The 144,179-nt window shown below is 36.2% G+C and overlaps 7 protein-coding genes, 3 long non-coding RNA genes and 3 pseudogenes across 13 annotated transcripts; 3 read left to right on the forward strand and 10 right to left on the reverse strand.

Annotated features, from left to right (window-relative positions):
* Positions 1-4,627: 4,627 nt before the first annotated feature.
* On the reverse strand, positions 4,628-8,298 carry LOC143636718 (uncharacterized; annotated as a pseudogene). Its single transcript, XR_013154294.1, has 13 exons — positions 8,033-8,298; positions 7,492-7,606; positions 6,996-7,408; positions 6,788-6,919; positions 6,616-6,705; positions 6,423-6,537; positions 6,017-6,340; positions 5,858-5,922; positions 5,586-5,760; positions 5,170-5,274; positions 4,984-5,085; positions 4,744-4,917; positions 4,628-4,666 (listed from the first exon to the last, which is right to left on the reverse strand). The product of XR_013154294.1 is annotated as an uncharacterized LOC143636718 (transcript).
* A 6,691-nt stretch (positions 8,299-14,989) lies between these two features.
* Positions 14,990-20,042, reverse strand: LOC143636751 (multiple RNA-binding domain-containing protein 1-like). The gene is made up of 15 exons (XM_077104267.1): positions 19,932-20,042; positions 18,726-18,833; positions 18,503-18,617; positions 17,741-18,312; positions 17,535-17,666; positions 17,364-17,453; positions 17,159-17,273; positions 16,753-17,076; positions 16,599-16,663; positions 16,343-16,517; positions 15,952-16,056; positions 15,770-15,871; positions 15,533-15,706; positions 15,308-15,442; positions 14,990-15,129 (listed from the first exon to the last, which is right to left on the reverse strand). Coding segments are annotated over exons 1-15 (2,349 nt in total). The 5' UTR covers positions 19,934-20,042; the 3' UTR covers positions 14,990-14,994.
* A 2,314-nt stretch (positions 20,043-22,356) lies between these two features.
* Positions 22,357-24,179, reverse strand: LOC143636699 (pentatricopeptide repeat-containing protein At4g21065 pseudogene; annotated as a pseudogene).
* A 5,375-nt stretch (positions 24,180-29,554) lies between these two features.
* Positions 29,555-33,040, forward strand: LOC143636700 (vacuolar protein sorting-associated protein 2 homolog 2-like). Its single transcript, XM_077104227.1, has 11 exons — positions 29,555-29,734; positions 30,620-30,664; positions 31,219-31,253; positions 31,332-31,382; positions 31,471-31,575; positions 31,664-31,735; positions 31,805-31,876; positions 31,987-32,067; positions 32,159-32,194; positions 32,313-32,371; positions 32,899-33,040. The coding sequence occupies exons 1-11, from the start codon at positions 29,701-29,703 to the stop codon at positions 32,957-32,959; spliced, it is 651 nt and encodes a 216-aa protein (XP_076960342.1). The 5' UTR covers positions 29,555-29,700; the 3' UTR covers positions 32,960-33,040.
* A 211-nt stretch (positions 33,041-33,251) lies between these two features.
* Positions 33,252-35,608, reverse strand: LOC143636701 (proline-rich receptor-like protein kinase PERK8). 2 transcript variants are annotated; one of them, XM_077104229.1, is made up of 5 exons: positions 34,636-35,608; positions 34,034-34,173; positions 33,746-33,958; positions 33,518-33,673; positions 33,252-33,393 (listed from the first exon to the last, which is right to left on the reverse strand). In XM_077104229.1, the coding sequence occupies exons 1-5, from the start codon at positions 35,219-35,221 to the stop codon at positions 33,337-33,339; spliced, it is 1,152 nt and encodes a 383-aa protein (XP_076960344.1). In that variant the 5' UTR covers positions 35,222-35,608; the 3' UTR covers positions 33,252-33,336. The 2 variants fall into 2 exon arrangements, with proteins under 2 accessions (XP_076960344.1, XP_076960343.1); XM_077104228.1 differs by having other exon boundaries at positions 33,254-33,402.
* Positions 35,609-35,961: 353 nt separating this feature from the next.
* On the reverse strand, positions 35,962-37,157 carry LOC143636703 (uncharacterized). The gene is made up of 3 exons (XR_013154289.1): positions 36,862-37,157; positions 36,055-36,225; positions 35,962-35,972 (listed from the first exon to the last, which is right to left on the reverse strand). It is a non-coding gene; the product is annotated as an uncharacterized LOC143636703 (long non-coding RNA).
* A 991-nt stretch (positions 37,158-38,148) lies between these two features.
* Positions 38,149-39,680, reverse strand: LOC143636704 (uncharacterized). The gene is made up of 3 exons (XR_013154290.1): positions 39,550-39,680; positions 38,952-39,183; positions 38,149-38,383 (listed from the first exon to the last, which is right to left on the reverse strand). It is a non-coding gene; the product is annotated as an uncharacterized LOC143636704 (long non-coding RNA).
* A 1,161-nt stretch (positions 39,681-40,841) lies between these two features.
* LOC143636705 (uncharacterized) lies at positions 40,842-42,561 on the reverse strand. The gene is made up of 3 exons (XR_013154291.1): positions 42,502-42,561; positions 41,069-41,161; positions 40,842-40,984 (listed from the first exon to the last, which is right to left on the reverse strand). It is a non-coding gene; the product is annotated as an uncharacterized LOC143636705 (long non-coding RNA).
* Positions 42,562-52,178: 9,617 nt separating this feature from the next.
* On the forward strand, positions 52,179-61,003 carry LOC143636752 (stromal processing peptidase, chloroplastic-like). Its single transcript, XM_077104268.1, has 23 exons — positions 52,179-52,394; positions 53,494-53,688; positions 54,176-54,426; positions 54,520-54,718; positions 54,844-54,891; positions 55,454-55,561; positions 55,644-55,832; positions 55,909-56,193; positions 56,271-56,372; positions 56,459-56,818; positions 57,417-57,620; positions 57,715-57,882; positions 57,978-58,127; positions 58,221-58,358; positions 58,447-58,674; positions 58,761-58,913; positions 59,001-59,127; positions 59,216-59,348; positions 59,439-59,640; positions 59,762-59,863; positions 59,943-60,096; positions 60,193-60,307; positions 60,722-61,003. Exons 1-22 carry the CDS (start codon positions 52,212-52,214, stop codon positions 60,282-60,284), a joined length of 3,771 nt encoding a protein of 1,256 aa, XP_076960383.1. The 5' UTR covers positions 52,179-52,211; the 3' UTR covers positions 60,285-60,307; positions 60,722-61,003.
* A 4,314-nt stretch (positions 61,004-65,317) lies between these two features.
* Positions 65,318-72,210, reverse strand: LOC143636753 (DNA-directed RNA polymerase I subunit 2-like; annotated as a pseudogene). Its single transcript, XR_013154301.1, has 27 exons — positions 71,910-72,210; positions 70,840-70,922; positions 70,611-70,739; positions 70,389-70,465; positions 70,240-70,303; positions 70,079-70,149; positions 69,889-69,966; positions 69,760-69,805; positions 69,511-69,691; positions 69,355-69,407; positions 69,197-69,270; positions 69,013-69,130; positions 68,844-68,931; positions 68,640-68,755; positions 68,435-68,562; positions 68,255-68,334; positions 67,936-68,171; positions 67,696-67,860; positions 67,440-67,604; positions 67,276-67,350; positions 67,089-67,192; positions 66,938-67,013; positions 66,732-66,860; positions 66,513-66,653; positions 66,207-66,419; positions 65,894-66,137; positions 65,318-65,824 (listed from the first exon to the last, which is right to left on the reverse strand). The product of XR_013154301.1 is annotated as a DNA-directed RNA polymerase I subunit 2-like (transcript).
* A 2,794-nt stretch (positions 72,211-75,004) lies between these two features.
* Positions 75,005-85,406, reverse strand: LOC143636719 (uncharacterized). Its single transcript, XM_077104239.1, has 5 exons — positions 85,282-85,406; positions 77,417-77,582; positions 76,091-76,246; positions 75,156-75,989; positions 75,005-75,049 (listed from the first exon to the last, which is right to left on the reverse strand). The coding sequence occupies exons 1-5, from the start codon at positions 85,404-85,406 to the stop codon at positions 75,005-75,007; spliced, it is 1,326 nt and encodes a 441-aa protein (XP_076960354.1).
* On the reverse strand, positions 85,150-94,807 carry LOC143636754 (E3 ubiquitin-protein ligase KEG-like). Its single transcript, XM_077104270.1, has 16 exons — positions 93,791-94,807; positions 90,835-91,197; positions 90,506-90,736; positions 90,263-90,388; positions 89,845-90,181; positions 89,601-89,758; positions 89,365-89,522; positions 89,167-89,288; positions 88,537-88,671; positions 88,334-88,458; positions 88,165-88,269; positions 87,850-88,083; positions 87,433-87,766; positions 87,161-87,349; positions 86,746-87,051; positions 85,150-86,641 (listed from the first exon to the last, which is right to left on the reverse strand). Exons 1-16 carry the CDS (start codon positions 94,579-94,581, stop codon positions 85,412-85,414), a joined length of 4,944 nt encoding a protein of 1,647 aa, XP_076960385.1. The 5' UTR covers positions 94,582-94,807; the 3' UTR covers positions 85,150-85,411.
* Positions 94,808-138,357: 43,550 nt separating this feature from the next.
* Positions 138,358-139,454, forward strand: LOC143636706 (U-box domain-containing protein 4-like). The gene has a single exon (XM_077104230.1). The coding sequence runs from the start codon at positions 138,399-138,401 to the stop codon at positions 139,368-139,370; it is 972 nt and encodes a 323-aa protein (XP_076960345.1). The 5' UTR covers positions 138,358-138,398; the 3' UTR covers positions 139,371-139,454.
* Positions 139,455-144,179: the final 4,725 nt, after the last annotated feature.

Here is a 144,179-nt window from a genome sequence, read left to right on the forward strand (position 1 = left end):
TTGTATCATAAAGGTTTTAAACGTATTAATGTAAACTTGAGGGAGATATTACGTTTAATAAAAATGAAGGGGAGAGAGACACATTTAGCAACATCCATTTAAAACCATCCCTTAAATAAACAAGATTGTATCATAAACAGCTGTTCGAAATAATAGATGATCTTTGATGAGTACTAGGGTATAGCCCGTGTTACACACGGGTGGAAAAACATGTCAATAAACTTAATAAATTTAAACAACAAATTCAAGCAACACAAAACTTCTTCAAACTTTCGGAACAAAACGTTAGCCATTTACATGTTCTAGATATTAAAAGTTAAAAGTTATAATAAGTTAATGTAAATCGAATAACCAAAAAACCCAACATAAGACATAAACATGTTCTTTCATATTAAACCATCATCAACTTCTTCAAACATTTTACCAAAAGAAACTCATTTTGCTTCACCACCTAAAAATATAATAAAACAATAGCATCCAAATTAATATATTTAATAATAAGTAACATTTGAACATTAATAAAGTTGTTTTTATTAAATTGTGGTTTTTATTAAAACAAAATAATATACAACAACAAACAAAGTAAAATGACAATATAAAACATTTTTACAACTTAAACCATTAAACCGAAAAGATATATCAATAAAAACCTTTTTGGTCGTAATTGTATAGATAACAAATTTAATACTCTTTTAAAACAACCCGTCTTTAAAATATTTCAAAATAGTTACAAAATATTAAAAAAATGGAATTAGTCAACTTCAAAATTATGATTTTTTTTAAATTTTTTACCAATCTTGCAACAAACTTTTAAATCAATGACATTAATATTTGATAAACTTGCAAAACATAAAAACGTTTTACAATAAATAAATTTGGAAAGATTAAAAAATTTTATGTTGACTTTAAAAATATTTAAAGGTGAAAAAATATGATACAAAATATATATACCATATATACACGTATTTTAATAAAAAAAATATATTAAAAACGTGGAAATTAATTGTTATATTTAAATGAGAATGTTATTAAAGACATTACTAACGAACGTATATGAATATACCGTAAAAACAGAAAATGTAATAGACACGTATTTAAGAAATTGACATTTTATGTTGAGTATATATTAGGAAAATGAATTAAATTAGAATATATTAAATGGCTATTTAAGTTATAAATCTGTTTATCAAAATTTCTGGAACTATCAAAAATAGTAGTCGGTCAACAATATTAAATGAAGTTATTAACTTTAAAAATTTTAGAAAACACCGACCCACATAGTCAATTCCAAAAATAAATAAATTATACTCAACTTATTTATTTGATATTTGAATTATTAATTTGAATACACGTAAAAAATAATAATTACAAATAATGACTTTCAACTTTATTATATGATTTGATTAAATTAGAATATAATAAATTTTTATTTAAGTTATAAATCTGTTTACCAAAATTGTTAAACGAAATTTGTTATAGTTAAAGATCCTAAATAAAAAAAATACTACAAAAAACATGGCATAATGTAACCTTGAAATTATTACTTTTTTTAGGCGATCCATAATTAATATTATTTTATTACAGTCTTTGAAATTTGCATTCAATTTTATTACAAAATCATTATCATTAGTTGTGACATTTATGTCTAATTATAAATTAGTCAAACGTAAAAGATAGAAAGATTGTGGAGATTGAAACTAACAAACATAATAATATTGACAATGGAAACAAAAATTTTTCATAACCAATTGTAATATATCTTTTTTTAGAATTAATTTTAAATAATATTTCGAATTTTTATAGTGCATTAATTGTTAAACAGTTTCCATAACCAAATGATGACATTCATTAACATTAATTGTGACATTTATGTCTCATTATGTGTGAAAATTAGGAAATACTCAAAACTTAGGAATTTGAAGTTTGTGTTGGTAATTTTAGACATTATGAATGTGTGTTTAATCAGCCATTTAAAAAGTTCAACATAAAGTTAAATTGAACTTTAATATTTGACCAGACAATTTAAAAATGTTTGACCAACTTAAACGTTTGACCGCAATTAAATAAAAAAATCAACTTTAATTTAAATTTGGAAATTTAAACTTTTTAATCAAATCGTTTAACTTACCAACTTAAACATTTGACCAGCAATTAAATAAAAAAATCAACTTTAATTTAATTTGAAAATTTAAACTTTTTAAATCAAATCGTTTAGAAATCTAAACTTTTTAAATTAAATCGTTTAACTTACCAACTTAAACGTTTGACCAACAATTAAATAAAAAAATCAACTTTAATTTAAATTTGGAAATTTAAACTTTTTAAATCAAATCTTTTGGAAATTTAAATTTTTTAAATTAAATCGTTTAACTTACCAACTTAAACGTTTGACCAACAATTAAATAAAAAAATCAACTTTAATTTAAATTTGGAAATTTAAACTTTTTAAATCAAATCGTTTTAGAAAATAATAAATTGTAATGATGGTAAGTTTAGACGTTTTGGAATATTGACTTACCATTTACAAATTTCAAATTTAACTTAAATTTGGAATTTAAAATTCGAAATTGTAATCGTTTTAGAAATAACAATTAAAATAAATATAAAATCATATCGGAAAACCTTACCGAAAAAAGATATTACCTTGCCGGACAAACCAATATTCACCTACAACAAAGCCAAACCAAACACCATCAACAATGAACAACAGTGGATGGACTCTTAATCTTGGATTTATCATTAATTAAAAAAAACAAAATAACAAAATAAAATTTAAGTTAAAACTGGAATGTATTTAAATCTTAAAACTGGAATGTATTAAAGTTAAAACTGGAATGTATTTGGTAACAAAATAACAACCGAAATTATGGGTGGAAGTGAGGAGCAGTGACACACACCGATTAATGCTCGATTTTTGTTACGCGACATTTCTATTAATGCTCGATTAGCCATGTACAGCCGCCGTAAAACACCACCGGAGCACCGCCACCACCTAGGGTTTCCAAAGAAAATCCAAAAGCAGTAGATAGGTAGGTCGCTACAGCCGCCAGAAAACACCGCCGGACCACCACTGCCACCCAGGGTTTCCAAATAGAACCCGGCACAATAGGTTATCCGGAAAACACAACCAAACAACCACCACAACCTAGGATTTCTAAATAGAACCCGAAAACTGTAGGGCGGTTGCGTAAACTCGCCGGAAAAAACCACTGGATCACCACCTCCACATACGGTTACCAAATAGAACCCGACAGCAGTAGGTTAGCCGGAAAACACAACCGGACGACCACCGCCACCTAGGGTTTCCATAAAGACCCCGTAGCAACATGTGGGATACCAAAGATGGAGTCGGCAGTGGAATGAATAAGAGAGGACATGGTAAATAGTAAATGGTGTATGTGGTTTATTTTGAGAGAGAGAGAGAGATATTAAAATGATTAAAATGATGGTGGAAAATTCTAAGGTTTAAATAGTGTGTGAGATGACACATGACAACATATTAGAGAGTCTTATAATGGAAATGAGATGACATGGAGGCCTAGGTGGACACCCTAGTAGAAGGACATATGACAAAATTGTTTTACTTTAATAGTATTTAAAGATTAGTATAGAATAAGCCAAGTATAAATACAAGGTATTAAGAGCCACTATATTTGTTTTACATAATTGTAAATATTAGCATGTTAAATTGGAAAATAAAAATATACGATGACAATTTGTAGTTAAAAACAATATATTCATCAGTGGATACACGATACAAGTATAGTGTTTATGTCATAACTAACAAAGTAACGTGTTGTCTTTACTCATGAATGCAATTATAGTAAGCACATAAAAGTCTTGGTGTATTCACTAAACAACATGTTATAAGTAATCCTTATTTTTAAAATTTGATTATCAAAATTTTAGTTATTATTTTAATGAAAAGGAAAATTCCATGAAGACTTTTCATGTGATAGCCTTTTATCATAGTGGTATTGCTACACTTTAGAAGTGTTACAAGAATCAATCTTTGTGAAAAAAAGAAAGGAACAATAATGAGAGAGTTAGTGCCTTAGTGGGTATCCAATGGACACAAATTGAGTTTTATTTTCTTATTAATATTTAAAAAAAATTATAAATTTATACCCCCAACCCATTACGTGAAGGCGTTTGTGAATTTGGACTGAGGTTTATTTAGGGAGAAAAAAGACAAAACTGCCTCTCACATGAGAGACACGCTGATGGGTTAAAACTTAACGGGGTTAATGAATTCAGGTTTAATTGTAAGTTAAATGAAACCACAAGAACGAAAATCACAAATTTGAAACTATTTAACTAAAACCGCATATTTAAACAAACTAAATGAACGAAAACTACAATTTATTCATATTTTTAAGGATTTAAAGTTTTGATATACAAATGTATGACATGACATAACAAGACTGACATATTTCAACTTATAACATTTGTATATAGTTTTCCCATTCTAAATAATTGTGAACTTCAATGCCTGCAATAATTGAAATGGGCCACAAAAATTATTATTTCTTATGGATTTTGAAAATGACTGATTTTAATGATTGGATGTCACATATATATCAAATACTACATAACATAAATATAGAATCTTTTTTCACTAGTGTTACTATGTGGCCATGCCGTTTGGCAGCCTTAGTTTCTTCAACTGCAAATACATAAAATTGTTTAAAAAAATATTATTTTTATTTTTTTTGAAAGGCGAAGAATGTAGGGAAAATTTACCTGACCGAAAGGACTAAACAGTTGGCGCAACTCTTTCTTAATAGCTTCAAAAGCTACATTCCTCACGATTAACTTTGTCGAACTTTGATCCTTGACCGCTTTCTCTTTCACATTTTCGTTATTCTTAACATGGACAAGTTGTAATATAAGAGCGTGTCCATCCAAAACCGTTCCCTGTAACGAAAACATGTTAACGTCACCATCCATTTAATCTGAATACAACAAGATGCATTATTATACCTGTAAATCCCTGCAAACATGTACAGCAGTATCCACAGAATCAAACTCCAAAAATCCAAAACCCGATGAAACGTTTTTCCTATTTTTCATGTGCTTTTGTATCTGCAAAAAAATAAAATTAAATTAAAAAAAAAACAATTTATAGCAAATTGTTCAAGGCGGGATAGTGAAGGCCGAAAACTATACCCGAACACTTCGTAGTTTTCCTTTCTTTACATGCTCAATAAAATGCTTCTTCAAACTCTCGCCTGTAGTTTTAAAGTTCAGATTCTTGACATATATTGACCGTGACTGATAAGATCATAAAAAACAAAAAAGAATATTACAAATTATACTTGTATAAAATAAATCACACATCAATAAAGAGAATATATTTCTTCTAAACAGTTCATAAAAAAGCCGGTCTTGGTCGACCTTGAACTATATTATCCCAATAATAACAAATCTGTTTTGAACAAAATGGATTAGCATTTTAATAACGGGACCACTTTCGACACAGGCCAAGCTATTTCCATTTTTATTCCACCTGTTGGACCCGTTGAGATAAACATAACCCAAATTGACCAATTTATAAGTAATCTGCAAATGGGCCAAAATGCAACCTCAACTCGTTCTGTATCAATACCAGCATTCTCTGTTCCTTCCAGTTGTTGTTCTAATAATGCTCATTTGGTCTGGTGTTCTGCAACAATGGGAGTTGCTTTTTCATCGGTTGCATACGTCGGATCTTCACTCAGAATATCATCAGGTGCCCACTCCAAAAACAAAGGAACATCTCTAAATCACAAAAAAAAAATTAAAAAAAAATTATATATAGTTTTAATTAGCTATAATACTATGCAAAAATTTAAATTAACAATAAGCATGAACTTACTTGTACTGCCTGTATAGCAGACCATTAAACGCTCGATGAGCCTCACCAGGTTCAAGAAAAACAACCTGATGGATTATGAAATCAAGTAACGAGTCATTTTAATTTAACATAATATCTCATTATATATAATTCAGATGACGAAAAAGCCTGATAGCATACCAAACCGAGAGTTTTTGTTGAAGGGAGAATAACTTTGTCAATGCTTCCAAATTTACCAAACATGCTAGCAAGTTCACTTTCAGAAGAACCGTACGGAAGATTCTTTACTATTATAACATGGTTACTTCTTTTTCCACCCTCTGTTTTTTTACTGGCGAAATTCTCTAAAGCGGTCACGTTAACACCAGCATTTGCAAGAGCTTTTTTTGTCTTTGCGATCACTTGCGTTTCTGCTAACGCAATACGCACAGCTACATCCGAGGCTTCTCGGTCTAGTAATTCACTTTTACTTGTACCAAATTCCCTAGCAATGTTCTCAACAACCTATTACAAAATAAAAATCTAAAATGTTGTCACATTTTTCGAAATTAAATAACTAATAATAAGATAGAAGTAAAAACCATACGGTATCTTGTCTCATTAATAAACTGTTCCAAGCTCTTGTATCTCCAGAAATTTCAGACTTCTTCCTTTTTTCTTTCCTTTGTTGCTTAAACGTCTTCGAACGTTGGTCAAAATCGCTGATCAAACATAAATAATTATGACTTGTATAATACTAATAATAATGGATTTGATAAGCTTATAAAAATAAATCTTACTTTTTTGTCACAGGAACAGTTTTCGGCTTTGCAGGCATAATGTGCAGAAGTCTGCCTTGGAAAATAGAATTGTCAAGATCTTCTAGCGCCCTGTACATATCAACATATTAATTACAAAAATAATATCTTGAAATTTATAACAAAAAAATGCACATTTGAAAAACACGCAAACCTGGCTGCAGATTCTGGGAGTGCGTATAGAATATAAGCAAGTCCTTTTGATCGTTTTGTATCTTTATCGACCATCAGATGAACCTGAGACACATTGCCAAACTTGCTGAAATGCTCCCTCAAATCATCTTCCCTGTTTTTTATTAAAAAATATAATATCGTTATAAATCATAAAATGTAATAACTTGATGGAAAATTAAGAAACATACGTGGCAGTATACGACAGGTTTCTAACAAAAAGACGACCGGTTTGTAAAACATCGTCTTCATCTTCTAAACTTGATGATGGTTCATCCACATCATCTGGTTCATTAGGTTTGTCAGATTCGGTTTTCAATTTCTTTTTGCCTTCCCTTACTTCTTCGACTTTCTTGTTACCGTCTTTTTCTTGGGTGGCTTCGAGCAAATCGTTTGACCAAAACTTTGACTTTTTACGCGGTTGCATGACCTGGAGAAACTCCTGAAACTGAAGGTCACCATCCTCGGTATTATCCTTCACCTCCGGTGTTACTTTTTTACTTGCATTAACAGATTCTTTTTTCTCTTTAACTGACTCTTGTTTTTTAAGACTATGTCGGCTCCAAGGACGTGACATTTCAGGATCGCCCTCTTTACGCGCAATCTGCATATATACACTCGTTTTTTTTATTAAAAACTGTTGAAAAGTCGATAAATAAACACGATAGAAGATGCATAATCACACACCTCACAAGTAATCCTGCAAGTATCCATGAAAGAACCATGGAAGAATTTTAGAGCTTCCGCAGCTTCGTTCTCGCTCCGGAAACCAACATAACCAAATTGTCTGCTTTTACCATCTCTGAAAAAATATTAAATCCAATATTTATAACACTGTAAGGCCGTCCGTAGTGGGGCGATAAACTAGCAAAAAGGGACGATTTTTTTGTGAACACCCCCCCCCCCACGGCGACAAATGGGCGAAATGTGTGGTGGTGGTGGGGGGGGATGAATTCTTGTCGCCTGGTGTGTGTTTGTGTTTATTAATACTATATACGCGTGTGATATATATATATATATATGTATGCATATATATGGCTACAACACCATTACACTCCTAAAACAAAAACCCACAATTTGCTAACTAGGCGCCACATGACGCAAATTGTCCCATTTTGTAGCCCCTCCACTACACATAGCCTTAAAAACTAACAACATGCAGACCCCAAACGGTCCAAACATATGCAGAAGTAATGATTATAACTAAAGACTAGATACGGAAAAGTACTTGGTTCGCACGAGTTTGGCATCAGTTACTTCTCCTTTTCGAGAGAAATAATCTCGTAGGCGTTCCTCATTTGCATGCTTTGGCAGATTTTTTACACATATTCGAGACCTTCAAAAACGAGTTGTGTTACAAAACTGAATACGGATGAATAAAAATACAGCAGGCATACTGTAAGTAACTTATTCTATGTTCAATAATTTAAAGGCAAGTGTTTGTAGAGTAACAGTCTATAACAGTTGCATATGACTTGCATAGTTGCAGATTAAATGAAATGTGTGACAGTCTGATATTGAATAACCTGCAGAGAAAACAAATATAAAGTCATTACTAGAAAAATATTGTTTATAATATCAAAGAACATAAAAACAACATAACAGAATTCATGAAGATAACAAGTATTGATATCATTAGACCAAACACCACAGAGGGGCGCCAACGAGGAGTGGGCGGCGAGGATCCGGGCGTTTGAACGGCCAGCGCGGTTGAAGCCCCCCTCTCACACACACATACATACATATGCCTCTCTATATATATATATATGGGCCTTTGGTTGGAGCTTAGATGACCCCAGTGCTTACGTGGCGCTGACGTGTCACAGTGGACGGGCTTTTAAGCTCCTCACCATAGAGGATGGTCTTATAGACTATTTGTTTGTATTGATATTATATTTTAAAAAAATAATAACCGTGGATAAAACTAGTAGAATTAGAGGTGTAAGTGAACCGAACGGTTTGGCGGATTTTATACGATTAGCTAAATGAACGAACATGAACAGAGACCGTGCTCGTTCAACTGTGTTCGTGTACGTTCGTTAAAGTGTCCGTTTATGACTTGATAATGTTTGTTTATTAAAGGTTTCTTATATTATTTATAACTTTTTAATAACTTTTCTAACCTTATCATATAGAAATAAGCAAAATTATTATTAGCTATAAAACAAAAACATATACGCGTATTATGTGATTATTTATAAACCGGTGACACTGACACGGAAGAACATGGCGTTCGGTTCGTTTACAGCCTTAGACTGAATTCATAGGTTTTTGGAGTTGTAAATGTTAAATTACCGCCGTAAACTAAAGAGCAAAAGCAGGTAATGGAAAAAGATAGATAATAATAATATAATAGTTTAATTTAATTATGAATGCAAAGTGAAAAAAGAGCATGCCTGATTGCTACGAGATTGGTGGTGAAGTGAATACGAGAGATGAGATCACGTACAAGTAGAACCGCTAATGTTTACAGTGTGGTGGGCTTCGGGTTTATTCTGATTAGTTGGGCTTTATTCATTCGTTTTAGTAGATAATATATTGTAACTCATATAATATTTATTAGAACGGTGATTTTCTTTTTTTGTGTGTAGGTCAACGCACTCTCTAATTTAGAGAGTCCCGTTGCCCCATTCTGGCAAGACTATGTTGTCTTAACCGGGTCCACGCTGGCTTCATAGTTTGGCATGGGCGTTCCCCCGGGAAACCGTACTGTCAGCTGCCAGTTGACAGTCGACCTTTATAGTTATTTACTTTTATAAATAATATTTTATTATAATTAGAAAAGTTGTTTATATGTGTTTGTTATAAACTTGTGGCGAACTTGTGCTCTGCAACGGAGACATGAGAATTCGATCGGAATTGTTATACTAATTAAAAAAACTCGATAAAGATAAACCTAAAAAATTGGGGGGAATAACAAATAAAAAGGCTAAATAAAATACGGGGGTTGGAGTTCAAACACGCGCTAACGTAACTTATTAAAGGAAATAATTATTAAAGTTCAGATGACGTATGATCATTCTGTTAAAGTTTATAATATAAACGTAAATGGGTTAAAGAACAAAATTTAAATGTTCAATCGACTCAATGAATGCCACATAGGCAAATATTGAATTACAGTTGTAAATGTAGTTTGGAATGTATGTACATATAAAAGTATAACAAAAAAAATTATCGAGCTTGCGTTATTATTTAACCAAAAATTGTCAGGGTTCATTGACCGAAATGGGTCTAAATAATTTACACTATAACCACTAGTCAACGAATTAGCTAAGACCGTTTACACGAAATAATTATGTATTGAATTGGTAAATACGACATGTTTATTAAATTGTTTAATACGAACAAACATGTTAAATCAGTTGACATGTTAGCAGCTACAACCATATCTATTTCGTTCAACATGAACTTGACCTGTTCAATATAAATAAACACTTAATTTTCGTCACTCTTTCGGTAACTTGTTACTCACAACTACTCCTGGCTTCAATGTTTTCTATTTGGTTCCTCTAAGACCATTCTTATTCACAAACCTACCCAACTCGATCTTTATTATAAAATTAATTTCTCTCTCTTCCATCAATCAAATCCAACCAAACCAAACCAAACTTTTCACACTCATTAGCAAACCAAACCGCATTACTTTTTATTAAACAAATATAAGTTATAATTGTATTTTATCAATAATTGTTGCTTTTTTTAAAAAAGTGGTTAAAATATAAAAAATAATTTCTTTATTTAATGTTAGCTTATTTAGATAATAAGTTTTATTCGAAAAATCTTATAAACCAATATGTAGTTGACAAGTGTCGGATAATCATTATCATTATTATCGTACTCAGTATATCCCACAAATAGCAAAGCTATGGTAGGGTTTGGGGAGGGTAAGATGTATACAACCTTACCTCTACCCCATGGGGATAGAGATGCTGCTTCCAGTGAGACCCCCGCCTCGATAGCAGTTTTGCATCAAGCATTGGACATAAGACACATAGCACTCAATCATCGGGACACCGGTAGATTGGTGCATGTACCATTGTCTTTCGGCTATCAACGTCACCACATGAATAATGTTGGATAATGTAAATAGTTTATGATTAATATTTATTTTATTATAATAATATATTTTTTTGTGATCTTATGTTTTTTTAATAAAATTTATACTAATGTGTTCATAAAAAAAACTAAACAAGACTGTGTTTTAGATTATTTTAAAGCTTATTAATTAAAAGTTATTAAAGAAAAATAGTTTTAGTGTTAAAATTAATTAGTATGAAAAGAAAAATAAATTAAAATGTGAACCAATAATCTAGTGACATGTGGCCATGCAAGTGGTGGGCAAACTAAGTTGATTTCCCGAGTAGTTCGGCCTAATTTGAAGCTTTTTTTTAAACAGTGTTTCAACCCAAACCAGTTCAACAATGAGAATGGTCTAAATATAAACTCATTCTGATTAATGGGGAATGATAAATATTATAAAAAGAAAGTATATGTTACCAAAAAAAAATATGATTATTTAAGTTGGAGACACCCATTGTTAACTACTTTTGTAAATTTGACACTAGTAAAGAAGTTAGGAAAACAAAGTGTTTATATGAATTTAAATGTTTCCATGGAAAAATGTATGAAATAACATGTCAACACAAGACTTAACATATTTCAATGTCTACAATAATTGAAATGGGTCAAAAGGGCCACACAAAGACTATTAATTTTTTTTAAACAGTGTTTCAACCCAAACAAGTTCAACAATGAGAATGGTCTAAATATAAACTCAATCTGATTAATGGGGAATGATAAATATTATAAAAAGAAAGTATATGTTACCAAAAAAAAATATGATTATTTAAGTTGGAGACACCCATTGTTAACTACTTTTGTAAATTTGACACTAGTAAAGAAGTTAGGAAAACAAAGTGTTTATATGAATTTAAATGTTTCCATGGAAAAATGTATGAAATAACATGTCAACACAAGACTTAACATATTTCAATGTCTACAATAATTGAAATGGGTCAAAAGGGCCATACAAAGACTATTCATTACTATTCTCACAAGTGGATTGTTTGGAAGACAAAGTTTTTATACTGAAAAGTTATCTCAAGGACTCATGTCACATAAGTATTTTGTGGAGATAGGATTATAAACCATCTGCAAAGCATCATAAGTTCTAAAGGAAAGACAAAGTCGTTCAACCGCGGAACATGACAGTCCGTAGGGCGAGAGACAGCATCACCCGCAGAAGAAATCCTTAGCAAATAATAACTCAAAGGATTAATTGAAAGAGGCATTACGCATAAAAGGCAGGGAGCGTTGCACATGAATAATGTCGGATAATGTAAATCAGTAATGATTAATATTTATTTTATTATAATAATATATTTTTTTGTGATCTTATGTTTTTTTAATAAAATTTATACTGATGTGTTCATAAAAAAAACTAAACAAGACTGTGTTTTAGATTATTTTAAAGCTTATTAATTAAAAGTTATTAAAGAAAAATAGTTTTAGTGTTAAAATTAATTAGTATGAAAAGAAAAATAAATTAAAATGTGAACCAATAATCTAGTGACATGTGGCCATGCAAGTGGTGGGCAAACTAAGTTGATTTCACAAGTGGTTCGGCCTAATTTGAAGCTTTTTTTTAAACAGTGTTTCAACCCAAACCAGTTCAACAATGAGAATGGTCTAAATATAAACTCAATCTGATTAATGGGGAATGATGAATATTATAAAAAGAAAGTATATGTTACCAAAAAAAAATATGCTTATTTAAGTTGGAGACACCCATTGTTAACTAATTTTGTAAATTTGACACTAGTAAAGAAGTTAGGAAAACAAAGTGTTTATATGAATTTAAATGTTTCCATGGAAAAATGTATGAAATAACATGTCAACACAAGACTTAACATATTTCAATGTCTACAGTAATTGAAATGGGTCAAAAGGGCCATACAAAGACTATTCATTACTATTCTCACAAGTGGATTGTTTGGAAGACAGTTTTTATACTGAAAAGTGATCTCAAGGACTCATGTCACATAAGTATTTTGTGGAGATAGGATTATAAACCATCTGCAAAGCATCATAAGTTCTAAAGGAAAGACAAAGTCGTTCAACCGCGGAACATGACAGTCCGTAGGGCGAGAGACAGCATCACCCGCAGAAGAAATCCTTAGCATATAATAACTCAAAGGATTAATTGAAAGAGGCATTACGCATAAAAGGCAGGGAGCGTTGCACATGAATAATGTCGGATAATGTAAATCAGTAATGATTAATATTTATTTTATTATAATAATATATTTTTTTGTGATTTTATGTTTTTTTAATAAAATTTATACTGATGTGTTCATAAAAAAAACTAAACATGACTGTGTTTTAGATTATTTTAAAGCTTATTAATTAAAAGTTATTAAAGAAAAATAGTTTTAGTGTTAAAATTAATTAGTATGAAAAGAAAAATAAATTAAAATGTGAACCAATAATCTAGTGACATGTGGCCATGCAAGTGGTGGGCAAACTAAGTTGATTTCACGAGTAGTTCGGCCTAATTTGAAGCTTTTTTTTAAACAGTGTTTCAACCCAAACCAGTTCAACAATGAGAATGGTCTAAATATAAACTCAATCTGATTAATGGGGAATGATAAATATTATAAAAAGAAAGTATATGTTACCAAAAAAATATGCTTATTTAAGTTGGAGACACCCATTGTTAACTACTTTTGTAAATTTGACACTAGTAAAGAAGTTAGGAAAACAAAGTGTTTATATGAATTTAAATGTTTCCATGGAAAAATGTATGAAATAACATGTCAACACAAGACTTAACATATTTCAATGTCTACAATAATTGAAATGGGTCAAAAGGGCCATACAAAGACTATTCATTACTATTCTCACAAGTGGATTGTTTGGAAGACAAAGTTTTTATACTGAAAAGTTATCTCAAGGACTCATGTCACATAAGTATTTTGTGGAGATAGGATTATAAACCATCTGCAAAGCATCATAAGTTCTAAAGGAAAGACAAAGTCGTTCAACCGCGGAACATGACAGTCCGTAGGGCGAGAGACAGCATCACCCGCAGAAGAAATCCTTAGCAAATAATAACTCAAAGGATTAATTGAAAGAGGCATTACGCATAAAAGGCAGGGAGCGTTGCACATGGCAAGTGATGTAAAAACCAATCACAGCCCAAAATTCCGAGAATACTCATGATTGCACATTAAGCCAATTATAGGATGCCAACGTGTACCAACAGATGCTATGTGCCTCCGTACACCAGCTGTCACGTCCAATCAGAATGCTCTAACATGCTTAGCCATGCAAATAGAACATTCTATGTGAAGGGACGGGTAGACCAATCATTCTTGACCCCTTCGGCTATTAATATTAATACCCATGCAAGATCAACAGTAAAAAGATCTGCAACCTATTCTCTAAAACTATTCCTACGACCATCGATAATAATTCTCAGGCCGGAAGACGGTTACAAAGACCACCCCCCACCCCTCCTCGTAACGAGCTCACGGTGTTCTGTTTTGCATGTTTAGCCAAATCAATTCATACCGAGCTAGATCCATACCATCACTCGGTTGAAATCTTGAACTAATCTTAGGGTTGGTTTAGTGTTTCTTTCGGTATCAAAAACTATATAACATAAATATATAGTATTATTTTTACGCCCTGCTTGTGGTGCGCGCATATAATGCATATATGTGTGAACCCTCGGGTGGGCAAAAGTGAAATTGCACTAATTTTGACGTTATTTAACTAATCTCGTGAAAATAACGTTAAAAGTGGCGGAAGGTTAATCAGGCATCATGTGGTGGCGTTGATAGCCGAAAGACAAGGGTACATGCACCAGCCGGTGTCCCGATGATTGAGTGCTATGTACCTTATGTCAAAGGCTTGATGCAAAACTACTATCGAGCCGGGGGTCTCACCGGAAGCAGCCTCTCTATCCCTATGGGATAGAGGTAAGGCAGTCTACATCTTACCCTCCTCAGACCCTACCATAGCTTTGCTATTGGTGGGATATACTGAGTACGATGATGATGATATAGTATTATTTTTTCTCCACAGATGTTACCAAGTGGGTCCACAACATAAATTATATAAAAAACAAAAATACAAATTACAAGAAAACATGCAAAACTGGGCCTCAACTTATAATATTTAAAAATCCTAAATATCAAAATGCTTCCTCTTTAGAGATAATTTAGTTTGGTTTTGAAAACCGGTGCTCTCATCAACAAACTGCGCAGCGGTTCGAGCACGCAACTCTTCTATGGTATCTTCTTCCTTTGCTCTCTCCAAAACCTGCAATCAACTTGGTTAGTCACACAATAGGCCAAAACCGACACACCAAACTGGACGGTTTTCTTTACCAGTTCTTACTTCTAATTACTCCATTATATAAAAAAATATTATTATTTTTATTTGTTACATTATAATAGAAGGATGTACTAAGTTAAAACTTTTTCCCTAAAGAGCATACCAGATGACGCCCGTATAAATGAGTGTTCGATAGAGCTTGAAGAGCGTTTTTTGTCTCTTGTTTGGTTGCATACTCGACAAAAGCAAATCCTCTATGCTTCCCGAAGCTTGTCGTTGGCAGCCTTAATCTCTTCACCTGCAAACACATAAAATTATTCAAAAATGAAACAAAGCTAGTTTTAATAGGAAACTTTACCAAATCAAATTAACCTTGACAAAAGCTTACCTGACCGAAAGGACTAAACAGTTGACGCAACTCTTTCTCAGTAGCTTCAAAAGCTACATTCCTCACCATCAACTTTGTCGAACTTTGATCTTCGCCCACTTTCTCTTTCACTTTTCCATTGTTCTTAACATGGCATAATTGTAATATAAGAGCGTGCCCATCCAAAACCGTTCCCTGAAACAAAAGCATGTTAACATCACCATCCATAAAATCGGAATACAATACGATACATCATACCTGTAAATCCCTGCAAACATGTACAGCGGTATCCACAGAATCAAACTCCAAAAACCCAAATCCTGTTGAAACATTTTTCCCATTTTTCATATGCTTTTTTATCTGCAAAAAGATAAATAAATAAAAGTAAGCAATTTAGAACAAATTGTTCAAGGCAGAATAGTGAAGGCCGAAAACTATACCCGAACACTTCGTAGTTTTCCTTTCTTTACGTGCTCAATAAAATGATTCTTCAAACTCTCATCAGTTGTTTTAAAGTTCAGATTTTTGACATAGAGTGACCGTGACTGATAAGATCATGAAGAACAAAAAAAGAATGTCAAAAGTTATAAACATAAAAAACACGTCAAAATAGAAAACCATTATAATTAATCAGTGTCATAAATGATTTCAAAAGCTATATTATCCCAATGATACAAAATCTGTTTTGAATAAAATGATAAAGCATTTTAAAAACAAGGCCACTTTTGATATAGGTCAACCTATTTCTATGGTTATTCCACCTGTTTGACCCGTTGAGATAAACATAACCGAAATTGACCGATTTATAGGTAAATAGACCAAAAATGCCACCTCAACTCGTTCTGTATCAATATCAGCATCCTCTGTTCCTTCCAATTGTTGTTCTAGTAATGCTCGGTTGGTCTGGTGTTCTCCCACAATAGGTGTTTCCTTTTCATCAGTTGCAACCATTGGATCTTCACTCATAATGTCATCAGGAGCCCACTCCAAATACAAAGGAGCATCTCTGAATTACAAGCATATAATACATAAATATTGAATAGTTAGAATACGCAAACTATTTACAATCAGATAAGCATGAACTTACTTGTAACGTTTGTATGCCAAACCTTTAAATGCTCGACGAGCCTCACCGGGTTCAAGAAAGACAACCTGATGGTTTATGACATCAGCTAATGAGTAACTTTAATTAACATAATAGCTCATTATATAATTAAGATAACGAAAGCCTGATAACATACCAAACCGAGAGTTTTTGTTGAAGGGAGAATAACTTTGTCAATGCTTCCAAATTTACCAAACATGCTAGCAAGTTCACTTTCAGAAGAACCGTACGGAAGATTTTTTACTATTATAACATGGTTACTTCTTTTTCCGCCCTCTGTTTTTTTACTGGCGAAATTCTCTAAAGCAGTCACGTTAACACCAGCATTTGCAAGAGCTTTTTTTGTCTTTGCAATCACTTGTGTCTCTGCTAATGCAATGCGCACAGGTACATCAGAAGCTTCTCGGTCCAGTAATTCACTTTTACTTGTACCAAATTCCCTAGCAATGTTCTCAACAACCTATTACAAAATAATAATCACATGTCTTGTCACGTTTTCCAAAATTAAATGATAAGGAACATAATATAAGTAAGAATCATACTGTATCTGGTCCCATAAATAAACTGTTCCACGCTCTTGTATCTCCAGAAAGTTCAGATTTCTTCCTTTTTTCTTCCCTTTGTTGCTTCAACGTCTTCGAATGTTGGTCAAAATCGCTGATCAAACATAAATAACTTCGACTTGTAAAATAGAATAATAATGAATATGATGCGTCTGAAGATAAGTTTATAAGAAAAGAATCTTACTCTTTTTTCACAGGAACAATTTTCTGCTTTGCTGGCATAATGTGCAGAAGTCTGCCTTGAAATATAGAATTGTCAAGATCTTCTAGTGCCCTGTACATTTCAGCTACATAATTACATAAACAATATCTTGAAACTTATAAGCATGGTGTCAGATTTAAAAAATATACAAACCTGGCTGCAAATTCTGGGAGTGCATAAAGAATGTAAGCAATTCCCTTTGATCGTTTTGTATCTTTATCAACCACCAGATGAGCCTGAGACACATTGCCAAACTTGCTGAAATACTCCCTCAAATCATCTTCCCTGTTTTTCATTAAAAAATAATATGGTTATAAATCAAAAACTGTTAGAACTTGTAGGAAGATTAAGAAACATACGTAGCAGTGTATGGCAGGTTTCTAACAAACAGACGACCGGTTTGTAAAATATCATCTTCATCTTCTAAACTTGATGATGGTTCATCTGTATCTTCTGTTTCATTAGGGTTTTCAGGGTCACTTTCATGTGCTTCCTTCATTTCATCATCATCACCATCATCATCATTTTCAGTTTCCTCCGCATCATCATCGTCTGAATCTGACCAATCTTTCTTTACTCTACTTTTAAAGTAATCCATATCTGACAATGATTTATCACTGTTTTCGTTTAACTTGTCAGATTCTGAATTCGATTTCTTTTTGCCCCCTTCTTTAACTTTTTTGCTACCGTCTTTTTCTTGGGGGGCTTCCAGAAGATCATTAGACCATAACTTTGACTTTGTACGCGGTTGCATGACCTGAAGAAACTCCTGGAACTGAAGGTCACCATCCTCGGTATTATCTTTCACCTCCGGTGTTACTTTCTTACTTGCATTAGCAGATTCCTTTTTAACTTTAGTTGACTCTTGTTTCTTAAGAGTGTATCGGCTCCATGGACGTGGCATTTCTGTATCACCCACTTTGCGTGCAACCTGTGTATGGAATACACTAATTTCTTTTTAAAATGTTACAAGGTTGATCTTCATGTCAGAGCTATAACCACACATTTCTATCTTTTGAATTGATTAAAGATACATTATAAAGTGATATTTTACTAGCTTAGAAGAGAAACAAGAATAACTTCTTTCAACAAATAAATATGATAGATCCATAATCACGCACCTCACAAGTAATCCTGCACGTATCCATGAAAGATCCATGGAAGAATTTTAGAGCTTCTGCAGCTTCTTTCTCGCTCCGGAAACCAACAAAACCAAATTGTCTGCTTTTACCTTCTCTAAAAAATAATTAAATCCAATAATTATAACGAAAACTAAAGAATATGCAGACACCAGACATATGGAGAAGTCATAATTATAACTAAAGACCAGACACGAAAAAATACCTGGTCCGCACGAGTTTGGCATCAGTTACTTCTCCCTTCTGAGAAAAATAATCTCGTAGGCGTTCATCATTTACATGTTTTGGCAGATTTTTTACACATATTCGAGACCTTCACAAACAAGTCGTGTTATAAAACTGAATATGGATGAATATTAAATACAATAGGCATGCAAGCAACTAATCCAACATTCAATAGCTCGAAAGGAAGTGTTTATAGAGTAACAGACTATAACCGTTGCATAAGAATTTTAACAAATCTTAAAATAGGCACTAGGTTGTCATTTTAGCATTTTAGCATTTAAGCGTATAATGGGTTTAATCATACATGTTTCTGCAAATGTATGATAGAAAATACACACAGCAAAGCACGAGGTCACATCTTTTCTGACCTATCCAATTCTATTTACAAGTGATAAACATACAGACACTCAGATAGCAACAAAACAGTTCAAAAGGTTAAGTATGAAATCAGTGTAGTAAAAATCACGTGTAGTCGCTAATAAGTATGCCACACCGATTTGATTTCACCTAATCATACCCACAAATTGGTCAAAGGCGGTCAAAATCAGACGTCCGTTTTAACCCAATAACCTGAGTTCCCGACCCGATCCATGAACTAAAACGTTAATGTTCGAACTATACTATGTGAACTTTAAATTTAAAGTAATAATGTAGACTTTCAAATGTAACTTTTCAAAATTATACAAATATAAATACACACACACAATATATATATACGCTTATGCAAAAGTGAGTTCATTCATAAACCACAAAAAAGTGAAAATCCAAGGAAACAATTACCAAGCAAACTCCGATTGAACTCATTCCAGCGACGTTGGAACCAGCTCGTCAAACCTTAACCAGAAATGCTAAACCCTAAATATATATGTTTAAGTTTCGACAAGCCGGTTCCAACTTCCAACGCCGCAATGAGTTCAATCAGAGTTTGTTTGGTCAATGAACCTATTTCTCTCTAAAACATATATAATTCCAATCTAATTAATCCGTAGTCGGTATCCGACAAGCGCCTAGCGATTTCTACAACACTGTATGAAACTAGGTTATTTCTGTGTTACAAATAGATGCTAATAATAATAATAAACTACACTAGTGCGGTCTAACTGTTACAAATCACAACAAATTGTTATTCATAGTCAATTACACTGCTAATAATATTCAAATAAGAGAGAAATAAGCATACACTTACATAATTGCAATGAGATTGATGAACACGAAAGCAAACAGAACATGTAGAAGAAGGAGAAGAAGAACCCTAAATGTTTAATGTAACGGGTGGGTTTGAGATCGGACTGGGCTTATTATTAGTCCAATAACGGCCCACAATAATATAATATAAATTAGAGGTGCAAAAATCGGGTACTAGAAAAACCCGGGTTCGGGTATGATCGGGTATTGGAAAACCGGGTATTAGCAATGCTCGGGTCGGGTTCGGGTCCGGGTGTTGCCTCTAAAAACCATATCCTATGTGTCGGGTTCTGGTCGGGTATAGAGACGGGTATTCTAAAACCATGTATTTTAATATCATATTTCCGGGTATTGAAAAAACCATATTTTTAGGTTTTTTCGGACTTTTTTTCTGGTATAGAATGGAATTTTTTTAGGGGTTGCACTTTTTAGGGGTATTTTTCGGGTACTTTCCAGTTATATTTCGGGTAATTTTGGGTATCGATCGGGTATTTGAAAAACCCGGTTTCTAGTATTGGAAAAAGCCGGTTCCGGGTACTGAACCGGTTCGGGTTTTCGGGTATTACCGGGTATAAATCAGGTCCGGTTCGCGTACGGGTTTTGTTACTAAAATGCATGCCATATCCGTACCCTACAAGTCGGGTCGGGTACGGGTTCAGGTATTAAAGACCTGGTATAAAAATAACCATCTCCGCTTTTTTTCAGGTCCGATTCTGAGTTCGGGTTCTTTGTGCACCTCTAATATAAATCACCTAAAGGTTTTATATAATTTAATTTTTTTTATACCAAAATAATAGAATATTTAACATGGATATTATTTTTCTTTTATAAATATTATATTATAATCAGATTAGTTGTTTTTTTCTATTATATATCTATCAAAAACCATTTTTATGTCACTCTTTCAAATTTAATTATTCATGAAATTTTGATTTCTCAACGACACACATGTAATGTGTGATTGATGACTCACCTGTAACACCTACTAAATTTACTTTTACAAACTATTATTTGAGTTTGACACATTAGATAAACATAGCCGACTTCGACCCGTTAGAGAAAATAACCTGAATTTGATACACTCATTTGTTTAAGGCTATTTGACTGATGTTGTCAAGAAAATGTCATAAAAATTCAAGAATTTCAGTCAATTATACTATAGCTGACCATACTTGCCACTTCAAAGTTACAATCAATTGAAAATGTTGTAGCTCTTGCAAAGTCGAACATTAGATTTAGTTCCATCATTTTTAGATAGTTTGACTTTCAAAAGTCAAACACAAATTTCGTGTGACTTTTTAACGTTGAAAAAATAGACTACCATTTAACTTTATTTCAGTATAAGTTGTGGTTTAGTGTTTGAATCAAGGTTCATGGATTCCATTTTCTTCCATCCATCTTTACATTTTATTCTATTATTAGACAATTTTTTACTCAACAGTATTCTCTTTGTTGTTATTTGTTGAGAGAAAATTTGAGAAATAAAGGGAATTAGTGATGAGAGAGATAAATGAAACTCTAAGATTTTTAAAGACATTTCATTTTCGTTTATTTGAGCTAATTTAATTAAACTTAGGTTTATATGAACTCTATTTTGATATATGTAACAATGACATGCTAGATTGTTTCAGGTTGGGGTGTTACATGACAGAAAACAGAGCAGAACCCTAATGTATAGCCACTTCGAGACCGGATCAAGCTTATAAGTTCTATTACTCCCCACAGTAAAACACAATATAACGAAAGGTTTAATTCCCGTATAATTTAATGAGACAAGAGTAAATTATAGATAAAGAATTGATACTCATATAATTCCTAAAACGACATATAACATGACTCGACTAAGTGGGTTCGTATTCAAGTTAATGCCTGACACGAAAAAATGTGTTATTGTTGAGGTTCATCAATTCAACTCGTTATCCCAACACAACTTGCACCCAAACAACTTTTAGAATAAACTAGTTTTTTACCCGGCGCGTTGCGCCGGCCAGGTTAGTAAAACTCAAGCGGTGGTAAAACCCAAGTGTTGTCGGCCCCAAGCGTTGATTCGGTAAGTCAACGTGAATTCGGTCGGTTTTGGTGACGTGTGTTATTGTACTGGAATTAAAACCAAATATAAAATGAAAGCGTATATAAGTTGATATGGACCAATAGGCTGACGTCAGACGGTAAAACACGAGCGTTGGTAAAAGCCGATCGTTGTCGATCCCAGAACTAAAACAAAAAAAAAACACAAAAAATTGGCGTTAGCTCATTTTTCATTATTTTCGTTATGACAATTGAACTAAAGAAACCAAAACAAACTTTGCAGACCAGTTCGGTGCCGCCAAGTGCCCAATAAGGCACTTGCGACACCAAACTTTTAGTTTGTTATATATATAATAACTGTTTGTAACTTAAATAGACCAGGTTGCATCTATAATTTAACCAGAAACTTTCAGTTTTTCCTAATATTATTGTTCCTATTACCAATAATCTCCACAAGAACACTCTCCATTCCTGAAATGATGAAACCGAATGCGATCCCTAATCAATATCTCTCGTCGATAAACACCAGACACATGTTTCATGAACGAATGACAGTCCTCACAAGACCTTAAGTTCTTTACAACTCTAATTATAGTCCCAGGCTCGGTTTTTATCAACCCAAACGAGACTGCAAGCTTCTCGCTGTGATGAAGTAACTGCGAAGCCTTCTCTTCATCGTCAATCTCAAGCAACACCTCTGATAACTTTGGATCATAACCGTTAACCCTTAAAGTTTCTTCTATTTCCTCCAACTTCTTGTAAATACTTGCAACCTCAAGGTTACAAGTACTTCCAGCCGTAAATTCGTAAACAACACCGTCAAGTTCAATCCGACTATGCCCTGATGGCTTCACAAGCCCCTTTTGGTTCATTAACCGTCTCACGTTCGCTTTATTCTTCCATTTCCCGTTAGATGCGTACACGTTACCGAGTAACACGTAAGTTCCACAGTCGTCACAAGAATCCATCTTTGCGACTTCAAGGTGTTTAATCAAATGGTCCACTCGCTCGGTATCCCCGTGTACTTTACATCCCCATATAAATGATCTCCATAGAACTGCGTCGGGTTCGATAGGCATGGATTCGATAAACTTTTGAGCGTCTAGTCTTCCGGATCTAGCAAGTAAATCCACTATGCATCCATAATGTTGTACAGTCGGTCTTAGTTTATACACTTTTTTAATGTTATTAAAATACGCTAAACCTTCATCGACCCAACCCATATTCCTACAAGCCGACAACACAGCAGTCATCGTCTTCTCATCCGGCTTCAAACCAACACGCTCCATTGCCTCAAAACAACTCAACCGCCTCCTTACACCGGCCATAACTCGCAAGGCCCAATAATATCGCCGTCCAAACATAAACATCTCTATTACCAGCCTCATCGAAAACCCTCACCGCACTATCCAAACACCCGCACTTCGAATACATATCAATAAACGCCGTCACGACATTCTTCCTCAACCGAACCCCTTTCTCGTCAACAAACTCATTCAACCTCATCCCAACGCTCAACGCTCCGGTCTCCGCACACGCTCTCAACACCGAAATCACCGTCACATCATTCGGCTCAATTCCCTCCACTACCATCCTCTCAAACAACCTCAACCCCTCCACGGGCCGCTTACAATCAACCAACCCCTTAATCACACTCGTCCACGACACGACGTCTCGTTCAGGCATTTCATCAAACACCTTACGTGCACACCCCATTTCATCACACCCGGAGTAAAAATGAATCAGCCCATTTTGAATAAACACATCCTGACCCAACCCGGACTTTAAAACCAACCCGTGAACCTGTGTACCGAATCTTTTACGCTTCAATTTGGCACAGGCTTTAATTACAAACGGGTAAGTGAACCTATCGGGTAAAGGGTGAAATGGGTGGTTGTGATTGAGCCAATTGAGGAAGAGAGTGATGGATTGAAGTGGGTCTGAGTCGGAATAAGCTCGGATGAGGGTGTTGTGGAAGTATGAGTTGATTTGGGTGGTGGGTTTGAGTGAGTTGAGGATATTGTGGGCGTATGTGAGGTTGCCGGAAGGTGATAAAGCGGTGAAATTGAAGATTTTGATTAGGGTTTGAGTGGTGTTGGGTTGTGGGTGTTTGATGAATTGGGCGTGGAGTTGGGTGGCTTGTGACATTGTTGTGATTTCCATGGTGGTGGTAATGGAGATTAGGAACAAGAAAAGAAATGAAGGTTTAGGAATAAGGGAATTTATATAGCTTCGTCAGCGGTCGTCGCGAACGGATGAATTCAGTCAACTCGTCTACTCATCCAGTCAACTCGTCTAAGCGGGTGAGCGAACAAAGAAAAATTGATGGTTTTGCTTGCGAATAGATGAATTCATTGGTGACGCGAACGATAAGGGGTTTGGTCGACGCCAAGTGACGTAATATGACTGGCTGAATTCATCTCTGTTGAACGCCCACAATACATAGCCTTAAAAGTTAAAATCTCTCTAGAATTAGAGTAATAAACTGGGATAATTTTATAGTTTTACCACAGTTATATCAAGATTAAATTTGTGATAAAAGAAACTTGTAGATAGTTGAAAGAGATGGTAATAAACATGTATTAGTGTAAATCATTTTGATGGATCTTACTCTTACATTTATGTATAATTTATTCTACCACATTTTACTATTCAACAACTATTTAGTAGACAATGTTACAAATATTACATTATTTGTTTGAAAAATATATACATCTGTTATTATCTGTTATTGTAGATTTCACCGTATTATTTACAACAATAATAAAATAATAATAATAATTAAATATTATTATTAGTATTGTTATATCCGAATGGCTAGAATCCCCAATACTCATATATTTGCATCCTTTGTATGTGTTAGGGTGAACACAGTGTCCTCGGGGTGGGCTTAGGATTGCCGGAAACACCACCATATGTCTCTTGGTCATTTCAAAAGACACCTCGACTCCGTGTCACCACACTGATTCAGGAAAGAGAGAAGAATAAAAAAGAGTGGAAAACTGAGTAAATCAAGAATGAATGGCTGGGGTGGGCGAGAACACCGCCCTGCCTCCTTAGAACCTAGGACCTCCCACTAAAGGACAAGAACCTCTACTAAGCAAGGCTTAATAATTCAAAAGTGATCGATAAGAATTCACAGGAGGATATCAATCTTCACCCAATAGAAGTCTGAAACAAAAACCTTAATGAAATGTTCTTAGTTACTTTGAAACATATGTGCATGTTGCACGCACTTACATTAGTCATAATTGACTTAGCCTTTGTTTATGAACACATGATTCACCAAAACGAATGACTAGGACAACATCTTGAATGTGAATTAGAACATTAAAGTTATGTGTCACCCTACTATGATTGGGTACTATGTAGTTTATTTAATAAAGCGAGTATATTTTAAAAATGGTGGGAGATTGTCGGGAAAGTATTTTTAAAAGGAGTTAAGAATGTGTTTTGAGTCTAAGAAAATACAAGGAAAATACTTGAAAAGAGTTGATTCACGGATCTACATACACTGCTTCATTGTATTTTAACAAATAAGTCATCAAAATTAATAACGCACATTTCAGATTACGAAATGAGACGAAATTGGCTCAAAATCCTCCTTAGCCCCACCTTCAATTCATCAAGCGCTTTGTACAAAACACTAGGAGACTTTTTTGAAGGCCAAAATGTCACGAGAGCGGGGTTCCCGAGCATGTTTCTTCATCTTTTTTTTTGGGGGGGGGGGATGACCCATAGATAACGCCCACTAAGAAGGGCCTTAGTTTTTTTTTGAACGACGACTTTATTGTGTTTTAGACCACCGCACTCCTCAATTTGAAGAACCCTGTTGCCTCACTTTGACCATACTAATTTGCCTTAACCGAGCCCACCATACTAATTTGCCTTAACCAAGCCCACATAGACTTCAAAGTTTGGTTTGTGTAACATCCCCAAAATTTCGATCCAAATTTGACAACTAAGTAAAGTTGGAGGATCAAAATTATTCCCTAAAATAAGTGTTAGGAAAATTCAAACAAAGAAAATAAAACAATTCTATAAGGAAATTAAAATATTCCATCTTATGTTAAGGATATGGAATAAGGAAATTCCATCCCACGTTGAAATATGTAAGAAAGTGAAAGCATTCCACATGGGCATAAATAAGGAAATTAAAACTCGTCTCATATGGGAAAGTGGTAAAGAAATGGAAGCTCTTTATAATGAAGAGATTTTCCATAATAATATTCTTATATGCCTAGCATGCACACAGTGGTCCTAGTGGATGGTGCGAAGCACCCGACGCGCACGCGCTCGGGCGAAGGGCGTTGGGCAATAGACGCAATGTGGCGCTTTGATGGCGCACTTTGCACTTCGTTCGCATCGCCACGAGCCGCCTTAGTATTTTTGGACAACGAGAATTAGACTAGAAATGACAGGCTATCAAAGACAAGGGACTAAAAGTGAAAAATAATATACATGGACCCATCGCGCTACGCGATGAGTTTAAGGAGACGGCTATCGCGTACCGTGATGGGCTGTGATGACGCATCACACACGTGTCACATTCGGGTGACACGTGTCAGGCCACGTGATGACACGTGGCGTTCATGCAGGGGTGGTAGCATCGCGATATGCGACGCCCACATGGAAAACTCCATCGCGTATCGCGATGGAGTGCAAAATCAGCTATAAAAAGGGGTATTCACGGCTCATTCATTCCACACACCAAACTTTCTCTCTCTAGACTCTCTAGATTTACTCTCTCTATACCTCGGTTTGCGTGCCAAGCATAGTTTTGCGTGCCACCAACCCGACAATCATTACCTCGTAATCCGAGCAAATACTCGACGTGTTCCTTGAAGTGTGTGCCATCTGAAAATAACCCGACATTCTATCTCGAAGTACGTGCACATCACGATGGCCACCATATGTTGCCTCGTGCACGTGCCAACCTCGATGTTCGTGCTAAGCCCCGAAGTTCTGACAATCTAAGCACCAGTATACGACATAGAGTAGAAGTGCTGCTCGTACGAACTTAGGTATCTAACTTCGAATACCCGTGTAAGGTAAGAGTTCTGACCTAAGTCATTATGGTATTATTATTATATGGCTTAGACCATAGTCAGGGGTGTAATACAAACCTTGATCATAATTATGTTTACATAAGCTTTAAACATACAAAGGATTATAATAATGTTTCTTTACAACTAAAAAACATTAGTTTTACATTTATAAGGAAATATAGTTTTCTTCACGATTAAGAAACATAGCATTCGTATACAAAGAATATAGTTAAAACATTGTTTCTTCATGTGTAAGAAACATAAGATTTTACATGCATAACAGTCAATGAATGTTTCTTCTTGAAGAAGAAACAAATTATAGATGTTTATTCATGAAGAAGAAACTCATCATATAATTTGGTAAATAAACAGAAAGACTACGGGTCTAAATATTTTATTCAAACAAATGATCAATCAAGGTTTAAAGCTATTTAAACCAGACTAAAGGTTTATAGCCAGATCAAGAGACGATCCGGATATTCATATACCTATTTTATTATAGGTCAATCAATCAGTCAGTCAATCAATCATTCATTCACAGTCAAGGTTTCAAACGAGATCACCATATCATTCAGAACAGACAATCACAGGTGAATACGTTCAAACCTTTTATAACGTGAATACGTTAACCTTTTTAATCAGTCAAAACATATTATACTCAGTGAGACGAACGGGTGTTTGTCTTAACGAGTCAATCAATGTCTACATGAGATCGAGTAATCTCTAAAACTTTATAAAACAAAGTATAAAATAAAGTCAACTCAGACCGAATACACATGTGTCTGGATCCAAACATAACCGTTCAGCCTAGTCATTCTAAGGCTACGTGGTCGCGGGCTAATGGTCATAACTAGTCTCCCGGAAAGGGCTACGTGGCTCGGGAACAATTGTATGTGTAGGGCAGTGGTACATAGACCAGAAGTAGAAATGCTTCTGCTGAGCTTGTAGAGAAAACTATATTTGTATTATAATGTCATTCAAAATGTTTTATTGAGTCATACGTGTTCACCAGTATATAGCTGACGTATTTTTTCCCCACATTTCAGGGAATACAGATTAGTACAGGTAGCAATACATTCATGGAGTTAGATGCTCGCAAGGTAACGATGGCTCAGTTTTCAATTATTAAAATATTACAAACGGTATTTCAATAAGCTTTATAAATCAAACACCAGATATTTATTATCCGAGAAGTTTTCAAATAAATTAATATTCTATTCAACCAAAGTCTTCCACTAAAATAACCCGCAACTCTGATGTATTTACAAAACATGTACCAACTATTGGTCACACGCATAGGCCCTAAACCGGGGTGTGACAGTTTGGGCGCTCCCTTAAAAAACCATACCGTAGGTTGCCACTTGACAGTTGTTGTGCCACCACAATGGTGGAACTCTCTAGTGTAACACACTACAAGACGAAAACCTAGACGGACTCGATATTCAAGCTAACAACCTCGCAAGACATTACATACATGATTAAACTTTTATTTTTTAATTTAGTTTCATATGATTACTTTAATCAATCTTCTAAAAAACAACTTAGACTTAAATAACTTATCATACTTAGGCCATGTGTAGTGGATGGGCTACAATTGGGGGCGAATTATGACACGTGGCGCCCAGTCAGCATGGAGTGGAAATTTGTTTTTGGGGTGTAATGATGTAGGGGCTACAAGTTGGGCCCATAGTGTGTTTTTTTATTATTTTCTTTTTATAACTAAACTAATTAAATAAAAACCAATTTATTTAAATAATTAAATAAAAATGCATTAAAATTAAAAAGAAATACAAAAAAATTAAAAAACATAACTAATAATGCATTAAAATTAAAAAAAATACATAACTAAAAATATTAAAAAACATAACTAAATAACATACTAATATCCATAATATTTGCGCATTTTTTCAATTCGTTGTCGTTGCAATATACGACCTCTTCGTGTGACCCGGCCGCTTTGAGGGATTCGTATTTTTCACTCAATTCCCGCAATTCCAACATTTGGTCAATCTTTTCGTGTTGTTTGTTGGTTTCGTTCATGACATCGTTGAGTTCCTCAACACATTTTTTTTGTTTTTTGATGATTTCTCTCATGGTAGTGGCGACTTCCACGAGTGTCGGTTGGTTTGGGTTGTTTGTAGGATTCATTTTGCTAAATTTTTTGAAGAAGATTTATGTTTATATAGATGTGAAATGAAGAAGAAGGATATGAAATGAAGAAAAAGGTATATATTTATATAGATATATAATATATTGTTTTAATTATTTTTTTTATTTTGTACTATTTGACAACGGTCAAAATAATAAAATATTATTATTTTCTCAAAGTTTAGGCGATAAAGAGAATCCGCCCTCGCCCCAAATCACCCAAAAATCACCGGGGGGAGGGGGGGTGTTCTAGCCCTTTGTCGCCCTTTCTCGCCCCCATCTCCCACCCACTACACTCAGCCTTACCGACTATGAATATTCTTTTCACATCAACTCATTCTCAAAACTGACATCCCAATAAACATATGGTCAATGGAAACAGCAATTTGTCCCATAGTGGAGTCTTGGTAGTCATGGGCATTAAAGTAATTTCCCAAACTACAACGGCTACATGGCCGCCGACCCTGTTAAAGTCACACTCCAAACCCCAGTTACTTCTTCTTCATAATAATAATCTGTTCCAGATCTGCTGCTCAGCCTGCAACCATGAACCTCTTCAAGAAGAAGACTTCACCCAAAGGTTCTTTCATTTTTCCATTTCTTGCATAAAGTTCTCTGCTTTTTGTTCAGTTTTTATGTTAAAGTTTCAAGATTTGGCAAATGTAAACTAATTACAGTCTTGAATATTTAAAGTTTGAGATGGGTTTAGAGTAAAGTTGGCTAATTTAGGTTAAAGATTAATTTCTCAATTTCTTGCATAAAGTTCTCTGTTTTTGTTTAATTTTTATGTAAAAGGTTCAAGATTTGGTAAATGTAAACTAATTACAGTCTTGAATATTTAAAGTTTGAGATGGGTTTAGGTTAAATTTGCCTAATTTAGTTAATTTAGGTTAAAGATTAATTTCCCAATTTCTTGCATAAAGTTCTCTGCTTTTTGTTAATTTATCTGTTAAAGTTTCAAAAATTGGCAAATGTAAACCAATTACCGGATCGAATGTTGAAAGTTTGAGATGGGTTTAGGTTAAAGTTGCTTAATTTACTTAATTTAGGTTAAACACTATTATGGGTCGGAATGATTATGTTCAAGTTTTATGTAAAAGTTTCAAGCTTTCTTAAATGTAAACTAATTATAGTCTTGAATCTTGGAAATTTGAGATGGCTTAGGTTAAAGTTGCCTAATTTAGTTCTTTAAGACGAATTTTACATTTTTAAATTGTAGCTTTTACCCCTTTTCTCAAAATACATGGGTTTAAGTTAAAGTTGCCTAATTTAGGTTAAAGATTAATATTTTAAGTGCCTAATTGACTCTGGTTTGGGTGGGAAGTCTATGTTCATTTTTTGTAGCTATTAACATGTTTATTCTGGGAATGCTTGATTCATTCTTGCAGTATTTTAGTTACAGATTCTCTTGTGTTGTGTTTTCTAATTTGATGACGAATTTCTTCGTTTTGTATTTGATTTGCAGATGCACTGAGGGAGAGCAAAAGAGAAATGGCTGTCGCCACACGCGGTAAAGTTCATTTCTTTTTATAGTTTCTTTTGTTTTTATGTCAGTAGAATATGTAGTTACTACATGTGTTTTAACAGTAGGAATACAATAGGGGATGATAGAATAAAGAAAGATACATAGTTTTTTATGCCAGTCTCCAAGTACCATAAGTCATTAGTAAGTTAAATTTTTTCCACTTATTAAGATTAATCTTAAACGCAACTATTTGTTTCCAGGGTGTAACACTTTAAAAGTGAAAGAATATCTAATTATTAACATTAGGTGTATGCTTACTGTTGATTTGATAGTAATATTTTCTTTCACTACTTCAACTTTCACATGTTTGTAACTAGGTTCATGTTTAACTCATCCCATTTTAGTATCCGTTGCCTCAAGTATAATCACAGAAACAAAATTGTTACAACGAAATTATAAATCTTAATTAGGATTTTTATAGATAAATGCTAGCGTCTATATTCTAATTTGATTTCATTTTTCATATTTTCTAACATTATATTTTCAAACATATATATTTCTTTTTTCTCTTGATCAAGCTTGACTTAATTAAATTGCAGGTATTGAGCGTGAAATCGCATCCTTGCAAATGGAGGTATATTATAACATCCTTATGCTACATATGATTTCTTTCTTACCTTCATTTAAAGTTCACACATAATATGTATCTCAGGAGAGGAAATTAGTTGCAGAGATTAAAAAAACAGCTAAAATTGGGAATGAGGTTCGTGCGTATTCTGGTTTTTGCATCTTTTACAACTATGATACCATTTATAGAACATAAAGATTACTTTTTTAATGAATATGATTAGGCTGCCACCAAGATATTAGCTCGCCAGCTTGTTCGTCTTCGACAACAAATAACAAATTTGCAGGGGAGCCGTGCACAGATTAGAGGTGTAGCAACTCATACACAGGTATAATTATATAAAAATAATATACTGGTATTATATATGCACCAAACTATACTATGCATGGTTACTAACTTTTGAGTTGTTTTTGCAGGCTCTTTATGCCAACACATCTATCTCTACAGGAATGAAAGGTGCAACAAAAGCAATGGTTGCCATGAACAAGGTATAACTTAAAAATATTTAACCGTCACAAAAGTAGCTTCTATATAATTTGTTTTTTTTTTGTTTACAGGAAATGGCCCCTGCAAAACAAGCTAAAGTTATCAAGAATTTCCAGATGGAGTCGGCTCAGCTGGATATGACGGTAAATTTCATTACATTATATGCATATGAATATCTTACCATTGCAGTTTTGAAGTCACATTAATAAGTTTTCATATCAGCTGCAACTAATTGTTACTTATTTGTTAACAGATTGAGATGATGTCTGAATCCATTGATGAAACCTTAGACAAAGATGAAGCTGAAGAGGAAACAGAGGAGCTTACAAACCAGGTAGATATTATTATGCAACTATGTTTTCAAATATTTATTTTTTAGCATCTCTTGATAAAAATTTAACATTTTTGGCCTACGTGTTGTGTAGGTGCTTGATGAGATTGGTGTAGGCATCGCGTCACAGGTTAGTTCCGCAAGTTGAATATAATACAGTTTTTCTACACGCAAATATGAAACTTTTTTTTCAAGAAAATGGACAAAGTGTTTATTGGCACAACTTTCTAATAACATTCTTTTTACAGTTATCTTCTGCACCAAAAGGCCGTCTCGGACCCAAGAAAGTTGACAATACTGTCCCCAGGTATGCCAGTTAGTTAACTTTTACCATATTCACCCCTACTTGCACTTATTCACAAGAAAACACAAGTTTATAATAATAATAATAATAATAATTGTTATTATTATGTTTTAAAGTAAATTACTCTTTTGCATAGTTACATGTTTCTTATTTTTTAATGACAAAACCATAAGCATGTTCACTTTCATATAAATAAATAACCTCGCTAAACATATATTCACAAGAAAACATATATTCACCCCTACTTGCACTTATTCACAAGAAAACACAAGTTTATAATAATAATAATAATAATAATAATAATTGTTATTATTATGTTTTAAAGTAAATTACTCTTTTGCATAGTTACATGTTTCTTATTTTTTAATGACAAAACCATAAGCATGTTCACTTTCATATAAATAAATAACCTCGCTAAACATATATTTTGTCTCGTAGTCAAACATACACGAATATCAATTATTGAGGATTTATTATACTCGTTTTATTTCGTTTTTTTTTTGTAAATAATTTCTATTTGTATCGTGCAGCTCTGAGTCAAACGATATTGATGATCTGGAAAAGAGACTCGCTTCGCTTCGACGCATTTGATATGGGAAACACAGCATTTGAAGGGGATCGGAGTGTTAAGTATTTTTGTGTATAGTCGTGTATTGTCTCCTTATAAATGTTTAGTATAACGGACATTAAAAAAACTGTTTATGTTTCTTTACAATATGTAATCAAAACCAGAGTCAAAACCCTTGAAACATGTTAGAACCTAATGCTAGTAATTACTGGATTTTATATAGTATTTTTATTTTGAGTGAATTTGCCATGGGGTGGTTTTGATAAATATTATGGTCCCAATAACACATTCATGTGGATGTCACATTCGAATATATTTCACGATGAAGCATATACGTATAGATTCGGATATCCAACCATCTAAGTTGGGTGTGGCTCTAAACCAGTTTATTTCCATCGGTTTAACATTGCTTTGCTTCTACGTACCGTGTAGTTCCATTCTTAATGCATTCTAATTCCTGCACCACCTGCATTATCATTATGAATCAATTAAACTAAAAATAGTTCACAACAAACTATACATAATTTATCGAAAAATAGTTCACAACAAACTATACAAAACGGGGTCGCAATAAAACTTACATCTTCCATTGTCTCTCTTTTAGCAGGATCTTTCTTAAGACAACCTTCGGCTAATTTTACCATAAGATAAAGTTGGAAGACATGAACATCATGCGAATCAAGAATCTTCTCATCGATCAGAAGCGGATAATTCTTGTCTTCAAGAAGCGGTCTTGCCTGCACGTACAATTTCAAGTTTCAAACTTAATAACTCGACAACTTTAATGTTTAACCAACCGCTCGCCTTACCCATTCCACTAAAGTTTTATCTCCAAATTTTTCATCTCGTGTCCTGCATCCTGTGATGAGCTGTAATAAAACCACACCAAACGAATAAACATCCGTCTTTGTCGACACTTTCCCACACTCTGCATACTCCGGTGCTACATATCCAAGGGTCCCAACCACACCAGTTTCATCAGTATCAACACAAACCGTTCTTGCTAGACCAAAATCACCTAGCTGATTTACATTAAATAATAAGTTACTCATAATATGACTCGTAAAATCTTATTATTTCGTGAAATGTTTCGTTACCAGTGCTTTGTAGTCATGTGTTACAAGAATATTATTCGGCCTCATGTCTCTGTGTATAATGTTTATCCTGTGAAGATAATCTAACCCTCTTGCTGCTCCGAGTGCAATTTTTATTCGTTTGTCCCAAGTAAGTTCATGGCCTGCATATTATAATAAAATGTCATTACTCATTTGTACATTCACCTATCACATACACACACACACACACACACACACATATATATATATAATGTGAAAAGATCCAATACACTAATCCTTAACGTACATTAACGTACGCGAATTCCGTTTTTCACGAATCGATCCATGAAATCACATCCCAACATCTCTGAATCGTCAATACATATCCAATTAATCATTGGTTAACCGAAAAAACAGTTTTGGATCGTTAATCGATCAATTTTTTTCTTTTTTCACGAAGACCGTTTTTTTAGCGTTTTAGGTTTTTGGCTGAGCGTTTAATTTTTTGTGAGCGTTTTAGGTTTTTGCCTTTGTGCGTCTATTGTGTACCTCTCGTACGTTAAGGCATTAGCGTACAGTATCTCTACCCTATATATTATATTATATATATATGTGTGTGTGTGTGTATTTTTTTTAATTCTTACTTGATAAGTGTTGATCTAATGAACCGTTGCACACAAACTCGTAAACAAGCAGCCTATGTGTTCCTTCCGAACACGATCCCAACAACATGACTAAATTCGCGTGTCTTGCTTTACTGAGTACCTTAACTTCAGATTTAAACTCCTTCTCACCTTGAGAACTCACATCTTTATGTTGTTTAACAGCAACTTTCAATCCGCATCTTAGTGTTCCTTCGTAAACAGAACCGAATCCGCCTTCTGATAAATACTTCTCTGAAGAGAAACCGTTAGTAGCTTGTAGCAGCTCGGCGTAAGTGAAGTCTTGCTTTAACCGAACATTGGGACGTTTGTTTTCACAAACCGAACAAACAGAATATTCAAAATCGTCTTGTTCTTGAACCACTTCTTCATCGAACGATTCTACCTCGGTTTGATCTTTACTTTCAAGAATAATATTTGCAGGTTGTGTGTTTTTAAAATATTCATCTGCAGTGGACAAGTTTCTCGCGTCTGTGCAGCTTGAAACTTCAGAAGCTGTGAAGCTTGTGGTGGATATTATCGATGCAGATGAAACGTCAGAAGCTGTGAAGCTTGAGGTTGAAACCATTGATGCAGATGACCGGTAACATGAATATCCGCCTTCTGTTTTATTATGTAAAGTTGTTGCTTTTTGAGCATTTGAAGTTTCTGTTAAATAAAAGATGGCAAAATGATTATAAATAAGATTAAACGCTTTACTTGACTAATGTTGACCCGAGCGAAAATTAGTTAGTTACTCACTCTTTAGTGAGAGTTCTTGTTTTGACATTACGGGTATCATTTCACCGTAAGTAACATGAGAAACATGTTCACTACTTGCAGTCCTTTTAGCCAGTTTTTGCTTCTTGTCATCGATCGTTATCAGCCCTCTAAGCTTTTCGATTGTTCCGTCACGTTTTATCCTTAGTATGCCACATGTCAGCTTCTCCGTATAATATTTTCTGTCTTTCTTCATCTGCCTGAAAAAAAAAAATTAAGGTTATTAATTAGTTATTAATTGGTTATAAATTTGAATAATATTATTAGAGGTTTACTTTCATGTACCTCTCAAGCACCACACATGTCACACTTAAACTTTTTGCAACTTCTACTGCAACTTTCTTTACCGAAGATCCAACTTGCACATCGACGTAGAATTTTATCTGAAAAATGCGTTTTTTTGAACTTCGTTTAACGAATATAAAATCATGTTTAAATAGAAAATCGGTTAACATTAACAACCTTTTCGTCTGCACAAATGGTAGACAACCGGATCACATCCTCACGTTTACAATACTCTTCCCTCCTCATATGTTCATCGTCTTTACTCTTGGTTTTCGCTACATAGAGTAAGTTTTTTAGACATTTTAAAATGTTGCATTAAGTTTTTAAAATTGTAATGATGAATGAAATGTTGCACACATGGACTAGGATGGTGAATAACTACAAGGAGTGTGAGCTCGTCCCCTGGTCTAACCGGTAAGCTTTCAAAGGCCAATATGACCGGACTTATACCATTGTTTCTTGATGCATCATGAATTACCATTAATGTTTGTACTCCTTTAGACATGATGTTCTTCTAACTTGTATAAACTGCAATATGGTATATTTATCATTTACGGTAGAGTAAACTGCAGTTTTCGTCCCTGTGGTTTGTTTAAATATACAGTTTTAGTCCAATAGTTTCAAATTTGCAATTTCCGTCACTGTGGTTTCATTTCACTTGCAATTAAACCCGAACATGCTAACCCCGTTAAGTCTGGTCGTTAAACGCATCTGCATGCACCTCACATGAGGGACAATTTTGTCCCTTTTCTCCCCAAATAAACCCCAGCCCCTCACGTGAGAGGGCTGGCGAATTAGGCTGGGGGTTTATTTGGGGAGAAAAATGACAAACTTGTCCCTCATGTGAGGTGCATGCTGATGGATTTAACGACCAAACTTAACGGTGTTAGTTGATACGGGGTTTAATTGCAAGTGAAATGAAACCACAGGGACGAAAATCGCAAATTTGAAACTATCGGGCTAAAACCGCAGATTTGGACAAACCAGATGGATAAAAACCGCAGTTTACTCTTTATGGTAAGTTACACTTTATTATTAACTTTTGCTAAAAGATTATGAATGCACTATTCATTATTACAACATTACTCTAAATTTGTGTTCATTAATAATAGACGCGTGCATATAGTTAACCGAAAACACGAAAAGGGATAGTAAAAATCACACCATGAAAGTTGAAGTTGAAGTTGTTCTTATAGAAGCAGCCTGCAGCCTAGTTTGAGTTCATTCCTTCGGATATCCTTTATTTGTGGCGACGGGCCTACGATCTTTAATATTGTTAGGAACAAGAAAAGATTGTGTATTTAAGTTAACGTTTTTTCACAGCTATGCTTTCATGGATCTTGTTTTATCCGATAGACAGCCGGCCAGATGATTTCAAGTGAAGATTTCAAAGCTTATTTTCAAATACATTATTTGTAGTTTGTATGGTTGTGTTGTTTCTGTACAAGTATTCATCTTTTTTGATGATCACAATGTTGGTTCATGCAAAAATGACCGTTGAATGTCGTTGGTTAACAGAGTATTCGCGGGCCCTTTCTTTACTAATAGTTGATCAAGGTGTCAAAACAGACGGGTTGACTATATATAAACAGAATATAGTCAACCAATAATTTGATTTGGATAATGGTAATATGTTTAAAAATCTCATCTTATCTAGCGGTTATTAAACGGTTGATTCTCGTGTTGGTAACCGACAAAACTCGCAACCCAACAGTTAAGATATAACCCATGGAATGAATCACCATTTGATCACAATGCTATGTGATAGAAGCCGATTCGAGATGGCTAATCTCCCAAGATATTGACCCTTTGAGCGGGTTAGACTCCAAAGAAATAATAGAGAGAATGAGACGTTGTTTTATCAATTTTCTTCTTAACATTAAACAAAGTTAAAATGCCTTATATAGGCTTACAATGCAAAGGAGTTAATTAGCCAACACTACTCCACTACTCTAAATTCTAGGAATGGAAATATGCAACAAGGAAACATGCAAACTAAATTAAAGGTACATTACTTAAGCATGCAAATTAAATGTGGTTGTAAATGAACGTATGTTGGTGTGTTTGGCACGTATCACTATGCATTAATTTCATCTACATGAATGTTTTATACAAAACTGATCCAGATACAGAGCCACATAAGTGCTAACAAATATGTTTAAAACACGTCGAGCTACCAACCCGTTTTAAGTTAAAATAATATTTATAAAGATCGACCCCAACTTGCCTATGATCCTTTCAACGCCTTTACAACTTCATAATCCTATACCCGAGTCGTACCTGTGAAAATTTTTAAATCCTAATCCCATACCCATCGGGTTTCAGGTACCCGTTCCATTTGTTTCGGGTTACGGGTATACTCGTCGGGCTCGGGCTTTTCGCAGGTAAAGTAAGTAACTAATTACATAGGCATTTTTTTATATTAAATGTTTTATAATTATATATAAAAAAATAACTAATTAACAGTAAGGCAAAATTAAATTAACATTCCACATCTTTCATTACCATAATTTTAAGTATGCATCCCAACCAGACAAAAATAAATATGCATCCAACAAAAAAAACAAACTCTTCCACAATACAATTACATTATAAAAAAACATAGTTTAGATAGATGCTAAGATCAAATCTTAAATTAATTTCCCACATCTTTCATTGCCACATCTTTCATTGCCAGGCTTGGATCCTAGAACATTAAAAAAAAAAAACCATTAAACTTCAAACATAAAGATTACAAATCAAACTGACACAGTTAACTAATTTCCCAAATATTTACTTCTATAAGCAAATTTTAAAGATGTAAACGAGCTAAGCTACTAAAACTTGGCTCGCTAAAAGCTCGAATCAAGCCGAGCTAAAACGAGCATGAATTTCTAGACTTTTAGCGTTTTCAAATCAGGTTCAAATCTTTGACTTAAATACATGAACAATCCCTAAATTTGCAGCAGATTATGAAGCCAAGAACATAAAAAATGGTTTCTGTTATTTCCTTGTAATTTGCTCTACATTAAAATATAAAAATAAATTTAAAAAAGTGCATAATTTGATATATAAAAAATTATAGTTATAAATGTATGTAAAAGTAGTTTCACATGCATATAAATAAAAAAAATAACAAAACGAGTAGAGCTCAAGCTCTCTTAAGTTAAAGAAGCAAAGCTCTAGCTTAAATAAGCTCGGGCTCATCTCGATTATTCCCCTATTTCTTAATTTGAAGCAGATTATGAAGCCAAGATGAAGAAAACATTGGTTACCTTCTCAAGGTAATCAAAGAGACGATTCAACGCATCATGATTAAAATTTGAACCAAATTTCTGCACGAATTTTTTTAAAAAAAGAGAGCCAGTTAAGACAAAACACTAAAACAATCATCGTATAACTTATTTTGATCGAAATTACCTTCTCAAGGCGTCGAAAAAGAGCTTTTCGGTCAGCTTGGGAAGGGTTGCCAGTCTTAGCTGTCGACTTTTTCTTTCTTTTAACTTTCTGCTTTAACATCATACAATCAAAAAAGCTAGTTAATCATGCATCAACAAAAAGTCAAAAAGTCAAAATACACTTCTTGTTTCATTTTATGCTTAATGTTAGCCATTAGAGATAATCAAGCCCATAATACATAAGTATGAAGAAGTTAGTTATTCACCCGAATGTCTCTTCGCTTATTATGGTAAGCCATGCAGCTACAGATCTGCATCACAAAATATATGTAAATACATCAGCACAAAATAATCACTCCAATATTATGATTATTAGTTTATTACTATTAAATAAAAGAGACGTGGCAAATTTGACTGTTCGGTGTTTTGACGTGGATGATACCAATTATCAGTGTCGAATAACAATTTCACTTACCTGAAAATAATCAGGCTCCTCAAGGATATTAATCTTATCAGCAGAGGCATCTGAGTTTTCACAAGCAACGCATTCGCCTTCTGCTGCGGTGCCTATATTTTCATTTTCTTTAATGTTAACCTGCATTCCCTACAATTATCATCAAGTCAAATCCTAAAATCCAATTGTAGCGAAAAGTTTATTAAAAAAACACAAGTGCGGTTAAGTTGACATGAAACACTAAACACTACTTGTTGATGTTCACATCATTTCTACAAATATTTGTGTGAAATAAAAATAAAAATCATAGTATTTATAAAACCAACTTTTGAATAAAACTATTTCTTAAACTTTATTCCATAGAAAAATACACTAGATGGCAACTTTTGACATGTTTCCTTTTAGATGAGTTTATGTCCCATTTGGGTAGTTAAAAACTTTTTAAAATAGATTTAAAGAACATTTATCATTGTATATTAGTCGAAAATTTTCTATATAAGCTGAATATTTTTATATATAATTCTAACATCTAAAGATGTCTATATATACAATCCAGAATTTAGAAAAATGTTGTATTACAATAATAATGATTTCAAAAATGATAACTACTTAATAAAAAAAATGTCAAAATTATTCTACCAATTTGAAAGATCGTTTAATGTAGCTATGGGTTGTTCGATGAAATAAGGGAAAACCGAAACTTAAGAGCATTTACATTCCATTCTTATCTCTCTATATATCTACATCATCAGTGGCGAAGCTTGGACATACACGTCGAGGGGGCCGGACTTAATATGTATAAAAAGTTCATAGACTAGAGGGGGACGGGCTCAAAATTCCGGTAGAAACGGGTAAAATTATACCATGTATAAAAATTTTCGGCTGAAAAAGGATAAATTTACACCGCCGAGCGAAAAAACGGAGGAGGCCGAGCTCAAAATTTCAATCGGAAACGGGTAAACTTACACTATGTATAAGAATTTTCGGACAAAAAATGATAAATTCACACTACCAAGCAAAAAACCGAGGGGGCGGGGCTCAAAATTTCGGTTGGAAACGGGTAAATTTACACTATGTATAAATAATTTCGGCCAAAAAGGATAGGTTTACACTACCGAGCGAAAAAACGGAGGGGGCCGGGCCCACCCCTGGCCCCAACTAAGCTGCGCCCTTGTACATCATTTAACAAAAAAAAAACCACGTTTTTCTCCAAAATTTCTTTTATCTTTTAAAAACCTCACACGTCTGCTTCTCTATCTCTATCTTTATCATAGTCACAAGTCACAACTCACTGATACTTAAACGTGTAACTAGCGTGTTTTACCCATTAGAGATAATCAAGCCTTTCATACATAAGTAAGGAAATCACCTGCTGCATCATATATTCTCTGTTTTCTGATTCCCATAGAATCTCCTTTAAACGACTTTCTTTCTCGTCAAGCAGGTAGCCCGCGATCTACACCACACAATATGCTATTTATTAGCTTGAACATCATATTTGTATGAAACATCACTCTTAGTTTGTAACAGTTTGAGTTACCTCAGAATCATCAATATCATCAAGGGTATCAGTTTCATCAACACACTCGATTTCTTCGAAATTTTCAACTTGTTTCATGTTACCCTCTATTGCCTACATTGATAAAAAGTCAATACATAATAAACACATCTTATACATATTACTCATCAACGCGCTGCTTGCGGTGTCCCTCGGAGGACAAAAGTGAAGTTGCACATTTTTTGACGTTATTTTACTAATTTGGTGAAAATAACGATAAAAGAGACGGAAGGTTAATCATGCATCATGCGGTGGCATTGATAGTCAGGGCCGGCTCCGAGAAAGCAAAAAAAATTTTGTGCCAAAGGCGAAATTTTTTTGGGCCTTAAGTAAAAGGAGTATTTTGTGTATTTAAACAATTTAAAATTTATATGAGTTTATTTGGTTATAACTGGGTTGTGTAAAAAAACTTTTGTATAGAAATAGAATTAAACATGACTCAAATGAGAGCAGATATCATAACCTTTGGGTTGAGAGTAATACCCCTTTGGCACTAGCCAAACTAATGTTTATGTAATTAAGTTTAAACACTAAATATACATATTGTTTTAATAAAAATACATAAAATTTACAAAAAAAAATTAAAAAAAAATCCGGGCCTGTGGCCGTCGACCACCCGGCCACACCTTATGGCCGGCCCTGTTGATAGTTGAAAGACAAGGATACATGCACCAATAGAGGTGTGCATGAACTGAAAAAACCGATTCGAAACCGAAAAACCCAAACCGAATTAGAAACCAACAGTTCGGTTTTGAGTTTTATTAAAAACCACAATATTGGTTTTGGTGCGGTTTTGTGTTTTGTGAATAACCGAAAAAACCGAACCATAATAACAAAAAAACTGAAAAAAACGTAATAACCGAACCGAACCAAACCAAACCGTAATCATTAAAACTGAACTGACCTATAACTATTTGTTTAATTCTTCACGTGATTAATAATAATAATAACAACAAATAATATTACTCTATTAAATGTGCATCGTATATGTTGAATTACTTTTTGGTTGAATCGTTTATGTTTTATCCACTTGAATATTTTTTTATATTTTACGTTTGCTATTGAATTTATGACATTTTATTTATAGTTTTGAATGTGGGCATCATTTTTAGCTCAAATATTCTACGCACAAATAAACAAATATTTTGTTAATCATTATCCTTTAAAAAAAAAATTAAGCCCAATTCAATATCTTGGGTCATTTTTTGGCCAAAAATACCAGTAGAAAAAAAAAAAAAACGAATTCAAAACTGAATTGAACCCGAAATCCGAAAAAACCAAAACCGAACGGTTTTGTAAAATTGAAAAGCCAAAAAGTTTGGTTTTAGCCTAAAAGGCGCACCATACACCAGTTAGGGGGTGTCCCAACACACTAACAATATAACATTAAACAATCAAATATATCTGCAAATTACCTGGATCACAAGAGATCGGTGGCAATCGAAATTGAGAGATGTGAAAAACCCTAGTCTGTTATAACCCCTTTTATATTTATTGTTATTATTTTTATTATTATTATTATTATATATCCGATATATATTAACACCGATCTAGCTAAAGGGAATCGAACATGGGTTTAGAAGAAGAAAGACTTGTTGTATACCCACTGGGCCAGCGTATACCAATGCTCTAATCCTCAGTTATATATGTTTTAATATATGTTTAACTGTATACATTTATAAATAAATAAATAAAATTTTAATTTGGGGCCTATTTTTTTGGGAAGTCCTAGCCTTACATATAAAGTGTTATAAAAATCGTTAGTCACTAGTCGGACGGTGAGGTGAAGACTAAGGATTAATCGAATCAAATTTTAATGTATAATATTTAGTTTAATATATACAAACACACATTTTATATGTAATTTCAATTTTATACATACACTATTTGACCCGAATCTCGTAGGAAACCGATGGTTTTAGTTAGAATCTCGATGAAAATTGATTTGAGCTGGAATCTCACCGAAAACTGTCGATTTTAGTCGGAACCTCATAAAAAAACTGATTATGTCCGGTCAATCCTGATTTTGGTCGTATTTGACCATTGACAAATTAATTGGTCGATTAGCCCATAATTAATCGGTGAAGTGGGGACTAGCAATTAGTTAGGGATTAATTGGCCAGTCGGGATTTTTGCAACACTGAATTCATTACCATTGAGCTAGCTACGTGACAAATGCGTTCTAAATATGGCAATAACTTTGGACAATCCTCCTCCTATTGGAATGGGTATGTTTTATAAAAACTACACACAAACGCTCGGATTATTAATAACCGATGACACTTCAAACGAGCTATATACACAAAACATTTCATCTATCGTACCTTTGTTCGACAAATCCCTTTCAGTTAGTCAAGTTTGCTTTACTTGTTAGAGTAGTCTTGTGTAAATGCGGGGATCTAGTTGTCGTATTTACAAACCTAAGGGTTTTTGAGTTAGTTTTTCTGCTAGTTTAAGTCCAATAATGTTTTGTATAGATTAAGGACCATAGAGTTACAAATAGGAGTTATTTGCAATCTCAATCAAGTTAACCATAACATCCGTGTTACCACCTTTACCGTTCTTGATAAAAAAATTTTATATCCATGGGCTTACAGAGCAAAACATGCGCCCGTTACAAGTAGGGGTGACAATCTTGACCCAAACCTTTTTAAATGGGTCAATTTGGGTTTCGAATAAGCATTTGAAACTACGATGACTTAACACTGAGAAAGTCGTATGACTAAAGTAAAACCGTGGCCTACACTCATTAAACGTTTTAAAATCTTATCAAATAAAAAGATGAACCATAAGAAGCCACGACGACTCAAAACTTAGCATTTCAAAAATGTCAAGAGCTGTGTTATCGAACAAAAAACAAACTTTATCAAATTGCATCCTCATTAACCTTAAGCGCGCCTCATTTAAGCATCCCACTCCTACTCCTAGAACATATAACTGAATCGCAACCAAAAATCAAAATGTGCAATAATTACTCATCCATTTTCTCTTTGCCCTAGTCATCATGGCACATTTTTTTGAATGGGGCTGATCAAGGAAAAAATAAATAGAAACACATATTAAACTTCAAACAAAAAGTTACAAATAAAGTTGACCGATTTGACCATTTTCAGGAACATTATTTCTATAAACAACCTTAGAAGTATAAACATGCATTATGCTTATATATAACTTATGTTATTTCTATATTAAACTTTAAGCAATCCAGTTGTAAGTTCGTTGAAGTCAGCTCGCTAAAAGCTTAAGCCCTAGATGGTCCAGTTAACTATATATATAATGTTTTCAATATAACATACATTACATAGTATAGTTATTGTTAATAAACAAAAATAACTAAAAAAACTTACATGTTATATATTATAATTATAAACATAGATAAAAATGGGTCAAGTTATTCTACAAATGGTAACAAAAATAAGAAGTGTGAGAAGTTATAAATAATTGACATGTGTCAAGTGGGGACCAAAAGAAAAATGTTATAGAGGTAATTGTACACATTTTTTCTCTTCACATGCAATGCACATGTTAATACCCCCATAATTTTAGAACGTTTATAACTTTTTCGTATGATATTTTTTTTTTTAAAAAATCATCATAATAACAAGCGTTTTTTATCTTTAATATGAGTATGATTTTTGTTATATAAAATTTAAACAAAAATCACGTCATTGTGTCTTTTCGCACACCATTGTGTCTTTTTTCGTCATTGTGTCTTTTCGCATACTATTGTGTCTTTTCGCTTATCATTGTGTCCTTTTTCGTCATTGTGTTTTTTCGTCATTGTGTCTTTCAACTCATCATTATGTTTTTTTAAATACTAATAACACTGTTGTGTAATAATAATATGTAAAAATAATGATAAAATAACAACAAATTATCTAATACATAAAACACAATGACTAATATATGTTACACAATAACTTGAAACGTAAAACACAATGGTGAATGTGTATAACACAATGACCTAAAATGTAAGACACAATGGTGAATACGTATAACACAATGACCTAAAACGTAAGACACAATGGTGAATATGTATAACACAATGACTTGAAACGTAAGACACAATGGAAACAACATATTACACAATGACTTGAACGTAATATACAATGAACGCAATACTATTTTTCTCATTAAATGAATTTGTCATATGTCAATACGAATAAAAGACAATGAACGTATAACACAATGACTAAAAGTTAATGATGAACAAAACGACAATGACGTAATCTTTGTTTTAATTTTTGTTTTTAATATGAGTACCAATTGAAAAAAATAATGATCAAAATCTATAATATATGAAAACTCAACTAAAAGACACAATGAACAACAAAAAAACACAATTTAAAAAACCCATTAATTTTTTTTTATTTTTATATAACAATATGATACTTATATTAAAGATAAAAAACGATTATTATTATGGTCAATTTTTTTTTAAAAATAATGTCGTATGAAAAAGTTATGGACATTTTAAAATGATTGGGGAATTGACATGTTGCCTTGCATGTGGAGAGAGAAAGTCAACAAATGTGGGTTATTGCCTTCATGCCTTTTCCATCAATTTTTATTTATTAAATTAATCTCAACTATTAAAATCTAAGATCAATGAACTGGATTCCTTCTCACCCTTCTCATTTTTGTTATCCTTTGTATTTTAACTTTACCCACATAAAAATAGCTATGCATGTACACAAATAAAATGCTTAAAATAACAATTTCAAGTGACAATAGTTTTACTTGTCTCATTATCATCGGTCTTGTGCTTTACTTGAGCTTTCAATTTGCCCTACTTTCTAGAGTGGAAGCTGATAAAATTGTCACAAACACACAACCGTAAGAACAAGAGATCCTCGGAACTGAAAAAAAAAATAGGTGAAAGGTCAACATACAATCACATTTGAATACTGATGAACCACCGCATAAAACATTAACATATGAATATAATAAATGATTTTTGTGAAGTAATAATAACTAACAAAATTTGTAATTTACTAGATTAAGATACAAAAAGTAGCTAAACAAAATTAAATTATGATTATGAAAAAATGTACAAAGATTTAAATGTTATTACAACAAATAAATTATTTTGATTGATACAAAAGGCATAATGGTGAACCTCTTCTATATACCATATACAATAAATCAAGCTGCAAATTTAGCAATAGGGGCGTAAACAAATCAAGCTAGAGATCTGCTTGTTTGCGTTTAAAACATGATTTGTGATTTATTCTCAAAGGATGCCCCTGTTGAAAGTGATGCTGGACCTTTTGATCATTTTTTCTCGGACGACCATTATGTTAAAAGCGTAGTTGGACTTGCTGATGATAGTGGCAGCGGTGATGATAGTAGGCAGCAGTGATGACAGTAACGATAGTGATGACTTTTATACTCATCCTCAGGTAAGCTAAGTTATTTGAAACATTTGTTATTTGGGTAAAAGTAATGTTTTGAAAGCAGAAAGAGGAACACACTATCATCTTTAAGTTAAGAAATGCATGATTTATTAGCCGTTCTGATTATTTGTTGTGAAAGCAACGAATTATTAATGATATCAATCTTTGGGCTAATAGAACCAATCCTCCTATGACTTGGGAAGTAGCTGCTATTATACGAGTGAGGTAATTTTGTCAAAGTTAGGTTTAAGTGGTTTGTCCTAGTATGTAACTGTCTTTTTATTTTGTGCAGCACCACGATTGAGATTTGGATTTGGACATAGTGAGGTTTATCCTTGGTGATGACTAATGAGGTAAATGCTATACTCAAGGTTCTTTTATTATCTACTACTCCCTCCGTTCCGGTCAAAGTGTCTTAGTTTGAAAAATACAAAGTTTAAGGTAGATTAAATTATAGTTTTTTTTCTTACAAAATGACAATAATGCCCTTGTAAGTTGGGGCCGTAAATATTGTTTATTAATGTTAGTTAAGTGTTTAGTGGTAACTTGGAAATTGGCTAATAAATTTTGAAATATGACATTTGTAATGGGACAAATAAAGAAAATGTGGAAACTTTTAATGAGACGGAGAGAGTATTATAAGTTATGATGGTATTAGGGCGGAGCTAAGTTTCCAGACCAAACCTCAAACACAAACGAAGCCAGCCTTTGTCATAATAACATAAGCTTATGTTATTATGACAAACATGTTATTTTGATTGATAAAAAAACATAATGGTGAACATCGTCTACATATACAATTAAAGAGCATCTTGTTGAGACCTTAAATTGTTTGGAATGGACTTTGATTTCATTGCGAAAGGAGATAATCCTCCGGTTCGGATCCAGTTTCGTCACAAACATTATTGTTTTTCCCTTGTGCATATTTGTATAAAGATGCAAAGAGAATTATATGTGTGTGAGAGAGAAAGAGAGAAGGAGAGATAAAAAAACAGAGAGAGATATTCATCCTCGTACCTTATAGAAATCACTTAAATATAAAGTGGGTGAGTGCCTTAACCCTAATGGGCCGTATCCACTTAGATTTTATAATATTGGGCTACCATTTGGTCAAATACTCAAATATATCAAAAGAGATCATCCCGTCTAAGACCTCATATTCTAGTGGTCTCATTACCGATAATTGGATTTTTTTCTTAATAATTTCAATTTGACCTATTGGTTATGATTAATCCCAACTTGAATTTATTGTCCTAACTTCCAAACTATTTTTTTTCCAGCAATCCCGTATTAACTGAAAAATAACATCGTTGGCTTTTTATGACATGGGAAACTTATATGATTACCGGAAGTAAATATGTTAACAATTGAGACTGTTAAAAAACAATTTTTCGGTTGAGATTAATCCAGACTAATAAGACAAAGTTGAAGTTATTAAAAATCCAATAACCCATTTAAAAGACAATGGTAAATTTTCGATAAATAAAATTTGAAAATTATTAATTACTTAAATGTGACATAAACATACAACCATCTAAAAGGCTCATTGTGACAAAAACAGTATTCTACGTTATTTAAAAGTGTTGAATTATGGGCATGATTAATTAGCCTCTTATTGTAAATAGATTATTGTAAGAATGAAAGAGTTAAAAAGGCTTTGGTTGCTAACTGTCCCAAAACCATGGTAAAAGTTTGGTTAATATAGATCAGAGGCTTATTTAGGCTTGCTAGCTGGCTCGAGCACAATAAGTGAAGCTTAGACTTGTTTGTTAACCGAGCTTACTTTTAGGCTTGAGCTTGGGCTCGTTTAAGCCCAGCTCGATCAAGCTTTTACATGAGCCGAGTAGCTCGTGATCAGCTCGACTCATTTGCTTCCCTAAGTGATGAGGTAACCAAAATGTTCTTATCTTAGGTTCATACTGTGCTACAAGATAAGAAATATGGGCGGCCTAAACGAGCCAACCTCGAGCTCGTCTAAACTATATTTTGGCTCATTTAACTTATTTATTTCGAGATCTATTTCAAGTAGTTCCCAATAGGCCCAGCTCGTTTACACTTCTATGTTTACTTTTTTTTAAATGTTCTAGGAGCCAACGACTAAACGAAGGTGTGCTGATGGCATGGGCAAAAACAAACTAAAGTAGCGATTACAATTGTACATATTGTTTTCTGGTTTAAATCTAGCTGATTTTAGTTTTGGGAAACCATTGAGTTTACATTTTTGGCTTTTAGTTTTGTGTGGGTTCGGTGGGGCTCACAGTTTTACATTTAGACTTTAAGTGCGTGAACATGAAAAATTGGTTATAAATTTTTACCTTCTTTTACCGGCTAAAAGTTACATTGCACATGGATTTATTTCTTTACCTCCAATTCTAGACTCTAGCCACTTTACCATTCCACCTAAGTGTGAATGACCATAACTTTCGAGCAAATACCATAAAAAAAACCAACATGTTTTATGTTTTTTTTTATCACAAACGTCTCTTAACAACTTTTTACACAATAAAGTCCTTATACATGTTAACTTTGAACATAACAAATGGTCCATATAGTATGCACAAATTTTAGTATTAGTTCCCCATTTGAAAAACCACATATTTAGTCAAATAGTTTGCACAAAATTAACAGTTTTTATAGATCTAAAATGGGTGTTTCAAATTTAACTATTAACCCCAACATCTTATGCAAGTTGATCAAAATTCAAAACCCCTTGTGTTACAAAATTTTCATAGAATGTGGTCGAACATATTAACTTCTTATTATCATACATCTAAATTAAAAAAAAACATATGAAAATTGCCAGTAAAAGTAGTTATCATATTGGCACCCGTACCAATTCACTTTATTTGTTATTCGTACCCATGCGACATACCAGAACCAACATAATTGGAGATATGAAAAAGAAAACAAAGCAGGTATCGTACCAATGTCAGTATCCATAACCGTATCACACTAAAAAAATCATTACAGTACTCGATACTCAGCTTTATTTATTTTCGGTACCGAAGCCTATCATTTATATAATTTTATTTCATAAATTAAAATACACAGTAACATTGTTATTATACATATGTTTATGAAGAAATAATTACAAACATATATAGTCTTATATATTAAAGGGCAAGTATAATGAGAAAACTCTTATTTGTGAGAGAAATAGAGAACTTCATACTACATATATGTTAACCATATCAGTCATTTAACTAATTAATCTTGAACAACTCATTAGTGACTCGCTCAAAACAAACTCCTAAACCCATAATAAGGGCGCAAATTGTAACCAGTTAACTGAACCAAAACCTTAATTGAGCTAAACCGGTATAGAAGAAACTGGTTACTAGCCAATGGTTTGGTCGGTCGTCGTCGAATCGGTCAAAGATAGAGAAAATGTGTGTCCTACATACCTTAAACTAGTTAGGGTAAGAAGGGTGCCGAACCACGAAAAGTTTGTAGTCGGTGGTCTAAATTTAATTGATTAATTATTATGAAGCTTTGTGAGTAGTCGTACAGACCAAATATGATTTAGATTGCAAATGATAAACCAACAAGTTGATTCAATTGATTTATAATAAATAAAGTGATTTGATTACAAATATAAAAAACGAGTGTCAAATAGTAACTAACTTTGGTTGATTTAGGCAAACAATAATTGGGAAAAATGACCACTCAGGGCTTCGAGCTATGTAGCAATTTATACTTTAACTCGGTTTGTTAATTGAAAATTACATCGACATAATTTGGTAAATAAGTGCAAAAAAAAGTTATTACAAAACAAGGGATTCTGGTTTTACTATCCTTTCGATTTATGACCGGGCAAGGAACACGTGCTAGGAATTTATCTTAGTAAAAATCAAGTTATATAATATGAAATCCGTAAATCAATTGCTAGTATAGTATACGTAAACACCAAAACGGACAATTGACCATAGATTCAACGATAATAACTTTGTTCTTCATACACAAATACCACATAAACCTTGGTTTTTTTAACAAAGTTGATGAAACATAAAAAGTTTAAATCCAACAAACACAAATCAAGAGTATAAGATGCAAACATAAACCCTAGACCCGAGCCGATCAAAAAGAAATTAGCCAAACATGTTAAACATGGTTCTTACAAATGATAAAGATGAAATCTTCAATTGATGGTGAACCTTGATGATGAAAGACCCCATGCTTCTCTTGTTTTTAGATACAAAAGATATGGAAAATTATATAATAGATATCTTTAAAGTGAAAAAATCATACTCTAATCATCCTCAATCATGTGGTTATATATCCCCTTAATTATGACATTAATCTTCATTAAAAACTTGGTCAAAAACCGATTTTCACGGTTTTAAATTTGCAAGGACACACCCTATGCCAACACCAACAGGGCTGTGGGATACGGTTTAGGTGTCCAGCAGCCGTAGGGTACGACAAGGTAGCCGTAGGGTACGTCTGACTAAAATTTTCTTTAATCTGTAGGTCCTTAAACATGCTTAAATATAATCCTTTGTGTATTCTATCCGCAACACCTAAAAATCACAAACACACCATCAAAGTACCTATATTTGATATGATACAAGACAAAACCATGTACTTTTAACTCTTTAATCGTGTGATATTAACCAACCCATCATGGTTTTTACTAATGCTATTAGATATTTTAAACTGATTTTTTAAACTCGCTCTCATTAGATATGTACAATACGAGTTATGTCCCAAATCGACGGGTTAAAAACCAGTCCGGGTTGGTCAAGGCACGATTAAAACCGTTTTTGAAGAAATATATCAAGTTTGAAACCAGCTTGGAGGCAAGAATGTTCAGCCCGATCAAATCGGTTTAGGACCAAAAAAACACCCCCGACTTTTTTGACTTGGTTTTCAAACCAGGTTGGCTTAAAACCGGTTTGAGGGAATGAGACTATGAACTGTCGGGTCAGGTGAGGTTCTCACTAGAGGTGCATAAATCGGGTATTAGAAAAACCCGGGTTCAAGTATGGAACTGGGTTTGAGTAAGATCGGGTATTAGCAATACCGGGTCGGGTTCGGGTTCGAGCATTGCCTCTAAAAACCATACCCTATGTATCGTGTTCGGGTCGGGTATGGAATCGGGTATTCTAAAACCGAGTATTTGAATACCATATTTTTGGGTATTGAAAAAACCATATTTTCGGGGTTTTTTTTTCGGGTAAAGATTGGAATTTTTTAGGGGTATTTTACGGGTATTTTCCATTTATTTTTCGGGTATTTGAAAACCTGGTTTCGGGTATTGGGAAAATCCGGTTCGGGTATTAAAAACCCGGAATAAATAAAACCGGTTCAGGTTTTTTTCGGGTCTAGTTCCGGATTCGGGTTTTTTTTTGGCACCTCTAGTTCTCACGGTTTGAACCAAACTAGTATTTTTTTGTGTAACGGGTCGAGTTATAAATCTGGATTATTTATACAACTCTAGGCCCAAGTATTAAAACCCTAACTCAATAATAAAAATAACTCTTATTGGACTTTAAAAAAATATCAAGTGAAAACAAAATAAAACCACAAAAAATAAAATAAATAAATAAATAAATAATAATAATAATAAATTAATAATAAAACCATGGCTGCAAGCAACACTAATAATAATAATAATCATAATAATAATTTTTGGTGTGTGAGGATAATAAATAAAAGTCGCCCACCCACAAATTCATATCTCTGTCTTTCTTTCTTTGATTTCAATTCACAAATCCATCAATCAATCAATGGAAGCTTCTGCAGCTTCATCAATCATACGTCTTTCTGTTACACCACCATTACACTTCAACTCTAATAACAAACCCACCAATCAATTCTCACCCTGTACCCACAAGACTGTTACTTTACGCCGTTTCAACACTCACACTCGCCGGACCGCCGTTGCGCCGCCGCGTTACGTCACCAATAAGGTTGTTGTTGGTTTTTATTATCAATCAATCATGCCCAGTAAAATCCACCGACTGCAAAGCTATAAGTAGGGTCTGGGAAGGGTGGGATGTAGCCTCTATCCAAAGGAATAAAGAGGTGGCTTCTAGAGAGACCCTCGGCTCTAAGTACATGTGTACGAAGCAAAATAAAGGAAATCAAAGTTTAACAGTTATATAAAAACTACTACTAATTATAATAATATTTATAATAAGATCACAATTTAACAGCTGTATAAAAGCTAATAATAATTATAATAATAATAATAATAATATATGTAAGGGAAATACCATTATGGTACGTGACCTAAATAAGTTAAGTCTAAGCCCTAACGTATTCAATTCTCTCTAAAAATCCTTAACTTTAATTCTACTTCTCCACGAATTCCTATCCTCAACCATGTCCTCGGAGAGGTTTAGGTCTATCAAATCATGCCTAATCCTCTCATCCTAAGTCAATTTTGGTTTTTATTATCCGGGTGTTTTTAATTTTGCTGTAAGAATGAAAAAGATTGGATTTTTTTATTGTGGGTTTTTTGTGTTTTTGTGTATAGAGTCCAATTGGGTTGGTTTGGTTTGGTTTAAGCTGGTACATATTGTTTTATTGAATTTTGAAGCTTGATTAGTTATGGGTGGGTAGAAAGTTGTAATCTTGATGGGATCAGAGTGGGTAATGGATGTTTGTAACTAGGGCTGACAGTTTCCGACGCGGGTCCGTTAACGATAGTAGGATATGAATGTTAACAGGTTTCGGTAATTAGGTTTGAGCTTAACGGTTTTCGTTAACTGTCGACGAGTTTAAGACTTGTTAAAATTTGTGTCCTAACGGGTTCCTAAACATGCCTTGTTACTTGTTAAAATTAGTTATAGTGTCGTGTTCGTATCTAGCTTCACTTGTAATTGTGTCTTATAGTGTCGTGTCTGACATAGCGATGTTATGCCAGTCCTATTCCTAACTGATTATAGTGGAAGTTTTAATTGGATATTTGTATTGTTACGTGATTGTGAAGTTGAAATTTGAAATACCTAATGCATATGTTATTTGTATTTTTTATTAAATTATATATGTTTTTTTTTGGTATAGATTGGTGGTGGGGATAGATGTGTTTTTCCGGTGGATAAACCAGTGATTCAAAGGCCATCGCTTGATCAATGTACACGGTTCTCTTGCTTTCATCACGGGCGGAGAAAACGGTTTCCTATATGCAAATCTACGCCGAGTGCATTCTCTGACAAGTCCATATTTCATCTGTCAAAGCATGGATTAGACAATGTATTTGTAAGTTTCTGTTATAGCCCTGCTTGCGGTGCGCACATATGATGTATATATGTGTGAACCCTCGGGTGGGCAAAAGTGAAATTGCACTAATTTTGACGTTATTTTACTAATCTCGTGAAAATAACGTTAAAAGTGATGGACGGTTAATCAGGCATCATGTAGTGGCGTTGATAGCTGAAAGATAAGGGTACATGCACCGATCAGCCGGTGTCCCGATGATTGAGTGCTATGTGCCTTATGTCCAAGGCTTGATGCAAAACTACTATCAAGCCGGGGGTCTCACCGGAAGCAGCCTCTCTATCCCTATGGGGTAGAGGTAAGGCTGCCTACATCTTACCCTCCTCAGACCCTACCATAGCTTTGCTATTGGTGGGATATACTGAGTACGATGATGATGATGATGATTTGTAAGTTTCTGTTAAATTATATTGAAGTGAAAATTTTAATTTATATAGTAGTGTATGTATCTGATGTTTATACCTTGCAGGGGAAACGGGTTCGAGTTCCATGTGCAGCTGTGGGTCCCGATGAGCCACACGCAGCAAGTACATCCTGGCCCGAGGGTGTTTTGGAGCAGCAATCTTCTGATAATTTTATGGTTGACTCGGAAAACAGTCAATGGCAGGAGTTACAAGCGTTTTTGAGTGCTCAACTTCCGTCTCACCCGAAGTTGTTTAGGGGTCAACTAGAAAATGGTCTTCGTTACCTCATCTTGCCTAATAAAGTTCCACAAAACAGGTTCAATTTTGAATTTTGTATTTATCAGTGTGTTGATGCTAAAGTTTTTTGCTTTACCTATTGTTTTAACATTTAATATTTTGTTATGTGAAGATTTGAAGCCCACATGGAGATACACGCGGGATCGATTGATGAGGAGGATGATGAGCAAGGTATCGCACATATGATTGAGCATGTTGCGTTTCTTGGAAGTAAGAAGCGTGAAAAGCTTTTAAGAACCGGTGCACGCTCAAATGCTTATACGGATTTTCATCATACGGTTTTTCATATTCATTCACCAACTTCCATGCAGGTTTGTAATTGCAGATTTCAATTATTTTTATTATATTTTAGAGGTTTTTTGTTATCTTTGAACATACAAACCTATATAGGCTTTCCATCATTCTTTACATAATAAATTTTGCATCTTTTTAATAGGATTCTGATGAGGATCTACTTCCATCTGTGTTGGATGCTTTAAATGAGGTAAGAACCAGTTCACAAACATAATATACCATTGCATTTGTCATGTCTGTCTTGAAATGCTTTTTAAGATATAACGCGCATATTTTTTTTCATAGTTATCAAAGGCGCCAGGCGCACTTATGGCGCATAGGCCTCGCCTGGGGCCTAAGACAAAAAAAACGCACTTAAATAAAAAAATATAAATATATTATGTATTAGAAAAATAATACTATTCTTCATATATAATACACAAAAGCTATTATATAACATTTAATATCATCTAGTTAGTACCAAAGCTCTAAAAGAGTCGAGATTCAAATGTAAATTCAAAACTTGAATAACAAAATGTTCAAAGTAAAGTACCAAAATGTTCAAAACATAATAACCAAAAGGTCAAAAAGTAATAAATAGTAAAGGACTAAAGGTTCAAATGGCTATTGTTCTTTTCCGTCATAAATGCCAGTAGAGGTGTTGTCATTTTCAAGAAACGAGGGCCTAGGAACTAGAAGCGCAGATATTGGGCATGGGCCTAGGCGCAAGAAGCGAGGGCTTTTAATAACTATGATTTTTTTAAATGTTGTAGATTGCTTTTTACCCGAAGTTCCTTGCTTCTCGGGTTGAGAAAGAAAGACGTGCCATATTATCAGAGCTGCAAATGATGAACACTATTGAGTACCGTGTTGATTGCCAGGTATCATTTTTAACCATTTTTTTTTCTTATATTTTTTCTTTTGCTTCTGATAATTTGAAAATAACACACATTCTATTTACAGTTGTTGCAGCATTTACATTCTGAGAATAAACTGAGTAAAAGATTCCCGATTGGACTTGAAGAACAAATCAAGAAATGGGATGCAGAAAAAATTAGGAAATTCCACGAACGATGGTACTTCCCAGCAAACGCGACTTTGTATATCGTGGGAGATATAGATAATATTCCAGCGATTGTTCACCACATTGAAGTATGTTATTTTCTGCTTATAAACAATACTCAATATTAATTTATAGAATTACATTAAATTAAGACTTTATACGCAGGCTGTTTTTGGACAGAAGCAAGCTGAAATCGAGACTCCTGTAGCACCGAAAACTAGTGCCTTTGGTGTAATGGCTAATTTTCTCGTGCCTAAGTTCACAGGTGGGATATCTGCTGACTCACATGACAAATCACTTCAAAATAAAATTCCTAAAAAGGAAAGGCATGCAATTCGTCCTCCCGTTGAGCATATATGGTCGCTTCCCGGGAAACACGAAAATCTGAAGCCGCCTCAGATATTTCAGCATGAACTGCTTCAAAATTTTTCAGTCAACATGTTCTGTAAGGTATGAAGTGTTCTAGAAGCTTCTAATGATACTTGTAATGTTCGGTCAACATGTTCTAATGATCGTGTTTTTTGTAGATTCCTGTGAACAAGGTCCAAACGTATGGTGATTTGCGTAACGTTCTCATGAAAAGAATATTCCTTTCGGCTTTGCATTTTCGCATCAACTCAAGATATAAGGTCGTGCACACGTGTTCTCAATAATTTTGATTTAAACTTTTTTGTGTAAATATTTTGTTATTTAACGATGAATGGTGAATTTGCAGAGCTCTAGCCCTCCATTTACATCGATCGAGTTGGATCATAGTGACTCAGGAAGAGAAGGATGCACAGTTACTACTTTAACTGTAACTGCTGAACCGAAAAGCTGGCAAGGTGCAATTAAAGTTGCTACACAAGAGGTTCGCAGGCTTAAGGAATTTGGTGTTACAAAAGGAGAATTAGCGCGTTATCTTGATGCATTGTTAAAAGATAGTGAACAGTTAGCTGCAATGTGTGATAATATTTCATCGGTTGATAATTTGGATTTTGTTATGGAGAGTGATGCACTTGGTCATATGGTTATGGATCATAAACAAAGTTATGAAAGTTTGATTAGTGTTGCCGGGACAATCACTCTTGAAGAGGTAAGCTTTTTTTATAATAAAAGCAATAATTCACATTAGGGGTGTGCAACAAACCTGAAAAACCGATCCGGAACCGAAAAGACCGAAAACTCCAAACCGAAAAAACCTAACCGAAACAAAAACCGATGGTTTGGTTTTATGTTTTTGTAAAAACCGAACTAACGGTTCGGTTTTGGTTTTGCATATAATAAAAACCGAAATAATCGAACCGAACCGAATTCCTAATATTTTGTGTTTTTTTATTTTATATTAAGTAACTTATAAGAATTAAATAAATATGTGACTCAAATATTTTTGGTCAAATATATAATAATCGATTTTTTTACAATTAACAAAATTATTTATACCCAAATTCATTATTTTTTGCTAAATTTTTTTTCGTCATATAATTTTCAAGCTCAAATGGCAAAAACCGAAAAAACTGAAACCGAATCGACACCATAAAGAAAACCAAAAAACCGGAACCTAATGGTTTCAAAAACTCCAAATACCGAAGTTTTGGTTTTCGGTTTGGTTTTAGCTGAAAACGCACCGAACCACACCATGCACACCCCTAATTCACATATTGGAACGGGTTTTTTTAACATAATTTATGCAGGTGAATTTCATTGGTGCACAAGTATTGGAGTACATATCAGATTATGGAAAAGAGTCTGCACCGGTACCTGCAGCCATTGTTGCTTGTGTTCCTAAAAAAGTGCATGTTGATGGAGTAGGTGAAGTTGATTTCAAGATATCACCAAGTGAGATAACTGCTGCAATTCAAGAAGGTTTGAAGGAACCCATAGAGCCCGAGGCAGAGGTATATCATCGCCTTTATTAATATTTGTGACAGTTCACACTTGTATATAACTCTATATATTTAACCGAGTTTCTATATGTTTTTTTATATGCAGTTTGAGGTACCAAAGGACTTGATAACTTCGACACAAGTGGAGGATTTGAAGTTACAACTTCAACCGTCTTTTGTGCCTGCATTACATTCGGATGCTATTAGGTCTCATGATATAGAAACAGGAATCACTCAGTGTCGTCTCTCAAATGGTATTGCTATTAACTACAAGGTATATATATATTATCTTTTAAGTTATAATTTTTCAAGCTCATTTTTTTCGTCTTATATGAATATGACACGAGTTTTTGTTTTTATTTTATAAAGATATCCAAAACCGAAAAATGTGGTGGGGTGATGCGGCTTATAGTAGGCGGTGGACGGGCAGCAGAGACACCAGAAACGAAGGGGGCGGTTGTTTTGGGTGTTAGAACTTTGAGTGAAGGGGGGCGTGTTGGTAATTTTACAAGGGAACAGGTAATTTGTTTGTCACTTAACTAATCACATTCTGGTATTTATTTATTTTTTTTAAATTAAAAGTATGCAAAAGTTAAATATCTTTTATTTCAGGTTGAGCTATTTTGTGTGAATCATTTGATTAACTGTTCACTCGAGTCAACCGAAAAATTTCTTTGTATGGAGTTTCGTTTTACGACACGCGATAATGGAATGCGTGCGGCTTTTCAGTTGCTTCATATGGTACTTGAGGTAAATACTAAATCTCATCTTAGTATTACATAACATGTTAATAGTATTCTATGGTCAACCGAGGTTTGACTTTTGTTGACATTTGCAGCATAGTGTTTGGCTTGAAGATGCATTTGATAGAGCAAGACAACTATATCTATCATACTACCGCTCTATTCCAAAAAGCTTGGAACGGTCAACTGCTCACAAGCTCATGACCGCTATGTTGGATGAAGACGAACGGTTCGTGGAGCCCACACCACATTCGTTACAAAATCTAACGTTACAGACTGTAAAAGACGCGGTTATGAGTCAGTTTGTCAGTGATAACATGGAGGTGCAAATTACTCTTTTATAATTATACTTTTTAGTTTTTATATTTCTCGTTTTTAATTTTGATGCCAAATAATAATCATTTAACAGGTGAGCATTGTTGGTGATTTTTCGGAAGAGGATATCGAGGCTTGTGTAATGGATTATTTAGGTACGGTTAGACCAACTAAAGGCGCTGACAAGGCTTTGAGTTACAATCCAATCATGTTTCGACCGTCTCCTAACGATTTGCACTTTCAGCAAGTGAGTTGACATCTTTTGACACCATTATGCGTGATTATATATTTTAATATATTTCACATGGTGTTATGACTTGTTTTTATTTGACAGGTGTTCTTGAAGGACACTGACGAGAGAGCATGTGCTTACATTGCGGGCCCCGCACTTAACCGTTGGGGATATAGAGTTGATGGATCAGACTTTCTTGAGTCTGTAAGGAACATGTCGGTTAATAAAGGTAAAAAAACATTCCCGATATATAATATAACTTGATGACTATGTATATTAATATATTATCTACCGAATGTATAAAATTTCTGTTACAGATGTACATCCGGAAACCCAAGAACAGCTTGTGAAGGCAGAAAACACAAATTTTGACCTGCAAAGAAGATCCCGGAATCACCCGCTATTCTTTGCAATTGCCGTTGGGTTATTGGCAGAGATAATTAATTCGAGGTATTTTTTTAGTAAATATATGTCTTAATATTTTGTTTCTTCGAATAATGATTTAATTTTACATTATAAATTATGGTTTAAATTTTGCAGGCTTTTCACTGAAGTCAGAGACTCGCAAGGATTAACGTACGATGTATCGTTCGAGATAAACCTATTTGACAGATTGAATCTCGGTTGGTATGTTATCTCAGTAACGTCTACACCGAGCAAGGTTCATAGGGCTGTTGAGGCTTGCAAGAACGTTCTAAGAGGCCTGCATACTAAAAAGATAGCTGAACATGAACTTGACCGGGTTCGTTCTTTATTAAATCCTTTCACTTTACATGTTTTTTATATCACTTATCCACTAAAGTTCTCTTAAATTCATATTTTGTATTTTATATTTTATTTTTCTTCAATTTGTATGTTAATAGGCGAAACGGACACTGTTGATGAAACATGATGCTGAAAGCAAGTCAAACGCGTACTGGCTCGGGTTGATAGCCCATTTGCAGGCTGCATCTGTGCATAGGAAGGTAATGGTATTCGATTTTGTAACCATGTTGAAAAGACTATTTTACCCTTCATAATCAAAATTTACTGTTATCTTTACAGGATATTTCATGCATTAACGATTTGGTAATGCTGTACGGAGCTGCGACCATCGAGGATGTTTATCTGGCGTATGAACAACTGAAAATTGATGAACAATCATTGTACTGTTGCATTGGCGTCGCTGGTGCTCAGGCCGGTGATGATGAAGTTTCAGGTTAAAGCAAATTTCTGTTTAATTTGAAAGTTTTTTTTTTTTAATAAACTTTTAGTTTTTTTTTTAAATTTAATATTTACATGGTGTATGATGTAGGTTCGTTACAAGAGGAGGAAGAATATGGAGGTCTTCATGGCGTTATGCCTGTGGGACGAGGGTCCCACATGATGACGATGCCAACAACATAATCGCGTTCTAGATCACGACATTATTGTCGAAACACGAAATGAATCTGACCTGATCCATGACGATGTTTCCACGGATTTCGAGATGAACGAACCACGTCTTGATCTTCTTCTCCGGCTGCTTGGGATCTGCAATGACTTTTTTGGGGGGTGTGGAGGTGACCGCTAAGAAATCTCTAGGATCTCTTGTTCACAGACACAAAAATATGGTGGTGGCTCTTATTGAGAATCACCAACCCCTAATAAGGAGGTGGAGACCTCCTTATATAGGGAGCCTCATGGCCACCATCATGGTACCCTAATGGGCCTAGCCCAGTTAGGGTTACCTCCACAAAACCCCTTCAGCCCAATAACATTGTATTAGTCCATATAATAAAATAAGCCAAACATAATAAATTTAGGGTCGTAAAACCGGGTTTAGTACCATACCCCTACAATTGTCTAGTGCCCGAATGAAGTCTGACGATGAGGTTTATCAAACGTGTCGAAAAATTTACAGCAGGATAAATCCCAAACAGCATAATCACAACATGACTCTTGTAGTGTATGCAATAAATTTGTGTGTTCTGGTGGAGTCATAGGATGTATATGTTATATCAAGACATGACCAATATTTGTTTTAACTCATTCGGTTTTTTTTTCATTAGGTATTTGAATAATTGCATGGTAATGTAGATATTCATTTGATACTTTAGTAAGTATAACCATAAACTTTTGGGAAATGATGTTTTAGTCTTTTATATTATTCTCATGCCTTTTTTTTATTTCACTCAATTCATATTTTTTGCAGTAAAACATACAAAGTTTGTAACTTTTTTTAACGGCCAACAAATTCTCTAAGTGGATTAAGTGGATTACCGACTAAATTCACCATATTAGGATATACTCGTCTTTCGATCCGAGAAAAACCCTCACATAAGACCAATGTCTGTAAACACTCGCCCGAAGGCACGACAGTGCGGCGAGATAAAACATGTTCAATTCAATGATTCAACCAGTGAAAATCACCTACTCGCCTAGTCTCCCATCAACATTCCGAATCCTGATGCCTCTGAAACTAAATGCTGGGGACAAGAATCGAACATAGTCATATGAAACATCATCTCTCCCTTACATGCAATTTCATTATATCTTAATTCAAAATATTGATTTATAAATCATAAATCTGTATTACTAACTATTTAATTATTCATTTTTATTCAATACACAGATTTCTAACCTTCTCGTCTTGTATATTAATAAACATACTCCACATTAATAAAAAAAATAGAGCCTTATGCATAAAATTGCAAGAGAATATGGATCACCATAACCATTATATATATATATATATATATATATATATATATATATATATATATATATATATATATATATATATATATTAAAAACCAAATAGTGGTTATCTCACAAATTCATAATATTAACCATTTAGATTTAAACATGTGTGCCAAGTTAGTTATTTGAGTATTTGCAATCAACTTTTTTTTGGAACGACTAACTAAGTAACGTCAGGTAGCCCCCATTGGCTAAAGGTAGCTCGAGCCGGCCACGAGTCCGGACAGACGGAGCCCCTAGCGGTCCACCTATTGAGGGATTCCCCGGATAAAACCTGACCCTCACGCCCGCCAAACAGCACGACAACGAGGGGCCGGTAAAACCGGGTGAGATTAGGACTTGAACCATGGCAAGCCAGGGCCATCTCCCATATAAATTAGTGATAGTAAGGTTAGAATCCCTACCTCTCATTAGTAAAGTGTATGCTCTACCATTGAGCCACATCCAATTTGTTATGTGGTGCTATGTTGAACCATAGTCCATACATTTATTGATTTACAAGATTATCTTATAATATGATTTCATTATAACTATTATTCTATTATTATATGATTATAACTAAATATTAAATATCCCTGAATAGTAATTTTCGATTCATTTTTCATATGCACTTTAACTTCATTTTGATGTAAACTTCATTCATAATAGAGTCGTCGTAACACACAAGCAAACTTTATTAACTTTATGTTTTATTAATGTCCTCATCGTGATGTGCAGGTTTACATGTATCAATGGTCGCTCACGGTGCAATGCACGGGGATATTTACTAGAACGAACTTTATTAACATTATATTTCATTAATGCCTCCATCGTGACATGCAAGTCTACTTGTATCAACGCTTTCGCTGCAGCGCGCGAAAACGTTTCTAGTTGAAACTAATAAGTAATATTTACGCTATGCCAATATTTATTTAGGGTCTAATTGAAATATATTGAACTAATTTACTTAAATAGAATAAGTTCCCATAAATACAAATGGAAAGTAATATGCTAGAAAAGTTATAAAACTATCACCTCCAATAATTATAATTCATAATTCTTAATCAAGTCATAATGTCTTCCAACTGGATTTTCTCCTGCATTGTTTTTCTCTCCTTGTTTGCTGCCATCGTTGTTCCTCAACATGTCAACATGTTTGGTGTTATTTGCATGGTTATTTACATATACAAATATTTGATTTCTTCCATCAACCACCACCCTCCAAAATCTCAAGGTATCCAAAACTTGTCAATTATGTTACTATTTTGATTCCAAGAGTTGTGTTAGAATCAGATACAAATAGATTTAACGTGCTAAGAGTACAAATAACTAGCATAATTATGCTGACATCAGAATAAAAATAATTACTCTATGGTTTTGGAATTATATTATTATTATTATTATACGTCATCTTTTGTAATGTTATATTGTAATTACTTTGGTTGTGGTTCACAACTAAAAATAATAATTACTCTGGTTATCTGTAATTTACTGTCACAGGCGTAGAAGAAGTATTAACTGACTCCATCATTGTCATTGCTTCACCGCCATCACCGTCGCCACCGCCACCTACACCGGAAGTGGAGTTGAAGAACTTAGTTAGGAAGTGCTTGTTCGTATAATGACGTGTCAAGTCCGTTATTTGCCGAAGAGAAAATCGTAAGAGAACCGAAAACAAAAACTTTAACGACGACTAAGAAGCTTATGTTAACTTTAAAGACGAAGATGACGTCAATGTCATTGCCATTGAACATGAACATGAATGAATATGAAGAAGAAGAGACGGTCAAAGAATACACGTTTTAAAAGTTACAAAAGTCAAAATTGTCAAAAGTCAAAGTATGACTTTTGCTACGTGTTCTTGTTTTTTACACCAAAAAATTGTTCATAGTTTTGTTTTGTAACACACAATTTTATCGGTACATTGTTGGGTCTTGATTTATTACCAAAATTGGAGAAGTTAATTTTTTTATTACCGTAAATATGAATTTATTTATTTACAAAAGTTGTATGTTTTTTTCCTCTTAGGAGGCAACTCTTTAATTACCTTTCAATCTCTATCAACTTATAAATCATGAAATCTTAAATTTGTTAATTTTGTTTTTTATTTAATAGGAATTTAATTTATATGTTAGTGTTACATCTTTGAGCTCGAAACAAAAATGTCAAATGTTTGAGTAGCATGATGTGCCAAGAACAAACAACTTCACCTAGTTGTATTCTTAACCATCAGAAAGCTAAACTACATAAGTATCCAGATGCAGGTAGATTAGTTATGTTTCATGTTTCATTTGTCACATCCAACACGCTTTTACTCTTGCTGAAAAAAATGTTGGATCAATGTCAAAGTTCGATGTTAACTTTTACCGTCGATTGATGTGTACCCTGAATTGGTTATTCGTAAGAAAAGATGACACGTGTTATTTTTGTATTACTTATTTATTACCTTAGGTATCAAAGGGCATTTGATCCAATGGTATTTTGGGGTGTTATAAGGTGCCCCTTCCTCTGGAGGTCAAGTGTTTGAGCCCTAACATGGACATTGAAGTAGAATTAGAAGCAGGTTATATGTATCGGTTGTTGTTCAAAAAGAATTATTACCTCATGTGTTAAGTCCAGATTCATCATTAAGTTTTATTTCTTCATTACTATGTAGTAACCCCACTTAATATTTTTGAGGTAACTCAAAAATGGGTCTGAAAATCGACAAAGATGACATCGAGAAAGACATGTCGAACAAACTTCATATTTGCGGAGAATTAAAATAACGTGGAAGCAAAACGGAGAATTAAGTTATTTTCTTTTTTAGCATCTAAAATTGTTGTTTAGAAAAATGTCGTCTGTCTTGATGGTTTTGAGAAAATGACTTGATTTTTTTTGTTCGAAATTTTACATTTAGTTATAATATTTTTTTATTAAAGCACCATGTTATATATTTTATAGATTACCATTGTCCCATTTAATACACAATCAACTCGTCTAGACAATCAAATTTTGTTCAGGTTACTTGAATTTATTAGACTATTCTCATTGAACTCGTCTAGACAATCATATTTTGTTCAAGCCACTTAAGTTTATTAGACTATTCTCATTGGCGAAATTTAGATGGGTTGTCTCACTGTTTGGAAACAAAATTAAGCAAGCAAGAAAATAACTAAACCGGTCGTCGTAGAAAAAGAGATTGCAACCTATTCTCCTTTTTCACTGTCGCATGTCAAGATGCGTTTTTATTTTTAATTTTTTTTCACACTAATTTGTATTATCTCTAATATTGTTTTTTTTTCATAACTTTTAATAATTAAGTTTAAAAAACACTAATATAGTCTTGTTCAGTTTTGTTTAGTGAACACACCGATATAATTTTTTTAAAAAAACAGAGTTTGTACAAAAATATATATTTTTTAATATATAATAAATAAGAATTAATATTTATTTATATGATCTCACAATATTTTATCTACTTTATTAAGTATATTTGATGAAAATGAAGAAAAATATATTTTCTAATCAAATATATATTGCTGATTTTTAAATAATATTTTTTATATATCTAAACGTTATTAAAAAATAAATGAAAAGACAGAAACAATTCTCACCCTTAAAACAATATATTAAAAAGACCCTTTAAAATAAAAAAAAAATGAAAACAAAATTGATGGATATCATATGAGAACACTATAAACATTCTGGTTTCAACAAAAAAAGACAGAGGTTTGAAATTAGAACAGGATACATCTCTCATTCTCAAAACTAGCAAAAAAGTAAGTTCAAATAAACCTTTCCCCAAAATTAACTTAAATTAAATTTAACTTTCAAGCACTTGCTCCATTACTTAGTTTGAGTGTCACTTGTATGTTCATAGCAGCCAGCTCAGCAGCCAAATATCTAAAAACATAAGGCATCGCAACGGTCTCCATACCTTTACTTGTATCGCAAGCAACACACTTCACTTTTTTCGGGACTCTGCCTGGTGGCAGCCCGGCAATCTCCCTCGTTACTTTCTTCTGGTTCTGAATTAGTGTTGTCGTCAGAATGCTTCCACATAGTGAACACACGTCAGCAATGTGACGATCAGAACTTGCGTGAAGCCTATCATGTAACGTATAAGCTGCCCCGTGCGCAAGAAGGGAGTCGCGTTCCATCTCACCAAATCGAATACCGCCTCCTTCCTTCCTTCCTTTTATTGGCTGACGTGTCACTTGATCCACAGTTCCGGTTGCTCTCACCTAAAACAATGTTATTATCATGAGCTACAAATTAATATTTATAACTAAAACTTTTGTAAAAAAACGTACCTGATACTTATCGGAAACCATATGCCTTAAGTCTTTGATAATAAACAGGACCAAGAAAAATCCCACACGTTAATTCCGTCCCATAAACTCCACTGTACAAAACCTCAGTACCACAGGGAGTAAACCCACGAGCCGTTAACATGGAACCAAGTTCATCCACAAGTGAAACATTTTCATTTTCATCTGACTTCTTCGAGACTGGGAACGGTGTCGCATCCACAAATTTCCCGTGTAACGCACCTCCCTTTACTTAACATAATATGAGCATTACATACATACAAGTTAATCAAATAACAGATTATGATATCGATACCTTTGCAGCAATAGATTCTAGAAGCATTGCAATTGTCATTCTAGAAGGAAACGCGTGAGGATTGATAATAAGATCGGGTCGCATTCCAGTAACTCCAGAAAATGGCATATCAACATCATCCCATAGCTGAGAACATACACCTTTTTGCCCGTGTCTACTGCTAAATTTATCACCGATTATAGGATTTCTGCGACGGCGGAGACGTATGTTTGCCTGTAATAATATTATATAATAAAATTTATTTAAAAATTAATTTCAATGGACCGTGTTGATAGTAACGGAAAGATAGAAGACTTAAAAACGCACCTTGTTTAGCTGCTTTTTGTTTTTGACATCGACGTTGACATAATCAACTATTACGGGTTCTGAACCTTTCAATTTTTGACTGAATGAAGTGCCTGTCACTTCATTATATGTGGTATAATATGGTTCTCCAGGCTCTATTTTCTGAAAGTTAGTAGTTGACAGTTAACAGAAAAATATATCATAATGAAGAATTAAAAAAAATAAAGAAAAAGGACGATCCTGCCCAACATATGGAAGACCGTCTGCATCGATAAACGAATGTGATTTCTTATCTAAAGTGCTTCTTCTAAAGATCTTACTTGCACCACCAGATTTGATCTTTTCGTCAGCCAAATCAATAGATTCAGTCTGCAAATAACATTTATAGCATATTAATCATTTTTTAATTTTATTTTCTTAATTGTATAAATAAATATATTTAGTACCTGATAAATGTGACCATGAGCAAACCCACGGTCAGCAGACGATCTATTTAACACCATGGCATCTTCCATGTCGTATCTGTTTATTATATTGAATCAAATAAATAACCATGAATAAAAAAAACATAGTTAACATATTTAACAAAACACTTGCCCTGTATAAGCCAGCACTGCCACAATTGCATTTGTCCCTAATGGTGAATCATCGATCCTGTATTTTTCATAAGTAGCAGTGCGCACAATTGGGGTTTGAGGTGTCTGCAATAACCAAGTCAAGAAATATTATATATATACAACTAAAAGATATACTTATAATTCATAGTTAATCAGACAATTCAAACCTGAAGGTGATACAGCTTCTGATCTGCACGACAATTGATTCCTTGTGAAGAGAAACCCATTGTTTGTTTTGCCATCTACAAGTTCAAAAGTAAATCAACAAAAATGGTGACACGGGTATACAAACATACAGAGTAAAAAATATTTGAAATAACAAGATAAAGACCTGACACTGGTACATATTTCTAGGACTTTGATTATGATCAGACCAAGGGGTAAGATTGCCAACAACACTAAGTATTCCAGTTGGATGAATTTCTTCATGAGTTGCAGGAAACTCGTCTAATCTTCCACCATTTCCTCCATCTGGGCACTCTATTTCCATATACACCTACCAATATAAATCAGCATATGGCCTTAAACAATAATGAAGACACTGATAGTCATATCAACAAAGCCCATAAAAATACTCATAAACTTACCTGTTCAAATGGTCCAATCAGTTCAATATTGTTATTCTCTTCTGAAGATGAAAATTTCTGTCTAACGGGTCGAATAAATCTTGCAGGATTTGTGAAAAGGTACAGACCAGGATATGCTCCCCCCATGCTAATAGGTACATGTCCCACCTCTAAATCTTCAGGGATCTGTTAATTAATGTAAATTAACTAACAGAGGGTAAAAAAACATAAAGAGTTCTTTTTAAGTGAACAAAAGCAAACCATTGATGCGGCTGATAGTTTTAATTTCCTTAAGTGGGTGACAGTTTTCTCGATTCTATCATTTCGTATAATACCAACAACACGGCCATCAAGCAGAACATGAAGAAATTCAGGAGGACCAGCTTTGAGATCTGGTGAAGGGCTCATACCCGCAGCTATCAAAACACTCACAATAGATTTTTGTATTTTTGAGAAATCTCTAATTTTTCTTTCTGAATCATAATAGGAAGTGATACCTGTAACCAATTTGTAAATCATCTTAATACCAAGTTAACTTATAAAATAAAAACATATAAAAAATTGTTTTCTAAAAACTTACGACATGTGGCCGTTAAATGGTTAAGCAGTCCACATGGAGTGCCATCTGGTGTGTGAACAGGGCATACAAAACCCCATGACCTGTGAATATGTCAATGAAAAAGAGCATAAAACAGTGTGAAGGAAAGAAAAGAGATCTAAACTACATAAATAATATTGGAGTAGAAAAAAATATACATACTCTGGCAACAACTTACGCACGCTTGTTGTGCGAAGTCCAGCGAGTGATGAGCCTCTGTGAACAGCTCTAAAATGTGACAGAAACCGAAGATAATTAAGCCTTTCTGCTTGCACAGTCATACCAGCTTTCTACAAAACAATAAAGATACCAGAACTAAGTTTATAACTAAACAGATAACAGCTTTTTTTACAAGTTAAATAAATACCTCCTTCAGATCAAGATCCAACTGTGAATCTAATCTTCCAGTTTTTAACATATTTTCAATAGCTGAACCAACTTGTTTTCCAGGATTTTTATCCAATATTTTCGTTATGTCAGCTACTGAAATAATCCAAACCAAAAAACATAAAGCATAGTTAAGTTAATGAAAAGTTTGTCTTCATAAGCCATATAAGAAAAGAGAGCATACAGCTGCCAAAAGCAAAGTTATTCTTTGGGCTTTTAACTTCATCTTGAAGTCGTCGTTTAGATGTAAGCAGCCAGTCCTGTAGCCTTTTCTGAAAATAAGTTAAAAAAATGTTAATACACGAACTTCTGATTATTTTATTGTATAAAGTTATAATCAACTTGTATTTTACCTTAATACATATTGTAACCAATTGACCTGGAGGCAGAACTTCATGAGTTTGCAAGGAATCAGGGTTATCGGGTATAGAGGTTTGATCAACATACGAGAAAAGTTTCTGCACCATAAAACTGAATAAAAGAATATGTCAAACCTTTCAAATCCAAAACATAATAACAAAAGCAAAAAATGCTTACATTAATAGATTAAATTTATCAAAATTGTTATAAAGGTGGACCAATACAAAATCGCTCAGAACAGCTTCAGCAACCTATAGAAAGGTTATTGTTGATGTAAGACAACAAAAAGGAGAGTAAAATCCAAAAATTAATAGAGAAATAGAAATGAGACTTACAGCAGCGAGACTTTTGTGTTCCATTCCTTCCATAAAAGGTTTAAAGAACTCTCCTGATTAAAATGGGGAAAAAAATAACATTTATGCATCTGAAAAATGAGTTGACTAATGAAATATGAAGAGTAACAAAAAATTATATAAAAGAAAAATAATTACCGATGTACTCCAGACACTTGATGCGGGTATATAACTCCATTTTATTAACTTCATCAATAATCATCGTTGCTCTTTCATTCAAAATCTGAGTGCCAACACAACCTTTTGCCTTTTCATATTTCTCATTGTACACAGATGTCAACCTTAAGAAAATTTCTTGATCAGTAGTATCAATAAGAGCCTGTTGAAACGAGAGTGAATAAATTAGTACAGGTAATTAGATTCTACTAGACAATGTGCAATTTCTACCTTCAAAACAAGACCTATGGGTAACAAGTTCTCCTTCCCTCGTATCCTACACACATTACAGAGTAAGAATAGCTGGCATTCACAATTTAAAGTAACATAAAACTTCTGTTGCACCATATTCATACTAACCGAAATCCAACACTTGCACCCCCATTGCTAATATAATATAAATTGACGGTTACAGCAGATTGATCTTCTCTAACGCATCTGAGAAAAGAACAGAAAAAAAAAAACAATCAACAAGTTTAAAATATATTTGTTGTTTAACGTACAGAAAATCTACATTAAAGATATCCTTGTATTACAAAAGAAAGTTAACCTTATAACCACAGCTTTATCAGTGAACCCTTCTCTTCGGTTGCGAAATGAACCTCTGGACATACTAGTTGGCTGCAAGTATCCAATGTAGCAATGCTTAGCTAAAATCTTAATCAATTAAAATAATAAAATAATATATGTAAAGCATAAATAGTAACTTACATAGTTTCTCTTTGGAACAATTAATAGTCTGACAACTCTCTCAAGTCCATTTAATATAAAGTACCTATATGATGTAAGATGGTGAGCGCATGAATGCTTCCACAAAAAAAGTGACAAAACTACATTCTTTAATTATAAAAGTAACTTACCCGCCCATTTCTGATGCTTCTTCTTTACAGGACACCAGTTTATGAGGATCAGCATCTCTAAGGTGACAAAGTTTTGACTGCAAAAAGTTTCAGAAAACCTTAAATGTCAGTCATGTTAAACGTTTCCTATTAAGAGATGTTTAGTAACTCTACACACCTTAAAACTTTAGTATAATTAAACTGTACAATCTATAAACCTAATAAATATATACATTCCCTTACCTTCAACATAATAGGCAACTGCCCAAAATTAAGTTGCTCTCTAATAACAGGTGCATTGGAACCATCACCATATTGGAAGCATACATTCACCAAAAACTTACCAGTATACGAAATTTTAGCTTGTCTACACTGTAAATCAAAAACACAGATAATCCAATAAGTTTATAATTATGTGTTTCTAATTTCACCGTAGAAGAAACTAAATTATCTATCAATGTACACACTTTACCTCATAAGGATATAAAGCTTCACGAACTTGCCTAGAACTGCGTTCCTTTTGAGGAGGATATAACTCAGGTTTATCAAACCAGAGTAAGATACAGGTCAAGAATTAACAAAAAAAATATATACAAATTCAAGTTGTATTAAATATATTAATATCTAATTTAGCCTAACTTTATTGATTTCATTATAGCTTCAAAATTAATCAAGCAAACACAATTACTGTGTCTGTTTGTGTGTGCATATGCATATGAATTATATTTATATATGCATATGCATATATATAATTCATATGCATATGCATATATGCATATGCATATGATGCATATATGCGCATGCATATGCATATGCATATGCATATGCATATACATAAATATAATTCAAGCTGCATATAATATCTACATTAACCTAACTTTACTGATTTGATACTGCATAATAACTAATGAAGCAAACACAACTACTGAAACAACTATGCTACAATTACAATATATACAATTCAAGCTGCATATAATATCTAAACTAACCTAACTTCACCGAGATCATTACAGAGTCAAAACTATTCAACAAACACAAGTACTGTGTCTGTGAGTGTGTGTGTATACATATACATATTCATAAACATATTTCAAGCTGCATATAATATCTAATCTAAACTGAACTAACCTAACTTCACCAAATTCATGACATCATAATAATTAATCAACCAAACACAATTACTGAAACGGTTCTACTACATATATACAATTCAAGCTGCATATAACATCTAAACTAACCTAACTTCACCAAGATCATTATAAAGTCAAACTATTCTACAAACACAAGTACTGTATGTGTTTGTGTGTGTGTGTGTGTATACATATACATATACATAAACATAATTCAAGCTGCATATAATATCTAAACTAAACTAACTTTACCGATTTCATATTTTCATTACAGCGTCAAAACTATTCAAACAAACACAATAACTGTATGTGTTTGTGTGTATACGTATAAATAAATATAATTCAAGCTACAAATATATCTAAACTAGCCTAACTGAACCAATTCAACTTCAATAACAAAACAAAAGGATATTCCTTAGCTTCAACTCAGTAGAAGGATCCACAACTTCAATCGGCTTGATATTCATGAGCGCCTTCTCTAAGCCGCACTCAATGAAGTGATCGAACGAGTGAATATGGTGGCTGAAGAGCTCACGTAACCGCTCGTAGTCAGGTTCGTTAGGTAAGTGTGGCGTCATCCTTCTCGCACGTGTAACCCTAGCTTCTGGCTTAGTCGCCATTGTTGTTGTTGAGCTGGCGAATGAATGAAAATGGTTTGTGAGGTTTTTAGGGTTTTAAGGGTTTTGTTTGTTAATTGGGGGTTTTTTTTAAGCTTTGGACAATGTGTTTTGAGTATTGTGTGGTTTGGTACATGTGTTTCAAGTGTTGACATTTTAGATCCCTTAATAAACTTTTATTTGCACAAACCGGTTTAAAACTCAAAACCGTTTTGTGAAAACCGTTTTTTGTTAAAAACCGGTTTATGATTGGTTTCGGTTCGGGTTGGAACCGGTTTTGGTTTGGTTAACCGGTTTGGAACCGGTTTCGGCGAAGAAAATTACAAACCAGTTGCGAACCTACAGTTTCAATCGGTTCCAAACCAGTTTCTACATAATTGGTTTCAAATCGGTTCAGTTTCGGTTCGATTTTAGGTCGGTCAGTTAACCGGTTTATTTGCCCACCTCTAGGTTGCATTTGAGTTGCACAAACTGGTGTAAAATTCATAACCGGTTTGGGTTAACACCGGTTCGGTTTGGTCAACAAAAGTCAAAAATGGTTTATGATTGGTTTCGGTTCGGGTTGAAACCGGTTTCTTTCCATGTTACAATCGGTTTCGGTTCGGGTTTTGACCGGTTTTAGCCGGTTTCGGTTCGGTTAACCGGACGATTTCTGTAAAAAAATTATAAACAAGTTCCGAACATACTGTTTCAATCGATTACAAACCAGTTTTGACCATCACGATTTACTTAAATATATATGTATAAATATAGTTATATATATATATATTGCATTGTAATGCTGATAGAATGTCCAAAATGATAATTTAAACCTCTCTCAATCTCTCTCCATCAGACGTCGTTATATTAAATGCTCATTAAGTTCACCGGCAAGTCTCCAACATAATATCAATGACATGACGGGAGTGAAGGGGACCCATGCAGGATTTCCTCCACTCAATGGCGGGACCCGTGCATGGATTTCCTCCACCCGTTCATGGTGCACTTATTGTTTCAAGTATCCTAGGTGGTCCGAATTAAAGCATGTGGCTCCACAACATTAAAAAAAAGGTTCCAAGGCCTATGCAAACAAGGTAAAGTTTGTCATGCAAGCAACTACATCAATTTACTTGTAATTATTCTTTGAACTTTATATTTTGTATGACTTAATTGGTATGCTTCTTATTCACTGTCTGGTTTATTCTTCATGTTTCCCGTGTTGACATGTTTCATTCTCTCATTACAACTATTGTCCCAAAAAACGTTGGCATGGAACACTGCCACATCATCAAAAAATGATGAAAACGGTGAAAAACCATACGGGTGTTGTATGCAATAATGACAAAAGGATAGAAGTATGTTACATTCTGATGTAATTAATCGTGACGCTTCTAACTTCATTGTGAGAAGATAACCATATGCGTCGGTATGTATGCATATGTCTATTTAGATGCATATGTATAAATGCACATATAAATACTGATATACACATAGAGATAGGGAGGCAACTAACAGGACGAAAATCTTCCCTTAAAACGCCTCTACTTGATGAAGCCTTTTTTACTTGAGCAATTGAAACGAGCAATTCTGTTCTTAAACATGACGCGTTCAGAGCTTCCATAAGTCTCTAGGTGGCAAAACATTTTCAACAGCCTAATTCAGTGAAAATATTGAATTTTTCTCTTTCATTAATATAAAACATACCTGTGTAACTTTGGAATGGGTCGAAACGGGTCATCCAACTAAACTAATGGGAAGTCATCGCACAAATGTTCTTGGAAATCTTATAGTTGGTTTGCAGCAAGGAAAACAAAATTTGCAGAAAATTTTCTAGTTAGTATAATAAGATATTATTTTAGTATAATGATATAAATTCATAGTTATTAAAAGCCCACTGGGCGCACGCCTAGGCGATAATTCAAGGCGCAGCACAGGTAAAGCGCCTGGTGATGGTCGAGGCGCGCTTCCGGCCATATTCCGGCTAAAACCTGTAAATTCCGGCCTGAAATGAAGGTAATTACCTGGAAGGAGGTGGAGGAGAGCCTTTTTTGTGTTCTCGTTTTCTATACATGGGTTTAAACTTTAAAGCATCGAAAAACTGCAACTTCATTTTATTTTATATTTAAAGTAATATTGTAGCTGGGCACTGTAGCTCTGCTGCTAGTGTGCTACAGTAACCACATGATAGGTTAATTTAAATAATTTTTTTATTTTAAAACTATTTGTTATTGAACTATTAAAATAATATTTGAAGGTTTTATGAATCTTGTTATCTCTATATTCTAAATTTTTAACTTATTGTTTAATTTTTAATTTTTATGCGTATTACATAATAGCTTTTATTTTTATATATGAACAATAGTATTATTTTTCTGATACATAACATATTTTAATTTCTTTTTTTTTTAAGTGCGTTTTTTTTCTTAGGCCCTCGCTTTTTTTGCGCTTTGCGCCTAGGCCCTAGGCGAGACCTATGCGCCTTGAGTGCGCCTAGTGCTATTAATAACTATGGATATAATCATTTGATACATGGCTTTCATTTGCAAGGACATTAACTTGATTCAGGAACATACCTCTGGTTATAGAGTAAACTTAAAAGTTTGTTTATATTCTCAAATTATTAAAATGGACCTTAAACCGGACGACATAGTTACTCGTAAGTATGCTGCAACGATGCTGTTATGGCGTCTCACAATGTTACCCAATCTGAGCTGGCCCGTTTAAACAGTTGCATACACCTGATAATATATGTGTTTATATATCGTACAGCACAGGTTAAGAATGCACGTGAAGCACAATAAGAATCATAATAAGATCATACACTAAAACATAATATCTCAACTCAAATAAGATAAAAACTTTACAAAATATTAGTAGCCTCTAAATTCATTTTCCAGTTTATGAACAAAGTTTATTTCAGTTTTAATTTTAACATATTGACAATCACTGCTTCAAGCTGCAACGAAACAAAACAAAAAAAGTAAACCAATGAATAATCTCTAGTTCTCTACATTAACATCAAGATGAAGAAGTCACAAGACTAATCTATTGAAGATTCGTACCTGGTTATGATTTATAAAAAATGCGGGATATGCAGTTGAAAGCTCCTCCTCCACCTCATCATCATCATCATAACGGGCACGTCCTTCCTGAACAATATATAAAATAAAACTCAAAAAAAAAAAACAGTATTGCCATTTCATTTGAGCAAAAAAGAATCGTACGTTGTCGAAAATTTGATTTTGGTGACCAGAATTTGGTGCAAAGGGAGTGTTAAATGCGGGCCATGCATATGACAAAAGGTCCTGATAAAGGGCAAATGACTCGTCATCATATCTTAGCATTCTCGACATTTTTTCACCGTATTTATCCATTAGTTGAGAGTAGACATTTTTATCAATAAGCTGGCGTTGAGGACAAAGCGAGACACAGATTGCTAGCAGAGCATACATCTGTTCAATCTTGTTTAGTATTTGTGGCGAATCCTGTTGGGGCTGCTTATTCTTGAAAATGTGGACAAGGAAATTGTTGAATTCGTGTATGGCGTCTGCATACCTCCCCAACATAAGATTAGCAAAGCCATAATGATAGACGGTTGTGACGTGAGTGGGAACAAGACTGGTGTAAAATCCTTGCTTGCTTATGTCAATCAAATCTAGGCAGCCGAGTCCGGTCCGGTAGCTTCCCAGTAAACAATGGACTCTTAGTAAACCAACCATGCTGAAGTAGCCCAAGACATTTAACACATTACTACTACTACGACCGGTCCGAACATCTTCTGTTGTTGCTGTCAACAACTGAAGCCCGCTATCTTCTGCACGCTCTAGAATCTGAATAATCGAAGACTTGCTCACGAATGCTTGCAATAAGCTAAGAACACACTTGACACTCAAAGCCTGCCAAAAAAAACTATTATTATCATTCAAGTATTCGACACATTATCATCATTCATCAACAATCCTGAAAGATATATAGTTAGTATGAACGCCTGACTGACCCTGTGACGTAGTTTTAGTATAGCAACATCCTGCTCGGTTTTGATTTCCGAGGCACGATAGTGACAGAAGGACTGAAACTGATTGACAAACTCGTCTATCATGTCCCACAACCACTGGTAAGGCAACTGGATACTCAGCATGCCGGTTAACAGGAGCTGAAAAAATAAAACCCAACACTGCCTTACTAACATATGCCAAGAAAGAATCTACTACAAGACAGGGTATTATAAAGGGGTGTCCCGGAGCATGATTAACCCGAACCGAAACTAGGGGTGTGCGTGGTGCGGTTCGTTGTGGTTTTGAGCTAAAACCAAACCAAAAACCAAAACTTCGGTTTTTGGAATTTTTTAAACCGTTTGGTTATGGTTTTTTTCGGTTTCAGTTCTAAGGTTTTTGTTTTGGTTTCAGTTTATTCGGTTTTTGCCATTTGAGCTTGAAAATTTTCGGTCGGAAAAAAAAGTTAGCAAAAAATAAATAATTTAGGTATATATAATTTTGTTAATTGTTAACTAATAGACACTATTATACATTTGACAAAAAATATTTGAGCTACATATTTATTAGATTCTTATAAATTACTTAAAATAAAAATTAAGATATTCGGTTCGGCTCGTTTTTTTTTATTACATGCAAAACTAGGGTTGACAATTTATGCACGAGACACGAATACACGACACGTACCTACACGACTTTAACAGGTAACATGTAAGGCCTTAACATGTTTCGTGTATTATACAGGTAGACACGAATTTACTTGTTAATTTTTGTGTCTAAACAGGTAAAATACATGTTAAGTACCTGGTTAGATTTTTATAACTATACATACATATATATGTGTGTGTGTGTGTAATTATAAGTTATCATAAACCCTAAATTCCTAAAACATTTCCACTCTATGTTTCTCATCCGTCAACACTCACCACTCACGAACATTCCCTCTTCGGCTTTTTTTTTTCACTAAAAAGGTTGTCAAATATGTGTTTCTAAAAAACTCTTACCGTGTTTTATCGTGTATACAGTTTGTGTTCGGGATACATGAACACGATAAGTTTTCGTGTCGTGTACAGGTATACACATTTCGTGTTCATGTCTTATCGTGTTCGTGCATTATCATGTACGGGTATACATGATATGCCAGCCCTATGCAAAACCAAAGCCGAACCGTTAGTTCAGTTTTTACAAAAAAAAAACATAAAACTAAGCCTTCGGTTTTTTCGGTCTGTTTCATATCGGAGCACTTTAAACGAGGTGGTTCACATGCAAAGCCGAATAAGCCAACTAAGGCCGAGTTAAAAAGTATTAATCGGGTTAACCCAAGCATCTACCTCAAAGAGATTGACGTAGTTACGCCATGAATGAATCCTCTGCATGAGGGTTGGTGAAGATGTGGTAGCAAAGAGTTGGCGGCACCACATCTCTCCGTACAGCAAGCAGAAGATATCGTCGTTGTTCACGTACTCGGCAACGTCCTCGACACAAGGCAACTTAATGCTGCTCGCTGTTTCATACAACTTGCGGATCTCATCCACGTTGTTGTTGTTTACACGGTGAAGAGGTATGTACCCGCCTTAACATCGAGCGGGGCGGGTCAACCCACAAGATATAGACAAGAGGCTTGAAATCAAGATATCATGAAGGCACAAAGCCAAAACCTATGCGCATGGCGCATATCACATATGCTCACGCATCACATATGCTCACGAGTATCACATATGCTCACGCATCACATATGCTCACGCGTATCACATGCTCACGCACCATATATGCTCACGCATATCACATCTGCACGTGGCGCATCTGCGCGTGGCGCATATCACATGCTCACGCATCATATATGCTCACGCATATCACATCTGCGCGTGGCGCATATTACATATGCTTGCGCATATCACATCTGCGCATGAAACATCTGCGCGTGAGAATAAAGAGAAGACCTCGCGCATCCTCATGATAGGCGCATATCACACATGCACATAATCAACCTCGTCCTTATCCAAATCAGGATAAGGACAACCTTGATTGTGCTCGTCAGACAACCTTCCAGAAGGTATCCTTTAAGGAATAAAGAATATGCTGATGTTGACAGCTGCCAATGAAAGGTGGACAACTCAGCAAAACCCATGTGCTACCACGTGATTGCACATGGGTCAGGTGAAATACCTGGGTCAGAGAATAATCAATGAAAAAGCACCAGGTGTCCTAAGGACACGTGGCGCAAAGCAATAGGAGGAGGCCAAAAAGGCCCTAATGGGATCTGAGCCCAATCATTGGAAACCCTAACACTATAAATACCACACCACCTCCACAAGGGGAGGTAAGGAAGAAAATACATTCCAATTCCTTACTCACTCTCAGATTATTATTATCTTCTCCTACAATCTCTTATTCTCACACCGGAGGGTTACCCCAAAGAGGACCCCTCTGTCCCTTTCTGAGGGGTAAGTTCACGGTGCTGCTCGTTTTGTAGGTGGAAGAATTCATACTCCGGAGAACCATCGGTGAAATAGCATACTCATACCCGAGGAAAGTTGATCGTCTACCAGTGAGCCGATCCACGTTTCTTCATTGGCGCCATCACCTGTAACAACGGCAACAAAACCACTATCTCATCAGTTCTCTCTGAAAAACTTCATCATGGTTTCTGGTGTTCGAAACAGCGATCAAGTTCTGGAGGATAATGAGTTTGAGGATGTTAATGAGGGACAGCAGTTTCTGAGGGTGCCGCGTGATTCTGCGCGCACCACCAGTAACCATCCCTTCATCACAACTCCTCATAGCCAGACTGAAACTCCTCCAGACGATCTCACGTTCCAAAATCTGACTGGTGCAAAACAAAAAGGACCAATGGGTCCAGAAGTTGAAACCAATGACCCTAAAGAATGGCTCATAAACGAACAACGACGTTTAATGGACAAATACAATGAGCTGGTCAAACACAAAAAGTTAGCCGACTTAACACAAAGGCTCGCATTTGATAAGCAAACCATCCAGGGAACAACAAAAAGGGCGCGCGCGCCGGAAGATGGTCACTCTGTTCACACTGAACACGCTGATTTTAGTGATGAAGAAGTGCACAGCATGAGGAAGACGCGAGATACTCATGCAGGAGGCTCACAGCTCCGCGCGCACATGAACATAGCGCCTGGAGCCAAAGCCGATATGGATCTGTACACACCGTACAGCCCACCAGCGAGAGGGCAAGTGGACGTAACCACACCATATAGGCCAGCCATCTTGGTGAAGCATTCAAAATTCACTGAGCGCATCGCGAAGGCTCCCATTCAGCACAAAACCAAGATGCCAAGTGGTTTGGGCAAGTACGACGGCACAACAGATCCAGACGATTTCTTACAAGGTTTTTACAACACTGGAAACCTAGAAAGCTGGACGATGCCAACATGGTGTCACATGTTTGCTCGCTGCCTCACGGGCGCAGCGCGTGTCTGGTTCGAAAGCTTGCCGACTGGACAAATCGATGGGTTCGAAGAGATATTGGAGAAGTTCCAGGCTCACTTCGTACAGCAGCGCAGACACACGCGCAACCCGATGACATCATGCACTGCGTGCGCAGGAATGATGAAACCATTGAAGACTCTATAACCCGTTTCAATCAGGAATCTCTTGCAATTGGAGGTATCACTGAGCAACTCCTGCGCGTGGCCTTTATACAAGGTGCGCGCAGTGATCAACTCCGCAGAGCTCTCGTGAGCAGAGATGGCATGCCAACCACTTGGGCCAAGCTAATGGAAGCATCGCGAGTCTTCGCGCGAAATGAAAAACAAATTGCCCAAGATAGAGCAAGAGATAGAGGGCATCAAACAGAAGCACCGCGCAACAATGAAAGGAGGGGCAAACAGAACTCCGTATGGTCCAGGTTGCAACAAACCAGTTTTTCTCCCGCAGAAAAGCAGGCGCAACCAAGCTCACCGCAGCCCCAAAAAGACATTCGTAATCGCGGAGAAAGTGACAAGAGGGAAGGCGGCAGAGAGCCTAACAGACCTCTACCAAGAATATGGACTCCCCTCACTAAAACGCCTTCACAAGTGTTAAGCACAGAGAATGTCCAGTTTAAAAGCCCCAAGCCATTACTCCACAAGGGACCATCAAACAGTGGCAAGTATTGTGAGTTTCACAAGTCCATAGGGCACAACACCGATGCATGCCACCATTTGAAAGATGCGATTGAAAGAAATGTGAAATCAGGCAAGTTGGCTCACCTGGTGAAAAACCCAAGACCAGAGAATGAACAACCAGATGGAGCCTCAGCCAGCAAAAAGTTCAAAAGAATCTGTGTAGCCGAGGGAGGAAGGCAAGGGCAAAGATCGAGAAAGAGAAGCGCGCAAGTCCAAGGAGATTGGCGCGAGCAACAAGTAATCTTCCCAAGAATCAGGGGAGGCCCGTCTATCAGCAGTCCTCTAGTCATCACTACACACATTGCTCATTATGAAGTGTCAAAAGTCCTGGTGGACACTGGCAGTGAATCAGACATCATGTATGAGCAATGTTTCAGGAAGTTGGATCCAGCAGACCAAGCAAGGCTCGAAATTGTGAATGCACCAATCTCGGGTGTTTCAAATGAAATCATTCACCCCCTAGGTCAGATACAATTTGAACTAACTATGGGGGATGAGAAACACAAGCGAGCCGAAATTGTCAACTTCTTGGTCTTGCCCACCACTTCATGCCACAATATGATCTTGGGTAGAGGAACGATTGCTCAATTCAACGCCATACCGTCACCAGCGCACGGCGCGCTGGGGTTCCTAACACCAACAGGTGTAACATTTGTATACCGAGATCATTTGTGCGCAGTGACAAGTATACCGCGGGAAGGGAGAATGAAACTTCCAATGGCAAACAACGCGCCAGAGGAATGGATTCTCAACCCAAAATTCCCAGAGCAAACAATCACAATTGGAGCTACGATATCAGACGACACAAGGTTGAGAATGAAAAGATTGCTCACAACGTATATGTCGGTCTTCGCGTGGCAACATTCTGATATGACTGGGGTTCCGCGAGACCTGGCGCAACATTCTCTCAACACCTTCAAGTCTGTAGAGCCAATTGCTCAAAAGAAGAGAGTCATGGGGGATGAGAAGGCAAAGGCCGTGAATAAGCAAGTAGAAGATCTACTGCGCGCAAATATCATCCGCCCAATACGATACCAAACATGGGTAGCCAATCCTGTGATGGTAAAGAAGAGCAACGGGTCATGGAGGATGTGCATTGATTTCAAGGACCTCAACAAAGCATGTCCAAAAGATTGTTACCCCCTCCCAAACATTGACGCGAAGGTGGACTCTGTGGCGCCATTTAAGCTCAAATGTTTCCTGGACGCCTACAAGGGCTATCACCAAATTCAAATGGCACCACAAGACGAGGACAAGACTGCCTTCAGAACTGACAAGGGTGTTTTTTGTTACAAAAAAATGCCCTTTGGTTTGAAGAATGCAGGAGCCACTTACCAAAGACTCATGGATGCGGTTTTCAACGAGCAAATTGGAAGAAACCTAGAAGTCTACGTGGATGATTTGGTGATTAAAAGCAGGAAGGAAAGAAAAAGCTCTGAAATAACAATGAAGATGAAGAATAACAACTCAAAAGGCTTGCTTTTATAGGCCCAGGAGAGAGAGAAACAGGTAGTGATCAGAGTTCACGCGCCCCCACTCGCAGGTGCAGGCCAACGCGAGCGCGACACTTGTTCCTGACACTGTGTGAGGGGACATGAAAGGGAACGAAACAGGTACTGATCAGAGTTCACGCGCCCCCACTCGCAGGTGCAGGCCAACACGAGCGCGACACGTGTTCCTGACACTGTGTGAGGGGACAGGAAAGGCAACTGTAGCACCTCGAGCACACGAAAAGTCTGACACATGTCTCCATCTCTGACGCATGTCAGCACCAACCAACCACGTACATGGACGATTCATTTCAACCAAAAGGATAGAATTTCGCGCAACGATGAGAAATAAAAAAGGAAAAGACAAACCCTATTAAAAGAGAAAACTATTAAGTCTAATATCTATCTTACCTCGCTCGCGCGAGACAAGACACACATTAGACTGGGGGGGCTTGAAGAGGTATGTACCCGCCTTAACATCGAGCGGGGCGGGTCAACCCACAAGATATAGACAAGAGGCTTGAAATCAAGATATCATGAAGGCACAAAGCCAAAACCTATGCGCATGGCGCATATCACATATGCTCACGCATCACATATGCTCACGCATCACATATGCTCACGCACCATATATGCTCACGCATATCACATCTGCGCGTGGCGCATCTGCGCGTGGCGCATATCACATGCTCACGCATCATATATGCTCACGCATATCACATCTGCGCGTGGCGCATATTACATATGCTTGCGCATATCACATCTGCGCATGAAACATCTGTGCGTGAGAATAAAGAGAAGACCTCGCGCATCCTCAGGATAGGCGCATATCACACATGCACATAATCAACCTCGTCCTTATCCAAATCAGGATAAGGACAACCTTGATTGTGCTCGTCAGACAACCTTCCAGAAGGTATCCTTTAAGGAATAAAGAATATGCTGATGTTGACAGCTGCCAATGAAAGGTGGACAACTCAGCAAAACCCATGTGCTACCACGTGATTGCACATGGGTCAGGTGAAATACCTGGGTCAGAGAATAATCAATGAAAAAGCACCAGGTGTCCTAAGGACACGTGGCGCAAAGCAATAGGAGGAGGCCAAAAAGGCCCTAATGGGATCTGAGCCCAATCATTGGAAACCCTAACACTATAAATACCACACCACCTTCACAAGGGGAGGTAAGGAAAAAAATACATTCCAATTCCTTACTCACTCTCAGATTATTATTATCTTCTCCTACAATCTCTTATTCTCACACCGGAGGGTTACCCCAAAGAGGACCCCTCTGTCCCTTTCTGAGGGGTAAGTTCACGGTGCTGCTCGTTTTGTAGGTGGAAGAATTCATACTCCGGAGAACCATCGGTGAAATAGCATACTCATACCCGATGAAAGTTGATCGTCTACCAGTGAGCCGATCCACGTTTCTTCACACGGATACTGTGGTGCAGTTTCACGACCAATGCTTTCACCGCGTCATCGATGGATCCCATTGATTGATTGCAGACTGACTGACTGACTGACTGATTGACTGATTATGGTTTAAATGTTTGTGAATGACGTTTGCAACTTGAAGACAATATTTTTTTGCATGTCCCGACAATTTGGTGTTAAAAGTAATCTATATGGTGTATGGTGTATGAATAACCTAGAACAGGGCCGTCACTTTTACCCGAAACCCAACCTGAAAAAACCCGTACCCGAACTAACCCGAATCGAAAAACCTGAACTCGAGAAAAGACTAACCCGAACCGAAGTAATTCGGGTTGGTTTTCGGGTTTGATTTATATGTTTCGGGTCAACCCGAATAAACCTTATGTTTTGAAATTAAATATATTTTTAGGTATAATAGGCTTAGTCTTAGCCAACTATTATCGATCGATTGTTTATTGTTAATTTATGTTTTCCGTTTATTACTAATACCAACCGTAATCGAACAATCAAATCACGTCCGATTGAAGAAGACTATGGTTCGAGTTAGTTATGTTTTCCGCTTTTGATTTATTTTATCAAGTTATGTTGGTTTATTATTTGATTATTGCGTTACGAGCAAAGAAGAATATGTTGTTTTAATTTTAGCATTGAAGTTTTTAATTTTTTTTGTTTTGTTTTCTAGGATACTTGAAACCCGATTAACCCAACTTGAAAGAACCTGAACCCGAAAAACCCATAAATTCCGATTCTTTCTTTTTCTCTTGATTCTTTTCCGATCGAGGTCAAGGCTCTAAGCTCCGCTCCTTCGACTGATTACATGTCCTACCGAGACAAAATTTGTAACTTGTTTTTAGTCTAATAAGAGCTTGGGGGTACCGATGACCTGCAAATTTGGCTGGTGAGCCCGGGCTTTTTCCAGCTGTTCTACGGCCATGAGAGATTTGGGTTGGATTTCGGGTTAAGATTTAAAACTTTGAAATCTGAAAAACCCGACCCAAAAAACAAATCCGAAGAACACCCCTACCTATGACTATTAAAATTGTTAGATTAAAGTGTTAGAAAAAATAAAAATAATAATAATGATAACTCACGGTTTAAAATGACAAACAAAAAAACAAAAAACCCCTCAGTGTAATTCCACTAGCAATATGGTATATGGCTTATAGTAAAATGAAACTACCATGCCACTTACCATAAAAGCCTAAAATAGAATAAATGGTTGGACTAAAATTGATAATTTAAAGAAACCATATCAATCAAAACCGAAATTCTCTTTTTGATAAAAGTGAAAAAAATGACCAAACTAAATGAGTTAAAATAACAATTTACTCTTTTTCAAATGAAGAATAGCTTAACATATTTTCAGCCTTCACATCTAATTTTGTGTGACAAATGTTCAATAAGTTTTCTTTTGATGTCTCGAAGTAAATATTAGCGGTGATCAATAACCGAATGGTCCGAACTGAAAACCAAAACAAATTAACCAAAGACGAGTTGCTATTTTTTGCACCCTCAGTTAACCAAAATTAACGGAACCAAACCATTCACATATTTCTAATTTTTATACCTTCATTTCATATATTCTAGTTTTTATACCTCTATATTTCATGTATACCACAGAGTCCACCATTTTATGTATTTATAGAATTCATTTTATGTATTTAAACATTTATTTCATGTATTTTTCTAAATTTAGAATTTTAGCCCAAGTTTAATTTTGATCATTAATCGAAACCAACCTAATCAAAACCAAAACAAAACCGAAAACCAATTGTTTTAAGACTAATAACCGAACCAAACTCTACACACCCTAGTAAAAAATAAAAAACCGTCATCTCACGCCATCACCTAGCCTAACCGAAAAATATAAATCTTTTGATAAAATCACCAAACTATGAAATACTAAAGCTATACTTAGAAAAGAAATGGGTGTATATAACATAATATGAACAAGACAACATACGAGTTAAAAGGTACATAAAAAGAAAAAAAGCCAGTCACAATGTGTCTTAACAACAAAACAGATAATCAAATGATGATGTTATTCCTCTGTATAATAATAATAATAATAAAATTAAAACACCAATTCATATGTTGTAGACTATTTACCTAAATAGCTTACTTTACTTACCTCATTGTCACCTGTCTGCAATCATTTTCACTTTCATGGTACTTTCTATCCACATTAGTTTCATCCAAATACCCAACACCTACAAAACTAGGCCCAGATGCTCGGTTTTCGTTACTTTTCACCATTCGGGTCACGGGCGTTCGACTTCATCAAGATCAAGAACAATATCAGCAGGATCACCAATCCATGGCTTTCCTTCCCTCCACTGAAACTTGATCCTTAACTTCCCGTTAGCGTCCACCCCGACCACTTGACCTTTGCTCGCGTGCGTCTCCATACCCCACCTCCATCTCGGGTTGACCAGATTCTTTTTTATTTTCACTTTATCTCCCACTGCAAACGGTCTGACCCGTTCCACTTCAATATTCTTGCAAAGCCATAGTCTTTCCAAGAAACAGAACGCGACCCAAAGATCCTCGTCTTCAATGCGGTGCACCACCCCGATGCTTGAATGCGTCACGTCTCCCCAATGGTAGGTCGGGTTTGAGACCGACGGTTTGACCCGAACCCAGTCTCCGATATGAAGCTCTTCTTCTTCCACTACTTCGACTTCAAACGGCTCGAGCATCCATGACTTTGAACCCGAGGGTGTGTATATTCTTAGCTTCCCGTCCGCGTCTATTGCGGATATTACACCGATACTTGAATGTGTATGTCCCGACCACCCGAACCTAGGTTGAGTCACCGAGGACTTGACCCGAACACGTTGACCATTTGTCAGCTTGTTGACTTTTTCAAGATCGGTACTTGGCCCTACCCATTGCTCTTGTTCTCCACAGAAACCAACCGAAATGTTCCCGTTCCATATATCTTCTTCATACACAATACCCTGTACGACTCCAATACTACCGGGCCTGATTGATTTCCAAGCACTCGCGTTATCCGTCATACGAACCCATTCTCCAACTTCGAACGTCGGTTCTTTTTCTAAATCTGCAGGGTCGCCTCTCCACAATCCCGATAACCCGAAAAACGCGACACGTAATTCACCATCCGAGTTTACACTGATTATTACTCCTCGATAATCAGATTGGGCGCCTCGCCAACCCCATCTGGGCTCTTGTAGACCTGCCCGAAATCTCACGTGCTGCCCGACTTTAAAGCCGGAAACTTTCTCGATGTCGGTGTGGTGAGTCATCCATTTGCCTTTACGGAAACAACAAGCTAATTCTAGATAACCGGTATCTTGTACACTATGGACCACCGCTAAGCTTTCTTTTCCAATACTTAACCAATCATAACTCGGTCTGTTGCCGACACTCGGTTTTGAACGAACCCAGTCACCGACTTCAAACCCGGAAAGCACTTCCGCATCTCCAGGGGATACTTTCCATAAGCCGTGTCTTCCCGCCACTTTCGCCTGAAAAAAGAAACGAAAAGTTCAAAACTGTCGAACCCGTTTTGGCCCATAACCCGACCCGTCAGCCGAACAAAAGAAAGCAAGTAAAGGAAGAGCATTTTTACATTTAAAGCTCCATCCATGTCGATTCTAACAATTTTACCGACGGTGGCGGGACTTTCGTTTGACCATCCGAGTCTAGGTTGACTGACCGACGACATCATATGTATTTCTTGACCCAATTCGAAAGGCGGCACCTTTTCAACATCCGTCACAGAACAAGAAAAGGGTTTGCTTCGAAAGCAAAAAGCAATCCCCATATCACCGTCTTCCTCTAAACTATGGATCAATCCAATACTGTTTCGGGTTATATCCTCCCACCCGTATTTAGGAGATGACACTGAAGCCTTAATTCTCACCCAGTCCCTCACCTGCCATGTCACCAAAAGTTTGTCAAACAAACGGGTCGACTCGGTTAATTTTTAACTCTAACGGGTCAAAACAGAAAAACATAATACAAGATTTTTAATATTAATATACCTTGAAGTCTTCCACCTTTTCCATGTCAGAAGGATCCGCTTGCCACGGAATGGGCCGATTTGGAATTTCAATTATTAAAAGCCCGTCACTTTCTATCTCGATAATTCTTCCAACACTGTGATGTGTCTCACCGCCCCAAGCATACCTAGGCTCTGCAACCGACCGTTTTACACAAATCCGGTCACCAATCTGCAGACACGATAATCCCATGTTAAACATGTATTTTTAATAGAAGTGAAACATATTATAGCAATGAGTATATATTAAATTACCCTAAACGGCTCAACAGGTTCAACTTCCTCGGGTTCACAATGCCATGGATGTGGAAGATAGCTGAGTTCCAATAATAAACTGTTATCGGGTCTAATACAATATACAATGCCAATGCTTCCAGGTGTGACTGATCCTAACCCATGCTTAGCTGTAGTAAGAGCGGGCCGGACCCGAACCCAATCTCCAACTTTGAATTCCTCAACCCGTTCCATTTCTGCAGGATCCGCCTTCCATCCTCTGGACGCTCCAGGAAACCCGACCCGTAAAATCCCATCATCGTCAACACAAAGTACGGTTCCAATACTATCTCGCGATTGACCTCTCCAACCAAACCTGTCGAAATACTAAGTTCACGATTAACCATGATTATAAAATCAGTATTGTTACAATAATAACATGAACTTTTGTGATCAAACCTTGGCTCCCCTACATCCGGTTTGAGTTGCACGTGTTGACCGCGATCCAATGGTATGACTTTCACAACTTCATTGGCGAGAACACGAGCTTCACCGGAACAAAATGATACAAACAGGTTATCTTTGTCAGGAACACTCTGAACAAAACCGACACTCGTGTGCGTTGCACCTTGCCACCCGTATGTTGGAGTGACAACTGTACTTTTGAATTTAACCCAATCTCCTACTTGATATCTAAAAACCATTCAAAAAAAGTTAAAAAGTAATCATACAGAAAACATTCAAGAATCTAAAAAAACAAGCATATGAACTAACATTGTAGGGTATAAATGAACCCCTTTGTTTGCAAGTGCTTCCATCAAATCTTCTGAAATCCATTCCCGAGGGAGGGCCTCCAAGAAGTCACGCAGCGTCATGCCACTGTATCCACCAAATGTGCATAAAAACTATTGTTCAAAAATGAAAAATTAACAAAATTTATTACCTGTGATTCCTAACTTCTACAGCAGCCCCTGGATACTTAAGCATAACGATGATCCAATCAAGATTTTCACGAATCATCTTTGCTGTATCGGCAGCTATATGGAAAGCATTATTACCTTCGTCGTCCTATAAACAAGCAGCACGCGGTTTAAAGGCATAAAAACAATAATATGACAAGTTTATGTAACTGAATTGTTGGAATACCTGCAAATTACAATTTGCTCCAGCAGAAAGAAGCATTCCGACACATGATTTTGATCCTCTGGTCAACGCCACATGTAGCGGAATTGCATTGTGCACGTTCCTTATATTCACATCAACTCCAGCATAAAGAATAATCTATTCAAACAGTTTAAACTTCTTACATATAGCTATTGTGTGAATACGATTGCAAAAACTAATCTAATTTTTGTAAGACAATAATTTACAAGGTTATATAAACTAATCTAGTTTAAACTTCTTACATATATTATTATTATTATTATAATTATTATTAGCTTTTATATAGCTGTTAAACTGTGATCTTATTATTAATATTATTATAATTAGTAGTAGTTTGTATATAACTGTTAAACTTTGATTTCCTTTATTTTGCTTCATACACATGAACTTAGAGCCGAGGGTCTCTCTGGAAGCCACCTCTTCATTCCTTTGGATGGAGGTACGGTGTGCCTACATCCCACCCTCCCCAGACCCTACTTATAGCTTTGCTGTCGGTGGGATTTTACTGGGCATGATTGATTGATTGTTATATATTTACAAGTTACAGTTTACAGGACTTTCGGTACGTCTATTATAGAACGGGTCAGAATTGCCAGCTGGCGTATAGCGTACCTTAACCAACTCAACATCATTAGTCATAGCAGCAGTATGCAAAGCGGTCCATCCATGCTGCGTATCTTGGGCCGTAGCATCAGCTCCAGCAGCAAGGAGTATCTGCACCAGTTCCCTACCACCTGCAATATAATTAAATAAATCCTCTGTTTTTTGTTTACCGTAAGTATATACATATTAAATGAGACTAAAACTTACTCGCTTCATGATCTTTCTTTAAAGCAGCTGCCATACTTAACGCAGTGCCAACAGGGCTCGGTACATCTATAGCATCACCGATATCTTCAGAAGTTGCCACTTCAACCCATCTTTTAACAACAGCTACATTCCATGTTGTCACACATAAATGTAAAGGCCTATCCAATTATACACCTATTAGTCCACCACATATAACCGTCTTAACATATTTCATTTATAAACGAATCTGTACTCACGTTAGATTCTTTGAGTTTGAAATCCCCATAGATTTACACCCCCCATGTTCCAATATAACAAGAGCACACTCGGTATACTTTTTAGTCACGGCTCTATGCAATACAGATTCACCTTCATCATCAACCGCATTCGGGTCCGCACCAGCTAATAGCAATTCCTGTTGTAAACGCCGTTTTTAAACAATATTATTATCATAATAATAATAATTCCAAATCTTTATATAAAGGTGGTCAAAAAACCTACACGCATACAATCGGGTTGACCATGATACGCGCAGACATGAGCAACAGACGGGCCAAACCCGTCTCTTAACCTAGACCTGACATTAGCATATCTACTAAGAAGGACCCGTACACATTCTGGGGACCCGGCTGCAAGAGCAAAGACAAGTGGCGGGTCCCCGTCTTTATCAAGAACATCAACATTAGCCTCGGGATATTTTAAAATAGCCTCAACGAGTTCAGCACTGCCACGTCTGCACGCCAAGTGAAGGGCGGTTTGACCATCACTATTTTGTGCTTCGAGCAGAGAATGAAACGAGTTGCCATCATTCTTTGATGAAGCCCTTTGTAGCAACTCACTGTATTTAAAAAAATTATAAATTACATAATTAAAAATGTAATAATATAACTTATAAAGCAAAGACAAAATGGCTACTGACCTCACACCAGAAACATTGCCTTCGCAGATCATTTTATGTAAAAGACTTTGGTAATCAGGAACAACTTCTAAGTTAACTGAAGGAGAAGGCGGAAGCCCGTTTGCTTTTGGTAGTACAGTTACCTCACTGCATTTTTAGGTTAAAACAAAGGGTAAATAAGAAATTTCATTTTACCTATATGTTAAATAATCAAAAGCATTAAAATTTATTTATTGGATTTAAATATCTAACCCTAATACTTACTTATCCGGGCTTGCAGGGGACCCGCGAGGTATTTCTTGTAGGTGTCGGAGAAATATTGCCATCATGGCACTAAAAGTCGGTCTTTTGGGTGCCTTGAACTGCAAGCAATCCCCGATCATTTTCCAAAGATCCCTCGGGATTCCAACACCTACTACACTTGCATATTGTGGAGGTTGTCTCTTCGCCTTTACAACTGCCCGATATATTTCCTCAGCACTTAAACCAGCCCACCTACGAACAAATATTAATTTATTAGAAATCTCAAACGGGTTAAATCCAGAAACTTAAAATTATGAGTAATAATAATAATAATAAGAGAACAGCCATACGGAACAGAACCGGTGCACATTTCAACTAAAGTACAGCCAAAGCTCCAAGCATCTGATTCTGGAGATATACCAAGCGCATCATCCCAAAGAAAATTTAATGATTTCTTTTCAGGCTCCCATGCCTCGGGAGCCGTGTAATTCGGGCTCAGCATTGTGCAATCCATGCACGAATGACTTCTTGAAGAATCACACTCTGGGCGGGTTCTTCGACAAGAGGGCTTCTTTAGAATGGCGGGAAGCCCGTAATCAGAAACCACTGCACGACCGTCTTCATCCAAAAGAAGATTTGATGGTTTAAGATTCATACAAACTACACCTGCTGCGTGAAGCTCAGCAACTCCACGTGCAATATCCGCACCGTATCTATCATATAATTCCTCATTAGTGTAAGCTAGTTCAACGGTCTATCAAAACATTTTTTTATACATCAAGATAGCATTAAAAACATGTTTGAATGACTTCTTAGAAACAAGACTACAAACCCTGATATCTATTACCATAATATCAGCACCGTATCTATTAAAAAGCGAAAGATATTATCTTTATATCATATAATTCCTCATTAGTGTGACCGGTTCAACGAATCAACGGTTTATCAAAAACACACTTTATACATCAAGACAGCATTAAATAACATGTTTGAGCGACTTCTTCCAACCAAGATTATAAACCCTATATTAACCTAAATCAAAATCAAACTTTGAAAAAACAAACCTCGAGATTTGCTCAAGAGCAAGTCTCCCTTCATTTTGTTGCATTTCGGTCTCAACTAGTTCAACGCTTTATCAAAAACACTTTTCTTTACATCAAGATAGCATAAATAACATGTTTGAGTGACTTCTTACAACCAAAATTATAAACCCTAATGTCAATTACCCTAAATTAATGTAACATATCCTTATGGTAAAACAAGGGAAAAATATTATCTTTATATCATATAATTTCTCATTAGGTTGTGGCTAAACGGTTATCAAGAACACTTTTCGGTATATCAAGATTATAAACCATAATGTCAATTACCCTAAATAAATGTAAATCAAGATCAAATTTTTATAAAGCAAACCTCAAGATTTGCTCAAGAGTAAGCTTCCCTTGAATCCCTTCATTCTGTTTCATTTCGGTCTCAACCAGTTGAACGATTTATCGAAAACACTTTTTTACAAATCAAAATAGCATTAAATAACATGTTTAAATAGCTTCTTCCAACCAAGATTGTAAACCCTAACTTAATCTAAATCAAGATCAATTTTAGGAAAAAAAAAAAAAAACTCAATATTTACTCAAGAGTAACTCTACCTTCATTTCTTTGCACGTCGGTCTCAACCAATTCAATGATTTATCAAAAATCATTTTTATAAACCAAGATGGCATTAATAACATGGTTGAGTGACTTCTTCCAACCAAGTTTATAATCCCTAAATTAACCTAAATTGATATCAAATTTTTAAAAAAACAAACCTCAAGTCCCTTCATTTTGTTGCATTTCAGTCTCAACTCTCAACCGGTTCAACAATTTATCAAAAACACTTTTTTGTACACCAAGATAGCATTATATAACATGTTTGAGTGGCTTTTTCCAACGAAAATTATAAACCCCAATGTCAATTCCCCTAATTTAGTGTAATATATCCGTACCGTATCTGTTGAAAAGGGAAAAATATTACCTTTATATCATACAATTCCTAATTAGTTTGTGGTTAATGATTATCAAATGCACATTTTTACATATCAAGATCATAAACCCTAATGCCAATCACCCAAAATAAATGTAAACCAAGATCAACTTTTTCAAAAACAAACCTCAAAATATGCTCAAGAGTAAGCCTCCCTTCATTTAATTCATTTCATTTCGGTCTCAACCGGTTCAACGATTTATCAAAAACACTTTTTTATACATCAAGGTAGCATTAACTAACATGTTTGAGTGACTTCTTCTAACCAAAACTATAAGCCCTAAATTAACCTAAATCAAGATCAAATTTTTAAAAAACAAACCTCAAGATTTGCTCAAGATATTATCTTTACAACATCTAATTCCGTTAGTTTGCAGTTCAAAATATTATCAACAACACTCTTTTACATATCAAGATAGCATTAAACAACAAACAAGATTATAAACCCTAAATCCCTAATACCAATTACCTTAAATTAATGTTAACATACCTCAACATTCGCACAAGATATTATCTTTACAACATCTAATTCCATTAGTTTGCGGTTCAACGGGTTATCAATAACACTTTTTTACATATCAAGATTGCATATTTGCATAAAAAACAAACACGGCTATAAACCCTAAATCCCTAACACCAATTCCCCTAAATTAACAAAAACAAACCTTAAGAGTTGCTCAAGAGCAAGCCTCCCTTCATTTGTTTCATTTCATTTCGGTCTCAGCCAGTTCAACGACTTATCAAAAACACTTTTTTATACGTCAAGATAGCATTAACTAGCATGTTTGATTGCATTCTTCCAACCAAAACTATAAACCCTAAATTTAACCTAAATCAAGATCAAATTTTCATTAGTTTGCGGTTCAACAGATTATCAACAACACTCTTTTACATATCAAGATTGCATTAAAATACAAACAAGATTATAAACCCTAAATTAATGTTAACATTTTAACATACCTCAAGATTTGCTCAAGATATTATCTTTATAACATCTAATTCCATTAGTTTGCGGTTCGATTGTCAATAACACTTTTTTACATATCAAGATTGCATATTAGCACAAAAAACAAACAAAATTATAAACCCTAAATCCCTAATACCAATTCCCCTAAATTAATGTTAACATACCTCAACATTCGCTCAAGATCCTATCTTTATAACATCTAATACCATTAGTTTGCGGTTCAACGGATTATCAATAACACTTTTTTACATATCAAGATTATCAATATAAACCCTAAATCTCTATTATTAATTACCCTAAATTAACATAAACATACCTCAAGATTTGCTCAAGAGTAAGCCTCCCTTCATTCTGCTTCATCTCGGTCTCGACCGACCCGTTACACTTATCCATAACCAACCCTAAACACCCATCCACCTTCATGACACCATGAAACCTACACACATTCCTACACCACATCGCCTTCCGCCTCAACTCCTCGAGCTGACTCTGCACCCACACCAAATCCGTATCCTCCCCACTCACCACCTTCAGCTTCTTCACCGCCACTCGGTGCCTACACCGCCCCGATTTCCCCACCACCACCGCCGCCCACATCTCCCCGAATTCCCCAATTTTCTTCACCATCTTCAAATCCTGATGACACCCAACTTCTATCAAACCGTTAAAACCCGACCCGTGGGTCCCACACCTTTTATTATTATTATTATTATTATTATTATTATTATTATTATTATTATTATTATTATTATTATTATTATTATTATTATTATTATTATTATTACTATTATTATTATTATTACCCAATATGTTATCTTCATCTTCTTCTTCTTCATCATCTTCTTCATCTTCATCACTAAAACCCCCAATTGAATTAGACGAAATGAGCCCTAGAATCGCGTAATTCTTGCGTAAGGCGTGAACAGAGTTGCCGACAACGGACACGTGGCGACAACGTGGGCAAGACAACGAGGTGTCGGATGACGATGAGGCGAACATACGAGATAAACACTCTTTGCAGAACCCATGTCCGCACTGGAGCAGTAACGGGCACCTGTCGTCTTCGTTGTACCGAGTTTGACACACTGTGCAACAGGGTATCTTCATAAAGGATGAATCTTGAATCTTGATTAATTATAATAATAAAGATTGGTGCTTTGGGGTGAATTGGTGCAAGATCTTTAAAGGGTTTGTAGATCCATGGAAGAATAATAGTAATAGAATAGAATACAAGTGATTGATGGGTTGAATTCGAATAGCTGGAGAGCATACACAGGGCAAGGTTTTTTGGGGGTTTGATTAATGTTTTGTGTTTTTTTATTATATATATATATATGTGTATGTATATGTGTGTCTGTGTGTGTGTGAATATATATATATATGTTAATGTTTTTCTTCTGGTTTGTTGAAACTTGAATTGAAACCCGTTTCATCCGGCACAACAAAAACAAGTTACTAGAGAAATGGTTTTATAAATGGTAAAGTTTTGAAGAGTGTAAAGGTGTTGAAAAATCACTACATTCACATTCACATTGAAATTTTTGTTTTTATTTATATAATTTAGAAAATGATAATTATTTATAACTTTTTTTCCTTTTTTTTAACGGCAAAATTATTGACAAAACCATGCATTCTGGCCTGATTAGGCCTAAAAGGAGCCCAGCCTAAACAAAACAGAAATATAGGAATGTTTTGAGCTAAAGAAGAGTGTCTTCTTTGATCAAATCAAACACGTTAACAATCCAAATTCTTATATTTATTGAACACCAACTCGTTTATGCATTTCCAGATCAACCAAATGGTTATCAAGCATGCCGCTTGTATCACTTTTCTCTGATCAATGCCACCCACTTTAGCACCCAAATCCAATGGAGATTTTATCGAGTAAATATCCACCATATACGATATCTTCAACCATGAACACACTTGATTCCAAATTGCATAATCCCATGGGTATAAAGGGCAAGTGTTTTCTGTATTTCATTCTCAACCCACAATTAACACACCCAATATCGAGTAAGTTCAACCCCATCCCCCCCCCCCCCCGGGTACACTGGTGCTTCATGTTTGGATTATATCCAACTCCACCCTCCAAGCAATATAGTTAACCTTGAGAGACACCCATTATTCTATGGAAACAACCATTGTGTTCGTTCAATTCTTTTAACCCTTTCCAACTCCGATCTCACCTTTTCGTATGAAATACCTGCTCGTTACCTTCCCCCCACCCAACACCATTGATCCCATGCCCTTTTATGTTTACCATATTCAATACACCCATGATCGCACTAAGCTCAAGCCACTTAGTATCCGACATCGGGGTTCTTTAACCATTCTCAATTCCAGCGGACAGTCGACCCGACCTGTATATAGTTATCCACCACCATCGCCTTTTTATTTGTTTGCCATATTATACACGGCTGGGAAAGCAACACACAACAGAGTACCATTGATCCATTAATTAAGCAAAAAAATGTAGCATCTCAAAAAATACCATATTTATTTAGGGTTAAAAATGTCAACTTTGAAAATATGACTCAAAAATATTTTAATAATACATATGGTAAAGAAATAATAAGATATATATATATATATATATATATATATATATTATATTAAATTGGAAAAATTATATATTAAGGAAATGAGGGAAAGGAATCCATCTCACATGGAAAGAAGGAAGAAAATGAAACTCTTTCACATGACTATAAATGAGGAAGATAAATTCTATCTCACATGAAAAATAGGAAATATTTGGAAGCTCTTTATAAGGAATTGGGTTTCCATAGTAATATTTTTATATGACATGCATGCACCAGTGGTCCTAGCGGAGGTGCTAAACACCCGATGCGCACGGGCACGGGCTCGGGCTCAATGTGGCTCTTTGATGGCGCACTTTGCACTTCACACGTTTGCATCGCCGAGAGTCGCCTTAGTATTTTTGGATAGTGGAACCAAGACCAAGAAATGACAAGATATCAAAGTTAAGGGACTAAAATGGGAATTCTGGTTTTCAAGACCCATCGTGATACGCGATGGGTATATCACATTGCCCCAAGATGGGCGGTGTCGCGATACGCGATCACTTAACCTTTTGGGTCATCGCGATACGCGATGCGCGATGACCAAGCGAAGTAATCGTGGACACGTGTCTAACCACGTGGCAACACGTGCATGTCTACTAGGTGACCAATCAGGCCTGGTGGGCGACATCGCGATACGTGATGGCCAAACCAAAGTTCCATCGCCATACGCGATGGATCCCCTTTTAAGCCCATCACGTACCACGATGTGACACTCGTCAATTTCACGTTAACTCCGTTAATCCGAACTCCGTTAATTCAAACTTAAGATCACATGAACTGTAACGCATATCTCATTACATTTAAATTAGGGTTTTAAATGACGCATGACAATCACTACACAAGTAGTCTTTCGGAATTGCACCGAAACACACACGAGTCGACTCAAACCATTGGTGAACAAACGACAAATATCAAAACAATAATTATTTGATAATTATGTGCTAAGTCTATGTGTTACTTGATATTTATATGTAAGACATTAATTCAAGAAGCAAAAGTCTATTGTATATACTAGAAATTGATTTTACTAGAAGTTAAGAGGGCTAAATGTAACAAATTAATAATTATAATCAGATATTAACTAACCCTAATCCCTACCCCCTACATACGATCGTTTCCCCCTCCCTCTCTTCCTCTTGGCAGCCGTGACCTACACACACACATACAATCTCTTTTCAAGTTTCTTTGAAGGAATCAAGGTGCTAACTAGGTAAATTATATCCTATCTAGTCTATTTCATTGATTTAATTGCATGATTAAACCTGCAATCATAAACCCTAGGTGCTAAAAATGTTGTTTGTTGATGAACTAGGGTTTACATGCATGATTGTTAGTCATAGGTTAATTGTATGTTGAGTTTTGATGAAAACTTATGCTGGACAGATTATTGAATTCGTGTTTGGATGGCTGTAACTCAATGTTAATTTTATGTTTTGTTGCGATTGTTGACTCTATAATATATTAGGTCGAGTCTAGTTTCTGAGAAGTCCTAGTTTGTAATTTTTGGACGTATAAAAGTTTGTTTTTATTATTTTACAAAACTGTTGTGCAAGACTGATTTGGGAGACCTGCTGTTAGGCTGTTTTGCGACTAAGATATCTCATAAACTACAAGACCAAATGGGTTGGTTCCACTTCTGGAAGAAAATAAGTTGAGTTAGAAACCTAACCCAATTGGTCTTGCATTAATTGGATTTGTCATTTAACGGAAATAACAAATAACATTCTGTTGCGCATGATAATGATTGTTGTGTGTTTGCTGTGATGTTTTGATCTTTGTGATAAAACTATATATGATAAAAATATAATAAAAATAGGTTTAGAAACCTAACTCACGTGTGCTTCTGTGATGATTTTCGGTGATTTATTTTACTTGTTAGAATATATTAATAAGAGTAATCTTGTCGAGTGAAAATCTGCATGGATAATTTAGCTGTTGTATTATTTTAATTGTCATGAAAAGTGCATAACCGATCGATGTTTACTATGTTTTGACCAAATTGCCCTTGTGGGGGATAATTGCTAGTAATGTACAATGTTAATACTTGACACTTAAGTAGTTGTTCACACATGTAACGTATCACCAACGTGTTTGTCGAGTCGCACTAATTTCACAAACGAAACACGAAACACATCTCATACATAATTTGTATGTGCTGAGTCTAGGGACTCACTCGTAGTTTAAATACTTAGAAAATCTCGTTTTTGTTTTTAGAACACTAGTGAGGATTTTCTGTGACGCACACCTTTTTCTCGGATCTTTTTGGTTATCTTCGCGAACAGTGAGTTTCACGTCCCCTTTTTACTCTTTTTAAACGCTTTTATTTGGGGGAGATAACATACTCCAACACTGTAGATTTTGTTTAGTTTTTTATATATCACTTGTAAGGCTAAGTGGCAAACAAACACTGTAGATTGTCAGGTTATTCTCGTGTAGCACGTACTTCGAGGTATCGTTGGTATATGGCACGGATTACGAGGTGATGATTGTCGGGTCGGGACACGGAAACCGAGGTAGTGTGAGAGTATATTTCTAGTGAGAGAAAGTTTTAGTGTGAGAATGTAGGAGCCGTGAGCCCTCCCTTTATAGGCTGATTTTGGGTCCCATCGCGGTACGCGACGGGTCCTCTTCCTTAGCCGTCGCGTACCGCGAAGCCACCATTTCTGCATGGGCGCCACGTATCCTTCCCTGCTGCCACGTGTCACCAGAGGGTGACACGTGTCCCTGAGTCATCACGTACCATCGCGGTACGCAATGGCCGTGTTCTTGGACTCATCGTGTAGCGCGATGGGTCACTATATACCATTTTTCATTTTTAGCCCCTTATCTTTGATAGCTTGTCATTTCTAGGTCTAAATCTCGTTATCCGAAAATACTAAGGCGGCTCTCAAGCGGCTCGCGGCGATGCGAGCGTGCCAAGTGCACCATCAAAGCCCCACATTGGGCCCATCGCCCAACGCCTTTCGCCCGAGCCCATGCGCGTGCGCGTCGGGTGCTTCGCACCCTCCGCTAGGACCTCTGGGTGCATACTAGGCATATAAGAATATTATTATGGAAAATCTCTTCCTTATAAAGAGCTTCCATTTCTTTACCACTTTCCATGTGTGATGGGTTTTAACTTCCTTATTTATACCCATGTGGAATGCTTCCACTTTCTTACATCTTCCAATGTGGGATGGAATTTACTTATTCCATATCTTTAACATTAGATGATTTTATTTAAGGAATATTTTATTTCCTTATAGAATGATCTTGTTTTATTTATTTAAATTTTCCCAACACTTATTTTAGGGAATAATTTTGATCCTTCAACTTTACTTAGTTGTAAATTTTGGATCGAAATTTTGGGGATGTTACATCCTCCCCACCTTGGAGTGAATCTCGTCCTCGAGGTTCGTTGTGAATGATTTCTTACTTCTCTATTTATGATAAGGTTCTATCTAATCTGTTTCTCGAGTTTAACTAAAGTTGTGTGAATGATTTGAATTCTTGATTTGTTATTAAATCACATCTTTGGATGATGTATTCAGTCAATAGTTTAGAATATCATAAGTAATTGTAAATTGCTAAGCACAGTGGCCAGTTGTGTTTAACTATTTACCTTACCTTGTGTATTTTAAACATTTACTGATGTTAACTAGATTGTATCTTGAATTCAGTCTACCGAATCCTTTATTCATCTCAATAACTTTCAAGATATTCATTCTTGAATAATGATCTTGATGGATTCCTTCCGTTTATTTCCATTGATTATACCCTTATACTTTCAAAGGTCTGCTAACTAATTTTCCTTTGAGAAGACATACTTTTATGTCTAGTTAAATTCATCATTCTCTTTATTTCATCTTTTTATAGATGATGATTATTAAATAACATAGTTTTTTATATTTCGAGAACTTTCGAAATTTAACTATCTTTTTTCTTATTCTTTATAACGATCTTTTTGCTAAGGGATTTTAACTTACCCTTTTATTGTGACAAAACTTCTTGTTTAAACACGAGTTAACTAGTAGTTTATAAGAGTTAACTAACTATTTCTTATGCCTTTGAGTTTCGGACTACTCTTGTTTGTTTTTATTCTTGATTGCCAAATGCTCCTTGTGTTTTCTTCCTTCCTATTGTTGTTGATCCTTTAATTGCGTTTTTGAACATTCTCTTTAAAATGTCCTTTTTCTCCAAAGATGAAACATGCAACTGCTTTCTTTCTACAGTCGTATTCAGAATAAACGGTTTCGTTATAGAATGCACACGCGACTGATGTATTGTTCTTGTTCTATTTTCGACGCTTTCCATAATGTCGTTTATCACAGTTCTTGACATATTGGTCTTTTGAATGGTTTCTCCTTGTTGTTTGTTGCCTCCTTCTTTCTCATACTATTTTTCTCTTTAACCTTCGTATTTCTTACCATACTACTAATTAAATATCTGGCCAATTCCATAACCGAGGAGGTAGTTTGTGGCATATGGGTTCTTACTATATCTCCTATCTCTTTGGGTAATCCTGATATGTATTTAATAACTTTGTCGGATCCTGAGTTATCTAGACGCGGAATTGATTGGTATTCTTCAAGGAACTTAGTATTGTACTCTATGAGATTTGTGATATCCATCTTACTTTGAATAAGATTGGCTTTTGGTATGGGGCAAAACCGTTTTAATACGAGTTCTTTAAACACTTCTCAATTTATTCGATACAAGGTTCCTCTGCCCTTTTCTCATGATTAGAATGTTCCATTATTCTAGAGCTTCACCTTTGAATTACAAAGATGTGTACTAAGTCCTTTGAATCTTAGTACATTGACTAATGATAATAATGGACTCGATCTCTTCAAGTCATCGTAAAGTTGGTATAACACCTTGATTGCCATAGAATTCCTATGGTTCATAGGTTTTGAAGTTCTTAAAACTACAACCTTAAGTTACTAAATGGTTCTTGAAGTTCTTGCTATTCGTACTGAAACTATAATGGTTTTTCCATGATTATAAGGATTTCGGCGTGGGTGAGTTCTAATAATCTTATTTGAATGCTCAATTTTGTATATCTCCCGTTTCATTATATCGATAAGAGAGATCATTGTGCCATGAATTCTCTCTTACGTTTTGACTAAATATCGTTTAGGAGTCTCATGGTCAGGTTGTGTCATATTCTTGTTGTTTCTTTGGTTGGAAACTTCATTTGTTTGACTGTTTAAGTTCAACATTCTATGGAATTGCATCAGTATGAAAGAAACTTATATACCGATGATATACTGCGTGACATGTGAACTTAATGCTACAAGAAATCGTTTCATGGATTTGTCATATTCTTAGAGGAATTTCCTTTCCACCTTTTCTCGAACCTTGACTAACCTTTCCTTAAGGTTTATTTGTTTTACGTTGGGCAAATCCATATGTTTTACCCTTTTGACTGAGAATGATATTAAAGAACTTTTATAAGATGATATATCCATATACCTCTTAATTACCATAGCTCTTTCATAATATCTTAATGATTGTTGTTAAGGTTCTACTTAGATATTACTAGTTTGTCCTTTATTGTATGCTCTTGAAATGACTAGTACATACCTTGTGTACAGACAACCCATGAGAATTTCTAATTCTCTTTCTAGGTTTGTTTATGTCTCTTTTGCTCAATACTTCTTTGGCATTGATTTGGAGTTATTTATTCTCTGAATTTTGTCCACCTGGACTTTTCCTTTATGCTGATATTTTCTTCCAGACTTGCTGGGAAAATAACTCTAAGAGTTTATGCTTTCTATTCCATGACATAATTTAAAGATAAGTTTAGTATTTCGAAGAAAGTAAAACATATCTATTATTTATGTTGTAGTAAGAATGCACAAAAACTACTATTGCTATATTTATTACAACTTATTGCCTACTTCTTCCAGCGAATGATCAATTTCTTGTTCTTGTTTTTCCTTTTTGATGCTTTTGCTTATATCCTTTTCTTTTGTCTTTCCTTGTTTTCCATTTCTTTCTTAAGCATTGCTTATGCTAATTTGGTGACATTGATTTCGTAATGTTTAGACTTATTTTCAATGTCATACATTCCTTTTAAGGAAATTCTGAGTCGTATTCAAGCGTTTTTCCTTGAGTGTGAGTGAAGTAAGGATTTTGAAATGCTAAATATATTATTTGTTCTTGATAATTGTCTCCATTACTCTTTTTCCCTTTTTGACGATATTGATTTTGATCCTACTCCTTGCGTATTCTAATTTACACTTATCAGAACTGGTGGAGTATCGAATGAATCTGAATTTTCTTCCATTGTCGTTTGATATGAGTCTTCATTACTGAACACAGAAATTGGAAGTAGAGATGTTCCAATACATCCCTTTCTTTTATGGGATTGAGGTATGAATGGTATAACTATTGTGATTGGAAATCTGCGTGAGATTTGATTGAAAGTAGGAATGCGTTCCTATCTTATTTGTACAATTTTCCTTATCCGTAATATTTGAATGTTTATATATTTTTCTGTTAAATATCTAATATATCATGACTGATGATTATGTAATAAGATTGCTCTTTCTATTTATTGATTGCCAGGAAGATTCTTTGTTTGCCCTTTATATGGCAAATTAGGAACCGTTGATTGTTCTTGACTGATAAAGATTGTATAATAGCTGTTATTATTGGCCATATCTGATGGCTCAGATTCGAATGTAGTGATTGAATGTCTAGCTACTTGGCGTATATGCCTAACGTAGTTTTGTATAAGACATTGCTACAGATTATGTTTAGGGATATGTAAACTTTCAATCTTTGCTTATCCCTACTTTTTTAACAAGAAGTTACAGCTTAGGTACTAATATATTAATATCTAATTCGTTACAACTGATGGCTCTACAATATGATTGATATTTATCTATGATCAAAGCCTAGGTATAATTTATACTTAATTCGCTAAGATCGATAGCTCTGATACCAACCTGTCACACCCCGGTTTAGGGCCTAGGCGTGTGACCACAAGTTGGTACCTGTTTTGTAAATATATCAGAGTTGCGGTTTATTTTAGCGGAAGACTTTGGTTGAATAAAATATTATTTTATTTGAAAACTTCTCGGATAATAAATACCCGGTGTTTGATTTATAAAACTTGTTGAAATACCATTTGCAATATTTTTAATTAAAAACTGAGCCATCATTACCTTGCGAGCATCTAACTCCATGAATGTCTTGCTACCTGTACTAATCTGTATTCCCTGAAATGTGGGAAAAAATACGTCAGCTATATGCTGGTGAACACGTATGACTCTATAAAACATTTGAATGACATTATAATACAAACATAGTTTTCTTGACAAGCTCAGCGGAAGCATTTCTACTTCCGGTATATGTACCATTGCCCTACACACATAACGGTATTCCCCGAGCCAAACGACCCTGATCTGAGAACTGGTCATGACCGTTGCAGCCCGCGGCTTCATTGCCTTTGATTGAATGATTGATTGGGCTTTAACTGTTATGTTTGGATCCAGACACATGTGATGCGTGCGTGCTAGTGGTATAAAATAAGAAAGGATGGAATGATTTGCTTTTGCAAAAGATCGTGTTTTAAATTTATAAAAGTGATTTCTACAAAGACTAAACACACACAAAATAGGCAAGTGTACCTATCGTATATGTAGAATAGTAATGGTAAGAACCAAGTATCCATCCGTGGACACACAAGTTTCTAATAATAAATCGTTGCTTTACTTCAATCGGAGGTTTTAATCATTTTGGGGTTGATTTTTAAACTTTTTATAAAATATAAATACTTATATATATAGTATATAGGTGACCAAGACAAGAGATTCTAAATGAGTTGTTCAATTATGCGAAGGTTACCATCTAAGATCAAGAATCCACTCCATTTTTAGCGTTGATAATTAATATGTAGACATGTGATAGACTTGCCGTAGCAATATATGATAGATGGCTCCTTAAACCTTAAGTGAGCATCTTCGGCACTAAGGAGATGGTATGCGCATTTTAAAGTCCACCCTTTCCTAATGTCCTACCTCTCAATAATGTCGATTTGAGTTGACAAGTAGTTTCGTAAAGTAGAAAGATTAGGATTGACTTCGATTTCTCAAATACCAATTCTAACAACTTCGGGTGGTTGTAGTTCATCACACAACCTCCCCTTGGTTGATTTATTGTCACACCCTCAAAATCCACTAACGGAGTTTTACCATCAGAGGGTGTGAACTAACAGGATCGGAATCATCAGTTATAATCAAACCATAAAAACGTTTAAATGAAAATAAGTGCGGAAGCGTAAAACCATAGAAACAATGTTACGTCACGCAGGACGATTTAAAACCAATGATAACAGTTAAAAGTAAGTTTGCATAGTTAAAAGTTTTTCAAGCAATGCATGTTCCTAAACCGCGCGCCCGCCTCGGCTACCTGAGAATAACATACTAAAAGTGTCAACACAAGGTTGGTGAGTTCACAAGTTATATAAAAATAAATCGTTTAGCGTTTGCGTTCAGCGTTTTGCGTTACAGCGTTACAGCGTTTTGCGTTACAGCGTTTTGCGTTACCAAATAGTGTTATGTCAATTATATATCGATAGGTAGCTAGTCTATACAACAAGTATTACTAAGTGTTCGACACCGAAGCTGACTCGTTTATTAAGTGCCTTGTCACCAGGTCCTCCAGACCATGGTACGTGTTAGCCAAAATTACACCCGCTCGACCTCCAGTCGAGTTTAGCGTTGGGTGGGGTTTGTCAAACCCAGTAGTACTACTCAACAGTGACTCGCTATTCAAAATATTAACCGGTTCGATGTGTAGGACTTCAAATGTTTCGTTTGCCACTTAGCCTTTACAAGTGATATATAATTTATAACAAAATCTTAAATGCGTTGTGGAGTATGTTATCTCCCCCAAGTGAAAAGCGTTTGAAAACAGTTTAAAGAGGGGAAAGTGAAACTCACTGTTTGCGAAGAATTTCCCAAATTAAATCACCAAGATGCGCGTCACAGAAAAACTCTCTCTAGCGTTCTAAAACAACAAAGAGATTTTTCTAAGTGTCGGAATATTATCGAGTCTCTAGACCCGGCACATAATACCTATGCACATAACATGTTTCGTGTTTCGTTTGTGAATCATGTGTGACTTTAACAAGTGTATTTGTGACACATTACATGTGTAAGCAATCATATACGTGTCATGTATTCATAAAGTACATCACTAGCAATTTTTCCCCGTAAGGGCATTTTGGTCAAATCATGACAATTAACTAGCCATTATTCCCCATAAGAGCATTTTGGTCAAATTATGACAATCAATTAGCAGTTATTCCCCGCAAGGGCATTTTAGTCAAAACACGACAATTATCTTGCAATCATTCCCCTCAAGGGCAATTTGGTCAAAACACGATAATAAATTAGCAAGTATCATATTTCATGCATTTTCACAAAACTCAGCAGCTAGTTTCACCGAGACAGAAATTCTACTTAAAAGATTGTACTATTCCACCGATCATAGCATCTCAATTAATTTACCAAAAATCATCACAGAAGCATATATGTCTTAGGTTTCCAGAACATATTTTATTATATTTTTATTCCACATAGTTTTCTCACAATCATCAAATCATTACAGCAAACTCATAACAGTCAAATTCATGCGCAACAGAATGTTATTTGCAATTCCCGTTAAACGAAAAATCCAATAAATGCAAGACCACTTGGGTTAGGTTCCTAACTCAATGAGTCAACTTCCAGAAGTGGAACCAACCCAATTGGTCTCGTAGTTCATGAGATATAACATTTAGAAAACAACCTAACAGCAGGTCTAACAGCTCAGCTTTGCACAACGTTTTTGTAAAATCATAAAAGTTAACTTCTACTTGTCCAAAAATTACAAGTTTATATTCTTTAGAAACTAGACTCAACCTAGTTTACTGTAGTATTAATAATCTCAACCAACTTTCAAGTTTACACTTCGTTACAGTCACTTAAACATCAAATACACATTCTGTCCAGAAACTGTTTGCATCCAAACTCAACATAATAACAATCTATGAACTATCATGCATTCATATAACCCTCTAGACTCCATAAACACCATCCATGCACATCAATTACACATTACACACAAGATTAGGGTTTTTGTTTGAACTCAAATCAAAGACACAACAATCAACATGTTACAATATCAATTCTACTTATCAAATCATTACTCAATCAACAACAATCATATTGATTACATGTATATATGAAATCGGCAGCTTAGGGTTTACAATTAACCCAACAAACATCAAAATCAAGTAATAAGAATGTATAGGATAATCAATTATACCTTCCTAGCACCTAGTTCTTCAATCAAGGGCTTGATTTGGTGGTTGTATGTGTGTGTGAAGGTGACGGCAGCCAAGAGGGATGGAGGGGGTGGCTGATCGGTTTTGGGAGAAAGAAAAATAAGAGTTAGGGTTTATTATAACATAGCATTTATAGAATACTATGTTACACTTTAGCCCCTCCACTTTTAAGTATTACTTTTCCTAGCTTAAACTAACTTGTTTACATCTTGAGTTAACGTTTATAACCATGTTATCACACAACACATAAGTCTAACACATAATTATCACATAATTACTGTTTTGACGTTTTTCGTTTATTCATCAATCGTTTGCGTCAACTCGTTTGCGTTTCGGTGCAATTCCCGAAAGACTACATATGTAGTAAGTGTTAAGCGTCATTTAAACCCTAGTTTAAATGTAATGAAGTGTGCGTTATAGATTCAATGATCTTAAGTTTGAATTGACGAAGTTGAGTTAACGGAGTTAACCTGAAATTGACGATTGTCACATCATTCCCATGTTAAAGAATTTTCGTCCCGAAAATTTGAGTCAAGTCGTGATGAGTGTCTGAAAAAGTAAGAAAAATTTTCGGTTTGTCATATCATCCCCTAGTAGAAAGAAATTTCGTCCCGAAATTTAATTCATACCTCCGGTGATGTCTGACGGTTTGCCGGGTTTCGCGGTTTTCTGTGTTTGGTTAGCCCTTCAAAACGGTGAGGATACTTTTTCATCATTTGATCCTCGCGTTCCCACGTGAACTCCGGTCCACGTCTCGAGTTCCAACGAACCTTAACGATTGGAATTTTGCTGTGCTTGAGCGTTTTGGTTTCCCAATCCAAAACCTCGACTGGTTCCTCAATGAAACGTAACTGTTCATCGACTTGCAGTTCCTCCAAAGGGACTACATGGGTTTCATCAGATAGGCATTTCTTCAAATTGGACACGTGGAATACATTGTGTACGCCACCGAGTTCCGTTGGTAGGTCCAGTCGGTACGCCACCGGACCAATGCGCTCAGTTATCCGGTAAGGACCAACATATCGTGGGTTGAGTTTGTTTCGCTTACCAAAGCGAACCACACCTTTCCAAGGTGAGACTTTGAGTAACACTCGATCGTTCACTTGAAATTCGAGAGGTTTTCGGCGCTTGTCGGCGTAACTCTTTTGGCGATCTCGTGATGCTGCCATGCGATTTCGGATTTGGACAATCTTTTCCGAAGTTTCGAGTACCAGTTCCGGACCAGTGATTTGGCTGTCACCCACCTCTGCCCAGCAGAGTGGTGATCGACACTTCCGTCCGTACAGCGCTTCAAACGACGCTGCTTTAATACTTGCGTGGTAGCTGTTATTATACGAAAACTCTACCAAAGGTAAGTGAGGTTCCCAACTTTTTCCGAAATCCAATACGCAGGCACGCAACATATCCTCCAGGGTCTGACTAGTTCGTTCACTTTGCCCATCCGTCTGAGGATGGTATGCTGTGCTCATATCAAGACGGGTGCCTAGCGCGCTTTGCAGCGACTTCCAAAAGTGCGACGTGAAACGAGAATCTCGATCGGAAATGATCGAGACAGGCACTCCGTGTCTAGACACCACTTCTTTCATGTAAACACGAGTTAGTCTTTCCATTTTGTCTGATTCCTTAATCGCTAAGAAGTTTGCAGACTTAGTCAACCGGTCAACGATCACCCAGATGGTATCGCATCCCGTCGGTGTCTTAGGTAAACCCGTGATAAAATCCATTGAGATGTGTTCCCATTTCCACATTGGGAGTTCCGGTTGTTGTAGTAGACCAGATGGTTTCTGGTATTCTATCTTGACTCTGGCACAAGTCAAGCATTTGCTCACGTAGGTGGCAATGTCGGCTTTCATGTTTGGCCACCAGTAAAGTGCCTTTAAATCATGATACATTTTATCTGAGCCAGGGTGGATAGAATATCGGGACTTATGTGCTTCGTCCATCACTAGAGTTCTCAACTCTCCGAACCGTGGAACCCAAATCCGGTTCTCAAAATATCGGACCCCGTCCGATCTGGTTTCAAGTTGCCTGTTCATGCCCCGCATGAATTCCGATGGAAGATTGTCATCATTCAAAGCTTCAAGTTGCATCGCGAATCTGATCGGGTAAGCTGGCATGAATCGTGAGTTGCAATGCTCTCAACCGTCTGGGTTTATCTGTTTCTTTTCTGCTGAGGGCGTCAACCACCACATTGGCCTTGCCAGGGTGGTACTTGATGGCACAATCATAATCTTTAAGCAGCTCGACTCAACGACGCTGTCGCATGTTCAACTCCGTCTGATCGTAGATATGTTGGAGACTCTTGTGGTCGGTGTAAATGGTAAACTTGGTACCGTACAAGTAATGCCTCCATATCTTAAGAGCAAACACCACAGCTCCGAGTTCCAAATCATGGGTCGTGTAGTTCTTCTCGTGAACCCGTAGTTGTCGAGAGGCGTAGGCTATAACCTTCTCGAGTTGCATCAGCACACAACCGAGACCTTGTATAGATGCGTCACAGTGTACCTCAAAATTTTCCGTTCCCTCGGGGAGGGCTAGAATAGGGGCGCTACAAAGTTTGGTTTTCAACAATTGAAAAGCGGATTCTTGCGCGTCACCCCAATTGTACTTAGTGCCTTTGTGAGTCAAAGCGGTGAGGGGTTGAGCAATCTTTGAAAATCCCTCGATGAAACGCCGGTAGTAGCCGGCCAGTCCTAGGAATTGCCGCACCTCAGTCGGAGTCTTAGGTGCTTCCCAGTTTTTGATGGCCTCTACCTTACCGGGATCGACATGGATACCATTCTCGTTGATCACATGTCCTAAAAAGTGAACTTCGCGAAGCCAAAATTCACATTTCGAGAGTTTAGCATACAGTTGTTCCTTCTTCAACAATTCCAGAATTTCCCTTAAGTGTTCTTCGTGGTCAGCCTCGTTCTTGGAGTAGACGAGAATATCATCAATGAAAACAATCACAAACTTGTCGAGGTACGCCTTGCATACTCGATTCATGAGATCCATAAATACGGCTGGTGCGTTGGTTAAGCCAAAAGGCATAACCGAAAACTCGTAGTGACCATACCGTGTTCTGAAGGCCGTCTTTGAAATATCTTCTTCGCGCACTCTCAGTTGGTGGTAACCGGATCGCAGATCGATCTTCGAGTAGTAACTCGATCCTTGAAGCTGGTCAAACAAATCATCTATTCGGGGTAAAGGATAACGGTTCTTGACCGTCACCTTGTTCAACTCCCGGTAGTCGATGCACATTCGGAAAGTCCCGTCTTTCTTTCGGACAAACAAGACAGGGGCTCCCCACGGCGATGAGCTAGGTCGGATAAAACCCTTATCCAACAAATCTTGCAACTGAGTGGACAGTTCCTGAAGCTCCGCCGGTGCGAGCCGATACGGGGCTCGTGATATGGGTGCTGCACCGGGTGTCAACTCGATTTGAAATTCGACTTGACGAATAGGAGGGAGTCCAGGCAAATCCTCCGGGAAAACTTCCGGAAAGTCTTGCACAACCGGTATATCTTCAATTTGTTTCTCCTCCGCGGGTTTCTCAACGATCTGCGCCAAAATTGCCGGATGACCCTTTCGTAGATACTTCTGCGCCTTCATAAGGGTAATGATGCTGGTAGTCATGCCGCTTCTCTCACCTCGGACCGAAATGATCTCGCCGGAAGGGGTAGAAATGTGAACTATCTTGTCGTGACATATAATCTCCGCTCGGTTCTCGGATAACCAGTCCATGCCGACCACGACATCGAAACTACTAAGCGTAAAAGGAATAAGGTCGATATCAAAGACATGACCTGACAGTTTTAACTTTCATCCCGCAAGTACATGAGTCGTTACTATAGTCTTATCGTCAGCTAATTCAACAGGAAACTTAGCATCTAACGGAGTTGGAGTTAAGACTAAGAGTTGGCTAAAGGCTTTCGACACAAAACTCCTATCAGCTCCAGTGTCAAAACAATACAGAAGCAAAACAATCGTTCACAGGGAACTTACCAGTCACCACGTGCGGATCATTGCGGGCTTGACCCGACCCAATCACAAAAGCTCTTCCCTTGCCATTGCTTCCACCATTACTGCCACTTCCATTACCCCCATTGTTGTCGTTCTGTTTCAGCTTGGGACAATCTTTCCTGAAATGACCTTCCTGCCCACATTCGTAACATCCTTTCGTCGTCGTAGGTGGTTTAGAAGCACCCGTTGCCGCAAGGTCTCCTCTACACTCCTTCGCCTGGTGACCCATCTTTCCGCATCTCTGACACTTGACACGGTTACACGGGCCAACATGATGATAGTTGCACCTATTGCACTTCAGATTTTTCCCAGCATATCCGCTCGAACCCTGCCCGCTACCGTTGTTATTGTTGTTGTGACTTTGATTGTTAAAGCTCCGAGTGAATTCGGGCTTACGGTAGTGTTGTTGCGGTGGGAGGTTCGAGGATGAGGATCTGGTGTTGTCAAACTTCCTCTTTTCGCTGCTCGGGTTGCTGTTGCTGTTGTTGTCATTACTCGGGTTGTCACGGGCCTTAGTGGTTGAACCCCTAGGTGGTAACGCACCTTGGGTCACAGCCTGATCCGTCAGTTTGTGAGCTAAACGGATCGCTTGTTGAATCGTGGCTGGTCTGGAAGACCTCACCATGCCCTGAATCTGCGGTGCTAACCCATCAATGTACATTTCAATCCTCTTACTCGGCGGATCCACCATCCGCGGACACATCACAGCCAACTCGTGAGAACGAGTAGTGTAGGCTTCAATTTCCAAGCCCACCATCTTCAGTGACCAGAATTCTGACTCTAACTTTGAAATCTCTTCTCTCGGACAGTACCCCTCTCGCATCATGCTTTTGAACTCCTCCCAGTTCATCGCGTTAGCCAGTTCCAATCCAAGGATCTGCACATTTGTACATCGTCTGTGGACACCTCTGAGTGTGCCTCTGGCTCAGCCGGTTCTTCCTCCGGTTCCTCTTCGGGTTCCTCCTCGGGATCTTCCTCGGGATCTTCTTCAGGCTCCTCTTCGGGATCTTCTTCAGGTTCGGCCTCAGGCTCCGCTGCGTTCTGAGCAAATTGCATTTGTAAGACATCGCAACGCTCTAGAGCTATCTCGGTTCGGGTCCTTGCTACCTGGAGTTGCTCTTGCAAGTCTATCATCTCGGCTTGCATCTTCATCATAATATTCATCTGTTGATCACTAGCCTCTTGCATTTCCTTCATTGCCACTGCCATGCGGGCAATCTCCTCCTTAGTCTCGGTTCCGTCTTTTAACAGTCCGGAAACGTTCGCTCTCGTATAGCGCATGTAACCCACGTCACGCTCCAAACATGAAACAACAGCTGCGAGAACTCGTTCTACAGGTTCGGTTATGGGTGGTAGGGTGTTGGGATAAGCAGGATGGTTCGGGTGAGGTAACGGGGGAACTTGTTCGCGATAGACCATACGTCTGATCATGTTAGGGTACCAATCCCAGCTAACGTCGTTTTCGTATATGCCTCCGGATAGGCGGTACCTCTTCGGTGAGGGAGTTTCGAGTTCCGGGACTACTTGGGGTGGCGATGCGGTAGGTAACTGCGGTTCCTTCCCGTGAGCATGCGTCATCGAATCGGATGATGATGAGGGTGGCGTCGACATTCCTACAGGTAAGCCGTGTATGCGCGCGCGTATGAGTGAAAGAGGTAAAGAGGTAGGATAACAAAGACTACACAAATCTATGCAGTGCGTATCATTATAACTAATGGGTCGTCGCGGTTATAGTCTAGTATGCATGCAGCTTCTAGTTCGCTATAACCTGGCTCTGATACCAATCTGTCACACCCTCAAAATCCACTAACGGAGTTTTACCGTCAGAGGGTGTGAACTAACAGGATCGGAATAATCAGTTATAATCAAACCATAAAAACGTTTAAATGAAAATAAGTGCGGAAGCGTAAAACCATAGAAACAATGTTACGTCACGCAGGACGATTTAAAACCAATGATAACAGTTAAAAGTAAGTTTGCATAGTTAAAAGTTTTTCAAGCAATGCATGTTCCTAAACCGCGCGCCCGCCTCGGCTACCTGAGAATAACATACTAAAAGTGTCAACACAAGGTTGGTGAGTTCACAAGTTATATAAAAATAAATCGTTTAGCGTTTGCGTTCAGCGTTTTGCGTTACAGCGTTACAGCGTTTTGCGTTACAGCGTTTTGCGTTACCAAATAGTGTTATGTCAATTATATATCGATAGGTAGCTAGTCTATACAACAAGTATTACTAAGTGTTCGACACCGAAGCTGACTCGTTTATTAAGTGCCTTGTCACCAGGTCCTCCAGACCATGGTACGTGTTAGCCAAAATTACACCCGCTCGACCTCCAGTCGAGTTTAGCGTTGGGTGGGGTTTGTCAAACCCAGTAGTACTACTCAACAGTGACTCGCTATTCAAAATATTAACCGGTTCGATGTGTAGGACTTCAAATGTTTCGTTTGCCACTTAGCCTTTACAAGTGATATATAATTTATAACAAAATCTTAAATGCGTTGTGGAGTATGTTATCTCCCCCAAGTGAAAAGCGTTTGAAAACAGTTTAAAGAGGGGAAAGTGAAACTCACTGTTTGCGAAGAATTTCCCAAATTAAATCACCAAGATGCGCGTCACAGAAAAACTCTCTCTAGCGTTCTAAAACAACAAAGAGATTTTTCTAAGTGTCGGAATATTATCGAGTCTCTAGACCCGGCACATAATACCTATGCACATAACATGTTTCGTGTTTCGTTTGTGAATCATGTGTGACTTTAACAAGTGTATTTGTGACACATTACATGTGTAAGCAATCATATACGTGTCATGTATTCATAAAGTACATCACTAGCAATTTTTCCCCGTAAGGGCATTTTGGTCAAATCATGACAATTAACTAGCCATTATTCCCCATAAGAGCATTTTGGTCAAATTATGACAATCAATTAGCAGTTATTCCCCGCAAGGGCATTTTAGTCAAAACACGACAATTATCTTGCAATCATTCCCCTCAAGGGCAATTTGGTCAAAACACGATAATAAATTAGCAAGTATCATATTTCATGCATTTTCACAAAACTCAGCAGCTAGTTTCACCGAGACAGAAATTCTACTTAAAAGATTGTACTATTCCACCGATCATAGCATCTCAATTAATTTACCAAAAATCATCACAGAAGCATATATGTCTTAGGTTTCCAGAACATATTTTATTATATTTTTATTCCACATAGTTTTCTCACAATCATCAAATCATTACAGCAAACTCATAACAGTCAAATTCATGCGCAACAGAATGTTATTTGCAATTCCCGTTAAACGAAAAATCCAATAAATGCAAGACCACTTGGGTTAGGTTCCTAACTCAATGAGTCAACTTCCAGAAGTGGAACCAACCCAATTGGTCTCGTAGTTCATGAGATATAACATTTAGAAAACAACCTAACAGCAGGTCTAACAGCTCAGCTTTGCACAACGTTTTTGTAAAATCATAAAAGTTAACTTCTACTTGTCCAAAAATTACAAGTTTATATTCTTTAGAAACTAGACTCAACCTAGTTTACTGTAGTATTAATAATCTCAACCAACTTTCAAGTTTACACTTCGTTACAGTCACTTAAACATCAAATACACATTCTGTCCAGAAACTGTTTGCATCCAAACTCAACATAATAACAATCTATGAACTATCATGCATTCATATAACCCTCAAGACTCCATAAACACCATCCATGCACATCAATTACACATTACACACAAGATTAGGGTTTTTGTTTGAACTCAAATCAAAGACACAACAATCAACATGTTACAATATCAATTCTACTTATCAAATCATTACTCAATCAACAACAATCATATTGATTACATGTATATATGAAATCGGCAGCTTAGGGTTTACAATTAACCCAACAAACATCAAAATCAAGTAATAAGAATGTATAGGATAATCAATTATACCTTCCTAGCACCTAGTTCTTCAATCAAGGGCTTGATTTGGTGGTTGTATGTGTGTGTGAAGGTGACGGCAGCCAAGAGGGATGGAGGGGGTGGCTGATCGGTTTTGGGAGAAAGAAAAATAAGAGTTAGGGTTTATTATAACATAGCATTTATAGAATACTATGTTACACTTTAGCCCCTCCACTTTTAAGTATTACTTTTCCTAGCTTAAACTAACTTGTTTACATCTTGAGTTAACGTTTATAACCATGTTATCACACAACACATAAGTCTAACACATAATTATCACATAATTACTGTTTTGACGTTTTTCGTTTATTCATCAATCGTTTGCGTCAACTCGTTTGCGTTTCGGTGCAATTCCCGAAAGACTACATATGTAGTAAGTGTTAAGCGTCATTTAAACCCTAGTTAAATGTAATGAAGTGTGCGTTATAGATTCAATGATCTTAAGTTTGAATTGACAAAGTTGAGTTAACGGAGTTAACCTGAAATTGACGATTGTCACATTTATGTAGGTTATAATTACACATTTCGTCATATGGTTTCTTTAACTAATTTGATATCCTAAGCAAAGCCATTTTCGGATTACCAAGGTTTAGAAAAATACACCATAACTTATATCTCATCATTTCTAAGTACAATATAAGGATCCATGTTTCGATAATGTATCAAAGTATTTTTATCTTTAAAGAACATGAATCGATCATGAACGATTGCCAATGATATTGACAACCACCAACTTTGATTTAGTGATTTAAGATGGTGAAAAATTTCTCATCAAAAGATAATTGTAATATAACCATGTACTTTACTAGACTACATCACATGTCTTGATTACTTATCAAGTAAAACAAAGTTTCTTCATAGATTTTAGATGGTAAAAGGAGTTTAGCTCATAATGAGCATAATGATGAACATTAAGATGATTGATAACAACAAATACATGATTAAACTTAAAACAATCTAACCAAGTATAGATGAATCATCCTTCTTAATGATGGTAATGATGGTTGATGATGATGATTAGTGGTGATGACCTCCAAGCCTTCAAACTCTTCACTAGATCTTCAAAGTGAGTGTTAATGTGTGTTTTTATATGTGAAAACCGGAGAGAACTCTTTTCAAGGCACACTTGATGAATGCAACATGAGCCACTATTTATAGGCAATTTGGATGATGAGCACGGCGCCGTGTATTTTTATGACATGTGCCAGATTTGTTTTGTCTTTTGTGTGAGGTGGCAACGGCCCCGTGGTTAGCAGGCACGGCCCCGTGTTGTTTAGTGACATGTGCTCAATTCTTCTTTGTCTTTTCTGCCTTCCCATCCACGGCCCCGTGCATGCTGAGCACGGCCCCGTGCTTTTGCTTTCAGATTTTGTCTTTTCTTGTTTCAGAAGCATTGGGGCGTGTTTCTTGAGGCATGGGGGCGTGTTTCTTTGTTTTCTTGTGTTTTCTTTTGTTTTTCTTCGTCTTTTTGCTTGTTTCTTCGTTTGAGGCTTGGTTTCTCCTGAAATTATGTTTTATTATGATAAGTAGTCTTTTATGCTATGTTGTTAGATAGAAATTGCAGTTTTTAGAGATTATTTGATGCCGAAAAGATGTATATTTCAATGTACATCAAACATCCCCACACTTTAACTGTTAGGCCCCGTTACCGGTAGCCCTACTTTCGTGTTGGATTTACTCATAAACGCAGTTCTGAATATCAGCGTTAATTAAAACATTCGCGGAATATAAAAGCTTTCATAAAACATTTCATAACAAAACACGTCTTGTCTTAAAACATCATTTTGTCTTTCAAAATAAACGAAACATTAAACTCAAACGTCTTGAGTCTTTCGATGCCAGCCTCTTTTTCAGTGCCACGTGTCTCCTCAAGCGAGCTGCCTCATCCTACTCACCTGCGTGCATACTAAAAGTCAGCTACGCTGAATGAGTTCTAGTTAATCACATAATCATACAATACATTCTTACATTTCATACTTAACCTCTTAACTTTCTTTCGTACACACCTAAGTGCATATACTTTCATTCTTACCTTCGTACTTTCTTTACATACATAATCATACGTTTTAAAGAGCCTTTCGCCCTATAACCTCACAGATATTATAAGGGTCTGGTCCCTAACATCACAGATATTATAAGGGTCTGGTCCCTAACATCACAGATATTATAAGGGTCTGGTCCCTAACATCACAGATATTATAAGGGTCTGGTCCCTAACATCACAGATATTATAAGGGTCTGGTCCCTAACATCACAGATATTATAAGGTTCTGGTCCCTAACATCACAGATATTATAAGGGTCTGGTCCCTAACATCACAGATATTATAAGGGTCTGGTCCCTAGTTCTCGAATATTCGTAGGGTTCGATTCCCTCTTCGTTACCATACAACCATACATCATACCTCGAGTATTATTAGGGCTCGGTACCCTTTTTTGTAACCATACAACCATACAACCATCTTTTCCTTCTTTTATTAACTTTATTACGTTCATACACATAAGCATACATATCATACTTACCTTATACTTAGCGTTACAACCTGACAGTACGTGCAATATCCGAAGATCGTTCACGTACCATCAAGCAATCATTCATACATATCACATATATCACATATGGCATACACTTATCACTTAGGATAAATGTATTAACAACACATCGAGTATGCACACAGCCCGGAAAACATAACAAGGAATGGGGCTAGAAACTCACCTGAACATGGTTACGTTCACCGTTAATCGTAATCCCTTTCCTCAGTTGTGCACGGCTGACTGTATAACAAGTATACATATCAATTAACTATCACTACTTATATCATCTTTCTAATCTTAATTACTACCCACAACGAACGGGGGTCCGGGGGCAGCGCCCCTGGCAGCGGGGTCTAGGGGCGGTAGCCCCTAGCATGGTCCAAGGGGCAGAGCCCCTGGCTGGGGTCGAGCGTAACCGGCCCATTCTCATTAACTGTCTTAACACATTTTTCATTAGGTTTTTAATTTATTTTCTAATCGATCTTGACTTTAGGCGAAGTTAAACCTTAGGCGAACTTAGCTTTAGGCGAAGTTAAACCTTAGGCGAACTTAGCTTTAGGCGAAGTTAATCCTTAGGCGAACTTAGCTTTAGGCGAAGTTATCAGCTAGGCGAACTTGGCCTTAGGCGAAGTTATCAATTAGGCGAACTTGGCCTTAGGCGAAGTTACCAGTTAGGCGAACTTGGCCGTAAGCGAAGTTAAGCTTTGAAGGCGAAGTTATCGCTTTGAAGGCGAAGTTATCGCTTTGAAGGCGAAGTTGCCCAGTCGCAGGCGAAGTTGCCCAGTTCAGCCACGGGTTGGTTTCTATCAAGCATTTTGGCGATTTTAACACCCTTGTTATGGTTCAACATCACCCACTACGTTCCCCAACCGTTTTCGGTCGTTTATACACTATAAAGCTTGGATCTTTAAACTTTAAAGATCAAGAACATACCTTTTTGTGCTCGTTTGGATCTCCTTTAACTTGTTTAACCACAACTAATCGTTCTCTCTCTCTCGGATCTTGTTCGTTCCTCTCTCGGCCGCCGGCCGTATGGCGGTGATGTGGTGTGTGTGTGTGTTTTGGAGTGTGTTAGAGAATAAGATGGAATGAGTGATGGTTTAGTGTTTAGGGGATATATATATCCCTTAAAGCCCATGGACCTAAGGCCCATTCTCATTTAACCCATCTTAATTAATCTAAGTCCATGATCCGCTCCTTACTCGATATTAAATAATTAGTAACTCGAAATCACTAAACATAACTTTCTTTATTCAACATTAAAATTTTAGGATGTTACATGAACATTGCTTGTCCTCAAGCAATCGTCTTATAAATGTTCTCTAAAACCAGTAAATTTAGATATTAGCTATTCCTTAAGTGAGCTTGACGGGTGCATCGGAGGATGACCCGTAAGTGTGCTTAAATGATATAAAAATCTATGCATTAAGTGTTAATTTCATGGGAACTAGATAACTACTGTTGTGTGGTTATTTTCATGTATGAGGAGATAGAGGATGCAATCACGAGAACGTGGGCGAAAACGGCGAAGAAAACGGAGTTGAAACGAGAAAGATATGAGGAAAACAAGAAATTGAGCAACTGTTCCACCGTGGCCCACGGTCAAAACCGTGGCCCACGGTCAACCCAGCTCAAAAACATCAGAATCCACCATACCGTGGCTTCCCTGGTCACCATAACTGGACCATGGGCCACGGTGTGAACCGTGGGCCACGGTCCGCGCCGTAACTGCCAATTTACCTTTGTTTTTATTCCGTTTTTTGGTGTCTTTTCACCTGTATTTTCATTCTAAACAACCTAGGGACGAATTTTTGAGAGCAAGAATAAGACTTTGGTGATTATAATCATTTGTTTGGGTTTATGATCCATTTGATTAACCTAATTGATGTGATGATTAATCAAACGATGTGTGGCTAGTACTCTTATGTTCTCTCCCGAGTTGTAAGGTTTTCTTATTGGATATTGGTTAATCGTTTATGTTATTGATGAGATTGTACTTTGATCATATGATTATTTTGCTATGGTGATTGTGTGTTTGTTTTGTAATTGTTGGTATGGTATAAATTCGTGTTCTTGACTATCCGTTCTTGGTGCCATAGGCAATCGAGATTTAGTAGAAGAGAATTAGGGTTAACAATACTAAACTGATTTTTGAGTGACAACCTTGCGTTTTTGTAATCCAAGTACTTAGTCCTCTCTTATCACATCCAAACGCATTTTCACGAACTATAATTGTGTAGTTCATCTCACAAGTAAACATTAACTTTATCAACATTGGAAACTTGAAATCGGGAGAGAACATTGTTTCTCTATTGTTTAAAACTTGTTTAATTATTTCAGTTATTTTCATTAATCAAAACCAAACAACCAACTATTTGAATTTACTTTTGCATTTAGTTTAATTTAGATAAATAACAAAACTACTTGGTAACACTATACAAACTCCCTGTGTTCGATACCCGCTTACCGCTATCTAACTAGTTGTATTCGGTTTATTTTTGAGTGAGTCTTCGACATCACGTCAGAGCTCCAAGAAGATGAAACTAAATAACCAATCTTTATGTTAGTGATAAAAGAGAAAAACTTCTGTTTTTATGAGTTTCTGTTTATGCAAAACGTCACGTTCTCACAATGTTCACTCACACTCGGTTTTATATCTGATTATACCTGTGATGTAGGTATGTGAACACTCTTAGCCAAAATGCAACCTGTGATAAATAAGCTTGTAACAAGTTCAAATCTCCACCTTTTGAAGGTTCGCATAGATCAGAAGGTAAAAAGGGGTTTTGGTTTAGTGTGAGTAAGGATTGGTATTTTGCGGTGGTTCAAGGGTTAATGGTAACTTCTACTGTTTTTCGGGAGTTTGAGATGTCTTCATTGGTTAGCTCTTTTTTTTAGAAGCCTAATGACTCTTTTAAAGTCAGATCGTCAAGACCAGTTTTATCGAGGATGTGGATCAATTCTTCCTCAATCCTGTTCTGAATATAACTTCCAACTCTAATGGATCGTTCGGCTTTGAGCCTAATAGCCCCCACCCTCATTAGTTCGGTATATTCATGCTGAGACTGAGTTTGACTTTTTCTACATCTTCTTTCGTGGGATCAGTTTCCGCAACCTAAGCATCGTTCATATCTTTTTGCTCTTCTCTTCATTGTGTTTTTGGAAATTCCACAGAATGGTGGCCTTTGTTCGTTTTGGCGCCACTTTTTCCTCACCTCATTGCTAAAGAGAAAGATTATCTCCCTAAGTTCTGGAGGCAACCTAGGTTTTGTGAAGTGTATGCAGCAAAGGAAATTGAAATCGAAAGAATGCATTTCCAGTTCTTTAGGGTCTGCCGGTAAAAGACCAGTGTTGTATTTTACCGGTGGAAATGGATAGGGTGATCGGGTTTTTGGGTTTTGTGGTTTTGGTAATGGGTTTGTGTCACTATTACCTTCTTCTTTATACAACGCTCCGTGCGGTCTTGAAATGAATAATTGGGACAAGTTCTAAATCACACGAAACATATTGACTCACTCAAAGCTTCCGAAAAAATATTTATATGGCATGAGGTTTGTCTCACAGTAACGGAGGAATTGGGTATTAACGCCATATTTTGCATAAATTTATTCTCAATATTACAAGACTTTATCTTACTTTTTCACTTTTAAATGATTGGTTATTTGCAAAAAATTTTCTTGGAATTCTTTTTAGGTTTAGAATAATCTTTGTCTGCTGCAAAAATATTTGTTTTAGAGAATTTTTATAATTAGTTGGACAAAACAATTGGTCAAGTAATTTCCCTCCCCACACTTGAATCTCACATTGTCCTCAATGTGATCAGATTCATGGAAATATAAAAATTCCAATTGAGTATTATGGGTAAAATGGAGAGTTACTTCCCTACGGGTTAACGAAATTTCGACAGAGCGTCCCCTGTTTTTCGTCCGTTTTCCTGTTTTTGTACATGTATAATTTAAAACTGCAAACATCCACAAACAACCAAGCATAACTACTGAAAATTGGGTATGGAATCATCCATCTCTTGCCCTATCGGGCTAGATTAGTACCTAATAAAATGTCTTTGGCACTCATGGCCATAGTAGTATCCAAACCAACACAAACAAAAATAAACAAGTACGACGAAAAGTAAATTGTTCAAACACAAATAATAATAAGTTCATGAAGTAACACCAACCCATGCCCGTGCCCATGCCCAACTACCTGTGCCGTCAGTCATCAGTTACCCGTGTCTGGGTCAAACGGATCCTTGTTCGTTTGTATTCAGCTTCTCTTCTTTTTCTCTATTCGTCTTCCATAATCATTTCTGACTAGCTTTTCGGGTCCCAAATGTGACCGCGGCTGTTCACGAACCTCCAAATTTTTGGTTCTACACTAAGGATTTGGGCTATCTGCAGCCTGTAACAGAGGTTGAGGTCAAGAGCAATAGGTTTCGGATTTTCGGTCCCTTCCACATCTACATCATAAGCTTTGTAAAGCTTGTAGATCCATGCGCCACCGACAAGTGGAGTCCTAGGATCCGCAGCTGTTGCATTAGTTCACTCCTTTATTTCTGCCACGTGCTGTTAGCGTCTTTCTTAGTAGCTGGTGAATATATTTCATCAGAGGATCTCGTAAGGCTGTGCTTTTCGATGTGTTGAGGTGGTTTGTTTCATCCTCGAAACCCAACAATTCCCATGCTCGTGTCTGTGTATCTCCATACCAGCTATTGTCTTCCTTCTCAAATGCTACCCTTGCGCGGGCCTAGATTAATTGTTCTGTTTCTTCTTTTGTGTAGATTCCCATATCAATCCCGAGTTGGGTGAAAGACGTTCTGCGCCATACACCTCCACACCTGAATTCAATTGCATCTTCATCCCACATATCTGAATTGTTCTTTATATTAAAGGATGCTAAGAATTCCTTTGTCAGTTCCGTCACGGCCTCTCCTGTTTGCTCAAAAACACTCTTCCATGGCTCCGTCACAAACCTGTTGTATAGCTTCCACTGATTGACTAGGCGTAGTGTGTTATGGCAAGCATAGAAATTTGGTTCAGGGATTCGTTTGTTCAAGCAGCTTAGTCTTGCATTGGCTTGCCTATCTCTTTCATCATGTCCGGTGAAGACTAAAAATGCGTGAATTTCTTCCTCATACTCGGCCATCTGCAATTTAAACTTAAATTAGTCCAAATTCATAAAAAAATTCCAATTTGCTGAAACAGAGAGCAAAGCACGGTAACGTGCTTTCAGAAGCACGGCCCCGTGCTGATGCTTCTAGTTCAGTTTTCTTTGAAGTTTGACTTTTTGTTGACCACGACTCGTGTTGTTTTTGGGCACGACTCGTGTTTGTAATACCGATTTCTAACTTAGACTCGAACCTTCATTTCTAACCGGTTACATCAATTGGGTTTAATGGTTTGTCGGGTATTTATTCAAACACCCAAAACCCGAATTGTTTCTTTCAATTAATCCCTAACCATCAAACAATCTACAATCTATTCATCATAATCAATCATAATAACCCATACCCTTTTCGGGGTTTGACCCGATTTGGTCGATTTGAACAATTTTAGGGTTAATCTAAACCTAGAATGACGAATATGAGTAATGCAATTGTTAAATTAACATACCTTAGGTTTAGAATCGACGATTAGATGAAGAAATTCATAAAATGGTCGAGGGTCGGCGGTTTTTGGTTCAAAACGCAGTGAAATTAGGGTTGGATGTGTGAGAAAGTAATTTTATTAAAGGTAAAACTCGTAACTGCTGTTTGACCAAAGACACGGCCCCGTGCAGTAGGAAGCACAGTACCGTGCTGCTAAGTGCAGACAGTACTGTTTTGTTTATTTTGTTTATTTGTCGAGCTTGGTTCATTTTTAACTGGTTTTCTGGTTATTTTAACATGGTAATTAAAAATCCTAAATTTCATTAAAACATAAAATTAAAGACATAATTATAGATAGATGAAACGAAAAGTACAACAACAATTCTCGGGTCCTAACACATAGTACTAGTGGAAACAACACGAAACGAAGTCGGAACTTCAACGGCTACCACCCCCGAACAAGTCCTGGATGTGTGGGGGTGCTCGTCTGGCTTCCAAAAGTTCGTCAAGCTTTTTGTTGAGCGTGACGAGTTATTGGTTGAGAAAGTTAAGTTTGGAAGTCACATCTTTGTGGTGGCCATCCACAGCATGGAAGTTCTCGAACCTGAGCAGGTCGACTTTGTTAATCAGCTCGACCACTCGAGCCTCGGTTTGCATGTTGCTCTCAACTTGGTCTCTTACGATGCATTGGAGCATCATGATTTGTTCCTCAAGGAAGGAAGATTAATGTTGTTTCCCTTTCTTCATTGGTTTCCATTCAACCCTTTTTCCTTCCATTTAGGTAGTTTTTGTTTGGTGTGAATGGAATAGTGAATTTATGCATGCATTATATAGAGACTGGAAAGTTGAACACGACACCGTGTTCTAGGAAACACGGCCCCGTGCTGCTAGAAGAATAAATGTTTCTGATTCAGATAATTGTACGGAGTCAGCGCGTATCATGCTGAAGATTCTGGGTGACCACGGCCCCGTGCTTAAGGAAGCCCGGCCCGTGCTTTTTTTATCACAGTAATTTCTTTTTTTTTAGTTTTCAACATGATTCACGATCCGGAATATTTAGAATGACGTTTATTGTGATAATTTAGAAGTTTGGTCATCTAAAAATTACTTTTCATTAATTAAGAATCCTAGAACAGTTACGGGATAAGCCCGGGTTTCCTAAGAAAAGAAAATAATCGGCTTAAGCCCGAAGTCCTAACACATTGTGCTTAATGCACTTTTTTAACATATAAAAACATAAAATTAAGTTTCCTAGAGCTCTCCGAAAGGTGCTCCTCATCCGAATGGTCCTGGTGGTGGAAAATACGTGAAACCAAGAACTTGAAACTGGAGTTGTCCGTTAATGTCTCGGAGTTCCATTTTCATGTTTTCCATCGATTCGGTGAGTTGCATGAGACGCATCTCTGCGAGGACATTCATTTCGGTGAGTTCTCCCACAAGTTCTTGAAGTTTCAAGAGAAGCTCGGTTTTGGAAACATGGCGGGCATCGTTTCTCGGATGCCGGGAAACGGGAATTGCATCACTCACTTCAGTTGGCATGCTGAATTATCAGAGGTTTTTGGTTTTGGTTTTGGTTTTGGTTTGTGCAAGGAATGCAATGACACAAGGTGCCTTTTATAACCAAACAGGAGACCAAGCACGGCACCGTGCTTTTAGAAGCACGCCCCCGTGTTTTTGCTCTGACATTTCAGTTACAAACCAGTCTGACTGAGATTTTTGCAGCGTAGATGCCGGCCCGCATTTTTAGGCACGGGACCGTGCTTTAAGGAGCATGCCCCCGTGGTTTTTTTTTCTGAATTTTTTTTTTTTTGATGAACATTATTTATAAGGCCTACTTTTGTGAAGGTCTTGGCCATACCTTGTTTCCTTAATTTTGTAATTTAAAAAGTTTGGAGAGTTAGTACCTCCAAAACTTCTTTAAGTGGACCGTCGATGTATGGTTTTAATCGATGTCCATTGACCTTGAACTTTTGGCCGTTTGAACTTGAAATTTCGATGGTTCCATAGTCAAAAACTGTTTCAACTACGTATGGACCTGTCCATCGGGATTTCAGTTTTCCTGGGAAAAGACGTAAACGAGCGTTGTATAACAGTACACGATCGCCGACTTGAAATTTCTTGTTTCCTTTTAAATGGGCGTCGTGTATTCGTTTAGTGTTTTCTTTGTAGGACCAGGAATTTTCGTAGGCCATCGCTCTCAGTTCCTCGAGCTCACGAATTTGATCTTCCCAGTTTGCTCCGGCGGGCGTTAGATCACAATTCACTGCTCTGAGAGCCCAATAAGCTTTGTGTTTTAATTCTACTGGTAGATGACATGCCTTCCCGTAAACAAGCTTGAAGGGTGTCGTTCCTATGGGAGTTTTGTAAGCCGTCCTGAGGGCCCACAATGCGTCATCTAACTTTTTTGCCCAATTTTTGCGATTCATCCCCACACTTCTTTCCAACATTCTCTTAATTCCTCGGTTTGAGACCTCCACCTGCCCACTGGTCTGTGGGTGATATGGTGTTGCTAGTCGGTGGTGAACCCCATATCGTGCTAAGACCTTGTCCATCAGGTTGTTACAAAAGTGAGTACCTCTGTCGCTGATGAGGGCTTTTGGAGTACCGAATCTTGAGAATAACTTTTTCAGAAATCGTACGACTACTCGAGCATCGTTGGTGGGAAGAGCTTGTGCCTCCACCCATTTAGACACGTAGTCGACTGCTACAAGGATGTATTTATTTCCGAATGAGTTAGGAAATGGCCCTATGAAATCTATCCCCCATACATCAAAGATTTCACAAATTTGAATGCCTTTTTGAGCCATCTCATTTTTCGATGAGATGTTCCCAGCTCTTTGACAAGCATCGCATGCTTGGATCAAATCATGTGTATCTTTGTATATAATTGGCCAGAAAAATCCTGCGTCAAACACTTTCCTGACCGTGGTGTCCACTTGTTAGTCCTTCATGGCAGTGTTTGAGAATGTCTAAGGCCTCCTTGCCTGCTACGCACCTACGAATGACTTGATCCACACCTATCCTAAACACATATGGATCTTCCCAGAAGTAAAACTTAAGGTCGGAGAAAAATTTCTTCCGTTGTTGGTGGGTAAGTCCTTTTCTGAGGATCCTACAAGCTAAGTAATTAGCGAAGTCGGCATACCAAGGACTTTCGTCTTTTTCCTCTATCACTTCTTGAATGTGAATGAGAACTTCATGTGGGAAATTATCATTGATAATTTCCTTGTGGAGTTCTTTAGAAGTTGGACACTCTAAACGTGAAAGATGGTCTGCGGCTACATTTTCTGCTCCCTTCTTGTCTTTAACTTCGATGTCGAATTCTTGGAGTAGTAGGATCCATCGGATGAGTCTAGGTTTGGCATCTTGCTTGTTGAATAGGTATCGTATTGCGGCATGATCGGTGTAAACTATGGTTTTGAAAAGAACTAAGTAGGATCTAAATTTTTCAAAGGCAAATACTACGGCTAGTAATTCTTTTTCAGTTGTGGTATAATTTTCTTGTGCATCGTTAAGAGTTTTACTGGCGTAATAGATTGGGTGAAAGTGTCTTTCTTTGCGTTGTCCGAGTACGGCTCCAACTGCAAAATCACTTGCATCGCACATGATTTCGAATGGAAGGGTCCAGTCAGGTGTGGTCATGATTGGTGCGTTGACAAGCTTGTCTTTCAGTATATTGAATGACTCAACACATTCCTCAGAGAAGACGAATGTCTTTCTCTAGAAGTTTGGTCATAGGTCTTGAAATTTTTGAAAAGTCTTTTATGAAGCGGTGGTAGAAACCGGCGTGACCTAGAAAACTTCTAATTGCTTTGACTGAAGTCGGTGGTGGGAGTTTGGATATGGTTTCTATTTTGGCCCTATCGACTTCTAGTCCGTTTTGAGAAATCTTGTGACCTAGGACAACGCCTTCCTTTACCATAAAGTGGCATTTTTCACAGTTGAGCACTAGATTTACTTCTTCACACCTAGCTATCATTTTGTCTAGGTTTTTCAGACAATGATCGAAGGAGTCTCCAAAGACTAAGAAGTAGTCCATGAAAACTTCCATAGAGTTTTCGATCATTTCATGAAATATGGCCACCATGAAGCGTTGGAAGGTGGCTGGAGCATTACATAATCCAAATGGCATTCTTCGGTAGGCGAAGGTTCCGTATGGACATGTAAAAGTAGTTTTCTCCTGGTCTTCAGGGGAAATGGGAATCTGAAAGTATCCGGAAATCCATCAAGAAAACAGTAGAACATCTTTCCAGATAATCGTTCGAGCATTTGATCTATGAAAGGAAGTGGAAAATGATCTTTTCTTGTGGCATCATTAAGCTTCCGGTAATCGATGCAAACTCGCCAGCCTGTGATGGTCCTCATTGGTATTAGTTCGTCCTTTTCGTTCATTACGACTGTCATTCCTCCCTTCTTGGGTACTACTTGAACGGGACTTACCCAAGGTGAATATGACATCAGATAGATTAATCCGGCGTCAAGCAGTTTGATTACTTCCTTCTTCACCACATCTTGCATGTTGGGGTTGAGACGTCTTTGATGTTGGACTACGGGTTTGTATTCTTCTTCCATGAGGATTTTGTGAGTACAAAAGGAGGGACTAATGCCCTTGATATCCATGATCTTCCATGCGATAGCCTTCTTATGGTTTTTGAGAACCTTAAGGAGCTCGTCTTTCTCTTCTTTAGAAAGGTGAGATGAAATAATTACTGGGAGTTGAGAATCTTTCTCTAGAAAGGCATATTCGAGATATTTTGGTAGTTCTTTTAATTCCAAGGCTGGTGGTTCTTCTATTGATGTTTTTGATTTTTCATTGTTTTCAATGACTTCGTATATCGTTTCTGATTCTTCGTGGTAGTTGTTATTGAAATTTTCATTTTCTAAAATGGGTTTGTTTAGTGTTTTGTCTAAGACTTGTGTTTCTAGGGGAGTATTGATGGAGGAATCTCGCATATAGCAACTTACGATGGAATCTATGATGTCAACACAGTATAAAGTGTCATCGTGTTGTTGCGGGTATTGCATAGATTTTTCTATATCAAAAGTGACTGCCTCGTCATTGACCCTAAGAGTGAGTTTGCCGGTGCAAACATCAATGATAGCCTTTGCAGTGGCTAAAAAGGGTCTTCCTAAAATTAGAGGTACGCTTTTGTCTTCCTCCATGTCTAGAATCACAAAATCTACTGGGAAAACGAACTTGTCAATTTTGACAAGCATGTTTTCAACAATGCCCCGAGGATATTTAATGGATCGGTCAGCTAACTGAATTCTCATGCGGGTGGGTTTTGGTTCTCATATCCCTAGTTTTTCAAAAACCGCATAAGGCATTAAATTAATACTAGCTCCTAGGTCAGATAGGGCATTGCTAACAGATAAATTTCCTATGAGACAAGGGATAGTAAAGCTCCCTAGATCGGTCATTTTTGTTGGTAGTTTGCTTTGGAGAATAGCTGAACATTCTTCACTCAAGGTGACATGCGAGAGCTCCTCCAGCTTCCTCTTGTTGGTCAGTACTTCTTTGAGAAACTTGGCGTATTTAGGCATTTGAGCGATAGCTTCGACAAAACGGATGTTGATATGGAGTTGCTTAAAGAGTTCTAGAAACTTCCCATACTGGGCTTCCAATAGTTCCTGCTTCAGTCTTCCAGGGTATGGAATAGGTGGAACATAGGTTCGAACTGGCTCCTTAGGCAGTACTGTGCTTGTTGTGGTCAGCCTTTCCTACGTTTCATCAGGAGACTTTTTCTCCAAAGTTGGTGAAACAACAGTGGTTGTACCACTCCTGAGTGTAACGGCGTAAGCTGTTGCATTCAGATTGGTGATTGTATTGCTTGGAAGAGTGCCAGGTGGTCTTTCGGATAGTTGTCGAGCAATTTGCCTGATTTGGGTTTCTAGGTTCTGAAGTGATGCTTGTTGACTTTTGAGATCGGCCTCATGCTTCAGTAATACTCCGCTGATATCAACAGCTCTTGAGTCGGCTTTCTTCTCGGCTTCATTTGTTTTGGTCATTAATTGGATTAACATTTCTTCAATCTTCGAGTAGTTTGGGTTTTGATGGCTATTAGAACTTTGATCTTGAAATTGAGGTTTAGGTTGGAAGGGTTGATTCATTGGTCTTTTCTCAAACTCGAATAAATGTTGAGTGTTACCTCCGTCTTTCCAGCTGAAATTTGGGTGGTTTCTCCATCCTGGATTGTAGTTATTGCTGAAAGCGTTGTTCTGTCGAGCGATGAAATCGACTTCTTCTATGGCCATAATGACTTGTTTACAGTCACTCGTCTTGTGACTTCCTCCACAAGTGTCACAGGTAAGTCTGGTTTTTGATAGTTCGGCTTGAAGTTGTTCGAATTTTTTAGAAAGGGCTTCAAGCTGGGCTGTAGAGTGTTGGAGTCAACATGGTGTATTCCCTTATGGGTAGGTGTAGATCTTGGTGGGTTGTAAGCGAAACTCTTCTTTTGTGGCCTTCTTCAGGACTTCAAATGCTTCGTTAGGTGATTTGAATCCCAGGTCTCCACCAGCGATCTGGTCGATGGCCTGTTTGTTTTGACTGGATTATGCATCAAAGAAAGTTTGGACTTGTAACCATACGCTCAGTCCATGATGTGGGCACCTTCTTAGAAGACTTTTGTATCTTTCCCATGCTGCGTGTAACGACTCATCATCATCGGTCCGGAATCCGGTAATGCTGGCTTGATATTTGGCAGTTTTGTCGGGCGGAAAATATTTTAGGAGAAATTGTTCGACCATCTGATCCCAGGTAGTGATGGAACCAGAGGAAAGGGATTCTATCCATTCTAAGGCTTGACCCCTTAGAGAGAAAGGAAAGAGTTTGAGTTTGATTTGATCGTCTGAACAGTTTTGGATTTTAAAAGTTCCGCAGATTCGTAAGAATCGAGATATGTGAGAAAGAGGGTCTTCGTCGAGGAGACCATGAAATTGAACTGAATTTTCTACCATATGAATGGTGCTAGATTTGATTTCGAAATTTTCGGTGATTTCGGGAGGAGCCAATCCATTGCCATAGCCTTCGAGAGTCGGCTTGGCATACTGGCTCATGTTCGGCTCATTGTTCTGGGCCGCCATCATTTCTTCGGTTTGATTTTCTCCTGATGTGGTGGCGTCTACTGATTCGTCTTTGATTGTTTCTGCGGTTTCTGTAGCCCGTTAACGAGTTCGTCAATGAAAGAGTCGTTCCGGTTCAGAAATTGGAGAAACAAGCTCACGCTCAAAAGTAGAGAACATACATGAGGCTAAATCAAAATTTCGCTAAAGTAAAAGTTAGTTAAAGTTAGTCTAGGTTGAACTAAAAGTTAAGCTATTTTAAACTAAACTAATGTCTAAGTTAGTTAAACTATTTCAAAAGTAAGGTAAATAAAGGTTAAAAATTAGGCTAGCCGTAAAATTATATAGTTTAATATTTAGTAAAAATTAAAGATAAAATAAAATAGAAGTTAAAAAATTTGTACAATTATAGACAATGATTAAATTAAAACTTGGATCGTTCTTAGAAACGTACTGTGTATCCCCGGCAAAGGCGCCAAAAAACTTTGATGCGTGCGTGCTAGTGGTATAAAATATGAAAGGATGGAATGATTTGCTTTTGCACAAGATCGTGTTTTAAATTTATAAAAGTGATTTCTACAAAGACTAAACACACACAAAATAGGCAAGTGTACCTATCGTATATGTAGAATAGTAATGGTAAGAACCAAGTATCGATCCGTGGACACACATGTTTCTAATAATAAATCGTTGTTTTACTTCAATCGGAGGTTTTAATCATTTTGGGGTTGATTTTTAAACTTTTTATAAAATATAAATACTTATATATATAGTATATAGATGATCGAGACAAGAGATTCTAAACGAGTTGTTCAATTATGCGAAGGTTACCATCTAAGATCAAGAATCCACTCCATTTTTAGCGTTGGTAATTAATATGTAGACATGTGATAGACTTGCCGTAGCAATATATGATAGATGGCTCCTTAAACCTTAAGTGAGCATCTTCAGCACTAAGGAGATGGTATGCGCATTTTAAAGTCCACCCTTTCCTAATGTCATACCATCTCAATGATGTCGATTTGTGTTGATAAGTAGTTTCGTAAAGTAGAAAGATTAGGATTGACTTCGATTTCTCAAATACCAATTCTAACAACTTCGGGTGGTTGTAGTTCATCACACAACCTCCCCTTGGTTGATTTATGTAGGTTATAATTACACATTCCGTTAACATATGGTTTCTTTAACTAATTTGATATCCTAAGCAAAGCCATTTTCGAATTACCAAGGTTTAGAAAAATACACCATAACTTATATCTCATCATTTCTAAGTACAATATAAGGATCCATGTTTCGATAATGTATCAAAGTATTTCTATCTTTCAAGAACATGAATCGATCATGAACGATTGCCAATGATATTGACAACCACTAACTTTGATTTAGTGATTTAAGATGGTGAAACATTTCTCATCAAAAGATAATTGTAATATAACTATGTACTTTACTAGACTACATCACATGTCTTGATTAATTATCAAGTAAAACAAATCTTCTTCATAGATTTTAGATGGTAAAAGGAGTTTAGCTCATAATGAGCATAATGATGAACATTAAGATGATTGATAACAACAGATACATGATTAAACTTAGAACAATCTTGTAGACATTGATTGACTCGTTAAGACACCCGTTCGTCTCATTGAGTATAAATATGTTTGACTGATTAAAAAGGTTAACGTATTCACATTATAAAAGGTTTGAACGTATTCACCTGTGATTGTCTGTTCTAAATGATATGGTGATTTCGTTTGAAACCTTGACTGTGAATGAATGATTGATTGATTGACCTATAATAAAATAGGTATATAAATATCCAGATCGTCTCTTGATCCGGCTATAGACCTTTAGTCTGGTTTAAATAGCTTTAAACCTTGATTGATCATTTGTTTGAATAAAATATTTAGATCCGTAGTCTTTCTGTTTATTTACCAAATCATATGATGAGTTTCTTCTTCATGAAGAAACATCTATATTATTCATTGACTGCTATGCATGTAAAATCTTATGTTTCTTACACATGAAGAAACAATGTTTTAACTATATTCTTTGTATACGAATGCTATGTTTCTTAATCATGAAGAAACTATATTTCCTTATGAATGTAAAACTGATGTTTCTTAGTTGTAAAGAAACACTATTATAATCCTTTGTATGTTTAAAGCTTATGTAAACGTAATTATGATCAAGGTTTGGGCTATATCCCTGACTGTGGTCTAAGCCATAATAATAATAAAATAATGACGTAGGCAGAACCCCTACCTTACACGGGTATTCGAAGTTCTATTACTAAGATTGATCGAGCAGCACTTCAACTCTCTATCGCGTTCTAGAGCTTAGACTGTTGGAACCTTAGAGCTTGGCACGAACTTCAAGGTTGGCACGCAAAACGAGGCGGCATATGGTGTTCGTCGTGTCATGCACGTACTTCGAGATAGATTGTCAGGTTATTCTCGTGTAGCACGTACTTCGAGGTATCGTTGGTATATGGCACGGATTACGAGGTGATGATTGTCGGGTCGGGACACGGAAACCGAAGTAGTGAGAGAGTATATTTCTAGAGAGAGAAATTTTTGGTGTGAGAATGTAGGAGCCGTGAGCCCTCCCTTTATAGGCTGATTTTGGGTCCCATCGCGGTACGCGATGGGTCCTCTTCCTTGGCCGTCGCGTACCGCGAAGCCACCATTTCTGCATGGGCGGCACGTGGCCTGCCACGTGTCCTTCCCCGCTGCCACGTGTCACCAGAGGGTGACACGTGTCCCTGAGTCGTCACGGACCATCGCGGTACGCGATGGCCGTGTTCTTGGACTCATCGCATAGCGCGATGGGTCACTATATACCATTTTTCTTTTTCAGCCCCTTATCTTTGATAGCTTGTCATTTCTAGGTCTAAATCTCGTTATCCAAAAATACTAAGGCGGCGATGCGAGCGTGCGAAGTGCGAAGTGCAAAGTGCGCCATCAAAGCGCCACATTGCGTCCATCGCCCTTCGCCCGAGCCCGTGCGCGTGCGCGTCGGGTGCTTCGCATCCTCCGCTAGGACCTCTGGGTGCATACTAGGCATATAAGAATATTATTATGGAAAATCTCTTCGTTATAAAGAGCTTCCATTTCTTTAACACTTTCCATGTGAGATGAGTTATAACTTCCTTATTTATACTCATGTGGAATGCTTCCACTTTCTTACATCTTTCAATGTGGGATGAAATTTTCTTATTCCATATCTTTAACATTAGATGACTTTATTTAAGGAATATTTTATTTCCTTATAGAATGATCTTGTTTTCTTTATTTAAATTTCCCAACACTTATTTTAGGGAATAATTTTGATCATTCAACTTTACTTAGTTGTAAATTTTAGATCGAAATTTTGAGGATGTTACAACTCATAACTTTAAAACTCTTTAATCAAGTCTTTTACCCATAAACCAAAGTTTACATGGGATAATGTAACCCTAAAACTTTAGTATTTGCTGGCAATTGGGCTAGTTATACGTGTGTTTGAATCCTCTCATATGTGGTAAAGGGTAGGCATACCCCTCCACACGTGGTACAAGTTCCCGTGTCATTGAGCCAGTCCATAAGGCTGTGAGGGCTTGACTAGTGTGATATAATTGGTGCTCCGGTCTAGAGGGTCGCTTATTGTTTCGAGTATTAACTAAAAGTTTTCACAAATGTTTTAGCGTCAACATGTGTTACTGACGTATTTTATTAAACTGTTTTACAGGTAACCAAAAGTAGATGTTTGGAGTTGGAGTTTATCCATTGGACGATTTGATGGCTCGTGAAGTTTTAATATTAAAATATTGTAAATTATGGTTTATAACTTCAACTCTTTTGTAACAAACTAACGGGTGTTAAATTCCCGTCTTTTGGAATATATTAATATTTTAATCATAACTTCCGCTTTACAACCTTAAACTCTGATATATTTACAAAACATGTACAAACTATTGATCACACGCTTAAATCATAAATTAGGGTGTGACAAAAAACATATTGATTAGCCATTGCCTACCGACACAATTAACTTAGTGTGAATTTTTACCTTCCATTAACTTAGAACTATCTATCGCTCAAATTACCTTGGCCCACAATTGATTTGGGTAGGATCAAGTTGCCGCCACCATTTACTTAACAAAGCGTAATTCAAGTCACCCAAGACCCCCATATCGAGCCCACACGATCCTTTTGAGATATTATACGATCCCATGCCCCCCCCCCCGACCCAATTAATCATCCGAGTATTATGTGTCGAGCCCCAAAGAAAATTCCGTATGATGCCTTACAGAGTCTTAATCACTTTTGTTGGTGCTTTGTAAAGGGATATAAAGCATATCTGTTAACTTCCCAACACCGAATTGATAATGTTAACCCGCCCCGCAAAAGAGATTGCCTTAGCCTTCCAACTCGAGAATCGTGAGTTAAATTGATCACTCGCCACTTTTCAAAAATGTGTCTTCTTCATATCCACTCTAATAATAGGTAGTCCAAGATAGGGGAACATAAATTCCCTTACACATCGATGCCATCCTTTCCAACTCCACTTCTTCCAACAAGAGGCACCTTAATAGTCGGTTATTTTTTAGATTTGCCTCGGACCAATCCTAATAAACATTGCATAGTCGGTTTATGTTTTTTAGATCTGGTTTATTTATAAATTTGTTTATTTTTTAAAATTACTTACATTTAATTCTTCATATTTTCGCATATTTAATTAAATAATACCTATTTTATTTATTATAAATTTAATTTCTTACACTCGCAACAAATATATATAATATGTAATCATCTTTACGAGCTTCTTGCTAATAAGGTGGCGACCTATGTTGCATGGGAACTGGTACGGGAACAGGAAACGGGCACAAGTACGGGAATGAGAAACGGCAAAACTTAAAAAATCAAGAAACGGGTATAGCACGGGTACGACAATAAATATATATAAAAAATAACTATTTATATTCTTTATATATATATATATATATATAATGTCAGTTTTAAACTTTTTATGTATAGATTTATAAGTTTAAGGACTAAATGTAAAGTAGTAATAATAGAGAGGGATTAATATTGAAATACACAAACTAATTTTAAACTTTTTATGTTAAAATTTATAAGTTTTTGGGACTAGATACAAACAATTGAAAGTTAAACGGGATAAAATGTTAAAATATCTAAAGTTATTTAAACCTAAATAACCTAAAAGAAAGTTACAGCCACCCAGATACTCTTCTTCTTCCTTGTTTCCGGCATATATACAGCCCTGGCACCGGAATATGTCGCCGGAATCCGCTATGTTGCACCTATTTGGCCGCCAAACGTCCCCAAACTCTGGAAACGTATTGGAAACACCCTTTGACTTTTCGAAACGGTCAATGAACGTCCCTAAATTTTCGAAACAGTCAAGAAACGTCCCGACGGCGTCCCCGTGTGCGTTTCCATCTCTGGCGAGTTTCCGGGACGGGGTAGGGCGGGTTAGAGTCGTTTCCATGCATCAGAGGTGACGACCGACTTTTAGCATTTTATCAATACTAGCAATGCTAGTGATTATTTGCCATTCTAAAAGGAAACAACGGAAGTGAATATCTTTGTGAATTCTCCGTAATTTAGAAGCATGTCCTCTCCCAAATAAACATAAATGTCTGAATATAGATGTTATAGTAAGGATAAGCTCGGTACCGAAAATACCGATCCCAAAATTTGCAAATTCTTGGTAGTTGGTACCGGTACCGAAATATTCGGTTCGGTACCGGGATAATACCAGTACCAAAGGTAAAAAGTCGGGAAATACCGGTACCGTACCGATCCCGAAACTCAAAACTTTGGTACCGATTCGGTACCGACGGTACCAAATCGGTACCGAATTTGCTCATCCCTATGTTATAGTATGGAGATGTTTGGCTAAGCTTCTAAAATTCGTTTATCTGCTTTTGGAAAAGCAAAAACAATTTTTGAAAAACTCTAATTTTGAAGCTATAAAATGAAGGTTTAACAAACAATTTTTCTTTTTTAAAAAACAAATAAGCAATTTTTAGAATATCATAATATGAAATGTGTTTAGGGGTAGATTTTAAGAGTGGGTAATGCAATTTAAGAATAAGTTATTGATCCTGATAGATACCTACACATACATGATACATGTACCACCATAGTACAACATTGAAATTATTTCATTTTTTAATTGACTTGACCCTTTAAACTATGAACGAGTACAACTACATGTTTCTTGTCAAGTGGTAACTTCCTCCACTGCTTACAAAAATATTTTATTTTTTATTTTTAGTCACATGTGTTCAAACAATACCTTAAATGAATTTATATAGTGATGTTGATATTGTGTTACATTAAAAGCCATTTGATCATATAATAACTAAACAATACCTTAAATGAATTTATATAGTGATGTTGATATTGTGTTACATTAAAAGCCATTTGATCATATAATAACTGAGACTGATATTATTGTTTGAGGCTAAACGTATCCCCTTTTCTTTTTCGTTATATTCCATTCAGTTGTCATATTCTATCCTTAGGTTTTTTAATACTATTATGTGCCTTTACTTTTTTGAGTTTTTCATCGTTAACGTTACGAACATAAGTGATATTAACCGAATTTGCATCACTAATCTAAATTAACAAATCATTATCATGTTATAATTATAAATATAGATTAAATGAGAGTTTTGGTACAGCTAAGCCCTCATAACTGGGCACTTGACGGCATCGTGTTGGTCCATAAGTTTTTTGTTTGTTTTAATTCTGGTATCACAACGAACATAGCGAAGCCAAACAAAAGTCAATTTCTTTTTTCAGTTTGCTTTAGTTTCGTTACCGTAACGAACGTGATTGAACCTGAACGAATTCGTGTAGACTCATCACATTAACGCCCGGGGACCGACAACCTTTCAAATTTTACCACATTGGCACACCTCAAATTTTTTTAATGTTTTTTAGATCCAGTATCGTAACGGACTCAACTGAAACGAACAAAATTCGTGTCGAGTTATAGCCTCATGTCCGGGAGCGACCAAATAAACGTCGTTTCAAATGTTTTATTTTTTGTTACTCTGACGAATTTATTTTTTTGAAATGTTTAGGTTTTACCAATGATGTCTATACCGTAACGATCGTTGCCAATACTGACCGAATTCACGTCGAATCATTGTCCTAACTCCTAACACTCGGGTTTTAGCAACACCCGTGCAATAATTTTATTTAAAATACATTTAAGTGGATCAACTTGTTTTACAACCCACATACATTCCAAGTCATTTCCCGGTCTAAAGAAAAAAAATGTTAGGTCAAACACCGTTTTAAACCAAACTTTAAATCAATCAACTCGCATCTTTATTTGAAGCAAAAACCAATTAAAATTACTTTGAAATTCAAAAAAAAAAATATAACAACGTCAAGTCTTTTTTAACAGGTACTATTGGGAGACAATCTTTTAAATTTAGAACAGCCAATCACGATAAAATAAAAGTAAATTATTATCAATAAATATCATTTAATAAACGAATATGAATTATTAAAATCCAATAAAATAAGTATAGAAATTACCACCTTACTTCAACTAAATTAACATTCAACAAACCATTATTTTATTTAAATACTTATATCATAAACCAATTTGAAACATGTCAACACATTAATTAGTTCACTAATCTCTTAAGTGGAGCAACTTGCTGTTTTTCCACAAAAGATATTAAGAAGTAGTCAAGTAGATAATTAACTTTTAACAGGAGTTTACAATAATACACAACGACATCGAGGCATCAACCTTCTAGTACATCGGTATGTAGCAGATGTTAACACCTGAAATATTATTAATCTTGTTCGAAATTTGACTCAAAGTAAATTTTCCAACAACAAAAGTGTTTTCTGATGAGCAACACCCAGAACATCAAACTCAATATAGACGTTAGACATACCGACTCATCGTATTAAAGAACAATAATACAAGAACGTTACAAGAGGTGGAAAAAAAACCCAGACCTGAAAAAAAAAAACCTAAAACCGTTTTTTTTATACCCGGGTTTTTATACCCGACCCTACCTGTGAAGTATACATTTCAGTACTAAAACCCGTATCCAAACTAGACCCGATTTGTACCAGGTAATACCATAAAACCGGAACCACTGAGTTTTTTCAAATACCTGATCTGTACCCGGAAAAGTGCAACCCCATAAAAAAAATCCAATTTATACATGAAAAAAAACCTCGAAAATAAGGTTTTTTCAATGCCCGAAAATAAGGTATTAAAATACCGGTTTCAGGGACGTAGACAGCTTCATGAGAACGGGTTCAGCCGAACCCGTACAAAATTTTGTTTTAATGTTATATATTAGTGTATTTTGACATCGCATATGTAGAAATTTCAACATCGAACCCGTAGAAAACCACAATATAAGTGATAAACAATCGGTCGTCCATCCCTCGAAATTCTCTGAACCCGTAGAAAAAAAATTCTTGCTACGCCACTACCCGGTTTAGAATTCCCAGTTCTATACTCGACCCGATGCATAACGTATGGTTTTTAGAAACAATACCCGAACCCAAACTCGAACCAATTCGAGTTGTATCAATATCCGATTTTCCATCATCCGATCATGTCATCATACCCAAAACCGATTCCATTTATTCACACCTCTAAAACGTCACGCCACCGAGTTGTTTAAGTGGATTCCTTTGAAAAAAAAAATACTCCCACCATACCTTTGACCACTTGCCACCATCCCCATTCATTCATCCATTAAATATTAATAATCAAACCCCACCCCCCACCGCCGTAATTCTCCGACTTATTCCAACCCAAATCCATTCAACCCACAACTTATTATTACATCCCACATATTTATATTATTTCTCATATCACCAACAAACAAATGGAAGTCAAACGCCGAACAGCCAAATCACTCGTCGGAAAACTAAGCTCGGTATCCGAACAAACCCGCACCGAGTCCTTATGCGAGCTTCGTCTCATCTCCAAAAACGACCCGGAAAGCCGCCTATTAATCGCCGACGCCGGCGCCATTCCGTACTTGTCCGAAATCATTTACTCCCCGTCCGCCGTCGCCCAAGAAAACGCCACCGCCACTCTCCTCAACATCTCAATCTCTTCCCGGGAGCCACTAATGTCCACGCGCGGCTTACTCGACGCCCTATCCCACGCGCTCCGTTACCCTGAGTCACCCTCATCCGCCCAGGCAGCCGCCGCGACGATATTCAGCCTTTTAACTGTTGACTCCTACCGCCCGATTATCGGGTCGAAACGAGATATTTTATATGCTTTAATTGACATTATCCGAAACCCGAATTCGCACCCGAGAACAATTAAAGACGCTTTAAAAGCTTTATTCGGTGTAGCCCTTTATTCGTTGAATCGAGCTACGGTTATTGAATTAGGAGCGGTCCCTGTGTTGTTTTCGTTGGTAGTGAAGGACGGGCGGGTTGGGATTGTGGAGGATGCGACTGCGGTGATCGCGCAATTAGCGGGGTGTGAGGAGGCGGGTGAGGCGTTTAAGAAGGTGAGTGGAGTTGGGGTTTTGGTGGATTTGTTGGATTTGTCGACGGGGTCGAGTGGACGGGTGAAGGAGAATGCGGTCTCGGGGTTGTTGAATTTGGTGCAGTGTGGGAGGGAGGAGGTTGCGGGGTATGTGAAGGAGATGGCGGGTGTTGTGTGTAATGGGATTGCGGATGTGGCGGAGAATGGGAGTGGGAAAGGGAAGAAGAAGGCTGCGGAGTTGTTGAAGTTGATCGGTGGTGGTGGTGGTGGTGGTGGGTCGGGTGAGTTTGGGATGAATGGGTTTAAGGATGTGCAGCAGGTTGATAATGCGGTTGCACAAGTTTCGTTTTGAGGTGTGTTTGCTATACTGATACTGGTACTGATACTGATACGGATACGGATACGAATACAATGTGGTTTTGTGTTATTGTAAGTATTTACAAGTTACAACCCTTTAGTGTATGTTTGTTTATGCTTTCATTTTCCATTGTAAAGCTTGTTAATTTAATCATATGATAACTTATAACTTTATAGTTAATTAATATATTACCATGATTTGAAGATACGAGTAACGGTTTATTTAAGATCAGTGAATGTGTCGACTTGAAAAAGGTTAAGTTGGTGGTTTATCTAGGTGTTTGTTGAAGCGAAGGTTGTTGGGTTCGGGCTTTGGTCTCGTGTGATCCAAGTCTTGCACTTGGTTATTGCCGAGCCAACAACAAGGGAGCTGGTTAAAAGGGGGTGGAGACGGAGGTCTTCGTACTACTCTCTGACAGTTAAACATGTATATATGAAGTGAACTCAAATTGGCGCTACATCGTGATAATCGAAACTGACAGGACAATAGAACAAGTGTATTACTAAGTCGTTGAATCAAATTACACTTTAGAATCATAACAGAAGGAGATGGGAAGAGACGACAATCACCGATTTGACACTTAACTATATTCATGCATCAAATCTCATTCTTCCCCAAGTTATATTACTGCGACTCACAAGGGTTCTTTTTCGCGATTCTCAAATGCTTCAGCTTGTCGGGCTCACTGGAATGGGCTGTTTGATTGGATCCATATAGGCTTAGGTTTATCGGGTTCATAACAATACATAGCATCTAGAGAGAGATCATAGCAAGAGTGCAGTGTGTATATTGGTCTGGATAAAAATGGAAGAATATCCTTTAAAGAAGGGATTGGCCTTCCTCATATAAAGGAGGGTATCAGTGGGCCGAATGAGCCATGTCACATCCGGGCCTTGTCTCAAACAGCATGTCTGGATCGTACATTTGTTCAGCAGAAAGTCCGGGCTGGACACTCGTTAAATAGTAAGTTCCAGCTGGGATAGTCAAATAACGGGTCTGGACTGGACGTTAGTCAGGGTTGGACACTCGGCATCAGTGTTGATCTTGGATGCTATGTACTCTCTTATATTCTAAGTTTCTAACATACTCATTTTAAAGTTGCATGATTATTCGTATAGCGACTAAAATATGAAGCTAATGATGTCAATTTACAATGTATGAGAGACCCATTCCTAAATCTAATGGCAAATGGTAAGATCAACACCAGGCCTAACAGATAAAAGTAGAGCGGCCCAGTTTTTAGAATTTATATTGAACAGCCCAAACCCATATGGAACTAATAGTCACAAGTCACAACCCATTCTTGGACTTGGAAGCCTTTGATAATCTATTCAACTTTGAAAAAAAAAAGTACCAACTCTGAAATAATTTTATTTGTTTTTAATTAATCAAGAAAAAAAAACTCACATAATTTTATTCTCTTGCATAAGCTGTCTTAACTATACAAGGTTAGAATTTAGAAACCCATGTATACCATAGTTGAATAAAACCCGGATAAAACCTATTGAGGGATTCCCTGAATAAATCCCGACCCCCATGCCCGCCAAACAGCACGACAGCGAGGAGCCGGTAAAACCGGGTGAGTTCAGGACTCGAACCCTAGCAAGCCAGAGTCATCTCTCATATTTTTCATATAAATTGGTGATAGTGAGGTTTGAACATTTACCTCTCATTAGTAAAGTGAATCCTCTATCATTGAGACACATCCAATTTATAAAAAAAAGAAGAATAAATATCTTTTTAATAAGAGTTGGAGTGATTCCATGGTAGGGACAACATACTCGTTTTGTTGGTAGTGGTTTTCAATCAACAAGCTAGTTTTCATGCTACAATCCAAGCCAAGCGGTCTACTTCCATTTTGCTTCAACATGCTATTTAATAGTAACTATATACAAGGTTAGAAACTCGTGTACACTGTATTGAATAAATGAAATGAAATATTAAATAAAAGATCTTTTTTTACAAGCTGTAAATTCATAAATTTATATTTTATGAAGAGTGAAAGGTGAAAAGGCGGGAAGATCAAAAGTAGGTTGGGCTTACAAGCACCGGCGAAGGTTAGTTAGGGCGGGGGGTGCCCCCCTCGGTTTTTTTGCGTAGTAGTGTAAATTTACTTGTTTACGTCTGAAAATTTTTATACGTAGTGTAAATTTAACAGTTTTTGGCCGACAATTTGAGCCTGACCCCCCCCCCTCGTTTGTGAAATTCTGTATACATTTTGAGTCCGCTCCTCCGGTGTGTTAGTCTAAGCTTCGTCACTGCTTACAAGATTAGGATTGTAACAAGTGGAAATAGAGTGTACCTAGTTATGAGCACGGCCCGATAGATTTCAGTCTGAACCGAATAAGTCACATGGTTTATCTAAATGTTTATTTTCGTTTTTTTAAAAGGAACCAAACCCAAACGTAAAAGATCATCTTCCCTAAAGAGTCTCTCTCTCTTTGTAGCTCTCTCCTGCATGCTTATACCCATAATTATGATGTATTTATAGTTTATACCTAAAGAGTCTCTCTCTCTTTATCTCTTGAATTGACCATAATCAGTCTTTTCTTTTAGGGTCATCCGTCTCGCGACCTTCTAACTAGTTGCTAACATGTACAACTCTATACAGGCTCAGGAGGACAAAGAACATCACGACATCACCATCGAACCCATTCCGACTAAGAAGAATATATATCCTTTCTTTACATTGTTATCAAGATCCAAGTCCAACTAAGTATTTTGGTATCAACTAGTTTATAAGGGTTCTATTTGTGTATACTAATTGAAAGTACCAAATGGTTTTATATTCTAAATACCGAGTTTATCCTATATCATTACCATACTAGTAGTGATAGGAGTGGTGATCGTATTTAACATATATTCTAAAGCTAGTATTTCTGCTTTTATAAAAGTTTGTATATTAAAAAAACATGGACTGTGTGTTAACAATATTCAACATTAGTTTTTATCCTCATATTACGGGCGTGTTTTACATTATTCGTTTATAATATTTAATATATTTTATTGGATTTTAATTTTTATTTATTATAAAGAAGTTAATAATATACTTGGTATTTGATAATGAAAGGGTTTTACAAATAAATGAATGTTATAACCCAGTTTAAAAGTTATTTAGGGTCTGGTGAGACCATTGACCCGCTTTGTACTATAAAATTGTTTTTTAATTAAAAATAATATCTTTTTAAAAAAATAGGATATTAATATTTAATAAATCCCTATTTTATAGGATTTTTATAGAAAATATTTGGAGATATTTATTTTTTAATTTAATAAGATGTTATAACCCGTTTAAAACCTATATGGGTTTGGTGAAACCCATATCCGTAAATTCGGGTAAGATGCATGAGAACCCTCCATTTACAAATACAACAACCAAGTAGCTTGAGAAAATGTTTTGAAATTTCGTTTATATATATTTAAGATAAGATATATTGCCATTTTCGGTATACAAAATGAGTGTTTGTAATCATGGAAGCTGTAACGGTGAAATGTGAAACCCATTGCCATACTTTCGTGGTTAAAAGGGAAAAGAAAAAAAAGATCAATTCATTAAATTAATAAAACCAATTAGATAGAAAAACTTTTATAATAATTTAATGTTTTTTTTAATATGGTTTAAAGATTGACATATAAACATACATAAATTTAAAAATAAATAAGTAGAAATATTAAAGGTTAATCCATGAAGAATGAAAACAAGTACCGGAACTTCACTTAGAATAAACAATTTATAAATGAATGGTATATATTTACGGGGAACTAGATAGTATTTACATTTTATGCAATTAACTATTATAAAAATAAGTAATGTATTTACCTGAACCAGAGGGCTTAGATCTTGATTCTAAACATTTAAGATGAACATAATATCTGCATTTTTCGCATTTATAAACCCAAAGATTCTCACTATCAGTAAAGGAGATGTCACATACCCTACATGTAGGAAAATATTTTGCCTTTTGATATACTATTGGAAACATGTAGGCAAGGACGGGTGGATGAGTATGAAAGAAACAACTATATGTGTCATCTTGAATTAGCAAGGCCGGAATAAACAATCATTATGGATAAGAGAACGAAAACACGTGGAACATTCATAGAAAACCCCTTAATGTTCATTTTCACATGCATCACATTCTGCTATAATTTGTCTATGCCTATAAACAGGAATTAAAGGGTGTTGGTGGCTAGGATGATAAATAGTATGGTATTGTACCTCATCTAGAGCACAATCTAAACATATGTTAAACATACATATAGAACAATGATATCGGAGTTTATGATATTGAGAAGTACTATTACACGTATTACACTTTCCTTGCGGCTCGTATAGAAAGAGGGTAAGAATATGTGCACTATGTGATGCATGCTGTAACTTTATTGGAACACCTTCACACAATTTATGAAGTGAGTAATCACATTGGTCACATTTATAGTAATACTTATGATAGTAGGTAATTTCTTGATTACAACGGTTGCATAAACATCGAAAGGCTTGTTTAAATATCAAATCTTCCTCATCAACGTATACTACTTCAACATGCGGATATTTTGGATTCATGTCTATGAGAGACAATGAATGCTCATGTTGTAACACCACCATTTGTATGATTATATTTCTTTCTTTTGATATCTGACTTAACAATAGATTGAAGAAAGAAGAGGAGATGTTTTTCAACGTGAACTAGAGAACCTAATAGCAAAAAGAAAAGATGGATGATAACTAAGAATGGTGTATAAAGGATAATATACTAGAGTAAATTTATACGTGAACCTTCCTTCTTTATTCTTCACTTTATT

The sequence above is a fragment of the Bidens hawaiensis genome, unplaced genomic scaffold, assembly GCF_021521415.1.
Source record: "Bidens hawaiensis isolate Kalapana, Puna unplaced genomic scaffold, B.hawaiensis_p1.1 tig00008041_1, whole genome shotgun sequence".
Lineage (NCBI taxonomy): Eukaryota > Viridiplantae > Streptophyta > Magnoliopsida > Asterales > Asteraceae > Bidens > Bidens hawaiensis.

Bases quoted from the DNA above. Each gene is read 5' to 3' on its own strand.
- LOC143636700 (XM_077104227.1), top strand. From the start codon at position 29,701: ATGAACCTCTTCAAGAAGAAGACTTCACCCAAAG. The intron at 30,665-31,218 runs GTAAAGTTCATT...ATTAAATTGCAG, and splicing joins AATGGCTGTCGCCACACGCG to GTATTGAGCGTGAAATCGCA. The intron at 31,877-31,986 runs GTAAATTTCATT...ATTTGTTAACAG, and splicing joins CGGCTCAGCTGGATATGACG to ATTGAGATGATGTCTGAATC.
- LOC143636752 (XM_077104268.1), top strand. From the start codon at position 52,212: ATGGAAGCTTCTGCAGCTTCATCAATCATACGTCTTTCTGTTACACCA. The intron at 54,719-54,843 runs GTTTGTAATTGC...TCTTTTTAATAG, and splicing joins ATTCACCAACTTCCATGCAG to GATTCTGATGAGGATCTACT. The intron at 59,349-59,438 runs GTATTTTTTTAG...TAAATTTTGCAG, and splicing joins GCAGAGATAATTAATTCGAG to GCTTTTCACTGAAGTCAGAG.
- LOC143636706 (XM_077104230.1), top strand. From the start codon at position 138,399: ATGGAAGTCAAACGCCGAACAGCCAAATCACTCGTCGGAAAACTAAGC.
- LOC143636754 (XM_077104270.1), bottom strand. From the start codon at position 94,581: ATGAAGATACCCTGTTGCACAGTGTGTCAAACTCGGTACAACGAAGAC. The intron at 89,289-89,364 runs GTAAGTTTTAGT...ATTATATTGCAG, and splicing joins AAAGAAAGATCATGAAGCGA to GTGGTAGGGAACTGGTGCAG. The intron at 86,642-86,745 runs GTAAAAATGCTC...TTCTTTTTTCAG, and splicing joins ACATGGATGGAGCTTTAAAT to GCGAAAGTGGCGGGAAGACA.
- LOC143636719 (XM_077104239.1), bottom strand. From the start codon at position 85,406: ATGGTGAAAAGTAACGAAAACCGAGCATCTGGGCCTAGTTTTGTAGGT. The intron at 77,583-85,281 runs GTAAGTAAAGTA...AACAGCGAGCAG, and splicing joins TGCAGACAGGTGACAATGAG to CATTAAGTTGCCTTGTGTCG. The intron at 75,050-75,155 runs GTACGAATCTTC...GTTTCGTTGCAG, and splicing joins TTTTTATAAATCATAACCAG to CTTGAAGCAGTGATTGTCAA.
- LOC143636751 (XM_077104267.1), bottom strand. The intron at 17,667-17,740 runs GTATGTTTCTTA...AATGAAAAACAG, and splicing joins AACCTGCCATACACTGCTAC to GGAAGATGATTTGAGGGAGT. The intron at 16,664-16,752 runs GTATGTTATCAG...ATAAACCATCAG, and splicing joins CAACAAAAACTCTCGGTTTG to GTTGTCTTTCTTGAACCCGG.
- LOC143636701 (XM_077104228.1), bottom strand. From the start codon at position 35,221: ATGGTTTCAACCTCAAGCTTCACAGCTTCTGACGTTTCATCTGCATCG. The intron at 34,174-34,635 runs GTAAGAATTAAA...TATAATATGCAG, and splicing joins ATTAGATCAACACTTATCAA to GCCATGAACTTACTTGGGAC. The intron at 33,959-34,033 runs GTAACGAAACAT...AATGTAAATCAG, and splicing joins CACATGACTACAAAGCACTG to CTAGGTGATTTTGGTCTAGC.